The 136,596-nt window shown below is 50.4% G+C and overlaps 12 protein-coding genes and 1 non-coding gene across 19 annotated transcripts; 6 read left to right on the forward strand and 7 right to left on the reverse strand.

The window, feature by feature from the left end:
- The first annotated feature begins 14,069 nt into the window (after positions 1-14,069).
- Positions 14,070-16,460, forward strand: RPL29 (ribosomal protein L29). Its single transcript, XM_044253458.1, has 4 exons — positions 14,070-14,171; positions 14,579-14,623; positions 14,937-15,001; positions 15,958-16,460. The coding sequence occupies exons 2-4, from the start codon at positions 14,587-14,589 to the stop codon at positions 16,339-16,341; spliced, it is 486 nt and encodes a 161-aa protein (XP_044109393.1). The 5' UTR covers positions 14,070-14,171; positions 14,579-14,586; the 3' UTR covers positions 16,342-16,460.
- Positions 16,461-18,601: 2,141 nt separating this feature from the next.
- LOC122909371 (aminoacylase-1) lies at positions 18,602-23,820 on the reverse strand. Its single transcript, XM_044253459.1, has 15 exons — positions 23,644-23,820; positions 22,915-23,026; positions 22,197-22,261; positions 22,021-22,125; positions 21,585-21,679; positions 21,224-21,300; positions 21,041-21,130; positions 20,887-20,943; positions 20,485-20,558; positions 20,350-20,399; positions 20,095-20,239; positions 19,925-19,993; positions 19,181-19,260; positions 18,981-19,041; positions 18,602-18,898 (listed from the first exon to the last, which is right to left on the reverse strand). Exons 2-15 carry the CDS (start codon positions 23,006-23,008, stop codon positions 18,734-18,736), a joined length of 1,227 nt encoding a protein of 408 aa, XP_044109394.1. The 5' UTR covers positions 23,009-23,026; positions 23,644-23,820; the 3' UTR covers positions 18,602-18,733.
- A 1,610-nt stretch (positions 23,821-25,430) lies between these two features.
- On the reverse strand, positions 25,431-31,870 carry ABHD14A (abhydrolase domain containing 14A). 2 transcript variants are annotated; one of them, XM_044253461.1, is made up of 5 exons: positions 31,604-31,870; positions 27,629-27,840; positions 27,336-27,451; positions 25,996-26,231; positions 25,431-25,790 (listed from the first exon to the last, which is right to left on the reverse strand). In XM_044253461.1, the coding sequence occupies exons 2-5, from the start codon at positions 27,820-27,822 to the stop codon at positions 25,608-25,610; spliced, it is 729 nt and encodes a 242-aa protein (XP_044109396.1). In that variant the 5' UTR covers positions 27,823-27,840; positions 31,604-31,870; the 3' UTR covers positions 25,431-25,607. The 2 variants fall into 2 exon arrangements, with proteins under 2 accessions (XP_044109396.1, XP_044109395.1); XM_044253460.1 differs by lacking the exon at positions 31,604-31,870 and adding an exon at positions 30,328-30,446.
- On the forward strand, positions 31,369-35,526 carry ABHD14B (abhydrolase domain containing 14B). The gene is made up of 4 exons (XM_044253462.1): positions 31,369-31,454; positions 32,381-32,616; positions 33,839-34,080; positions 34,471-35,526. Exons 2-4 carry the CDS (start codon positions 32,406-32,408, stop codon positions 34,648-34,650), a joined length of 633 nt encoding a protein of 210 aa, XP_044109397.1. The 5' UTR covers positions 31,369-31,454; positions 32,381-32,405; the 3' UTR covers positions 34,651-35,526.
- A 1,043-nt stretch (positions 35,527-36,569) lies between these two features.
- PCBP4 (poly(rC) binding protein 4) lies at positions 36,570-46,502 on the forward strand. Of its 2 annotated transcripts, none has more exons than XM_044253463.1 (13): positions 36,570-36,740; positions 42,881-43,021; positions 43,165-43,188; positions 43,295-43,327; positions 43,557-43,673; positions 43,898-44,029; positions 44,175-44,303; positions 44,553-44,627; positions 44,795-44,839; positions 44,912-44,975; positions 45,082-45,134; positions 45,217-45,386; positions 45,808-46,502. In XM_044253463.1, exons 2-13 carry the CDS (start codon positions 42,941-42,943, stop codon positions 46,094-46,096), a joined length of 1,212 nt encoding a protein of 403 aa, XP_044109398.1. In that variant the 5' UTR covers positions 36,570-36,740; positions 42,881-42,940; the 3' UTR covers positions 46,097-46,502. The 2 variants fall into 2 exon arrangements, with proteins under 2 accessions (XP_044109398.1, XP_044109399.1); XM_044253464.1 differs by having other exon boundaries at positions 46,005-46,502.
- Positions 46,503-47,408: 906 nt separating this feature from the next.
- GPR62 (G protein-coupled receptor 62) lies at positions 47,409-48,500 on the reverse strand. The gene has a single exon (XM_044253465.1). The coding sequence runs from the start codon at positions 48,498-48,500 to the stop codon at positions 47,409-47,411; it is 1,092 nt and encodes a 363-aa protein (XP_044109400.1).
- A 5,726-nt stretch (positions 48,501-54,226) lies between these two features.
- PARP3 (poly(ADP-ribose) polymerase family member 3) lies at positions 54,227-60,160 on the reverse strand. 5 transcript variants are annotated; one of them, XM_044253468.1, is made up of 11 exons: positions 59,994-60,160; positions 59,157-59,343; positions 58,398-58,523; positions 57,979-58,167; positions 57,657-57,789; positions 57,271-57,497; positions 56,864-57,010; positions 56,589-56,675; positions 56,152-56,329; positions 55,220-55,375; positions 54,227-54,778 (listed from the first exon to the last, which is right to left on the reverse strand). In XM_044253468.1, the coding sequence occupies exons 2-11, from the start codon at positions 59,337-59,339 to the stop codon at positions 54,609-54,611; spliced, it is 1,596 nt and encodes a 531-aa protein (XP_044109403.1). In that variant the 5' UTR covers positions 59,340-59,343; positions 59,994-60,160; the 3' UTR covers positions 54,227-54,608. The 5 variants fall into 5 exon arrangements, with proteins under 5 accessions (XP_044109403.1, XP_044109401.1, XP_044109402.1 ...); XM_044253466.1 differs by having other exon boundaries at positions 59,157-59,346; XM_044253467.1 differs by lacking the exon at positions 59,994-60,160 and adding an exon at positions 59,603-59,952 and having other exon boundaries at positions 59,157-59,346.
- Positions 60,161-60,797: 637 nt separating this feature from the next.
- On the forward strand, positions 60,798-68,448 carry RRP9 (ribosomal RNA processing 9, U3 small nucleolar RNA binding protein). Its single transcript, XM_044253471.1, has 15 exons — positions 60,798-60,942; positions 61,235-61,317; positions 64,251-64,360; positions 64,737-64,804; positions 64,889-64,930; positions 65,191-65,317; positions 65,822-65,946; positions 66,029-66,121; positions 66,426-66,526; positions 66,618-66,752; positions 66,831-66,893; positions 67,044-67,189; positions 67,285-67,364; positions 68,097-68,170; positions 68,282-68,448. The coding sequence occupies exons 1-15, from the start codon at positions 60,862-60,864 to the stop codon at positions 68,373-68,375; spliced, it is 1,422 nt and encodes a 473-aa protein (XP_044109406.1). The 5' UTR covers positions 60,798-60,861; the 3' UTR covers positions 68,376-68,448.
- A 10,570-nt stretch (positions 68,449-79,018) lies between these two features.
- Positions 79,019-79,125, reverse strand: LOC122910968. The gene has a single exon (XR_006385318.1). It is a non-coding gene; the product is annotated as a U6 spliceosomal RNA (small nuclear RNA).
- Positions 79,126-82,772: 3,647 nt separating this feature from the next.
- Positions 82,773-85,936, forward strand: IQCF1 (IQ motif containing F1). The gene is made up of 4 exons (XM_044254857.1): positions 82,773-82,799; positions 84,437-84,547; positions 84,682-84,753; positions 85,490-85,936. Exons 1-4 carry the CDS (start codon positions 82,773-82,775, stop codon positions 85,934-85,936), a joined length of 657 nt encoding a protein of 218 aa, XP_044110792.1.
- An 11,344-nt stretch (positions 85,937-97,280) lies between these two features.
- Positions 97,281-98,419, forward strand: LOC122910198 (IQ domain-containing protein F5-like). The gene is made up of 2 exons (XM_044254860.1): positions 97,281-97,302; positions 97,980-98,419. The coding sequence occupies exons 1-2, from the start codon at positions 97,281-97,283 to the stop codon at positions 98,417-98,419; spliced, it is 462 nt and encodes a 153-aa protein (XP_044110795.1).
- Positions 98,420-105,668: 7,249 nt separating this feature from the next.
- IQCF2 (IQ motif containing F2) lies at positions 105,669-107,091 on the reverse strand. The gene is made up of 3 exons (XM_044255265.1): positions 107,074-107,091; positions 106,813-106,896; positions 105,669-106,052 (listed from the first exon to the last, which is right to left on the reverse strand). The coding sequence occupies exons 1-3, from the start codon at positions 107,089-107,091 to the stop codon at positions 105,669-105,671; spliced, it is 486 nt and encodes a 161-aa protein (XP_044111200.1).
- Positions 107,092-123,060: 15,969 nt separating this feature from the next.
- On the reverse strand, positions 123,061-124,404 carry IQCF3 (IQ motif containing F3). The gene is made up of 3 exons (XM_044255266.1): positions 124,387-124,404; positions 124,175-124,219; positions 123,061-123,456 (listed from the first exon to the last, which is right to left on the reverse strand). Exons 1-3 carry the CDS (start codon positions 124,402-124,404, stop codon positions 123,061-123,063), a joined length of 459 nt encoding a protein of 152 aa, XP_044111201.1.
- Between the last annotated feature and the right edge of the window lie 12,192 nt (positions 124,405-136,596).

Consider the following 136,596-nt stretch of genomic DNA (forward strand, 5'->3'; position numbering starts at 1 on the left):
CCCCGGGAGGTATCGGGGAAGACGGGTGGGCTGCTAGGGCAAGGCAAAGACTCAGAAAGTGGGGTCCAAGTGGTTGTGGGGGGGAATGACATGACTGACCCCCCCCTTCTGCCTGGCTCCTCTGGGGAGAATATACTGGATGGGGTGCCTGGGTGGCTCGGTCGTTAAGCACCTGCCTTCGGCTCAGGTCATGATCTCAGGGTCCCAGGATCGAGTTCCAGTGTCAGACTCATTGCTCAGCAGGAAGCCTGCTTCTCCCTCTCTCACGCCTCCTGCTTGTCTTCCCTCTCTCCCTCTCTCTCTCTCTGTCAAATAAATAAATAAAATCTAGAAAAAGAAAAAGAAAATATACCGGATGGCGTTTGGGAATAGGAACGGCCCAGAAGACAAGGTTGAGAGCTCTCCTGGGAGCCAGGTCAGGGCATGCTGGACCAAAACTGCCCCTGGGGAATCCCCCTCTTCAGAGCAGGAGAGGGACCTGGACAAAGCAGGAACAGAGTAAAGCCTGTGGTGTTGGGGGGAAGTGTGGAGAAAGGGGCCTGGCTCCGCTGGGGTAGTCCTAGAGAGCCTCCCAGAGGCAATGACCTTTAGGCTGAGCCAGGTGAGGGCTGCGCTATTCTCAGCAGAGGGAGCAAGCAAGGATTGTGGGGTCCTGAGGTGGATTTTTCCCCACTGAAAGCTCTGGCATGCGCCTGGCAGCGACACCTGCCTGGCCCCTGGGGCCTGAGCAGGGAAGCCGGTGGACACAGTGGGGCTGGCTGAGGCAAAGGCACTGTCCCTCCACCTGAGCATGCTGGGAGATGCCACCTTCACAGACAGGGCCTGGAGGAGGAAGCCTGGTCTGGGAGTACGGCCGCCTCTCTTAGTGCTCCACAGTAGCTCGGGGGCGGCTTTCAGAGAGGAACTGGCTTACCTCCCTGACTTATTTCCTTTCCTGGTTTCTGTGGTAGGATTGAAAGTCCCCTCCCTTGTTTCCCTGGGGGCCTTGGAGGCCCGAAAGCGCCTGCTGCACAGGGAACCAGTTTCAGCCCAGAGAGGTCAAGTTGCTAGGCTGAGATCTGGGTCCAGCCGGGACGGAACCACAGCAGCAGGGTAAGAGAGAGGCCCGGAGGAGGCAGGACCACACGGTGGGCGGGGGGGGGGGGGGAGGCTGAACCCTGCATTTGGGAGCTCATCTCCCTGGCTGCCAAAAGTTATGCCAAACCCATCTCCCAGCCTAGCTCCACCTCCAGACTTTTCTTTCTCCAAAAGAAATGGGGGGAGGGTAGTGAGACCAGAATCCTGAAGAGACCCTGACCCTGTGTGTTTCCAGGCAGTGGGACAGCCCAGGGACCTGCCTTCTGGGGCAGGTATGAGATAGGAAGTGGTCCGTAGGGATATGCTCAGAAAGGCCTGAAGGCAGACAGCCAGGAGAGGCTCAGAACATCCCAGCATTCTTCTGTAGGCAGAAATCATCCAGAAGCTCTCGTTGTTGCTACATTTGTGAAGTACAGACCCACTGAGTATTTTTAAGTGACTCCCTCACTTCGTAGCTATGTGAGCTTCTGAGACCTCTGAGACCCCAAGTTTCCTCATCTATGAAAGGGAGATGTGGAGACAGCCTCCCTTGAGAGTTACCGTGGGAATAAAATGAGACAAAACATATCATCGGAGGTAAGCCGTGCATACCTGCTCTCGGATCCTTCTGTCTCTCCATCTGTGAAACGGGTCCCACAGCCCAGAAAGTCAGAAGCAATCCTGATTCCCCACATTCTGACTTTCTGTCCTCGGGCGTCACTGAGATGTGCCAGAACTTCCAGATTCTGGGCTTGTGAATGGCACCTCGCAGGGGCACTAACATGCAGAATGAAGCGGGGAGGCTCCGGGAGACCAGGGGCCTCAAGGACCTGTGGTTCAGGAAGAGCCTGCTTGTGGTGGTAACGAGGGGAGCAGAGTGGACTGGAGTAGAGAGGAATGTGGCATGGTCCCGTGTGTGTGTGTGTGTGTGTGTGTGTGTGTAGAGAGAGAGAGAGAGAGAGACTGACTCAGAGTGGCAGGGAGGTCAGTGACAGCCAGGAAAGAAGGAAGCAGGGAGGGAGCCCTTGCAGAAAGCAAAAGGCAAAACAGGCTTTGGATGAGCAGAGGGACAGAAGAAGGACATTCCTGGAAGGAAGCTTTGTGCGCTGAGTCATGAAGGCAGGTGGTCGTGGGGGAAAAGGGGCTGGGAGAGTTGGGAAGAGGGAACAGGTGTCAGAGTGGAGGAGCAGAAGATTGCTTTTTCTTCTTCTTCCTTTTTTTTTTTTTTTTTTTAAGATTGTTATTTTTAAAGTACCTCTCTACACCCAACGTGGGGCTCCAACTCACAAAGCCGAGATCAAGAGTCACACATTGCGCCAACCAAGCACACCCGGCGTCCCAGGAGCAGAAGAGTTCATAGAATCACGACAGCAGCGCGGATGGTGTGGTAGGTCCTGGGGCCTTCCCACACATGCCGAGTCCTCCCTAGAGCTGCTGTGACCATCCCCCTTTACAGATGCAGCAACTGAGGCTCAGCCAGCCAGTCACCTTCCTGAGGCTTCTGGGCATTCCAGGAATACAGTGTTCATCCAGCGGGCGCTGTGCTGAGTACCAGGGCCCTGGGGGACAGAGAGCATTAGGATGGCCCTCAGGGAGCCACCCAGGACCAGGTGAGAAGGTGAAGGTCATAGGTGAAGCCCTGGTGCAGGGACTCCAGGTGTGGGCTGAACCTGGACTTGCCACCCTCACCCCTAGCTTTGAAGCCAGGTCTCCTGCCTCCGTGAGCTGTGCTCCTTCCCTGGTCCCATTCTTAGTCTTGTGGGAAACCATCTTTCAAGCCAGGAAAATAAGAATGCACTCACTCTGCAGAGGACACCGGAGCCAAATGTGGGTGGGGGCCTAGCGGTGCCCCTTCTAGGCATGTGCCCTAGACTGCCCCTCCCCGAGCCTCAGTTTCCCCATCTGTCCCACAAGGCTGAGCTGGGAGCCCTGGTGAAGTGGCCTGGAAGGCCTTGTGGGCTTCCTCTATCGCAAGACTCAGCGTGGCTGGAGGTCAGAAGCGGCAGCATAGTCTAGAAGCAAGGTGGCCGAAAGCCCCTTCGTCTCCATCCCTTTCCAAGGGCCTGGGCTTCCTGACAATCACCGGTGTGACTGCCCCTGTGCTCCACAACACTGATCGCCATGGCTACCCAGGCATTTCCTACTAACCACGTTAATCTGCTGCGTGGCCACGGCTGTAGGGATGTGGGGTCTCCAGGCTCCTGCCAAGAGCCAGAGTACCGTGACACCCACACTCACGTGCGTGCCCACGGATATGCACCCACCCCTGTCGACTCAGAGTGGTCTCGCTGTGCTTCCTGTCCTGTTCCTGCTACCATGAGTCTTCCCGTAATCCTTCCCAAGTGCCTCGTATGCCATCACGGTATGCTTAGGGCCCCAGATGGTCACCCTGTGCCTGTCTCCCTCGGTGGGAAGGGAGCTCCCGGGAGGTGACCACTGTTCTCTTTCACGGTCTGGCTGCTGCCACAAAGGAGACACCCTTTTAATGTGAATATTTCTTAAAGGAGTGCTTGGTTGGTTGGACGGATGGACAGATGGATAAATGGATGGACAGATGGTTGCCTGATGGATTGGATCACTGGATGATGTATCCATTTTCTCTGGTGCCTTTAACAAATTACCACAAACTTAGCGGCAGAAATCAACAGTAATCTATTATCTTACAGTTCTGGAGGTTAGAAATCTGAAATGACTCTCACGAGGCTAAAATCAAGCTGCTGACAGGGCTGTGTTCCTTCTGAAGGTTCACTCCCCTCTTTTGCTTTTCCGGCTTTTAGACTGTCCACGTTCCTTGTCTTATGATCTCACTCCTTTATCTTTAGAGCCAGCGATGTTGGGATAAGTCTTTCTCCTGCTGCCATCATGTTTTCTCTTCTGATTCCCTCTCCACTCTTAAGGACCCTTGTAATTTCATTGGGTCCACCCAGATAATCTAGGATAATCTCCCTATTTTAAGGTCATCTGATTAACCACCTTAATTCCACCCATACTCTTAATTCCCCTTTGCCATGTTAAGTAACGTATTCACAGGGTCTGAAGATTAGAAGGTAGGCATCTTTTGAGGGCCATTGTTCTGTCATAGATAGATAGTTGGTTTCATGGATTCATGAATTCATGGTATCACATGTACAGGTGAATGGATGGATGGACGTATGGATGAACAGACAGCCGACCGAGCCCTCCAAGTGGCGATAAAGTGCTTGAGACAGAGCAGACATGTTAACCTCCTATCTTCTGCATCCTCTGCTTCTATTAATGTAGCGCAAGAGCCTGGGCCAAGGGAGGGATCTTTCCCAGGCTCTGCACGCCTCTCTATCGCATTTTATCTTCCCCACTGGCTCTGGCTCTCCCAGAGGTCAAGTCTCCTGCCCCATCTACCAGTCTGGTACTCCAAGCCAAATTTGACCCTTGCCTGCCAAAGAGTCAGAGAATGACCTTGTCGCATGTTCTCCTGGGACTGGAGGTTGGAGGGGTGATAGGGGTGCAGGGTTGGGACTCCTACTGGATGGATGTGATGAAGTATCAGTGAGAGAAGGCAGAGAGAGGAGGCCAGCCCCCTGAGCCCATCCACTTTGGTTTTCTTGTTTTTTTTTTTGGTTTTGTTTTTTGTTTTGTTCTGTTTTGTTTTTTAGGGAGAGAGCAATTACATTTGTATTTATTCCTTACCTGTTTAAATATAATATTTAATATAAAAGAATATTTGGGAGACACAGGGTATAATAATATAATGGCCACATGCGATCTATCACACGACGCAAGCCTGGAATGAAGGTTGCCTTCTAGAGACCTAAGCTCCCTGAGCCCCTGGATTCCCGTCTATCTGGCTCCGGCTGCACCCCGTCCAGCATCAACAGTGCCCAGTACCCTGTGGGCTCTTGAGAGATGTTTATGGGTGGAATTTCCCCATTCTTGATACCCCATTCTTGATACAGGGTATCAAGAAACTTGGCTGCTGGACCCCGACGCAGCCCCCACCTCTCTGAGGACGGTCCCTCAGGGAGCCCAAGGCCGCCTCTCCAGACTGATGGAGAAGATGGGACAGGGAGAGGCCTCAGCAGGCCCGGGAGTCAAGGGCTTCATATTCGCACCCAGTCTTCAAGTGAGGCTCAGTGTCACATGGCAGGGAAGGGAGAAATAGGGGACAGGAGTCTAGATCCACGCTCCGGTCTAGGCAGGAATGAGTGGAAGGGACCCGTGTCCTGAAAGTGTGTGTTGGTGGGGGGAATCCTCCAACACAGACTGTGTGCTGGAAGTAGCCGCTGCCACCACCTCTCCGATGTGAGTCCAGGGGTCAGGGCCCGCCTCAGCCCCCAGCTCTGCTCCTTGAGCACTGTGCCCTGGGTGTGCCCTGGGAGCAGGCCTCGGGGAAGGAGGTGAGAAAGGGCCAGGTCCCCTGCAGTATCCTGCAGCCCTGCCCACCTACCAGCAAGGCTTTTCTCCATCTCCTCTAAGGGAACCCCCTCTCCCGGCTGCTGCCACATTCCCACCCCCGCAGCCCCCAGGCCCCTCCTCCCGCTAGGGTGGGAGCACAGCAATTCAAGTTATTTTTAGCCAAGCCTCATCCTCCAGGAGACGCAAGTGGAGGGGAAGCCGCCCCCGCACCTCCAGGAGCTGCTGGTGGAAAACGATTAAAACCAGAGCTGCCAGGCCCGTGCCAGGCGGGCGGCCGCACAGAGACAGGCCCGTTCAGGTCCACTGGGCTCTCACCCTCGGGCTCCTGGGGCTGTGGCCTGGATGCCAAGAGTGGCAGGGGTCTCCGTATGCCCCTCCCAGCCACCACGACCACCAACGCTCAGCCTGCCAGCTCCCGGCCCTGCCATCCCTGCCTACAGTAAGGGGGGCAACCCAGGGCAGCCCCGCTCTCCTCTTTCTCGCCCTCTGAGCAGGGCCCCTGGAGGGTGGGTAGCTGCTCTGTTTCCAGGGAGGATTGGTGGGGGGGGGGCGCAGGGAAGGACCCCAGTGCTGCCTGCCTGGCCTCTTGGCTGCTTCAGATCTGGTCCCAGGAGGGCTACTGAGTCAGACAGAGACCACAGGCCAGGCCCTGGTAGGTGCTTGGCTGGAATGGGTCCCCGGGGCCTCACCACAACCCAGCAGTAGGTAGTGTCCTCATCCCCGTCTTACAGGAGGGGACGCTGAGCCACAGGGGTTCAGGATTTGCTCCAGCTCCCCCAGCTGCTAAGTATCCCGCGGGATCTGGGTCGTACTCTCCAACCTTCACCAGTGGAAGGGCTGGGGCGGAATGTGATGACCAGCCAGTGAACAAGCATGGGGCGGACACAGAAGCAGGACTCCCCCATGTTGTCCTGCGGGCATAAGGTAGGCGCCGCCCCCAACTCTCCGCCGCTTGCCACGGGTTCCAGAGCCCACTCTACCGCAGGGTCACCCCTCAGATGACCGCCCTCCTTTCCCCAAGCCGCCACCAGAGTCTCAAGTGGGGTCCAAGCCCGGAAGAGCTTCCAGAAGTGGCTTTGACTGAGGAGAAGAAGCTGGTGACCCTGAGCAAGTCACTTCACCTGTCTCAGCCTCGGTTTCCTCATCCGCAGCATGGAGTAGCTAAAGAAGCCGCTCAGAGGGTATGGCGAGGACAAGCAGGGACTGAGGAAGAGTGAAGTAAAGCTCCTGGCTCCAGGCCCTGGCGGGGGTCCCTTTCCCTGCTGGAGCCCTGGACTTAGGGCGGTGTGCCAGGAAGGTAGGGATACCCACTGTGGGCCAGGACTCAGGGCTTTGGGGGTACAGCTCAGGGAGGCCCCGATCAGCTGGGATCTGGTGCCAGAGAACCCCCGTAGCCCCTCCCTACCTCTGCCTGGTTTCCCTGCCTTTGAGCCCAACAGCGTGCCTCCTCTGCCAGGAAGACGTCTGGGTTCCTCCTCCAACCTCCAGAGTCTCCTGGCCTGGATGGACCCCTCTGTTCTGCATCTTTTTTTTTTAAAGGTTTTATTTATTGGGGTGCCTGGGTGTCTCAGTGGATTAAGCCTCTGCTTTCCGCTCAGGTCATGATCTCAGGGTCCTGGGGTTGAGCCCTGCTTTAGGTTCTCTGCTCAGCGGGGAGCCTGCTTCCCTCTCTCTCTCTCTGCCTGCCTCTGCCTGCTTGTGATCTCTGTCAAATAAATAAATAAAAATCTTTAAAAGAAAAAGATTTTAATTTATTTATTTGACACAGAGAGAGACATCACAAGTAGGTAGAGAGGCAGGCAGGGGAAGGGGTAAGCAGGCTCCCTGCTGAGCAGAGAGTCCGATGCGCGCGCGGGGCTCAATCCCAGGACCTGGGATCATGACCTGAGCTGAAGGCAGAGGCTTAACCCACTGAGCCACCCAGATGCCCTTCTGTTCTGCATCTTGGTGTGCTGTGCCTACAGCTTCCTCTCCTCCCAACCCTCCAGGCTCTGTGCACAGTAGATGCTCGTGGTGATCGTGGGCGCAGCCCTGGCCTAGCAGACATAAGGGGTTTCAAGCTTGGAGTCCATCCACAGATCTCCTGGGTGGAGCCCGAGGTCATCTTTTCTCTTTGCTGCACGGCAAGCATCCCCCCCAGCCTGAGTGGCTGAACCTATTTTACATGGAGGAAGGGTAGAAGGGGAATGAGGGGCAGCCCCTGGGAAATTGAAGGGTTTACCCAGTGACACAGGTGGGAAAGGGCAGTGCTTAGACCAAAGCTTATTGCCTATGGCCACAAGTCCTTCTTGCCATTTAGGGTCCCCAGGCTTCCTGAGTGTGCCCCTCCTCAGATCCCCAGCTCTGCTCTTTCTGGTGTCCCTTGTGCCTCCCTAAACAGGGCTGGGTTTCCTTCTCCCTCATTCCATCCATGATGTGCTGGGGCCTCGGAGAGGGTTTTCCTGAAGCCCTAAATGGGGAGCAGACAAGAGTAAGCCCAGAGCCCTCCAGTGACCTCCCCCACCCCACCCCCATGGGGTACAACCCTCCTGAGACCCTCATGGCCTCTCTGTCCTTCAGCCTGACGGGAAGATGCTCCCCACCCCCGACCTCTCTTTAGCCTGGGCCTGGACGGTGGACATCCGGGCAGGACAGGGTAAGGGGAAGTGGAGGGGCTGTGGTTGCCATGGCAACGATGCTTCTGGCTCCCTGGAGGCTGCTGGGGAGGGAAAGGAAAGGGTGCCTCCCAGCTCCCCGGCTTCATTCTTCCTTTTCAGACCCTCTTTGTTCAAAAGGAGTTCCCTTGGCTGTTTTGTGTTTTCCACCTCAGAGGCAGGAGTGGGGCGGTGTGGATGTGGGGTGGGGAGGCACTCGGGGGTGCAGTCCTGGCCTGTCCAGCCCCCTCACATGCACCTACTCCACGCCCCCACCCCCTACCCCGCCAGTCAGTTCTCTGAGCCGCTGATCCTCCCCTCTATTCATATCCTGCCAGTCCCCGCCTGCTTGTGGTCGACTGACCCCTGCCTCCTCCCGGGGTCACCGCCACCACCACCACATGCCCTCCTTTCTAGGCCTGTTCTGGGTGAGTGGGTCTGAGAGGAGGCAGGAGCTAACCCAGAGGGACCCCCACTTGGGGCATCTGTTGACCGTAGAGGCCATGGGCTTCTCCCAGGTCATCCTGGGGGGGTGAGTGTTATGGGGTTCCCTCTATGGCCCCACCGGGCACACACCATCCCATCCTCCTCTGGGTCCTGGTGGACATCAGTACCACAGCAGCTCTCCATTGCCTCTAGCAAGTCATGCCCAAGGACTCTTGTCTCTCCCATCTGTGAATTACCGTAATGAGAACCTCGTCTCCCCACAAGACTGCTGTGAGGTCTCAGGAATGCACAGGCAGGCTCTGGGAGGCTTCCTGCCTGCTCAGCCCTGGCTGCGGCTCTCCCTCACTTACAGATGGGGAGACTGAGGCTCAGCGATGCGAAGGCATTCTGCTGGTGAGCGGCAGCAGATTTGAACCCAAACCCTCCTGATGCCCAAACCATGTCCTCCAGTCACTCTGAGGTGGACCGGCAGGGGCAGGACCCACAGGCTTCCCTTTCTCTGCCCTGAGCTCTCTTTGGGAAAGACACCCCACCCTCACCCCCATCACCACCAGGCGCTTGGAGTCACGGGGACCCAACCCACCCTGAAGCACCTGCCAAGAATGGACAGACAGAGCCTCAATCCATAGGTTGGGGGCGGGGTGGAGAAGCAGGTGTATTTGAGAGAGAGAGAGAGAGAGTTCGGGGAGGCTCAGAGGGTTCCCAGGAGAGGGGAGCTCCAGCCTGTCAGCCGCTGCATATTCCATCCTTGGGGCCGTGCTGCCTCCGTGTGGACAACGGGCTCACATTCCCGACTGCAGTTGCCGGAACACTCCTGGGCGGGGGGAGTGGGTGCTGAAAATCAGTGGCCTGGGGCTGTTGAAGGCATACCCAGTGACGTGAGGGATGGGCTGCACCTCCAAGCCTCCATATGAACTGTCCTCTCTTCCTGCCAGGTCCTGAGCTGCAGCCTGGAGTCAAACCCTGTACATCGCCTTTCCTTCTCCAGGAGCTTTGAATCTCAGACTCCGAGAGGTAAGTGAACTTAAGGGTTATATTCCCCATCCTTCTATCCCATACTTCCGCCTCCATCCCCAATAAGTAAAGCACTGCTGGCACACTTCTTATACCAGGGAACTCACTGCTCCGTGGTTTGGGGGAAATTCTGATTGCAGAATTGATCCTCTTCCTTGGATCTTGTATTTGCCTCTATCAGTCACATCTTGGCCTTCTGGAGCCACCCAGGGCCAAAGGGGCCTCGCACTTGGGCATTTCTAAGCAGATCCAAAGCCCAACCCAGTGGTTAGGGGGCTCCTCTTTTCTGTTCCCTAGTCTTCCACAGAGAAAATATCCTGGTTCTGATAATCCACTCGCAGTCCCTCTTATTGGGGCATAGTGGAGGTCCTTATCTCTCTGGAACTGCAGGACTGGGGGGGACCCAGGACGCCTGAGGACTGTCACTTCCCCCGTCCTTGGAGCCTGTCCTCAATTTTAGCACTCAGTTGCCACTGACACTCTTTCCCTAAGCCTTGTCCGCCCTCCAGAGGCCTTGTGGAGAAAAAGCATGGGTGGGACGGACAACGATTAAGCACCTAATGCATACTCAGCGCAGTGTCCAGTGCTTTGCTCAAAGTATCCAGTGTCACCCCGTGAGACAATTATTGTGTTTGTCCCCAGGTTATACTCAGACTGAGGCTGAGAGAGCCAAGACCCGACCTGGTAGAAGAACGGACTGTTATCCCTGTGAAATCCCTCCAGGCTGCCTGGCTTCCTGCCTCCTGATTCTGCCATCCGTGTGGATTTGTGAAATGTGTACATTTAATTCCTCAGATATTTACCAAGGCCCTCCCTGTACCCAGGACGATGCTAGGCGCAGCGAAAACAACTCCGGATGTCTCCGACCCTCTTACTTTGCTGAGTGGGCCCCACTGGATCCTCCTTACTGCAGTTGGGCTGTAGCTCTGGACAAGGCCTGGGTGAGACACTGCCACTGCCAGTCACATGGCGCAGGTGGGTCACATCCTGCCCAGTGGAAGGCTTGTCTGGTCTCCGGGCCTCACCTCTCCATCTTGTGCCCAAGGCACTGGCAAGGGGCCTGGTGGACAGATAGTTGGCCACGTCCAGTGAGTGGCTCTGCCCAAGGCTACAGAGGATGGCAGGTGGACCCAGGCCTCCACGTGGATGGAGTCAAGAGCTGCTCACTCGCAGAGGGTAGAAGTGTGTGGACCCTGGAGGAAGGGTTAAGTTTTTCAGCTTTTTTGTGTCAGAGACTCCTTTGACATCTTAGTGATGTTTACTGATCTCTCTTTCGGAAAATGTGTGTGGGGTGAGTTTGTTTGTTTGTTTAAAGTAATCTCTCCACCCAGAGAACTCTCCGCCCCAAGAGCAAGAGTCTCATGCTCTTCCGACTGAGCCAGCCAGGTGTCTCCCAGAATAATGTTTTTATTTTCATTTTTTAAAAGATTTACTTATTTCACACACACACACACACACACACACACACAGTAAGAGAAGGAACACAAGCAGGGGGAGTGGGAAAGGGAGAAGTAGGCTTCCCGCTGAGCAGAGAGCCCAATTCAGGGCTAGATCCCAGGACCCCGGGATCATGACCTGAGCCAAAGGCATACGCTTAACGACTGAGCCACCCAGGTGCTCCCATAATAATGTGTTTAAATGTGTAAAATAAAACAGGATTATAAGGGATTTTCATGAACAGGGAAGGATGTCCATGAATTATGATTGAATGAATAAAATCAGGTTACAAAAGAGCTTTTTTTTTTTTAAAAGATTTTATTTATTTATTTGAGAAAGCTTGAGGGTGAAAGAGCATAAACGGTTTTGGGGGAGGCAGAGGGAGAAGCAAACTGCCCTGCTGAGCGGGGGGTCCAATGAAGGGCTTGATCCCAGGATCCCAACATCATGACCTGAGCTGAAGGCAGATGCTTAACCAACTGAGCCACGTAGGTGTCCCAAATGAGCTTTTATGGAAGGAAGGAAGGAAGAAAGAAAGGAAGGAAAAAAGGAAGGAAGGAAGGAAGGAAAAAAGGAAGGAAGGGAAGAGAGAGAGAGGAAACTATCCTTATATATAGGGCAGGCCCTGCCGTCTTTCCTTACCTTGAAAAGCATAGCAGCCAATGGCTCCAAGGTCATGTTCCCCTTTGGCCCCTGAATGAGTCCCCTCAGATCACTGTCAAAGCTCCTGGCTCTCATCACTGCTCCCCCTTTGTCTAGCAGCTGGGATCCCACCCTGGGCCAAGCCCTCTAGCAGCTCCAGTGTTCACGTATGGCCATCACCTGTCCTGAATCTGCCTCCCCTGTCAGACTATGGCTCTCTGCTCACTGCCTGCTCTGCCACTGTCCTAACAGCCTGGCAAAACTGAGTTCCGAGCAGGTGTCACTATCCACTTTTTAGGAGCTCACTGTGGGAGCTAGGGCTCAGCCGGAAGGCCACACGATGGAGCAACCTAGTTCCGCTAAAGTCATTCCAGCGCCTTCCGCTGGCCCCTACCTGCCTGGTCCTCTCTCTCAAGGGTGCAGCAGTCAAACCTTCTTCTCTCTGTCTCACCCTTTGCGTCCACCTCTCCCACTCACTGGGCTGAGGTCCTGACTTGCCGGCATGGGGCCACCCCTACTTCCCACAGTCCCCACCTCTGCCCACTGGCTCTCCCATCCGTTCTCAGCAGCCCTTGGGAATGCTCCTCCAGACACCTTCCCTCTGGCCTCAACTGTTTCTTGGCACTGGGTCCCCTGCCAGCATCTGAGCCTGCTTTTCATTCTCCTGACTCACAGTTGCCAGATTTCTCTCCCCCTTCTCAGGAATGCTTTGGTAAGGAGTGACTGCCATGTCCTGCCTCCACATCCTCCTTCCCCCTTCCACATCCCGGCTCTCTGCAGTATGTTCCTGTCACTCCACGAATCCACCTTGCCGAAGAATGCCCATCCAGCCGGTGGTTAATAAATTCCTATTCTGCATCAATGCTATGCCAAGCAGGGGGAAAGGAAAAGTGACCCAACCAGTCCTGAACTCATGGCACTTGTGCCAATGGACACATACACTAGTAAATAAAGAACAGGATTAGAGTCTGGAAAATTCTGTGAAGGAAGCAAAGAGAATGAGAGCACAAAAAAACACCTGGGGAGATGGAGTGGAGTGTATCTATTTTATTTTATCATTATTTATTATTATTTTTTATAAGATACTTTTTTTAAGGTTTTATTTATTTATTTGGCAGAGAGAGAGAGAGAGAGATATCACAAGTAGGCAGAGAGGCAGGCAGAGAGAGAGGGGGAAGCAGGCTCCCCACTGAGCAGAGAGCCCAATGCGATTCGGGGCTCAATCCCAGGACCCTGAGACCAGGACCTGAGCTAAAGGAGGAGGCTTAACCCTCTGAGCCACCCAGGTGCCCCTGGGTGTATTTATTTTAGATGCCCTATCAAAAGGCTTCTCCAAGAAAGCAGGCCATCCAAAGAGCAGTGAGAAGGTAGTCCAGGGGGAGGGAATAGCAAGTGTAAAGGCCCTGAAGTCAGAACAAGGATACATGGGCACCTGGGTGGCTCAGTCAGTTAAATGTCTACCTCTGGCTCAGGTCATGATCTCAGAGTCATGGGATGAAGCTCCAGCATCACACTGCATTAGGCTCCCTGCACTACTCCTTCCCCGCTGCTCATGATCTCTCTCTCCCAAATAAATAAATAAAATCTTAAAAAAAAGAAAAAAAGGAACAAGCATTCATGTTTGGCAGGAAATAAAAAAAGCCCATGGGTTTGGATGGAGAGACGGGAATGATCAGGAGAGGGCTGCCAGGCTTTGGGGAGGTAAAGAGTTTATTTCCAAAGCAAGGAGAGGCCTTTGAAGACTTTCAATGACAAGATCTGCTTTGTGTCTTTAACAACGCCCTCAGCCCCCACTGCTGTGTGGAGACTGAACTGTGGGGGGAAGAGAGGAGAGTTGTCAGGAGGCAAAGCCTAACTCATTTTCGATGTCCAACAGGCATCTCAGATTTAATGCATCTAAACGGAAACATCTGGATCACTGGCCTCCTCGAAACAAAGCAATAAAAGCCCTGTCCCTCCCAACCTTCCCCTTTCTGTGAACAGTACCAGCATTCACCCAGATGTCCAAACCCCAAAACTTAAGGGCCACTCTGGCCTCCATCCTCTCCCTGATCGTCTGCATCCCAGGTCCCGGGTACGTATCCACTCTCCTCCACACCCGCTGCCCCGGCTGGGTTCCAGGTTCCCTCACTCTTCGTGGAGCGGAACACCAGCCTCGTCACAGCTCCCCTGCCTCACCTCTGCCCCCTACAGTCCATCCTCCGCTCAGCAGCCTGGGCTGGGAGAACACAAGTCTGTCACTCTTTGCCTAGCACGCATCCCTCAAGGACTCCCTTCGCCTCCGGGACCTTTCACGAGAACCGGGTCCCAGGAGCTTGGTCCAGGAGGAATGAATGTAGGTAAAACCTGAAGAGCGCACAGCCAGGGTCGTAGCACCGCCTTTGCATCGGCTTGTACCGTCCCGGGCTTCGGAACTTTTCTTCCAAGCGCCGGGGGAAGCTTTTCCAGAAGTACCTTCCGGCCTCGACGACCCTATTCCCGTGCTGCACCGCGGCCTTCTTCTCTCCCTTTCTCTTCCGGCCCAAGGCGCTTCAGCAGCCGCGGGCTTCGGTGAGTCTTGGCCCCGCGGTATCTGGAGCCATCCGCGGCTCCCAGCCGGCGGCCGGACGCAAAACCGGGAAGGACAGGGAGGCCGGCTGCATGACTGTGGGGAGCGGAGGGCGTGGGGCGCGGGTGGACCTTGTGGATTCTCGAGGAGTGGATGGAAGAGGGAGAACTCGGATTTGGGGTAGAACGCAGTGTGGTGAGGGAGGGTTGGTTTCAGGGCCGGCTTAGCCGAGCTCTGGAAGTCGGGATCGTGTCGGGTCGTGCTGAGTAAGTGGAGGCCGGTGGGAAGCGGCAGATTCAAGGCCTCCGTGCTGCACCGGCGTTCTGGCTTCTGGCCTCACGTCCTTCCAGGTCAGCGCCCAGCCAGCCCTGCGAAACCCCCAGCCCTGATCTCCGCTCTCCTCCCCCAGGTGCAGACATGGCCAAGTCCAAGAACCACACCACGCACAACCAGTGTAAGTTCCCCCGCCCGGCCTCGGTGTCCCTTCAGACCCTGGCAAAGATGAGTGGTGCTGGGGCAGGGCAAGGGGACGCTGTGGGCCTGGGGCTGGTTTTGTTTTCGCCAGGATAGCGTTTGGGTTACAGTTGAAGAAGCCAGGGGTCCTCTTGAGATGCCCCCAGGGCTTTGCAGCCGGGATAAGAGCTGGTGCAGACCTCGAGGAGAGGTGCTCTGGGAAGTGATGCTTTTCCCAGGCTGGCCGGCTGTGGTGGTGTGTGGTCTCACTGGAGCAAATCTTGTTTGGTCTAATTCCTTTGCTTCCCTCCCAGCACGAAAATGGCACAGAAACGGCATCAAGAAACCCCGGTCCCAAAGATACGAATCTCTTAAGGGGGTGAGTGAGAGGGGTGTCCGCTTGGCCCCGGTTGCACAGCCACAGTCTCTCCTGTATCTGTTTCCAACTGAGCAGCAACATTAGTAGCTGTCCCTCGTCTTCCCCGGACTACCAAAGCCCACAGGTTTTCTCTCCAGCCAGCTTTGGCCTGCACTTCATGTTCTGCCAAAACTAACAAATCTTTCCTTGACTTTTCCCAGCCCAGGTTGTAACTGCCCATTCGGGTGTAACCTGCCTCCTGAGGGTAGTTGGACTGTCCTCCTTGCTTATCCAGAGCACTTCAAGGGAAGTGCTGCGTAACTCTTAGAGCCTTGCATTCTACCAGCCTGCGGCCTTGATCAGACCCAGTCAGGGCTGGGCTTGGGGGCTGTGCCGAGGAGTTCTAAGGATTGGCTGGAGGGTCTAAACGGATCGGGGTCCTATCTCTCCCCTGTGCCCTTGGTCTCTGGTCTGTGGAATGAACCATTAAATCTCTGGACCTCGGTTTCCCCGTCTTGGTCTCTTTTTCAGTCTCATTTGCTATATATCTATTAGACCAGACTTGATGCTTAACTGACTCCTTCCTTTTAAAGAGGTGGGGGTGACCCTGAGGGGTGTCAGGAAAGCCTCCGCCCTGCAGGCCTGGCAGAGGCAGCAGCCTTCGTGTGTTTGTTCTTTCCCTGTGTGCTTGCATTTGAGCTTCATTGGGCTCTGGGCTTGTAGCCCTGAAAATAACGGTCTGTGTGTGGCATCAGCAGAGTGGAGTGTTGGCTTTGGGTGTTTAGTGCATGTTTCTCTACAGGTAGTTTGTAAGGGATATAGATCTCAGCATTTAAGTTTGACGTAATGCTGTCTATGCCCCCAGTAGGGCTTGGCTAGAGCCCAGTAGTCTCCTCGGTACAGGTGTGGAGAGGGCCACCAGCAGTGGCTTGAGGCCCCACATGCACTTAGAGCCTTTATCTTGCCTTGCCTTCTAGGTAGACCCCAAGTTCCTGAGGAACATGCGCTTTGCCAAGAAGCACAACAAGAAGGGTCTGAAGAAGATGCAGGCCAACAACGCCAAGGCCATGAGTGCACGTGCCGAGGCTATCAAGGCCCTCGTCAAGCCCAAGGAGGTCAAGCCCAAGATCCCAAAGGGCGGCAGCCGCAAGCTCAATCGACTTGCCTACATCGCTCACCCCAAGCTCGGGAAACGTGCTCGTGCCCGCATTGCCAAGGGTCTCAGGCTCTGCCGGCCAAAGTCCAAGGCCAAGGCTCAAACCAAGGCCCAGGCTTCGGCTGCGACTCCGGCTCCAGCTCCTGCTCCTGCTGCAGCTCAGACTCCCAAAGGTGCCCAGGCCCCCACAAAGGCTCCAGTGTAGAGGCTTCTGTCTGCCAGTGTGAGGACAGAAGGACTGGTATGACCCCTGGGCTTCTATCCGCATGGGGCTGGTGTCCTCCTGTGCTATTTGTACAAATAAACCTGCGGCAGGATCTGTCATTTGGCCTGTGTCTGTGGTCCAGGGACTGGAGTGTGGGTGAGAGTTGGGGGAAATGGGGCCCTGGAGTACAAGAAAAGGACCTAGTGAAAGACATGGTGGAGGGCTTTAAGGAGGCTGGGGCACATAGTCAGCTGGCTTGGACAGTCTGGTGGAGAAAGAGAAGTCCCAAATATCCTGGTAAGCCTTAAAGTTGACCCTGGGGATAAAGAGAAGGACCCTGATGAGTTTTGGACTCTGGCCTGAGGCGGTCCGGACTTAGGCTGTTCTAGTGTACTCAGCCAGCATCCACCACTCTGGGTTGTGCTGGGGCCTCTGGGACACAGGGCTGTGGAGGCACCGCCTTAACTAGCACAACTGGGCCAGACCTGACGGTACCCCCTGGATCAGCTGCTTCATCTGCAGAGTAGAGCAGCTAGCGAAGCAACTGGTATAGAGACTGGTCATGCAGTCCTCAGAAGCAGTCTTTGAGTATGGTTGTCCTATAATGTGTGGACCAGCCTTGGGCACATGGGGGGTTCCGAAAGGGTTGCACTTCCTGGGGCACCTGGGTGGCTCAGGTGGTTAAGCATCCAGACTCTTGATTTCAGGCTCAGATCATGATCTCAGGGTTCTGGGATCAAGCCCCAAGTTGGGTCTCCTGCTCAGGAAGGGGCCTGCGCTCTCCCCTGCCCCTCCCCACCCGCTGCACCTGCACACACTCCCAGATCTTAAAAATGGAGGCAACAGGTAACATCCCATGATAAATGGTCCCTCTTGCTCTAAAGTAGGTATTCTTCTCCATTTCATATGGAAGGGAACACTCAAGATCGTGGAGCTCTGGGACGGAAGTAGCACTGGGACCCAGGCAGCCCATATAGGACCCCAGAAAGTGCACAGTCAGGGCTGGGCTGCTAGCTCCTGACTGTCATCCTGGCATGCTCTGGATTGCCGACCGCCCAACACCAAGCAGTGTCAGTTAGGTGGGGTCTTGAACCAGGATCAGGTTTTCTGTCCTGAAGGTAGTTTGGCCCAGCCTGAGATCATCAGGTCAGGTGGCTTCCAGTAAGGCCTGTGTTCTAGTCCCCATGATGGCATGAAGACTCCTTTCCCCTGTCCTCCTGCTGCAGTCTGAAGAGGGAGGCCAGACCCCACCCAGGTCAGGGGCTTCAGCTAGGCTTGCTTAAGGTCACAATCAGCTTGCTATCAGCCTCTAGCTCCCACATGGCACCTCCCTTGTATAGAAAGCACAAGTCCCTAGTTTTTGCATCTCAAATCTTGATTCCCATTACCTACAAACTATGTGGCATTGGGCAAACTATTCTAGCAGAGCTTCTATAGGGGCTCAGTGAAGCCTGCCCCCAGGGGCTGCTGGGAGGGCTCAAAGCAGATGGAGCTGGCCAAAGTCCTGTCCTGGCACAAGCAGCGGCTGAAGGACACAGAACCCGGCTGTGGACTTCCTTTGGCCACAACTAGAACTTCAAACCCTTGCCCTCTGTCTCACCCCATGCCTGCGGAGGTCCAAACAGGACTGGATCAGATCAGCTAGAGGAGCCATAGTGACTCTTGGTCCTGCCCAGAGCCCCACTGAGCAGGGCTGACATACCAAAGCCTCACTCGGCCACTCAGCACACACTGATCCTGCCCGAGGTATAGGGACCCTCAGATGAACTGACTGGTCCACCAGCGCTCCTGCTCCTCTGTGACTCATGCTCCCAACACCAGAGCAGGGGCTACACCCCCTTGCTGTCATCCTGAGGGGCTGATGAATATTAGCAGTTGTGGCGTCTCAGCTTCCCTCTACTTGCCCCACATCTGGCAGGGCTCAGCTGGCCTTCAGCTCTAGTCCTGTCTCGGGATCCTGAGTTGCTCCCAGAAAGCCAGAAGTGTTTCCCTGAGATCTATGCTTTGGTTTCCTCCTTAGAATGGTATCCCCGACCTTTTAAGTCAGAAAAAGGTGTAGCGGCCACTGAGAACAGGAACTATGGTCCCTTGATGCTGGACACAGACATGGCTGGGTGGTAGTGGATGAGTGTGCGGTAGGGCACAGAGCAGCATGGGGTCGTAGGGAAGTACCCAGAGCCAGGCTTAGTTTTACCATCTGTGAAATGAAGATGGGAATCGCATGGCCCCAGAGAATAACAGAATCCCTGCTCCATGAATGTCCTTTTTCTCAGTACTGCAGAACTGGCCCTGTCCACACGCAGACTTTATTGTTGAGTGTGGGGCAGAGGGATCCTTGCCTTGACACTGGTCTGGTGGACGCTCCCGGGGTAGAGGTTGGGGAGCCTGGGACTCAGCCATCACTGGGCAGGGCAGGCACACTAGCCAGAGCAGGCAGCAGCCGTGTGTATATGTCAACCCCACGGAGGAACACGGCCTCGTGCAACCGTTCATCATGGTCGTGCAGCAGCACAGGTGTGCGGTTCATGGGTGAGAAACCCAGCGCCGGGACCCCCACCTGCAGGGCGGCAAGGAGAAGCCATGAGGAGAAGGGCCAGCATCCAGGTCCACCCCCTGCCCACCCACTGCAAACAGCTCACCGCACGGAGGTAGCGGCTATCAGTGGCAGCGGGGAAGATCTCTGGCTCCAGAGTGAGCTTCCTGTGGAGAGAGGAGCCTGGTGAATGAGGAGGCAGAGAGGGGAGAGGGCAAGGGAGAAACTGAAGGGGCAAAGGAAGGTGGAAGGGAGGTAGGAGGAGAAAAGAGGAAAGGGGAAGAGAAAGGCTGCCCATGTGCTCACATGTCCTTGCAGGCCCCGCTAAATGCTGCCCACCAGGGGTCTGAGTCATCAGTAGATGTCACTCGGGGCTCCGTCCACTTCTGGAATGGGGGCAGGATAGCAGGATCAAGACAGGGCCTGGACATCTTCCCCTATTCTTCACAGGCTACTCTGAGCCTGGCCTAGGCACACACCCACTCAGCCCCACCTTCTACCGCGGCTTCCAGCCACCTACCCAGATAGCCAGTCGGCCGGTCCAGCCACAGGCCCTCTTTCAGTCCCTTAAAGGCCACAGGTCTGGGACCTGCCCTCCATCTACTTACTTCCTGTCCAGCTTTCCTATCCTAGGTCTCTTCCTAGAGACCTAGGATAGGAGACCTAGGAGACCTAGGACCTGGCTCTCCCAGACCTCTCAGACTGGCCAACTGTTTGTTACAGGTTCTCAGAGTGCGGGGTCCCACCCCTTCCTAAACCGAGTGTGTTCAGACTCATATAAAAGTAGTAGTATATAAATGTTTAATTGAGGTCTTTTCGTCTCTTCATGCTGTAAGAACAATGAGGCCGTGAACTGTGTCTAATTTCACTTCTACGGTATCCCCAGCACTCAACAGTCACCTGCACCATGAATGCTTATTGAATAAAATGTGTCCCTCACAGCTACAGACACCCAGATGTAGCTGAGCACCCACTGCCACCAGGACACACACCCAGCAAGCCCAGGCTCCCCAGCTCCCACAGCATCCGACCGTGGGTCCCAGCTGATACCTGAGCAAACTCGAAGGTGACCCCCTCACCAGCTGCCCGGCACCAGCCCTGCAGCTGCTCCTCGAAAGCCTATGAGAAGGGAGATGAGCTGACCTCTCCGGCTTTCCCTGAGCCTCCAGCCCAGGACTGAAGACCCGGCTCCCCGCTCCAAACCCAGGCGGAGAGGGCACCTTCAGGTCCACGTCTGGTGCCACACGGAAGTCAAAGCTGGCGCTCATAGTTGCAGGTACCACATTATAGGCCACGCCGCCCTCTAGCTTGGTCAGGTTCACGGAGGTCACAGCCCCAGCCTTCAGGTGGGGGTCTGACTGCAGCCTGCGGTGGGAGGCGGGGCAGGGGCGGCAGGGGGAACAGCAGATGAAGAGCCTCCCTTCTCTGGCAGGGCCACCCCCCAGACCCCCATCCTCTTTCCCAGGCTGCCTCACCTCTGTCTCTCCTTCTCCCGGAAAGCCAGGACTGAGCTCACCACCTTGTGCTAGGAGAGTGTGAGGTCAGATGTGAGTGTGGCCCCAGGAGAGAGCCTCGGGGATTCCCAAACTCCCTCCCTGTGTGCCACGCACCAGCTTCTCTGCTGCCGTGTCCTCGATGAAGCGTGAGCTGTGGCCTGGCTTCCCAGTGCTCGAGATCCGTACCCCTGGGAGATGAGGGAGAAGTGGGTGTCTTCAGCATGGGAGGGGCTGGAAAAGTGACCAGCCTGGGGGTGGGCCCCAGCCTTCCCCTCATCCCAAGCTGATCTGGCAGGGTTGTTCTCCTTAGAACGCAAGGTGTAGAGCTGGTTTCTGTCCATGGGGGGCTTCCCTCAGAAGCTCAGGAAGAAGTCCAGGTGGAGAGGGGCTCTGGGTTCAAGGCCTACTCAGGCCCCGACATGCTGCATGACTCTTGGGAGGCCCCTCTGGCCCCTCTCCCCTTCTGGCCTGGCATCCCAGTGCATAATGATGCCCTCCCTCCAAGCCCATACTCACACCAGGGGCTCCGCTCACTGTAAAAGACAGTGAAGGCATCAGTGGGGTTGGCCAGGCCTGGGGAGGGAGAGGGGATTCAGAGCGTGGAGTGGCCCAGCCCCTAACAGCCTCTCTGTCCCCTCTCAGCCGCTCAGGGGCCTGCCAGCCTGTTCACCTTCATCCAGGGCAAAGCCAGCCTTCAGGGCCTGGAACTCGGGCCGCTGTACAAACAGCTCCATGCCTTGGTGACCCCCAACTTCCTCATCTGTCAAAGCAGCAGGGACACGAGATGAAGGATCTGTCCCTATCACCAAAGCCTCCTGCTTCTGAAAACTGGCTCTCCCCAAGCCACTCCTACCTGGCACAAAGGTCATGTGGATGGTCCTGGGGAAATGGTGGCCTTCAGCCTTCAGCCTCCTCACAGCCTCCAGGTACCTGAGGGGCAGTGACAGGGTATAAGCCAGGTGCTGGGGGAGCCACCAGATATTTGGGCGGGCAGGCTGGAGCCCTGGGCCCCTGCAGCCTGCTCTGCCACAGCCTGGCAGGGGACTCTGTCCTTCAGTCTCCCCATCCATGTCAAGGTGAGAATTCCTGTTCAAGATAAGGGGTCAGGGTGTTCCTTGGCATTGAGATTCTCCAATCACACCCAAACCAGGCCCTGGGTCAATTCAGTGAGCCAGAAGGGGCACTGTGGGGGACAGGAAATGGAGGACACTCACTGGATGCTGACACACTTCATGTCCTGGGTACCCCTGGCGTAGATGTAGCCCTCAGCATCCTTGAAGGCCTCAAAGGGGTCATGACTCCAGTGTTCCTGGGGCAGAGATGAGAAGAGGCCCCAAATTTAGTCATTAATCTACTCTGCTCAACTGTGCCTCTGATCTAGAAGCCTACCCTAGGGTTGAGGTGACAAGTGGGGTGGTGAAGGGGACAGAAGCGGGCCAAGAGTGCAGCAGACTGCAGTCCCTCATCTCTGCTCCCACTACTACCCCGGGCACAGAACGGACCCCTGGGCAAAGGCTGCCTGAACATAGTCATGTCCTATGAGATGGGGAGTCAGTTTAAGACAAGCCCCTGAGGCTCTCTGGGGTCCAATGGGGGGTCTGAGTCATATGTGTACCCCAAGGCCTGCACTGCTTCCCACGCCCCACACACCTTGAAAACAGGCACCACGTCCGTGTGAGAGTTGAGTAAGACAGAGGAGAGTCTGGGGTTGGTGCCCAGCCATGTCAGAATGGTCACCACACGGCCAGGTGCCACCTGGAGAGGACCAGGAGGTGAGCGGGTGCCCCGATGCCACCTCCCCTCCCCATAACGGGCCCTAGGCTCACCTCCACTTTCTGACAGCCTAGGCCCAGCTGGCACGCTCTCTCCTCAAGGAAGGCCACGGCAGCCCCTGGGGACACAGAGAGTCTTGGGGCTGCTTCTGCCTACCCCCACCTCCCACCAGCCCAGGGAAAGCTAGGGGTACATCCAGAGAGGGGAGCCCATCCTGAAACAGGCTGCTGCCTCCGCAATGCAGTTCCACACCCCTCGGGGACACCTGCATTTCTGTCTCTAAGGGAGAAGATATCTTTGGCCAGTCAGTGACCCTTTGTGGAATGTCAGGTGGGAAGTCCATAGTTAGAAACAGGAGTGACTGCTCTCTTCCTTAGGGATGGGAAAACTGGTGCACAGGCATGAGATTCACCCCATGTGCCCCAGCTGGTAAATACGGGGCAGGGGTTTGGATCCATGTCCACAATTCCCAGCCACCAAGCTTGATTTCCTAAGGGCTGTGGTCTTTGTCCTGCCCAGTAGGCTTCTTGGAGCTCCTTCCCTTGGAGCTGTCTGGTCTCCCCTCTACCCGTCCTCAAAGCCGGGGTAGTGAGGCGAAGTTGTTCCCGAACCAGCCACTAGTCCGCTGACCTGGGGAACCGCTAGGGGCGTGGAGGTGCCAGTTGAGGTTAACAGAGTGGGACTCAGCTGGGTGACAGTGGTTGGAGTCTGGTGTAAGGCAGTCCCCTCCCCGGGACCCCACCGCAGGCCCTGGAACCGCCGCGTTCTCACCGTAGTCCGGCTGGGGCTGGACCGTGCGGATGCGCAGGTACTGGCGGAAGAGCGTCACGGACGGGTGCTCGCCCTCGCGACCCTCGCTGGCCATGGCGCTGCGCAGGGTGAGCTAGGGGCAAAGCGAGTGGCTACCTACCCCTCCCAGCCGCTGCGGCCCCGTGGACTCCATCTACTCACGCCCCTGCCCCAGGGCGTTTCCCCGCACGTCCCACAGGGAGAAGACCCCCTGTTTTCGGAGCCCCCATTCTGTTTCAGGAGGTGTGCTAGTCGCTTTCAACACATTTCCGTATTGAATCCGCCAAAGAGCCCCGGGAAGTTTGTGCCTCTGCATACCTGCCTACTTTACAGACAGAGGAGAAGGCTGAGGCTGAGAGATTCAGAGACAGCTAGACAGTAGCTGAGCCCGTTCTGAACCCAGACATGGGCTCTTCCTACCCTCTTCAAAAAAAATTTTCCCGGGGCGCCTGGGTGGCTCAGTGGGTTAAAGCCTCTGCCTTCAGCTCGGGTCATGATCCCAGGGTCCTGGGATCGAGCCCCGCATCGGGCTCTCTGCTCAGTGGAGAGCCTGCTTCTGCCTCTCTCTCTCTCTCTCTACCTGCCTCTCAGCCTACTTGTGATCTCTGACAAATAAATAAATAAAATCTTTAAAAAAAAAAAAAAATTTCCCGACTGCCCGGATTTTATGCCACATAACCCCAGACCCTTTACCCCTCTCCGGGGTCCCACCTCGCTCTCTGCTGGTCTTGGGCAGGCGCCTGCTTCTCAGCGCCAGCCGGGGACTGTGGCCCAGGGCTCAGGGTCCTGCGAGGTCGAGGGCTCAGAACCGCCCCCTCCGCCCACCACGTGGCCGGACCGGATCCCGGGGCGGGGCCGAAGACTGCGAGCAAGGGCCACCTACGACCCCGTGGCCGCGACGACAAAGGCGTCTTCGCCCGCCCCAGGTTCCGACCTCCTCTCGGATTACGGGATCCTGCGATCCTCCCCGGGGTCAGCCACCGCCGCCGCCGCCGCCAGCTCCGCCCCGGCGGCCGTCTGCCGGCCCTACCAGGCCCCGCCCCCAAGCCCGCCCCCAGGCCCCGCCCCGCTGGACTAGTCTGCGAGCCGCGGGTAGTCCCGCCGGGAGAGGGCTCTACCTCCCGCAATCTCCAGATGGGGCGGGGGAGAGAGGAGAGCGGATTCCGACACAGGAGGGGGAGTCTGCCCGCTCAGGCGCCCCTCTTGGGGTACAGCGCTACAAAGTCCTGCCAGAGCTGGCCCTGCCTACTCCCCCGTCCCCTCCCGCGAATCTCTTGACTTCTTCCCTTTCCGTGTCTCAGCTCCTCAGGCAGGTCCCCGCTGATTGCCCCAGCCCCCTGTGTGGACAGGTTTTTGGTTAATAACTGTCCCCTGTAAGTTCCAGAAGGCTGGCTGCTCCATGTACCCACAGGATTCTGTCGCCGGGGGGTGGGGTGGGTGGGTACAGAGCAGGGTCAGAGAGGCCGCCAGACACGTGCCAGGAACGGAGGATAAAGGGGCAGAGGAGAGGCACATGTGTGACTTCGTGTGAGATCATGCGAGTGTGCCACTGTGGGAGGTAATCCAACAGTGTGTATCAGCGTGCATGTGTGTGACAACGCGAGTGTGAGATGTGGTTGGTGTGGCAGCGTCTGTGTGACAGAGGATGTCATGGTGAGAAGATGTAACCAGATGGCTGTATGATCATGTGAGAGGGGCTGAGCAGCACAAGAGCGTGCATGTGGCATACTCTTGGCTGACCCTGTGCCAGGCTCCCTGGCTCTCCTGCAGCCACCAGAGAGGGAGGATAAAGAGGCACAGGTGTCCCACTGGCCACCCCCAGGCTGCACACAGTTGTAGCTGCCCACTTGGGTGTCTGGGTGTCCTTTGTACTCTCAACCAGTTCTGCCCCCTGCTATAGGGGCTGAGTCAGTGTGGGGAGAGGCAGGGCTGAAGACTTCAACCTTTGTGCTCCGAGGAGGCAGGCTGGGAGGGAAGGGAAGGGGAGGGGGGTCCATCCCAATCCTCCTGGGGTTTAAGTTTGATCTGCTTGCTGACCCATACATACCCAGGGGCAAGCAGGCTTGGCAGTTCACCACCAGTGCTGTGTTAATTGTTAAACCACATTCCCCACTTCTATCCCTACACATCCTGCTCCCTTTGGCCATAGGTACGGCATTCCTGACTCACTGGCACAACGGCTAGACCCTGGACTTCCTACCAACCCCAGTGGTCACACGACAACAGTAACACCCGCTCCCCCAGACCCCCACAAGCCCCGTGAGACCAAGTGCTCTATATACCTAGACTGAGTCAATTTTAAAACCAAATTTTGAGCCAGGTATTACCATCATGCCCGGTTTACAGTCACAGAGTAGTGAGGGCAGCTAGCTAAGAAGTAGACCATCTCGGGCTGCTGAAGCCTCCCTCCAGCTCCCAGCCCCCAAGCAGTCCCGGACCTGCCTCTCACTCCCACCCCACCTGCTGCAACCCCAGCAAACAGGACCTGCCACTCCCCAGCCATGACAAAAAAATGTGTTTTTTTTTTATTGTGCCTGTGAGATGAAATGAGAGGTCCCAACTGGGCCCGGCCCACTGGTCTCCACCCTCCAATCCCAGGGGCTGCCTCCCTGGTAGGGCACTGGTCCGGACTCTCCCAGCTCAGGCCAGGCCTGGGGCCTGGTCAGTGGGTGAACTCAAGGCAGGCGGTCAAGGAAGGCCAGGAGGACAAGATGGAAGTCTTGCGGCTTGTGGAGGTAGCAGGCGTGGCCTGCATCACGCAGCTTCACCACAGAGTGGTTGGGCAGGTGGCGGAGCTGCCGCAGTGACTCTCGGGCCAGGATACGGTCCAGCTCCCCATACAGGATGAGAGTCGGGGTCTGCAGGGCAAGGCAAGGGGCTGTGATCCTGGGGCCTGACGGCGACTGACCCTCTTGCCACCTCCTTAGGAAGTCTTTCCCAAACGCCCCACCTCTTTCTATCCAGATGAGGCCATATGTCCTCCAACTGAGACCTGAGTCCTTCCCCCCCATGACTGGAGCCAGGGATAGGAAGCTGGACCTTTGGAAACCCTCCTTCCAGTACCTTCACGGCCCAGAATTGTTCCTGGGTGTAGTTCTGGGTGGAGGCGGGTGCAATGGGCACAAATCCACGCAGCTGGTGGTGGCCTCGGATCAGGAAGGGCAGGGCGTAGCGGCCACTCAGAGAGGGGCTCACCAAGACGGCATTGTGCACCTCCAGGTCTCGTAGCACTCGCTCCAGGAGCTCTGCCCGCCCTGCCTCTGTGCTTGCCTCCTTGGAAGGTGCTGAGTTCCCAAAACCTGGGAACAGCAGGAGGCACCAGCTGAGGGAGGCTGGAAAGGAACCCATGACTTCCTGCCTCCCCCTACAGTGGGGGAAGGAGCAGAGGCACAGGGCAGTACTACCCCCAAACTTCCTGGAAGCTATTTTAGGTAATAGGATAGGTCCACTAGAAAAGCATCTTTCACTCATTAGAGTGGCAAAACTAAAAAGACTGACAATATACAGTGTTGGGGAAGATGTGGGGAAATGGGCACTTTCATCCATGACTGATGGGAGTATAAATCCATGTCGCATTTTTGGAGGGTAAGGTAATATTTGTCAACATTTAAAAAAAAATGTGCATCCTCTGACCCATAATGATTCTCGGTAGCTACCCTATAGAAATTGTTGCCTCCACGCTCAAAGAAACATGTCCAAAGTTGCTTCAGCTTCATGCCTCAAGCATTTCCACTGACGCTGGAAACTCTAAATCAACTTATGTATCTACCAGTGGAGGAATGGGCAGATGTTCATAGTGACTGGCCTGCTGTATGAGATATGGTATAGGGGGAGAAAACCAAGCTGCAGAGAGATTTGCTAAGCCGACAGGACACGAGTCATGTTTCTACCCTCACCACACAATCCTGAGTATTGTCTGTCTTTCTATATAGGGAAATGCCCAGGGGGAACCCCCTGGGTACCCCCAGACTGCTGGGAGAGAAAGGTTGGCATGGTCTCTGAGGACGTCATTCTCTCTTGGTTTTTAAAGACAAGAATGATAGCATAAATCATGTGCACAGCTAAAAAACTGAAAAGCTACCTAGTTTATCATAAAAAGTCCAGTGAGATCTCTCCGTGCAAGCTCTTGGGAAGTGAGTCACATTTCTATTTCTATTTCCCATGCTCTGGGACATGCCACAGTCCACATTCTAGCTTTCAAGGTAGAAAATAAAGACACAGACCTTCTAGCATTGCCATCTTGTGTTGCAACCTGCCACTGCTTGTCCAGACGCTGGGGTTCAAATCCCCCCAACCCAGCCATACCGTAAGGCTTTTCTACCCCTCCAAGTCCTCCCTTGGGAAGCTGCCCTCTCGTGCCTGCCGAATGTTGCTTCCCTAGACCCCGGAGCGGGGGCTCTCACCTGGGAGGTCAAGGGCCACGGCCCGGTAGCCCCTCTGCGCCAGCAACTGTAGTGTGCCCAGCTGCTCCCACGTGTGCGAGTTAAAGGCCTTTCCGTGGAGTAGCATCACCTCCACCCTGTGGGCACACAGGGGAGTGTGTGTCCTTGGGGTCTGGAAGTGGGCCGCCCTTCTTTCTTTCTAGGCTTTTCCCACTGCCCTCCCAGGCCCTGAGCACCCTGAGCTAAGCTGGGGTCCCACACAGGGACTCCCCTTGGACCTAGTCCTTCCACTACACCCTGAGGTCAGCACCCACCTGCGTGACCGGTGGAGCGGCAGCACCTCGCGGTAAAAGATGGGGGAGTTGCCAGGGGTGATACCAGCCAGGATTGTGACATTGGGGCCTCCCCAGAGCCACGAGGTCTGCTCAGGGGGGCCTGGCAGCCCCACGTACAGTAGCAGCATGAGCAGCAGGCCCAGGCCCAGCAGGGCTACCTGGGACCGGCTCATGGAAGTCTGTACCACAGTCTGGAGGAGAGGAGAGGAAGAAGAGGCTGGGGCTGTGTCCCCACTAGGTCCCCTGGACCCCACCCTCAAGCCCCACCCAGAAGCCCTCAGTCAAAGGAAGAGCTCAGCCCTTGCCCTTTGTCCTGCTCTGAGCAGGGGTCTGAGGGTTCATATCCAACTATGCCACACATGCAGGGGCAAGGGCTCAGATCCCCTGAAGCCTGAGAAGGAGCATCTGAGATCTTTCTGGAGGCACACAGATGCTCAATAACCACCATCATCACTGTGCCAGCTAAAACCAGTGCTTATGACAGCCAGATCCTGTGCTTGGCCCTTCCCATACGAGGACTCACAAATCCACATAAGAACACTGGGAAGCAGATAGGATTATAGTTCTCTTCCACATGAGGAAACAGGCTCAGAGAGGTAAATTCTTTTGCCCAAAATGCAGAGTAGCAGGTAGAGGAACTGGGACTTGAACCCAGAACTGGGCTGCTAACCATCAGGCTACATTCAGCTTGCCAAGGAAGAAACCACAGGGCTGGGAGGTGAGGAATGAACTGGAGCTTTGCTGGTAGACAGAGTAGTCAGAGTCATCAAAGTGAAAGACTGGGGATGCCTGGGTGGCTCAGTCGGTTAAGTGTCTGCCTTCAGCTCAGGTCATGATCCCAGGGTCCTAGGATGGAGCCCTGTGTTGGGCTCCCTGTTCAGCAGGAAGCCTGCTTCTCCCAATGCCTGCGGCTCTCCCTGCTTGTGTTCTATCACACAAATAAATAAATAAAATCTTTTAAAGAAAATAAAAGGGGAAAGACTATGTGTAAAGCCCCATTTCACTGGCAGCATGTTTGGACAAGGTTCTTTCTTTCTTTCTTTCTTTTTTTAATCACACTTCATATAATAGTGCTTAAATCAGAATGTGTCTTCCAATTGATGGAAATACGCAGTGCTTTATCTCAGCTGATATTAAGTGGGAGGAGGGCTCATGGAGAACATCTGGGATGGAGAAAGGCCGAGGCATGAGCAGAATGAATGGGCCCAGGGAGGAACATGGTACACCTCGAAATGGAGGCTGGAGAGACGAAAGCTCCCTCACCCGACGGACTCTTGTAGTCTGGGTCCTTTGCCTGTTCAGAGGACAGACATCAGGACCCGGACCCAGACAGAAGGGTTAGCCCTACCTTTGAGACTCTGCCTTGCCACTTCCTGGCTATGCGTCTTCAGCTTGTCAGTAAAATGGGGAAAAGGATCACCTTGCATCATCCCTCTCAAATTTCCTGTGATATTTCAGGAATACAGTGGATTTGACCCAGGGCTGTCCTGTCATCATTTCTCGGGCCTAGGATGAGTACACCTGCCTTATTCACAGATTCCAGTGAACACATCTTTATTGGGTGCCAAGTGGGTGCTGGCCCAGCTGGAAACATATTGGGCACCACTCTCCTCTCCTGGGAGCTTTGGCAGTGTTTCCCAAGCCCCCAGCCCCAGATTCCCAGTCCCGGGGTGGGTGGGCAGTGGCAGCCCTTCTGGTGCCAGTGAAGAGCCAGGAGCTTAAGGAAGGAAGAGGCCGCTGTTCTCTTTTGACCAGGAACAGCAACCTCCAGAGCACCCTGAGCCTAGGCTCCCACCGGTGGGAGGATCCCCGCGGACCTCTCCTTGTGGCAAGCCTGCTGCGAGGGAGAGGCGGGACTTTGGCTGTTGCCTTGGCAACCTAGGCAGCTGGTGCACTGGACCATGGTGGGGGGAAGCTAGCCTGCAACTCAGGCAACTCAGCATGCACCAGACAAGCGTGGGGTCGGGTTGGCTGTACCCAACTAAGGTCCTTGGCATACGTGTGGACAATGACACACAGGAGTACACGCGTGCACACAAACAGTCTTGTCCCCACAGCTTTTCTTTTGCACAAGCTATTCCTGGCACGGCAGGTACAGGCAGACACACTTGGCCTGCGAGCAAGCGATCCCCTTAATTACGTATCCTCAAAACCAGCCACACAGCCAGCCATCAGGAAAGCAGACGGACACACACACACACACAGACACACACGCTTTCAAAATCATGCAGACCCTCAAATCACCAGCACACAGTCATATACACAATCCCCAAACTGCTCCTGCATACAAGAAACACGCACGTACAGGCAAACAGATACACGTAGCCTCAAAAATACACAGGCACACGTAGCTACACACCCTCAAATCACGTACACAGAAATGCGCACAGCAGACATACACAGACACAGGCGTACAGACAGACCGACATCCTCCTCAACGTAGGCACGTAGAAACAGACACACACCATATCGACACACGTGTATCCAGACCCCCGAGAACGCACGCAGACCAAAGCCCGGGCAACACACGCAAAACACACTAACACAGGGACACTCGCTGCCCCCCCCGCAGCGGCCACTCCCACAGGACTCTGCCCCAGGGCCCTGGGGGCAAGGGGCGGAGCCAGGACGGCCCGCCCCCGGGCACCCCGCAGCCTTCACTCCCCGGAGACACTTACCGGGCCGACCGGGATCACCGGGCCGGACACCCCAGCGCGGGCCCCGCCCACGCGGAACCAGCAGCCAAACAGCGCCGCGACCATGGCGCTGTCTCCGCCGCTCTGCGGGCGGCTGCGGGGACCAGGCGGCAGAGAGCGCGGCCGGGGAGGCGCGCTTGCGCAGTCCGCAGTCGCAGGCCCCCGCGCCTCCTAAACCCACGGAGGGGGGCATTCTAGGCGGTGCCCCAAAACACGTAGGCCCGGCCCACTGTCCCGATTTTCCGGATTGTTCTCAGTCCGAAGGCCAGGGGAGAGCCACCGGCTTCTTCCCACCAGGCGGTCTCTATCGTGGGTCAGCCAGTCTGTGTACAGAGGGGGTAAGGATAAGGACTGTCTTAAGGGCCGCAAAAGATGGGTCAAGCCGTAGCACAGTGTCTGGAGAGGAGGCCTCGCTGTTCAATGTCAGATGTTATAGCTACTTGGCGGCTCCTGGTCTCAGTCCAACCGCTTCCCGCACCCCTGCACATACACAGGCACACGCACTCGATCACAGCCCGGGGTGGCCTCTGGGCCTCTCTCACTGCTCTTTATGGCACCTAGCCTGCTGGCGGTATGTGGCCGAGCCAGGCGTGGCAGCCAGGCCGGTACAGGGAGGCAGCGCAGGGCCCGTAGCACTCCCTCTGTTACAGACACCCTGACAAAAAGGCAACATTACACCCATTCTGCAAGCCCAGAAACAGGTTCGGAGACGCTGTGAAAACGGCTGAGGTCACCTGGCTGGACTTTGGATAGAACCTCACCCTCACGGAGGTCCGGCTTCACCGCTTGCCCGCGCACAACTCTGGGCCTGGGCAGGGTGGGGACGCACGAACCCTTCTCCGCAAGCCTCATCGTGTGCATCTGGGGCAGGCTGCTGGGGCCGCACCCATCAGGTGGCGAGGGGTTTGGGGAAAGCGAGGCTGCTGGGACAGGAACGATCTAGCGGCAGCGACGGGCCCTGTGACGGCTTGTGGCCACAAGAGGGCGTCCCGTAGCACGGCCTGGTCTCCGCCCTCGGCTGGGCCACTTCCCCGCTTCCCAGGCCCGGGCCGCAGTCGCCGCCCGCACTCGCCTGACTCTTAACTGCGCGATCCTACGCAGCTCCCCAGGTACCGGCCCTGTGCCCCCCGCCCCCCAACCTCTCTTCTTCTGTCCAGTGAGATCCCACTCCCACCCGGCCCAAGTTCCTCCCCTTCCCATCTCGGCTCCCCAGGTCCCCTCCTCGGGTCTGCCCCCAACCTTCCCGAGTGCGCCTTACCGGGCCCAGCGAGCCAGAACCGAAGTCGGCCGAGGGGACCGAGCGAGCCGCCGCGGCGCCGATGACCGTGCGTCAGCGCGCTGGGCCCCAGCGGGTGGCGCGCCGGGTACTCCGCATTCCTTGCGGGCCGGAACTCCAAAGCCTTTCCCAGCTCTGCGTTCCAGCTTCCGCCTCTGAAAAATAGGTTTTTAACTCCAACCCCGACCCCCTCCGGCCTGCGGTGCCAACCTACAAACTGTAACAGTGCCTTGAAGAGAAAGAGGTCCATAAGCAAAATAGCTGCTTACTGTCGCTTGAGCACTTAACTGAACTCCCTCTGTGCTAGGAACCGTGTCCAGCGTTTCACATGCAGGAGCTCGTTTAATCCCATCCACCACTGGGAGCTGAGCACTATTGTATTGTATTGTATTGTGCCCCATTCGTAGAAAGGGAGAATAACAATGAGGACAATAATCATAACGGGAGCTCCATGTATTGAGTTCAAGGGCAAGCACCCTCACTTGTCAATTCTTTTTTTTTTTTTTTTTTTTAACTCATTCATTCTTGAGGTAGGTTTTATTGCCACTTATTTCAGAAGAGGAAACTGAGGCCCAGTGCCACACAGTTGAGTGGTGGAGGCATAAATAACACCTCGGTCTTCCTCATCCGAAAGCATGTGGAGAGTTCTGGCAGCCTCCTGGAGGCCCCCTTGCTACTCCCAGAGGGACCCCTGCCCTCTCTGTCCCATCGGGTAGGGGGGGTTCTGTGGCTCCTCATCAGTCTGGCCTTGGACCGCAGGTGCGCCACCAGTACAGCCGCGGTGATGGCCGGAGTGGAGCTTCATGAGGGCACCACCCAGGTGCAGGGCCAGAGCCTCTTCTTCCGGGAGGCTCGGCCAGGCGGTGGGCAGGCTGCCCGCTTCTCAATTCTGCTATTGCACGGCATCCGCTTCTCCTCCGAGACCTGGCAGAACCTGGGCACGCTGCACAGGCTGGCTCAGGCTGGCTACCGGGCTGTGGCCGTGGACCTGCCAGGTACCTCTGGGGCAAACTTCTGGACCGGGGTTGTGGGGGGCCTCACCGAGGCCTAGGCCCTGGGGCACTGGGAGGACCTTGACAGGGTGCAGTGCCCTCGGCAAGGCCCTTCCAGTTTCTCAGGTCTCGATCGGGGTGTGGTCTGGACACCGTCCCGCTGGTTCTAACCAGGTAGCCCGGGTGGTGTCTCAGAGGCTCTGAGCCTGCTTCCTCCTCTGTAATGAGAGCTACAGATTTGGGGGGTTGGCTCTAGTGAGAAGGGACTGAGATACGTGCATATGTCGTCGGTACCCAACACCTAAGAATCAGTACTTAGCCAAGTGGAATTAAAATCTTTCGACAGAGCCATAACCGTAGCCTCTGTTGGAAGCCCTAAGGAGTGAGACTGAGTCTCCTGACACATGTGGGGGCGGGGTGGGGCCTGGTGGGTGGCCAAGCCCCCAGTCACCATCCCAGGGACAAAGCCCAGAACTGGGTTCAGTGGTAGGGCAGGAGCAGCCCCAGAACGGCCGTCATAACCTGGACTGGTAGGCCCCAGCCCAAGGAGCCGAGTATGAAGGGGCAGCAGAGCTGACCTGTTCCCCTCACAGGCCATGGCTGGCAGGGTTTCAGGGCCCAAGTGTGGGCCTCCAGGCCCAGATGGGATTGGTTCAGACCATGGGTTGGGCTGATGATCTTCCAGATGAAGGTCTTGAGCTAATCTTTTGGGGGTAGGTGGGGCCTGACTCATTGGAGGGAAGGTACGTGTGCAGAGCCAGCTCCTCCACCCCTGTCCACCCTGCCAGCCCTGAGACAGGTGCCTCTTAAGCAGTTAATTCACTTAATTTTCACCGCAACCTGAAATGGCAGATACTTTTTTGTCTCTTTTAACAGATGGGGAAACTGAGCAGCTGAGAGAGGGGTGAGGAGACTTTCCTAAGGTTGCCTAGATAGTTAAGTGGAAAATTGAGGCTTGGCCCCAGCTGTATTGGACTTAAGAGACCAATCCTTTCCAGGACACTCTATGGCTGGGAGAGGTGGGCACAGACATAGAGGAAAATGCCTTGTGCTTGCCACAGATAGGATAGATCTAGGTTGCTGTAGGAATAAGCTTGGGCATACTGTGTGCTGCTGGAACCTGGCACTGAGAGATTGACCTAGGAGGGCTTCCTGGAGGAAGGGACTGTCTCTTCCATTTTCCCCATTCAATGCTCTTGTCTTTCCCACACCTGAATCCCTGCAGGCCTGGGGCGCTCCAAGGAAGCAGCAGCCCCTGCCCCTATCGGGGAATTGGTCCCCAGCAGCTTCCTGGCAGCTGTGGTGGATGCCTTGGACCTGGGCTCTCCAGTTGTGATCAGCCCATCGTTGAGCGGCATGTACTCCCTGCCCTTCCTCACGGCCCCTGGCTCCCAGCTCCGGGGCTATGTGCCAGTGGCCCCCATCTGCACTGACAAAATCAATGCTGCGGACTATGCCAGTGTGAAGGTATCCCCATGTGGGAGGCTGAGATGCCCCTGCCTTGAGCAAGAAAGGGTCCATCCTGGGGCCTTTCCTCCACTGGGGGCAGATTAACGGAGGGGTGTCTTCTTGGGGGGAGCTAAACTACCAAACTCTGCCCTTTTGGTTTACTTAGCAGCAGATTCCTGTGCCTTGGCCTGTGCTAAACTGTGTGCCAGAGTAGACAAAAATCCATGCCTTTGCCTCCAAGGAGCTGGGGCCTCTCCTACCACCCACTGGGCCAGCTTATCCCTCCCCTTCATTTGGGGTGGCCCCAGGTAGAGACTGAAGTGGTGGTGGAACTAGAGCTGACCCCCTCTAGGATGTTGGGGCTGGTGTGGTAGATCCCTGTTTACTGTTTCCCTTTCATTTCTCTAGACCTCAACTCTTATAGTATATGGAGACCAGGACCCCATGGGCCTGACCAGCTTTGAGCACCTGAAGCAGCTGCCCAACCACCGGGTGTTGGTCATGGAGGGGGCAGGGCACCCCTGCTACCTTGACAAACCTGAGGAGTGGCACACGGGGCTGCTGGATTTCCTGCAGGGGCTAGCATGAGACCCAGCCCTGCAGATGGGGGTGGCTGCTGGCCTGCCTTGGGCTCTCTCTGTCTCTTTCCTCCCTCCATGGGTTCCTGCTCATCACATACATGCAACAGGTGTGTCTGTCTATCTGGGTTCTTGTCTCTAGGATCTGTCTTCTCCTCTTCCTCTTTCTCTTGCAGTGACAGACTAAGGAGGTGAAATCAAGAGGAAAAGCCTCAGGAATCAAGAGACGTAATCTGGTGGAGGGTAATCCATTAGATGGGTTTCTCCTATAGGTTTTCCTGTTCCCTTGCTCTCCTTCCTCTCCCCTGTGCAGCCTTCCCATCCTGCCTCCAGCCTCTTCCTTGGGCTGCCCTGCAGGGCACTCACACCTCCTACTCCTGCCTCTTAGACCACAGATACATCCATGCCTACTTGCATGCTTACCCATATAGAGCCATCCATGTTCCCAGATACGACCCTTCACTTGGGAGCAACCCCATAGGTACAGGCAACTCTGGACTGACACGCACACTGTCACCTACAGCTTTGCATTGCATGCATTGCATGCAATGTTGTGCTCTCACACAAGCATTCACATGGGCACACACACCCTCCCAACCATGCAGCCCCCCACTGTCCAGGAAGGTGGGGACCCTCCTTGCAGGAGACGCTCTGCCAGGCTTAGGAGTAGCCAGCCCTGAACTCCATTCACCCACAGGTTGCAGCTGGCCCCAGACCTTGGAACCTCCGATCTCCCTGCTTTCCCTCCTCTTTCTGGGTGCTCCACACCTCCCCAGGTTATTAGGCCTGGATCTGCTCAACCAAGCTTGTTTCCTGCTCTGAGGTTTGGGGGTTGGGGAGACGGAGAGCGGAGTGGAGGTCGGTGAAATAAAGTGATGCAATTAGACCCCGCAGGCTCTTGCTGTCTCCGGAGCGCCGCCCCTCCCCCGTCCCTGGGGACCAACACGGTAGGCCCCTCCCCCACCCTGGCGGGACCAGATGGTCCCCCTGCCCTTTGTCCACCCGGCCAGATGGAGGGGAAGGGAGATTGGATTCCCCTCCCCACCCACCCACACACACATACACACACACACCCAGGTGCCAAGAGACTCAGCTGTGGGGGGAGGTGGAGGTCAGTGGGACCAGGCTGAGCCGATTACAGAGGAGAGGGGGAGGTAGATCTGTTCCCTAAAGGGTACTGTGGGGGAGGGAGAGGGCTTGGGGACCGTACAACTCCCCCCATTCTCTAGCCGAGTACACAGCTGCGCCGCGGCCCTTGCGACCCTAGCCCCAAAAAGGCATTCTGCGGGTAGCTTTGGGAGAATGGCGGGGCGGGGTGCAAGGGATCACACCGCTCTCAGGCCCCTCCTCCAGTCGGTCCGGTAACCTGTCCCGGGCGGACAAGGGCCGGGCTTCGCGGAAGCCGTGGGTGGCTGAGGGGCGCGGGTCTTGTTGGGGGAGAGCCCCGCGAGGGGATGGATGGCGCAGAAGCGAGCAGAGCCGGGAACCCGGCCGGGCGGAGGGCAGAAGTCGGGGTTCCGAGGGATCCGAGCCGGAGCCGGGCAGCGCGGGGCCTGGCGGCGGGCCCGAGGCCGAGATAGGGGCGCGGGGTGTCGGCGGAGGTCCCGGAGGGCGGCTCTGTCAGGCGGAGAGCGCAGGGGCTCGCGGCCCGGCGCGGCGCCGGGGGACCGCGGCTGGCCGGGCGCTGGCGGCGGGACCCCCCCCCTCCCGCCCCCAGCTCCCGGCGCCGGGATGAGCTGCCAGGGGAGGGTCGCCCCAGCCCTCCCGGAAGCGGCCGCCGCTCCGGGCGCACCGCGGCGCGCGGGGCGGGGCGGGCGGCTGCGGCACTGGGGCGGCTGGGGCGGGCCCGCCGCGCTGTAATCGGATCCGGGGAGGGGGCGGGGAGGGGCCGGCCGGGCGGGCCGGGGGGTGGTGGGGGGGGCGCGGAGCCGGGCTCCGGGCCGGCCGGGCTCCGCGCCTGTCAAACCCCTCATTGTTCGCAGCTGATGTCACTCGCAGTTGTGAGCGGCCGCCTCTCCCGGGGACAATGTGGGACTGAGCGGCCCAGCCGCCGCGCCGCCGCTGCCGCCGCCGCCGCCGCCGCAGGACAGCCTCAGCGAGGTAGGGCGCGGGCCGGGCGGGGCACCGCGGGCCGCGAAGTTTGGGGGTTCGGCCGGGGGGGGGCGGGGAGCCCGCGCCGGAGTCTACAGGCCGGGGTCCCGCTTTGGGATACTGGGAGACTGAGAGGAACACGCTTCCCTGTCCCACATGGGCCCAGGCCTGCACAGGTGGGGGGCGCTGCTCTGCCCGAGGAGCCCCCAGCACCAAGGAGGGCCTTCCTGGACCCGAGACCCCAGATTTGAGGCCCACATCCCACCTGCTCTTTCTGTTCTTTGGACCTGCTTTTCTCTCGACCTCTTGCCTTGGATTCTGGTTCTGCTCCATCTCTATCCCCATCAGCCATTCCCCTGCAGTTCCTGGCTCAGCACACACCCCTTCCCATTCTCTGCAGTCTTTGGCTGGGGCGTGGAGGGGGGGGCAGGCAGACAAACCTCCAGACTAGGGGTGTGTGGAGATGACAGTTTGGGACTAAGAGTGGTCCCTTAGGCTTTGTGACTCTTCAGCCCCTCAGCTCTGACCTAGCTTCTAGCTGAAGTCCTGGGGGACAGGGGGTGTCTCTGGATACTCACTTCAGCCTGGCCCTCATGCCTGCCTGGCCAGGAGAGGGAGGTGCCCACCTCCTCACTCCCCTATCCCAGGCCCGCCATCTTGAGACCTGTGGCACCCAGTGCTCCGCCCGGCTCCAACACCCTGGGGAGTGGTCTTCAAGGGGATGCACCCAGGGCCAGCTGCATTCCCTCCTCCCAGAATGTGGGCTCTTGGTCCCCTCCAAACCCACAGTGTTTACCTTCATGCTGGACCAACAGGGCATGTGTCCCTAAGGGCCCTCCTTCTCCTACAAAGAGCCCTTAGACCCCAGGGACTCTCCAGGAGCTTAAATCTTAGCTCTAGCCTTCACTCTTTCCTGGGGTTACCCTCATTCCTTCAGGGCCAGCACCTGGGACCCTGCTTTTCCCATCTGAAGGTCCCCTACTCCCTCTGGGCCCTGGAGCCCCATCAACCTCCAAAGCACCCCCATCCCAGCCCCCACCCCCCAGCCTTCATCAGCATGCAGGCTCAGGCTGCCCAAACACAAGGGGATTGTTCTTCTTGCATGCTCAGGGTGGGGGGCTGGGAGCAGGCGGCCCACACACCCTGGCAGGCCCAGGCCACAGGGAGGCTGGCTTTGCCCCGCCCTGTGTCCCCACACAGGCTCTGTCCACCCTCCCTGCTCCCATCCCTACCCCCTCCCCTCCAGCTTCCATCACCATTGCCCCATGGCATTGACCTCTTGAGAAAAGAGCTCTGAGCCGCACAGGTGGACCCCTGTTCTCCCAGCTCCGCCAGTTGCCTTTCATGTAGCCTTATAAACAAGTACTTCCCTCTCTGGGCCTCGGGTTCTGACTTTGTGAAACCCGTGCCACTCCCCAGCTCTTCCTCCAGCCTCGCTTCCACATGGGTAAACCCATTCTGGGCCCCTAAGAGTCTCAAAGCACTGCACAAATCCCCTACCCCAGTGACATGACTGCGGAGCCCCTAGACCCAAAGAAACAGCAGGAGCAGGGGCTGGGGGTACTGAGGAATGGGAACTGGGAATTCTGTCCCAGCAGATCCTGGATCTCTCATGTGGCTGGTCCCCCATGCCCTGGATCTTCTCTCACCATACTCTCTGCTTTCCTGGGACCCTCAGCCCCATTTCAGGTCCCTAAAGCCTCCAGGCCCTTCTCTCTACACACAGAGCGAGCATGGTTCTGGCTCCCGCCCTCCTGGAGGAGCTCCTACCCTCCTGGATAATAGAAAGATAGGCTTGAAAATGCCTGTTAGGGCTCCTTTGAACTGAGCTGGGGCACAGATGCCTGAGTGATTATATCTGACTTGGAAGGTTGGGAAGACTTCACAGAGGAGGTGGCATTTGAGAGGGATTTTGACAGAGGAGGATGGGCATTTCAAGCTGGAATGAGCCGGGGCAAATGTCCAGAGGCCTGGAGGTACTAGACGTGTTTTGCAGCCTGGTGTGTAGGGGGGAAGGGGTAGAAATGAGACAAGAGAAACTGACAGCAGCCAGATCATGAGGGACCTTGAGTGCCTGTCTGTGGTGATCAAGCTTTATTCCTTGGGTACTGGGGAGCCAAAGATGGCTGTTGAGTGGCAGAATGATCTGTCTCCAGCATGGAAAATCAAAGCTAGATAACTTTTTCAAGTTGGGTGAGGCAGTGAGGGGATGGGTACCAGTCAGTGGGTGGGACACAACCAAGAAGTTGTGTCCTTTCTCTTGGAGTACAGTTTGGCCTGGGCCTGACTCAGTTTCCTTTGGCTGTAAGGACTCTTGAGGGGTTGCTGAATGATGCTCTAAGGAGACTGTGGCATTTCTGACACCAGCCAACTTGTCAGCGCTTCCCTTTGCTGCTTCACACTGAGTCTGTAGGACAGCCTTGGGCCGGGAAACCAGAGGGTGGAACTCATGGACCCCACGCTGCTCCCTGAAGGCCTCTCCTCCCCGCCGACTGTCCCAAAAGGTGGCATGAATGCTGGGAGGCTATAAGGCTGAGAGGCTGGGTGCATGGGTCGGAGGATACTAGGGCATTTCTTGTGGATGGCTGGGTAATCAGGAAGGGGGCGCACACCCAGAGAAGGGAGCAGGCAGCGGAGTTCAGGATCCTTCAGTGCTGATCTCTCCATGCCCAGTGTCCACCTCCTGCCACACCCTGCTTCGTCTGATGTCCTGAGCCATTCCCCAGCATCACTGGGTGTGGCCTGCATGGCTGCTTTTGGACTAGGAGTAGGAGGCTGCTAGGTTGGAGCCTGATGGTGCTAAGGGGGATGTCGGGGGATGTGAGGTGGGAGATGAACTTGGAGACCACCCCCCACCACCTTCTCCCTACCCCAGGTGGGTCTATAAGGCCTGGTTGGTCCAGACGCTGGCTAGCAGAGCCAAGGGAATCCCCCAAGAGGCGGGCCAGTCCACTTGAGTTGCCTAGCCCCAGGAGCCCTCCCCTCCCCCGGATTGTTCTTGCTCCAGAACAAAGCCAGGGTGGACACTTGATCCCTGCATGTGGGGGGGAGCTGGCTAAGCCCCCGGCCCTTTGATTGGGCAGCTGTCATGAGAGAGAGACAGCTGGGGGGGAGGGGCAGGAAGGGGCAGCCGCCATCGCTTACACAGCTGTCACCCCCCTCCCCGCCCCCTCCAGCCTGAGTGGCAGGAAGCCAGGGACAGAAGGAGTGGGCACTGGGTCTGGGGAGGGGGCCTAGGGAGCAGGAGGGAACACCCGAGGTCAGAGGCAGAGGCCTAGTCTGAGCTTGGTGTGTTCTGCCAGGGAGCCCTGCTGACCAGAGGGGGCTGGGCACCCCCAGAGGTGAGCTGGAGGTCAGTGTGGCATGACGTGTGGCTGCCGTGTAAGTGGCCCAGCGGGGACCCAGGGCCCACCAGCAAATGATTCCCTGAAAACTCGGGTGAGGGGAGGAGGGGAGCCAGCATGCCAAATAGGGCTGCTTGTTCTTAGGGTCCCTAGGAGAGTAATTTGGGAGACCTGTGTCAGGAACTCCTGTTCTCTCCTAAAAACAGGAGAGATCTTGAGGGTCCTTCAGAACAGGAAGGACACAGAGGGACCATCACCAGCACACACACCCTCTCCCCTCCAGTCCCACACATATACATAAATAGCACAGGAGGGTAAACTGAGGTCCAGGTCAGAGGAAGGCCTGGCCAAGGTCACCATGAAATTCGGGGAAGTGGGCTCTGCTGCAGACCCAGGTATCTTATTCGGGGCAGGAACTCTAGTTCTGGCCACATTCTAGCCCCTTTGCCCTTTTCTCCTTGAGGCTTACGACCCGAAAGGCGATGGGGAAATGGTATGGGGACAGTGTCAGATCTTCCACTGCTTACTACTCCAGAGGAGCTTGTGAGCCTCAGAACATTCTGAAGATTAAGACCATGGCTTTGGGCAAGTTGTCAGTCCTTTCCAAGCATGACCCCCACGTACTAGTGAGGCAGGGGTCTTAGGAACTACTAAAGCCTGTTCCCCACCTTTGAAGAACCTCCCTCCAGGAAGAGCATTGACAGACCCAGATGGAAGAGCCAGAAAAGGAAGATAGATGAGGCCTGTGGTAGCCAGAGCCCCTAGCTAGCAGGTAGGACCATGCTGGTCCCACCATTGCCTACCTCTCTGTGACCTTGGACAGGTTAGAGACCCTCTGTTGGCATCAGGTTCCCTTCTGTTTGGTGAATTCATCTGTTCAGCTAACCATTATGTTCGGAACACCTTCTCCCGTCTGGCTCTTGGCCTGAGCTCTGGGGACACAAGGAGAAGGTGGCGGCTTTGGCTGCTGCTCTAAGGGGCTCCCGGACTTGGCTGTCCAGGGAGACAGAAACTAAGCACGTCATCACAAGTGCTTTGCTGGAGGAAGTGCGTGCAGCTGGGGGAATGTTTGCAAGGGCAGCCAGCATGAGGTTGGCCAGGATGCTCACAGAGCCCAGTCCCTGTATCCACTGTTGACCTCTGACCTCTCAAGAGCCTCTGGACAGTACTCAAGCAGAGGGAGGAGCAGGTGCTGGGGATACAAGTTACCTAGGGCTTGAGGGAACAGCGTTGTCACCCAATGGTACAGATGAAGGAACAGGCTTCATGTCATACAGTGGTTTCCTTGGGCTTCCTGAGAAAGCCAGGCTGGGAACACCCCCTTCCTACTCCATGCCCAAGCTCTGGCTAGCAAGGGGGTCCCAAACAGGGGACTGGACAGTGCTCCACACCCTTGACCTTCATTTCAGGAGAGGGTAGGGGACTGAAGAAGAAGGTGCCCAGAGGTCTCCAGAGTGCTCTAGGCAGGCACACGCATCCTTGGCTCCCACGCCCTCCTGGGCAGAAGGAATTTGCGGGATTAGGGCTTGGCCTTGGCTTAGTTTTGGCACCAGTTGGTCCCACTCCGTTTTCTTCCTTGGGTTCTGGTACCCTTGTTAGTTCCCATCAAAGCTGAGCCTTGGTGGGAGACAGCCACTGGAGAAGAGGGATTTCCAAGCAGGATTAAGGTTCAGGATTAAGTTGGGGCATGAAAAGGGGTCGGGTAGGGAGGGCTGGCGGCTGGGTTAATCCCAGAAGCTAATCTCTGTCTCCTCCTTCCTCTGTCAGTTAACGGCCTTGACATTTCCCAGCCCCCAAATCCCTTTCTTACCCATCACCCAGTCCCTAGGGGAAGCATTCTCTCCATTTCATGGGTGAGGAAATTGAGACCAGGAGCCAGTGGCCTTGTTTCTGGTACAGTGGAAAGTGTTCCAGACTGGGAATGTGGCCACTTCTTACCTCTGCAGCCAGCAGGAGAGCAGCCCTGTACAGACTGCTGGTCTCCTGACACCACGCCCCCTCGCCCCTACGTGCTGAATGAACCCTGCTCACAGCTGTCTGCAGGGATCTTCTGCTTTACTGACTGGTCCCACAGACCTGGGGCTCCCTGCCCTTGTGCCCCCTCCCCACAAGCCTTTGCCAGGCAAGGGGAAGGCTGGGGCAAGAGGACCCTCCTAGAACCTTGTTCTTTTCACTTCTACCCTCCTTTCAAGGCCTCCCCATGGCTCCCCATGGCTGCTCCAGTCTCCTGGCCAGCTATAACCCCATGTTCTCGTGGGGAGGGGTGCTGGTGGGGGGAAGGCTGTGGTCCCTGGATGCAAGTGCTTCTTATTTGAATTAACTTTTCAAACTTAATCATGCTTTCAAGGCCCAGTTCCAGGGGCCTCCTCTTCTAAGAGGTCGGAGAGGAGTCCCCACCCCAGACTCCCATAGTTAATTCTTTCTTCCAGTGTACATGGGGAAAGGGAAGGAGGGAAGGAGACCCATGGCGACTGGCTGCCTCTCACATATGTGTTCAGCTTGTTCTAATTCTCATGACTCTCGGGGTAGGACCTGGTAGTCTCTTCTTGTGGATGGGGTAGGGGGGAAGCGGAGCCTCAGGCAGATGAAATGAGCTGTCCAGGGTCACACAGCAAGTGAGTGGCACACAGGGGCATCAATCAGGGTGACACTTGAAACCGATCTATGCTGTCTCTCTTCTGTGGGAATTTGATCAGTCTGACACTGAGGTCCCCATGTAAAGGCAGGGGACCCAAAAGAGATGGGAGCTCCCCTCTAATCCCTCTTCCACTGCCCACCCCCTACCCCCACCCCCGCCCCCGCCAGAGCCGCCAGGCACCGTGGACGCACTCCTAGGCCGCTGTGGCCCCAGCCCCGCTTGACAGGATGAGCGGCTCCGATGCGGGGCTGGAGGAGGAGCCAGAGCTCAGCATCACCCTCACCCTGCGGATGCTGATGCATGGGAAGGTGAGTGGGGGCGGGGCACAGCAAGGCAGGGCGGACCAGGAACGTGAGCTCCTGTGTCCTGTCTCTGCTAGATTCCCATCCTGGTGGCCCGGGCTGGGCCTGGGGCACCACTCCCCCTGACTGTGTTCTTGTCTTGTTTGCAGGAGGTCGGCAGCATAATCGGGAAGGTAGGTGCCCAGTTCTATTCTGTGCAGACCTCCACCTGAGGCCCCAGGCCATCAGGAGGTGGTGACCGCTCCGGCTAAGAGCCATTCCGTATTTTTTCTCCCACAGAAAGGAGAGACTGTAAAGCGAATCCGGGAGCAGGTGAGGCTGGAGTTTGGGAGAGCTGCCCAGGGCATCTGGTTTGGAGGGGAGGGGAGATCCCTGCCCCACCTTTTTCCCTGCTCCCCACCATTTGGGATGAGTAATGAGTACCCTTGGAAGGTAGTTGTTTCCAGGGGTGGGCTGGGGCCTGGTAGGGCGGCAGGCAGACAGGTTCCTGGCAAGGAAGTGGAGAAGGAGCCCCACCGCCTGGCGTTGTGTGTCCCCGCAGAGCAGCGCCCGGATCACCATCTCTGAGGGCTCTTGCCCGGAGCGCATCACCACCATCACAGGGTCTACAGCGGCTGTCTTCCATGCGGTCTCCATGATCGCCTTCAAGCTGGATGAGGTCTGTGGCTGGCTGGGCTGGGAGGCTGGGAGTGGTTCCCTGGGCCGGGGCTCCACACAGGGGCTGCAGGTGGCAGGGAAGGCCAAACCCAGGGTGGGCCAGGTTCCTTCATTAGGGTAGGACCTGGGGAGGGCTTCTCCCCTTCACACCCCAGCAGGCAGGTTCTCCCACGGGAGGGGGAGCAGCAGGGGCATGGAGAGCCAAACCACAGTCTTCCTGCCCAGGACCTTTGTGCCGCTCCTGCAAATGGTGGGAATGTCTCCAGGCCTCCGGTGACCCTGCGCCTCGTCATTCCTGCAAGCCAGTGTGGCTCACTGATTGGCAAGGCTGGCACCAAGATCAAGGAGATCCGAGAAGTGAGGAGAAGGGGGATACCACCCTCAGGGAGTCCAACCCTTCCCCAGACTTACGGCATCCTGTCCCCTGGGGAGCTCAAAGCCTGGGCAGCCCTGGCCTGGATTCTGAGGGTAGCCAGAAGTGGTCCCTGTTCTCTGCTTGCAGACCACGGGGGCCCAGGTACAGGTAGCAGGAGACCTGCTCCCCAACTCTACAGAGCGTGCTGTCACCGTGTCCGGGGTGCCTGATGCCATCATCCTGTGTGTGCGCCAGATCTGCGCTGTTATCCTGGAGGTGCTTCCTTGATGCAGGGAGAGGGGACGGGGATGGGCCTGCCATCCGGCCTTGTCAGGCTCCCTAACCCTATACCTGTGGCACCAGCTGGAGGCCAGGCTGGGCTTCGGGGATGGACTGAGAGCTCCAGAATGTTGGGATGCATTTACCTGGGGGTCATAGTGAGGGTCTTGGGAACATAAGGCCCTTGGGGAGGTCAGAGGGGCTAGGGAGGGGCCTGATAGGGCCTCCCCCTTTTGTGCCTTCCAGTCCCCACCCAAAGGAGCTACTATCCCATATCATCCGAGCCTGTCCTTAGGTACCGTTCTTCTCTCTGCCAACCAGGTGAGGTGGGACAGTAGGATGGGTAGGAAGCATTCCTGGAGAAGGGGGTTGAGGTGGGGGGAGGGATGGAAGAAGGACTTGGGGGCTGGCACGGGGTGGGAGGAGTGATTGGCCAAATTGCTCTGACTTGTCACAGTCACCCTCTTTCCCCCACTTTGTCCTCACAGGGCTTTTCCGTCCAGGGTCAGTATGGGGCTGTGACCCCCGCTGAGGTGAGTAACCATAGCCCCAGGGACCCCTTCCGAAACCAGGCTTCCTCTGACTCCTGACCCTCTTTGGCACAGGTCACCAAGCTCCAGCAGCTTTCAGGCCACGCAGTCCCCTTTGCCTCCCCCAGCATGGTGCCAGGTGAGCGGCCCTGCAGAAGGAGGCAGGGGCAACCCCCCTGGGAGTGTGTGTGGGGAGGCAGGAAAGGCCCAGTGCCATGTCCAATCCCTCTTCTCCTCCCTCCCAGGACTGGATCCCGGCACACAGACCAGCTCACAGGAGTTCTTGGTTCCCAATGATGTGAGCAGAGGATGGGGTGGTTTGTGGGGGTGGTTCCTGGGATCTAGACCTGACCCAGGGTTGAATTCCACTCTCCCCGCAGCTGATTGGCTGCGTGATCGGGCGCCAGGGCAGCAAGATCAGTGAGATCCGACAAATGTCAGGGGCACATATCAAGATCGGGAACCAAGCGGAAGGTGCTGGCGAGAGGCACGTGACCATCACTGGTTCCCCTGTCTCCATCGCCCTGGCCCAGTACCTCATCACTGCCTGGTGAGTGTGGGGTAGGAGTGGTCCAGGTCACAGGGCTCAAGTGCCTGTAAAAGGCACGATTGGGGTGGGGAGAGCTGATCTCCCTTCTCTGTCTCTGTCTGGGTACGTCCTCTGTCTCCCCGAACCCTCGCCTTACCCACTCCATGTGGTCCCATCTCCTCCACACCTGTCCCTTGTGTCCTCTTTTCCCTTGTCCCTGTCTCTTTCCCCTGGGTTTCACCCTACCCCTATCTCCCCTCACTGAGTACCATACCTGCTTATCACTACTCTTCTGCCATTCCCATCCCCCCCCAGTATCCCCTCACCATTCATTATTCTTGATTCCTCTTTGCCTCTCATCTAATCTCCCCCATATTTACCCTTACTGCCCCTCTCTTACCTCCACTGTTCCCTTCATCTCCCCCCATATCCCTCTTTCCAGTCTAGAAACGGCCAAGTCTACCTCTGGGGGGACGCCCGGCTCAGCCCCCACAGACCTGCCTGCCCCCTTCTCGCCGCCCCTGACGGCCCTGCCCACAGCTCCCCCAGGCCTGCTGGGCACACCCTATGCCATCTCCCTCTCCAACTTCATCGGCCTCAAGCCTGTGCCCTTCTTGGCTCTGCCACCTGCCTCCCCAGGGCCGCCGCCGGGCTTGGCGGCCTACACTGCCAAGATGGCAGCAGCCAATGGGAGCAAGAAAGCTGAGCGGCAGAAATTCTCCCCCTACTGAGGCCGGCTGAGGCACAGGCGCAGGGGCAGGCAGGACCACCGGTAGGGGGCTGCCTCTGCACCCTCCCTGCCCAAGGAGACTCCACCCTGGGGTCCCAAATGCCACTAATGCCCAGACGCATGGATGCACCCCCCCACCCAGCCCGGGTCTGTGGGAGTTCCTCCTCTTGGAGTGGGAGCAGCTTCTGGCCCAGGGTCTGGGAGCCGCAGCCGCCCCAGGGTACGGGGCTCCACCCCCTGTAGCTCTATGCTTGGATGCAGGGAACATCCTTAGTGCCCCCACTTCAGAGGGTCACTCATGCACTCCCCATCCCTTAGGGCTTCCCAGCCTACTGGCCCCCCTGTGGGGATCAGGGAGGAGGGCCGGGGGTGGGGGTGGCTGGGGGCCATGCTTCTCTCCCCACCTCCCTGCAGATTCCTGCTGCTTCCACTGATACCCTTTTGACTGGAATGGACTGGCTGGGCTTGGCAGAGGGCAACCCAAAGAGGGGACCCTGCCGGCAGCTGGGGGAGTGGCATGGAGGCAGGGGCCGAATTCTCAGCAGCAGACACTCTGTACAGTTTTTTCAATCCCTGTTTTTGAATAAATATTCTCAGAGACCAGGAAGCTGTGAAACATTGTGGGTGTTGGCAAAACCTCCAGAGAATGGGTGTGGCCGAGTCCCCAGAGGACCCCATCTGTGAATCCACCATTGGGTCTTGGCCCCTTCCACATGCCAGTTCTGGGGCTTCAGGGCCCTTCTGCATCCTGTTGTCCAGCCTCCTGCCTCTGGCACCGCACTGATCCAGTTGCCTTCTGGGCATTTCAGAGGCTGGCAGAGGTGTTCCAGTATCTTTGTCCCACCTCTTCCTGGTGCAGATGTCGGGAAGTCCTTCTGAGTGTCTCTCCACTGGTTCCTCCTGCTGTGGCTGTTACCTAGATCTTGCCCTGCTTCGTCCATCCCTTTGGCTGTAAGCCCTTAGGGTCCTCTTCATGGTTCAGCCCACCTCCTCTCCTTCCTTGGGCTGGGGACTCTCCATGAGTGTCCAAACCACCTAAGCCGAAGGAGCCCTTAGAGACAGTCCAGGGTACAGATGGGAACACGGGTCTGGCTAAGAGTAGGTCTGTATACAAGACTCTGCAGAGTAGGGATCCAGAACCCAGGATTCCTATCTCCCAGAAGCCTCTTGGTAGGCTGCAGGCCCCCTTTCCCCGGTTCCGGAGCCAGGAATCCAGACAGGACACCTGCAGGGAACTGTGTAGGAGGTTGGAGGGCTCCTGATACTACCATCCCTTCTCCAGTCTCAGCTCAGCATGGGAGACTGATCTCCTTTCAGGTGGCCCCCGGCATGCTCAGGCTCTCCCCTCTTGGCAAATCTGGGGCTTGTTCTGGTGCTTCGGAAAGGCCCAGGGCAGGGCTCTCTGACCGTCCCCGGAGGTGCTGCAGAAGCGCCCGCAGGTGCCAGGTCCGCGGAGCGCAGGCCCTCGGGGACCTGGGCAGCGCCTGACGGGCGAGGCGACCTAGTGCCCTGCGCACGGGGCGCTGCAGCAGGCCATACAGGAATGGGTGAGCCGCGAAGGCCGAGTAGGCCACCCAGGTGACGGGCGCCTCGGCCACTGCAGCCTGCGCGGCGGGCGCCAGGCACGCACAGCCGTAAGGCAGCCAGCAGGCTGCAAACTGGCCCACGGCCAGCGCCGGGGCCAGGGCGGCTTTGCCCCCAGGCAGGCGAGGCCGGAGCGGCGGCAGGATGGAGAGGCGGCTATCCAGAGAGTCGGAGCGCGGCCGGGAGAAGCGCGCGGGCCGCGGGGGCCGCAGGGCCGCGCGGCGCGCCACGAGGAAGATGCCACTGTAGGCGCCGAGCAGTAGGAGCGCGGGCAGCGCGAAGGCCAGCAGCGCCCAGAGCGGCCGGAAGGGCGCGAGGCCGCCCGCTAGGACCGAGCAGCGCGCGGGAGCAGGGGGCGGCGCGGGCGGCGGCCCGAGCAGGGAAAGCGCGCCCAGCAGCCCCGCGGCGGCCCACACAGCGGTGAGCACCAGGCCCGGCGGAGGCCGCGCGCCGGGCCGCAGCGGGTGCACTATGAGGCGGTAGCGCGCCAGGCCGAGCGCCGCCACCCCGAGCGTGCAGGCGGGCAGCAGCGCCGCCGAGAGGAAGCGCGCCGCGCGGCACGGTGCGGGGCCCAGGCGCACGCGGCCCAGCCCGGGCGGCGGCGCGGCCAGCAGGCCCAGCGGCATGATGGAGGCGGCCGCCAGCAGGTCCACGACGCACAGGTGCACCAGGTAGAGCGCGTCGCGCAGTCCCGGCGTGCGCAGCACCACGACCAGCAGCGCGCCGTTGCCCAGTAGGGCTGCTGCCTCCACGACGGCCGCCAGGATCAACCCCACTGAGCCTGCGACTTCTGAGGTGTTCAGCCCTGTGGTGTTGGCCATTCGAGCACTCAGGCTTCACCCCGTGCTGGGCTGCAGAGAGGGAAACGGAGCATCTGCCCTCCCCCCTTCCCATCACCTGTCCCTTGCTCCTCTGGCCCTTCTCCTCAGAGGCAGCCGCCGCGCTGGCTCCGTTGCCCAGGCTGCCATCCTCTCACAGGGTCTTGGCCGGCCCCATGGAGAGGTGCAAGGTTGGGACTTCAGCTCTCTCCTCTGTCCCGGCAACTCAGCCTCTGCTGGAGATGGTACTGGCTGACACTCTGCTGTTGCCCTTTAGAGACACAGAGCTGGCAAGGGAGGAGCAGGGCCTGGCACCAGCCCCCTGGGTCCTAGCAGCTGCCAGCTGCTGGTGGGAGGCTGTGCTGTGGAAGTGCTTCGGGTGCCTCTGGAGGGGGGCCCAGAGCAGGCACAGGCTGGAGTCTAGTCTGAGGACATCAGAATGTGGGCTTTGGAGTCTGCCCCACCCTGCTCTGTTTTTCCCTGTAGTGGGAAGTAGCCCCCCACATGCTCTCCCCTCTCATCTCCATCAGCGGGAATAATCAGATCATTCAGCCTTTGTCCTGAGGGGAAACTGAGGTACCAGCGAGACAAGTGCTGAAGCAGGGAGGGCTCCGGGAGGGCTAGTTGTCTCAGAGAGGAAACTAGGTAAGGTGAGGGGGAAAAAATCATAGGCCTTGGCGCATAGTAGGCTCTCAACCCGGATTAGCTTGGCAAAGAATAGGTCCTTCATGATACCATGTAGAGTTAATGAAAGTAGGCTTTGGGGAAACAGCTGTTTTCTGTTTTGTTAAAGATTTTATTGATTTATTTGCGAGAGACCTGGAACACAAGCTGGGGGCAGGGGACAGTGAGGGGCAGAGGCAGAGGGAGAAGCAGATTCCCCACTGAGCAGGGAGCCTGTCATGGGGTTCCATCCCAGGACCCCGGGATCATGGCCAGGGTCCTGGGATAGACAGACGTTTAACTGACTGAACCCCCCAGGCAGCCCACAGTTTTTGTTTCAATTGATGTATAGTTGACATACAATATTACAGATAACTTTGGGTGTACAACATAGTGATTTGACAATTCTATACATTACAAAATGCCCACCATGCTATGTGTAGTTAACCATCTCAAACTGCTGGGTTTTTTTAATGTCTTGCTGAGTACTTTTTATCTATCTATCTACACATCTATCTATCTAAAGTGGGCTCTATAACCAACATGGGGCTTGAACCCATAATCCTGAGGACAAGAATCACATACTCTACCTACTGAACCAGTCAGGTGCCCCTTGACTGCTGTGTTTTGTTTGGTATTCTTTTTGCTGTTAGCAAACCAGTCCCCTTCTGCTAGGAGCACCCTGAGTTTTCTTTAGGAAACCACCCATCCCCAACGCTCAGAGCTTATGATTTGGGTGGGCAAGATCCCTACCCTCTGTTCTCCTGATAAGGCACAAAACCCAGTCCTGGGCAGTCCGTGTATGACATCCTCCACAGCCAACGTGGTTGGCTCAGGGAAAGCCATGTGACTCCAATGGGGCATATGAAGTCACCCAGTCTCTCGTCAACACCCCACCTATACCCTGATGGCTTGGCTTGTATCTGAAGCTCCTTTCTCTCCCCAGGCTCTCCATCGTCTCCCTTAGTACTTTGACTATCGGGCCCCATAAATGTCCCATATCCAAAACAGAACCATGACTCTTGAGTCCTCCCCAACATGCTCCTGGCAGTCTCCCCCAGCTCAGCAAACTCCAGAAGTTTTCACGGATGCCTCCCTTCCCCCAGACCCCACACCCAATCCATCAGTATCTGTGAATCCGGTCACGTTGCTCTACCACAACTCCCATGGTCCCAGCCACCACCACCTCACACTGACCCACTTCAGCATCCTCCCAACTGGTCTCCTGGCCTCTGCGACTGCACCTTATTCTGGTCATTTGCCTGTTTGTCCCCAGACCCCTCCCCAGTCTTCCCCAGTGCTCCGCCCTCCAGGGAACTGTACTTCCCAGGTTCCTTTGCCATTGGTTTTTGGGCATATTCAGCCAACAGAAGTTACCAGCGGAAGACTGGAAGGTGGAAGGAGGGAGGAAGCCAAGGTATTCTCCCTCTCATGCTCAGCCTGGGGCTCTGGGTGTACCTCTGCGGAGGACAGCCTCTCTTTCCTTCAGGCAGCCCCCTCTGTGGCTAGAGGTCTGCAGGGAGAGCTGGGCCTCTGCACAGTGGAATACCATTGCCTTCCAATTATCCTTCCTGCCCAAGGGTGGTAGCAGCTAATCTTTGCTAATCTTTGGCTCATCCCACCATCCCCTTTGATAGCTCAGTTTCTCTCCTCTATCACATTCCCCTTGTCTGGAATCCCGAGGGTGATTTCAGTTTTGCTGACCAGATTTTAAAAAAATATATATTTTATTTAAATTCAGTTAATGAACATATGGTGTGTTATTAACTTCAGAGGTAGAGTTCAATGATTCATCATTTGCATGTAACACCCAGTGCTTATTACATCACATGCCCTCCTCCATGCCCATCATCCAGCTACTCCATCCCCCACCCACCTCCCCACTGACTGGATCTTGACTGACACACCTTCCAGTCCACGCCACAGAGTAGCTAAAGTGGTTCCCTTTAAAAACAAATCCGATCATGTCACGACCCTGCTGTCATCCCTCTAAGAGCTTCCCATCATCATTTTAGACTCTCAGCTCCTCGGTGCTCAGGTAGCCTTCTCTCCACCCCTCTGACCTCACAGTCCTTGCTGACTGTACTTCCAAGCCATAGCAGTCATCTTGCTGGTCCTCCAGTAGATCAAACTGGTTTCCCCTTCAGGATCTTCCCATGTGTGCTGTTTCCTCTGTCAGAACACGCTTCCCTCAGATCTGTCCAGGACTTGTTGGTCCCTCACCTAATTCAGGGTGCTGCTTGAGAGAGGAGGCCATTGGGGACCATCTTTCCTAAAATGCCCCCGCCTTCCATCACTAATTCTTTACCTTGCTTTCTTTTTCTTCGGGGCACTTTCCCCATTCAGTGAATTTCTGCTCTCTGCACGTGCTTGTTTAGAGCCTGCTGTCCCTGCCTGTAGGTGCCCGAGAGCCAGGATTTTGTCTTTGGGCCCCTAGAACCCACCCTGGGCAGACGATCAGCATTGTACAGAGCTAGGTGGTAGCCACCAGGGCACGGGCCTCCAGATTTGACACCTCTCCTGCTGGAATTTGAAGGGCCTGGTCCAATTCTCCATTATTCAGATGAGAAAGGTAGTGTCCAGAGAGGTAAGGAATGTGTCCCAGATCACACAGCTGAGTTGTACCTGGAACCCAGGTCACTTGCTTCCTGGGCTCTGTCTACACAGGCACCATTTCTGTGCTTGGCCACAACTTAAACATGGGCTTTCGTCTCTAGGAGGTGAAGCTGGATTTTTGAGGTCTTGGCTCAGAATAAGGGGAAATCCAATGCCTTCCCATTTTCCTCTTCTCTCTACCCAGCTGGGCTTGCAGGCCTGGGACAGTGCCTGGGGCCTGGGGAGGGCTCAGCAGGACCAAGTGGGAATAGCAAATGAGAAGAGTGGACTGGGGCAAGGCGATAGGGAGGGATGGAGACTATGGTGGGGTGGAGAGTTTACGCTCCCTCTGAAGTATTCCAACTAAGTTAAAAATGGGGGGGATGATAGGACATTTTGTAGCTTTTGTTTTTTTGGCTTTTTGCTTTTGTTTTGTTTTGGTGTTTTGGTGTTGTCATCGTCGTTGTTGTTTTGTTCTAATTTGCACAAAGAAATGCGGGAAGGATTTAAAAAAAAAAAAAAAAAGACAGAAATGTGGGAAGGATAAACCGGAAACTACAGCAGGTGGGTGGGAATGGAGTGAAAGGCTAGTGGAGGACACTCTTGTGAGCACACGTTTCTGTCCAAAAGATCAGACTTTCTGGAACTATGTCAATGTTCTATGTATTGAAAAAAACCATCAAAGAAGACGAGGAAAACCCCCTAAGAGTTAATTATAAACAGAAACAAATGAACCTCCCTATATACTTCAAGTGTAGAACAACCATACCGAAGAGAAATAAATGGCCCATCCAAGTAACATTTGAACTTGTGCCCAAACTGTGCCTTTGACCATTGACCTTCAGCTGAAAAGATAAGTCTTAAGAAAGATTCAGTACATCATGAGCTCAGCTTATAAACTTCAGTTTTCACAATGGTATGGATGTAGTAATTCTGAAACTCCTTTGTGTGTGGGATTAAGCAGTAAGTAAATATATTAAGGTTGATGGAAACCAAGGTTGTTCCTGTGACAGAAAGGAGGCATTTTAAGTATACATTTGGGGGAGAATGGAAGAACTCTGTGTTGGACTGGAATTGGAGAAATAGACATGGATAGATGTGTTCCCTTATTTGCATATACTTATATGCTGGCTCTCTTTGCTACAAGGCCTTGGAAGCAATGACACCGCAGTACCAAGGAACGTACCTACTGCCCAAATCTTGGATGTTAAATACCATTTCCTGCTCTAGGGAGCCAGGGCTCCTTGGAGAAATGGCTGATTTCAGGTTTGCACGAGATGAGCTTGGAACATTTTGTGATGCCAGAAAGGAAGGAAGTGCTCAAAAAATGATGTAGATCTGAAAGTCAGCACGAAAAACCTTCTGCTGGCAAAATCTGGGACATTTTGAAGATCAGAATAATTACAGTAATGGATTATAACCCATTGCGTAAGAATCCACAAGTCCATATGGGTCATGAAGAAAGGGAATAGTGATTAAAAAGAGATGAGGGAGTTAGGTAACTACCGTTTGCAACCATCTTAGCAAAAATTTATTTAAGTCGTCTATTTCAGTTAAAAATCATCGATGGATATTAAAGCCAGTGGGTGAAAATCCAGGAAGGACGGGGCGCTTACATCTCAAAATATTTTCCCACGGTTTACGGATTCATTACAAACAGGAAAAACGGTTGACTTTCAGGTGGAGACAGCTGGTGGATGCCACGAGAGATCGAAATTAACACCACCGAGAATGGGACTTGTCCCCGTGGGTATAATGCCCCAAAGACACATCACGTAGGTCACATTGTGCCCAAAATGCAATGCGCGAAACTGACCATGACCAAACACCAGACAAACTCAGATCTCGAGATATTCTGTACAACTAGTCTGTCCCCTCTCGTATCAAGAATGTCAAAGTTATGAAGGGAAAAGAAGGGCCGAGAATGGTTTTAGACATGAGGCATAACAACTAAATGCAGTGTGTGATCCCAGATCGGACCCGGACCTGCTCTCCAGTACCCGTACTCCCATTTGGGGATAGGGTTACCTGGGAGGGGGTGGCTGGCATGCCTGTCATGATTGTAGAGCGGTACCCCTTGGCTATATGCCAAACTTGTTAATAACGGTCGCATATAAGATACATGTGGGTGTTCGGTGCCGAGACCTGAAGAATGTTTGATTTGCCAAGCTGTCTGGGCTAAAAGGCAGAATCACCAGGTGGGTCCCCAAATATCCAATAGTTCTGAACTGGTCAGCGTCCCCTTTGAAGGTTCAATCATCAGGAGGCCAGGTGTTGCAGACATGGACATAGATGGACGTTTTGTGTGTGTGTGTGTGTGTGTGTGTGTGTGTGTCCATGTCCCACATCACCCTTGTGATTGTTCGCTCCCTAGAGTGGGGCTGGAGTGCTCTGTGTTATGGTGGGTCCCCAGTGAGAGAAGGAGGCCCATGTCTAGTGCAGCTGTGGCACAGACAAGCGGAGGTCAGGGAGTGAGTGGATATAATATTTAATAAACTTGCTATGTATGCTTGAAGTTCAGCCTCCCCTGGTGCTCGCACCTCTCAGACAGATGATCTGGGTCAAGGTGGACAGTCCAGGTGGATGTGGGATTCCACCCACTCTCAGTCTGTGCTCCTCTACCTTGAACTGGCGGCTGTACCTGTGCCCCAGTAATAACAGCAGTCCATCACACCCATGACCTTAGGAGGTGAGAATCTGGGGCCATGGCAATGCCAGGGCCAGCAAGGACTGGGGAAGGGATCATTGTTTGGGACACAAGAGGGAGATCTGGAGGCACCAGGGGTGGGCAGGAAGGTTAAGGCTGATGGTTTAGCTTCCAGCAGACCCCGCGGACAGGACTAGGCAGCGAGCTCAGAGGCGAACCTCCAGCAGGTAGCGCAGGTGACACTGGCTGTCCTGGTAGATAAGATACTCGCTCTGGGAGAATTGGGAGCTTCTGAACTCTGCACAGAGCACAGGCCGGCCCTGGGGCACCACTACTCGCTGGCCATCCAGCTCCAGCTCCGTGTCCTGGGTTGGATCTGCAAGGCACAACAAGGGCCATGGGTGACTCAAGGGTCCCCAATCCTTGGCCTTACCAGTAAGTTCTGCCCCTTATGCTGTCCACTTCTGCCACGGGGAACACCTGCTCATTCCCACCTTGCAATCTCCAGACCACCACATAGGCTGGGCCTTCTGCCTGGAATATCTGTCCCATTTCTCTGCCTGGGAAATGTCTACTTACCTTTTAATGCTCAGTGATTGACACCTTTTCTTTGAAGCCCTCCTGGATGCCCAGGAGTGATATGTTGAAGCATCAAATGTTCGTCCAGCCATAAAGTAAATGACTAGTAAGGAAGCCTACTTCTTTCTCCCCCTCTCCACAGCGTCGTGCCTGCCCACCTCCTTCCTGAAGGCGTCCTGGTCCCCTAGCTCAGCCCCAGGCCTTTATCCTCAGGCCCGTCCAGGTTTTTGGAACTCACCAGGCTCTGTGTGGCCTCGGGCAATAACACTGTCGAAGCCAGGGGGTGGCTGCTTCAAGCTGGGATCATCGACGGTGATGTGGTGCTCTCTGCCCAGTGCCACCTCCCCCAGGAACATGTAGCCAAGTTGGTGGGCTCCGCAGGACATGCCAGTAACTGGGAGACCCAGGGAAGCTCAGCATGGGGAGCTTGGCCCTCCTACCTGCCTCCCTGGCCCCCACTTTGCTGAGTTATTTCCTCTGGCTTTGTTGACCCAGCCCAGAAAAGTGTCCACTCTTCCTGCAGCCTTAAAAACACCCCCTTGTTCTGGCTGCAGCCCCTGCCCCCCAACTCCAAAGTCAGCAGTGGCTCCCAGTGACCAAATCCAAGGGAGACGCCTTTTCTCTCTGCCATGTTCTGCTGATTTTTCCAGTGGCATCTTCCACCCCCTACCCTGGGACCCCTCTTGTACTGGCTCTCCCAAGACCACCCTCTACTCCTTCTTAGGCTCCTCTTCCCTCCTGGTGGACCCTTTGGTCTTAGGCAAGCTTGGATACCCTAGAACATCAGTCCTGCCCACCCTTGCTCCCGCACACCCCAGGCAATATCTCAGATCTTTATCGTGAGGCTGTGTGCAGAGGTCCTGACCTGCTGCAGCCCCCCAGGCTTTGTGTTACCTCCTAGCTCCTTGATCTCCAAGCCTCCTCTTTCACCACCCCTCCTCACCCCCCATCTGTGCCTGGCATGCTGTCCTGGCATCTGACCTGTCTCTGTGCAGCTGCACTTCCTCTGAGTCCCCCCACCCTGCCCCGCCCCCGGTCCCCAGGATGCCCCACTGAGCACTCTGGTCAAGCCAAAGATTCCTCTCCTGGATCCACTGTGAGTTGCGTAAGTGCTAGTCCCCCCACGTGTCCCATGCTGGCTGGGGTCTTGGCCCCGTGGGATAAGCTCACCGTAGCTGGCGGACTTGCTGTTCTCTGAGGCAAAATAGATGCCCTTGCCAACGCGGCCACCGGAATGAGGCATAATACGGAGCCCACTGGTGAGGATGGCAGCTACCACGGCCACGTTGGTGCCATGCCATAGTAGCTTCCGGTTGCCCAGCTTGGAGTGGGCCTGGAACCTGTCTCCCTGGGGGGTGAGGGGTGGGGAACAGGGAGGGTCACGCTATCCAAGCTCAGGTGCTTCTCCCTGCCATTCAGAGGGTGTGATTGAGGCCCAGGGCCCCTCCTGCCAATCACACACACTCACACACGCGTGCACAAGAAGACCTGGGCCTGGCAGAAGCTGATGAGTTGCCAGCCCAACATGCTGATGGGCATATAAGCCAAAGTCATCTCCGTAAGGGACAGGTAGTGAGGAAAATGGGTTGGCGGGGACTCTCCCTCACCTCCCCTTCTCGGTTCACTTTCCAAACATGTTGAAGAGCCGGGCACCTGTAGCTGCTGCCAGTCTGCTCTAGGTAGGTACAGATCACCTGCAGGAAAAGCAGAAGCTTGCTGCCAAGGGTGGGAGATGTGTGGACAGACCCCTACTGTCACCTCTGGTCCCAGAGCTCTCCTCAGGCCCTGCAGGCATAGGGAGAGAAGGCCAAGGGCAGGCAGTTCCCCTGCATACCAGGAGGGTGGATGGGCAGAGGGACAGTGACTCTGGGGACGGGCCCACCTTGTACTCGGGTGCCTTTGGGTCCAGCAGCTCGAGCTGGCACTTTAGGAGGTGATAGTCTCTGTCCAGTGGGTGTGGGACCTCCTCCACCTTCTCCTCCTCGGGGGTCGCCTGTAGGGTCTGGGCCAGCTCGATGTCCGCCAGCACCTAGAGTGATGGGCCCAGGTGGCTTGTGGGTCCACGTGACTGCCAGCATCCTCCCTCCCACATGACTGGGATGGTGGCCACCTCACCTGTCTGTCTGCCTGTGCACCCCACCCCATCAATCAGTCTGACCTTCCCCTCCTTTGTCCTTCCGGCTGCCCATTCCGTCCACCTCCCTGGGCCTTCTTGACCATCTGTCCCCTCCATCTCCTTTGCCCCATCTGTCCGTCTGCCCCACTGCCTGCCCGACCCCCAAGCCTCACCAGCAGCATGTCCTTCTTGGCCTGCAGGAGCTCAGGGGAGTTGATGGGCGGGGGCCGGTTGCGGCCGAAGTTGTGGGGGATGACGGTGTAGAAGTGGGAGGACAGCTCCTCCAGGCTGAGGCCACCATCCGCCGGGGCTCGCAGTGCAGCCTCCAGGGCCTCCAACGCCTCGAAGCCCCGTGCGATCTGCTGCTTGCTCAGCTTCCCTAGGGGCATCTTCTTCACATCTGAGGGCGGGGTGGGCAGAGAGCCAGGGGACACTCAGCCTTAGAGCCCTGCTCCCCCACCGCCGCCCTGCCTGGCCCCAACGGCCTGAGTTTAATCATGTCCCTTCAGATCAGGTCCCCCAGGGCCCCCGCCACCCTGCCTGGCCCCTCTCCCCTCACCCAGGTTCATGAGGGTCATGGCATTCTTGAACATGTCCTTGCTGAAGATGTTGGTGATGAGCTTCTGCGTGGCTGCGTCCAGGGAGCAGGGCCGCACACGTTGCACCACGCTCCTCACTGGGCCGCCGTCCACCTAAGGGGAGAGGCCACGGATGGTGGGAGCAGCGGGGCATAGCCAGAGCGGAGCCTGGCGTTAGAGAAAGATCGGTCAGATTGAGGCCAGAGAGGGGAGGTCTGTGCCTAAGGTCACACAACTGGATAGTGGTAGGAGCTACAGTCCCCTCCCTTGTCCCAGGCCCTGCCACCCTCCTGGCCATGTCACCTTCACCACGGCTTCCTGGGCCTCATCGTCTCCCTGCACTTCGATGAGCGTGTACTTGCCCGGGTGGGCCACAAAGTGGTCCCGCTCCGCCCAGCTGTTCTTGGTCTTGTCGCGAAATTTCTTCTCAAAGTCCTTCTTTGCATCCTCCAGTAACTTGAAGTAGCTGAGCTTTGACTGGCCCACCTCTCCCTGCAACCAACAGCCTTCAGGGATGTGCCTGCCACCGGCTGGCTATGAGCACTGGCGGGCCTCTGCTCGGCGGGGCCCCGTGCCAAGAGCCTCCGGGGCAGTCACAGGTGGAAAGGGGATACAGTCAGCAGCCAAGTAAGCTGTGGAGACACTGGGGAGCAGGGCGCATGTGTCGAGCAGGGAGAGGTGGGGAGAAGGAGATTTTCGGGGAGGAAGGTGGTGGCACTTACCACACGGCCCCAGCGGTTCCAGCAGGCGAAGCGGTCACCCTCTTCCAGCAGCTGGATGATGTAGAACTTGTTGTTGTTGCTTCCAATGTTGGTCTGGTTGAGGGTGCAGGCATAGTCTTCATGCACCTAGGGCCGGAGGGGCATGGGGAGGGCAGGCCCACTTGGGCTGCCTTTGGGTGGGACAGGGTACCTGCCTGCACATGGACAGGGGTCTGATGCTGACAGGAGTCAGGGCATCAGAGAAGGCTCTGTCAGGGAAGGCTTGAGGGTGTCATGGTTCTGCCCTGGGGGACCCTATCTGAGGGGACATGATTAAACTCAGACAGTTGGGGGAAGTTCTAGAAGGATGTGGGTGTGCCCTATGTCAGGGAATCAGAAGGAGACATTGGTTCTTCCCTGGGGGTCTCACAGGAATACAACACTGCCATGCAAGGGATCTCAGGGGGACATGGCCCTGTGGGGCTGCTTTAGGAGATATAGGTGAGTCCTGGGAAGACTGAGGGGGTCAAAGTCCTGCCTTAAGTGTGGCAGGGGAGGCTGGAGAAGCTCAGGGGCTTGCCCTGGAGTTTGAAGAGCAGAAATGACCTGCCTGGATATGATAGGACATAACTCTGCCTGACCTTTGGGGTCTTGTGGGGGACACAGCTTACTTGGGACCCTGAGCTACCTGGCCAGATCCAAGCCCCAGTGAGGAGGGGAGCAGGTCTGAGTGTATTTGAAAGGAGTAGGCGCCAACTCTGGATGGAGACTACAGCTTACCTGGGTTCCGGGGCTGTGGCTGAGTGGGCATGCTGGGTCCACTCGAACTGTGTGCTTCTCTGTGGGCGCAGCTCTGAGAGCCTCGGCAGTGGAGTGGAAGTGGTCCTCCTCCTCTGCCCCCTGCCGCCCCTGCTTTTTGTCAGGGCCCTCATGTGGCACCTGGGACTTGCGCTTTGGAGCCATGGCTCTTCTGGGGCACAGAGGGGACCCTCAGGCTTCATGGCCTCTGCGTCCCACCTGACTGGCATAATACCAACTTGCCCCTGTCTGGGTTTGCCCTTTGGTGACAGCCCACTCCCACTGCCTCCCATTTCCCCATTCCCTGACCCAGACCAGAAACAAAACCAGCTCTCTGCATCAGTTCCCTTTCCCTTTCCCCATTCACAAGACCCAGGCCAGGACCCCCGTCCAGTCTGCACTTGGGGCAAGGAAGAATGGTTCCCTACCCTCTAGCAATCCAGTGCTCTGAAGAGGGAGGGAAAGTGAAAATAGAACCTCTTCCTGCTTCTGGGCTCCTCCTCCCTCTGGTTACTGCCTGCTCCTCCCTTTCTCAGCTGATTCAGATGGACCTGGCATGGTTACTGGGCTGAGTCATCCCAACTATGGAGGAGAGTGGACAGCCGCTCCCAAGAGCCACACTCTTGGGGCAGATCTGTCCCTGTAGAACTTGGTACCCAGTGGCCCAGAAACCCTTCCCAAGGGGTCCAAAAGTTCTGGGGTGCCAGTCAGGGTCTGAGACCAGTGGCCTTGAACTGCCCTAGGGCAAGCACCAGTCACACCTGGTCCTGCCCTGCCCTGCCCTGCAGAGGGCTGTAGGTAGGATCACAGAGCACTCACCTAAGAGAAGCAGGGACCTGGGAGAGATGGCAGCCACAGGGCTAGTATCAGGACCCCCACAGCAGTTGCAGTTCTAGGGCCTTCTCTAGCAACCCTCTGTAAACTTAGGCATGACTTGGGGAGTGATTTCCCTACAAATGCCAGAGATAGAAGCAGGGGAAGCGCGGGGTGGGGGTGTGGTTTTCCAGCTATCTGGCCACCAGTCAAGTGAGTCAGAGGCTGGGCAGGCGGAGGCCAGCAGCCTGTCCCATGGACCGGTGGACACTTGATCAGGATACAGCCAGAGCAGCCCAGGGGACTGACGCGTCCTTAGCGCCGCTTGTCTGGCCTGAGGCACGCGATACGTGTCCGCCGGTTGCCCAATGACCTTGGGCCCAGCTGCAGACACTGCCTCCCCTTCTCCTGGCAGCCTAGATTCCTCCCGGCTATCTTGTGCCAGGATGGTTCATCCTGGCTCCAGCCCCCGATAGGGAGGAGTCACCGTCGGAGACAAGGAACCCTGCATCTCTGACGCCTCCCAGCGTCTAAAGACCGCAAACACAGAGAAGGCCCTTCTGGTCCCACCCGCCCTTGGACGTCAGCCCGCAGCAAGGCGCATGCGCTTTAGCCCTGGGCCGGAAGCTCTTGAAGAGGCTTGCTTCCTACTGGAGCCTGGCGCCGGAGCCTGTAGGAACTCTTGGGGGCGTGGCCACGAGTATTTATCCTATGGGCGCTTGCGGGGCGTGACAGAGAAGGACCCAATGGAGCTATGGGAGGCGGGACCCGCGGGGCAGTGGGAGCCTATCCGGGCGCGGAGTCTTGCCAGACCTCTGGGGTTTAGCAGCCACGTGAGTTCTCCGTGGTGGCCGCTACATTCAGATTCGGCAGCATGTCTGCAGCAGCCGCGGCTCGAAAGCGGGGAAGGTCGGCCCCGGGGGCGGGTGCAGGGACCGGCAAGCGGCGGCGAAAGGTGAGCCTGGAGCTTCTGAGGGCCATAGTCGGCCCCGCTTACTGGGGCTGACCACCGTCACTCCTTACGGGACACCCGGGCCCCGGGCTCCTCCGCAGCCCTCTTTTCGGCATCCCAGCTGGAGTCAGCTTCGTCCCTCTCTCCGTGGGCTAAATCCTGAAAGAACTTGCACTTGAGCCGGGGTACCACCGCCTTTCCTAGGCCCACGGCCCTCGAGAGATCGGAAGGGGCGCTTCCTGCGTGCCGGGATGGTTGGGACCTCTGACCAATGAAAGGATTATTTAATTTTCAGACCGACTCTGCCGGGGACCGGGGCAAGTCCAAGGGAGGCGGCAGGATGAATGAGGAGATCTCCAGTGACTCTGAGAGTGAGAGGTGAGCTCCCTTCCTCCCAGACGAAGCGAACACTGAGGCCCAGGGAGTCAGGGCAGAGCTGGGTGTAGAACCCATGTCTCCTGCCTTTTTGCCTCTTATTCTTCCACTTCTGACCCTGATGAGTAGGACTTGTTTTAAGGAGATGGAGAAGTCTCATCGACTTCCCTGCAGGGTCTCTGTGTGGGGGAGAATCCCCAGTCCTAAGGGGAGACCAGTGAGACCTCCCTGGCTCATGGCCGGGACCTGAGCACAGGCTGGGCCAGCTGGTAAGGGGAGAGGGATGCAAGAAATGCTTGCTAGTTCTTCATCTGTTTTCCCACAGTTTTACAGTTGCTTTCAACATACGCCAGGCACTGGCTTTACTCTTGAGAATACAGAGATGAGCAGGCAGGTGAAGACAAAATGTGTTGTGATGGGATGTGTAATCTACAGCTCTGTATTCTGGAGACTGGGGAGGGAACATTTAAATAGGGCTTGGAGAGATGAGGAGGAATCCCTCAGGGAGAGGCAAGGAGGAGAAAAGTCTAGGACTTTATGTGTGTGGGAGTGGGAGGTGAAGAGGATGGAAAGGCTAGGTGTTGGCCCTGTCCAGGTGGGGGAGGGCTTTGAATATCTTCCTCATTCTGCAGGTGCTAGGGGTGGGGCATGTTTCAGGGTTTCAAAGGAGGCTAAGAAAGTGTCAGGCCTGAGCCTGTGGAACAGAAGCTGTCATACCAGGGTATCCTGGTGCCTTCCCTAAGAGTTGGCTTTGGAAATTCAGCTTCTAACAGTGAGCACATGCTGGCCTTGACCTGCTCACAGAAAGACTAAATATACTTACTTTTTTTTTTTTTAAAGATTTTATTTATTTATTGAACAGAGATCACAAGTAGGCAGAGAGGAGGCAGAGAGAGAGAGAGGAGGAAGCAGGCTCCCTGCCGAGCAGAGAGCTGGATTTGGGGCTTGATCCCAGGACCCCGAGATCATGACCTGAACCAAAGGGAGAGGCTTTAACCCACTGAGCCACCCAGGTGCCCCCATATATACTTACTTTTTAAGGTCACTGTGGGTGGGTGTGCCTGGCCCTGTGCAGAATACTTAAAAAAAAAAAAAAAAGATTTTATTTATTTATTTGACAGAGAGAGGGGTCACAAGTAGGCAGAGAGGCAGGCAGAGGGAGGGGGGAAGCAGGCTCCCCACTGAGCAGAGAGCCTGATGCGGGCCTCGATCCCAGGACCCTGAGATCATGACCTGAGCCGAAGGCAGCGGCTTAACCCACTGAACACCCAGGCGCCCACAGAATACTTTTTAAATTTTTAAAAAAATGTGTTGTGAACTGTGAGATACAGAAGGACTCAATGAAATGTGTTTGGACAAAGGGAGCAAGGGTGAAGTGATGAAGCTTTGTGTGCCCACCACCTGGGTTAGGAGCTAGATAGACCATTTGCAGAAACTTAGAAGCCCCATCTCTGCATTCTGACTTGAGTTAATCATTTCTGTAGTTTCCTTCCTTCCTTTTCTTCTCCACCTCTTCTTCCTCCTCCTTTTCATTTTCTCATTCAGGCATAACTTACATACAGTAATGCTCGCTTTTCTTAGCGTACGGTTTGTGAGTTTTGACAAACACAGTTGTGTAACTGCCATCACTATGAAGGTGTAGAAGGGTTTCATCACGCTCCAGAAATCCCCCCCTACTCCTTTGTAGTCAGTTTCTCCCCACCTCCAGCCCCTGCTAACTACTGACCCTAGAGTTTTGCCTTTTCCAGAACATCATATGAGTGGACTCATACAGCGTTTGCTTCCTTTGCTTTTCTTTAAAGTTCCGTCTCCTGTGTGTGAACCCCTCAATAATGGATTGATTAGGTAAACGGGGGAGAAGTTCTTACCTTAGCTGGATAAAGGAAAGGTAGCACCAACCCTGTTGGCTGAAGGCTTTCTGGGCACCAGGTACTGAGGGGTCTCTGGGGCCTGGTTTAGCCTTGGTTTCCAAGGTCCCTTCTGGGAATGGGCGAAGTCATAAATGGGTCTTGGGAAATGGTTGGGGCATTTGACAGGGAGTAGGTATCTTCAGGCACATGATCAGGGGACAGTTCCTGTGACCCACCTCTAGCTCCCAAAAGCAAGTCCTGGTAGGCTGTGTCTTGAGTGAAGTGAATGCTCCCAGCCAGTTCAGGGATGGGGCATGGAAGGGAAAGCAGCACCTTCACCAGCACGAGGTCAAGCCAAGACCAGTTAAGTTGTACCTGGAATCCCGTCCTCAAGATAGAGGCTGGTACCATAGCATTGGGGGTGAGACTGATGTCCCAGAGTGTCTGCATCTTGGGTCCTTTTATCAGATCTGGACTGGTTGCTGTTCTGCGGTCTAGGGGGTTCGTGATTCTGGAATCTGCCTTTTCAGCTTTCCATGTGGGCTCTCCTATTCCCTGTCTCCCATGCCTTTCTCATTCTTAGCTTACCCTCTTGTGTAGTGAGCACGGCCTTCATCTTTCAGTGAGGTTTAAAAAAGACAAGTCCTGTGGCACCTTGTGCATCTGACAGTGTCTTCGCTGGTTGTCGGTGGTTTAACTGGTGTGGGCTTCCAGGGGTTCACAGTGTCCTTGAGGATTTTGTGTGTGTGGCTCCTCTGTCGGCCTGCTTTCAGTGTTGCTGTTGATTCCAGCTACACTGTGTATGAGACCTTTTCTCAGCAGCCCGTGGAACCTGCTTTCTCCCTCTAGAGTTGAGAGATTTTGCAGTGATCCTTTTGGGTTTTGGGTGCCTTTTCACCCTCTTATCGGGCACTGGGTAGGTCTTTTCAGTTTGGTAAGTCAATGGCTTTCAGTTTTCTGCATGGGTAATCATTGGCCCTGAGGGTTAGCAGGGTTGGGGTCAGTGAATGGCAGGAGAAGCAGCGGGGAGGCACGGTCTCAGTGGCAGGCTGGGCCGTCACAGAGGCAGCCCCTTCCCGCCCACAGCCTGCCTCCCAGGAGGACTGAGGAGGAGGACGACGAGGAGCTGGAGGAGACAGCCCAGGAGAAGAAGCTGCGCTTAGCCAAGCTCTACCTCGAGGAGCTCAGGCAGCAAGGTGAGTGCATGCGCTGGGCAGGTGAGCCCACAACTGCCTGCTGCGGCCCCCGCCACTGGATGGGTGACTGACGCAGGTACCTGGTGGGCTGCCCGAGCTGCGTGTGCTGGCTGCCCTGGGGGAGGGTGGCTAGGAGACTAACGGGCCTCCTGCGGTGGGGGAGTGGGGCAGACCTTCAGGGGGCTTTAGCCTGATCTCTCAGTAAAGACTGGTTAGGCGGGAGGGGCCGTCTCCTTTGCCCAAGGCAGCCCGAACTTCCTGTGGGGTGCAGCCCGAGTGAGGCCCAGGACTGAGGTGGTGGTAGGGTGGGATTGGGAAGGAGGAGGTGGAGGCTTGGCCCGGGGTGACCTGACAGACTTGGTCTGTCCTTGCACAGAGGAGGAAAAGGCTGAGGCCCGGGAGTTTGAGGAGGACCAGGTGGCTGGGCGATTGAAGGAGGACGTGGTGAGTTGTGGAGGGAAGGTGGTGGGAGAGAAGGGGAGGGGGCAGTCCTGCTCCTGGGAGCTCACCCCTCTCTTCTCTGTGCAGCTGGAGCAGCGGGGCAGGCTGCAGAAGTCGGTGGCAAAGGAGGTAAGCAGGCAGGGCGCTTTGGTGTAAGATTGGAGTGAATCATAGGGCACCCGTGGATTGGTGAGCAGATGGCCTAACTGGGGACTCAGGCTGTGGGGTTTTTGCTCTGGAACATGGTGGGCATTTGGGCAGATGGGGTCAGGGAAGGGTCCGATGCTTGCAGGGTGGTGGGAAAGGATGGTGTGTGCATGTGTGTGCGCGCGTGTGTGTTTAGGGGCCTTCTTGCCCCCTGTGGCAGTGACCCAGCCCTTCCTGCCCAGATTCAGGCCCCAGCCCCAGCCGACATCCGAGTCTTACGGGGGCACCAGCTCTCCATCACGTGCGTGGTCATCACCCCTGATGACGCAGCCATCTTCTCTGCTGCCAAAGACTGCACCATTATCAAGTGTGAGTGAGCACCTGGATGGGGGTGCAGCCCCAGTGGTCTTTCGGGAGGGCTGGTCTGTGAGGAGGGAGTCATCAGGGCAGACTGAGGCCCGATGGGGGAGGCTTCTGGTGGTAAGTTGGCTCCTAAGGAGGTGTTTTCTGGGTGCCAGTGGAAGCTTCTGGCTAGGAGTGGGGCTGTGGGCTCCCTGAGGCTCCGTGCAGCCCCGGGATTGCATTCTGCTCTTCCTGGGTCCTCCCTTCGACAGCTGAGCGCTGTCTTCACCCACCCTTAGGAGAAACTGGAAGAACTTGTAGCCTTGGTCGTAAAGCACCTGCTTTCCTTCTCCCTGGGGCTTCGCGGCTGCCCTTTGGGGTTATTGTCACCGTGTAACAGACAAGGAGCCTGAGGGGGCTGTGCAGGGGCTCCCAGTGGCTCCGCCTGATCTCTGGCCTGTGCTGCCCTTGGAGGGGTTGCCAGCCAGTCCCAGCCTCCATCCCAGTAGCCTCTCTCTCTCCCGGTGTCAGGGAGTGTGGAGAGTGGACGGAAGCTCCACGTGATCCCACGAGCCAAGAAGGGTGCTGAGGGGCAGCCCCCCGGCCATGACAGCCACATCCTCTGCATGGCCATCTCCTCTGACGGCAAATACCTTGTAAGGCAGGGTTGGCCTCGGGGGCGGGTAAGAGGCCGGGGCGCGCGCTGTGTGCCTGTGACCATTGCCCTCCTCCCCACAGGCCTCGGGTGACCGCAGCAAGCTCATTCTCATCTGGGAGGCCCAGAGCTGCCGGCACCTGTACACGTTCACAGGACACCGGGACGCTGTGTCGGTAGGAGCTGTGGACATTTGTTGAGCGACTAAGTGGGCCGGGCTGGGGTGATGGGGTGAATGAGACAGAGGGTCGCCATCCTTAGCAACCTGCACTTCGGTGCAGTGCATAAAGGACATAAAGGGGGAGAACTGGGAGAGACCGAGCTTGCTCTGGGTGGGAGGTGGGGGTGGCGCTCAGCAGTTTATGGCTCCTTGACAGCAGCTGAGTGCTGGGACCTGATTTCAGGAAGTCCTCCCTGGACCTGACTTCCGCCTTGCCTGCTGTAGTCCAGGTCCCCTTTTGCCCCCTTTCCGTGTATTAGGGTCTGGCATTCCGCAGAGGCACCCACCAGTTGTACAGCACGTCCCACGACCGCTCCGTGAAGGTGTGGAATGTGGCGGAGAACTCCTACGTGGAGACGCTGTGAGTGTGCGCGGGGAGAGGGTGTGTGGATGTGCACGCCAGTGCACGTGTGACCCCCATCCTATCCCTCCGCCCCCTTCATCCCCTCCAGCTTCGGGCACCAGGATGCCGTGGCTGCGCTGGACGCCCTGAGCCGGGAGTGCTGTGTGACGGCCGGGGGCCGGGACGGGACGGTGCGTGTGTGGAAGATCCCTGAGGAGTCCCAGCTTGTCTTCTATGGCCACCAGTAAGGCTGTCCACTGGGCCCAGTGGGGGGAGCGGGGCTGGGGGAGGGGCCATGCCCCTCACTGCTGCTCTTCGCCAGGGGCTCCATCGACAGCATCCAGCTTATCAACGAGGAGCACATGGTGTCAGGCGCAGACGATGGGTAAGAGCTGCCTTTCTGATGCCTCACACCGCTGTCGCTGCTCCTGGCCTCGCCTCCTGGAACCTGTCCGAGCGGTGGTGTGATTTCTTTCCGCCCAGTGGCCTGTCTGCCCTACCCCAGCCCCTCACCCATGATCTTCTCTGTCCACAGCTCCGTGGCCTTGTGGGGCCTCTCCAAGAAGCGGCCACTCGCCCTGCAGCGTGAGGCCCATGGGCTGCGGGGGGAGCAGGGCCTGGAGCAGCCCTTCTGGGTGTCATCGGTGGCAGCCCTGCTCAACACGGACCTGGTGGCCACAGGTGGGTACCCTTTGAGGCCAGGAGGATGGGGTGACGGTGGGGGGTGGTAGTGGGGCACTGGGGCGGGGGTGCTCACTGTCTGTCTTTACCCCCAGGCTCCCACAGCTCCTGCGTGAAGCTCTGGCAGTGCGGGGAGGGCTTCCGGCGGCTTGACCCGCTCTGCGACATTCCCCTGGTAAGTGGGACTTGAATGCCCAGCTTGTCTTTGCCTCACTGCTGAGGTCCTGGAGCTTGTGGCCCCTGGACTTAGGCCCTTACTGTTTTTACCTGCCAGAAGGGAGGCTCCTCAGGGCAGGGCCAGCTAGGACTTCTCTGTTTCATAGTCCCAGCTCTTAGTGCAGGGCCTGACAGGAACCCTTCCTCCTTCTTCCTCTCCTCCACTCCCCACCCTGTCCTGGGTGCAGGGGAACGAGGTTGGGACAAGGCAGGGACAGCGTGTGCAGAGGCATGGAGGTGACGGGCAGCCTGGTGCTATCTCACAGCCAGAGCCTGTGGGCATGGGACACCCTAAGGGAGAGTGGCAGGACGGTCCATGACATCTGGTGACTGTGCAGGGCTCGGTGATCGTCATGGGGTCTCCAGGACCCCGCAGCCGGGAGCTAGGCCCTGGGCCACCCTGATAGGTGATGTACTTGGTGTACACGGTCTCCTTAAATCCTCACAAGTTCACTGGGAGGCCAGCACTCTTTTTTCCGTCCATCTCATAGGTGTGGAGGCTGAAGACCTGAGGGGTCAGGGGCTGACCCAGGTAGCAGGAGGCAGAGCAGGGATTTAAGCTGGGCCTGCCGAGGCCAAGCCCTTGGCTGTGAGGCTGGGGCTGTGGGGTGGGTCCGCAGTGGAGGGAGGTTGGGGGATGGATCTGTTCTCACATCTGCTCACGTCTTCCCCTGCCTCGCCCTCTTCTCAGGTGGGCTTTATCAACAGCCTCAAGTTCTCCAGCTCGGGGCATTTCCTGGTGGCTGGGGTGGGGCAGGAGCACAGGTATGAGGCACCCTAGGGAGGCGGGTTGGAAGGTGGTGCTGGCCAGCCCACCGGGTGGGGTGGTGGGGCTGGGCCTGGGCTCAGCCCCTCCTTTCGTTCTGTCCCCTGTAGGCTTGGCCGCTGGTGGCGCATCAAAGAGGCCCGGAACTCTGTCTGCATCATCCCGCTCCACAGGACCCCCAGGCCCCCCGCTGCTGGCTCCTGACTCTTCTCCCCTTTATTTAAGTCTTTCCCAGACCAGGCCCTGCCCTCTTTGTATTAAAAGCTTTCTCCTTTGGGCCTTGTCTCTTGCAGCTTCTTGGGTGGGGAAGGAGGGTGATGGCGGGACTATGGGCTGGAAGAGGCCAGGGAGGGACAGGGCTCCCAGAGACTCGATTGCTGAGGGCTTTTTTTTTTTTTTTTTTTTTTTTAAAGATTGTATTTATATATTTGTCAGAGAGAGTGTAAGAGAGAGAGAGAGAGTGCACAAGCAGGGTAAGCGGCAGGCAGAGGGAAGCAGGCTACCTACTGAGCAGGGACCCAGATGTGGGACTCCATGTCAGGACCCTAGGATCATGACCTGAGCTGAAGGCAGACCCTTAACCATCTGAGCCGCCCGGGTGTCCTGGCTGAGGGCTTTTTATCCTTTTCCATGGAACTTGGGGATGGAAACCTCAGCCAGCTCCCGGGCCTTGAGTATCCTCTGTGACCTTATTAGTCCAGCTCCCCGCCCCCGGCTCCGGGCTGCTAGGTGTCAGAAGCTGCTGACCCTCAGTTGGGAAGCCATGGCTGTCCAGTTACGTGTCAGGGCTGGCTGTGGAGAACTGAAATGACAGCTAGGCCTGCAAGTCAGGCCGACCCCAGCCAGGTCAGGAAGCTGGGGCGGGTGGGGTGGGACACTGTACTGCCTACTGCCTGGGGACAGGTGTCAGAGTTGGGAATAGCTCTGCCCTTGGTCTGAATGACAGCCAGGCTGTCAGAAGAATGTTCTTCCTGCTGATTTTACCCACTGGATGATTCACTCCTGCCACTGGCAAAGCCAGAGGAGGCTGACTAGTAGTGTCCAAGTGCAGTAAAGTCTCCTTTTAATGGGAAATGAGAATGTTAAGGATTCTGCTCTAAGCTTTTCTTAACCCATTGGGCTCAACCACTGAGTCTGTGGTTCCCAAGGGGGCAGCATGGTCCCCTCAGGGGAGGAAGTCACAGGACTTCTCTTCTGCTCCCCTGCTCAGGAGGTCCACCAACAGAGAGACCTGCTCCTGCCTGCCTGCATCCCTCTGGGGCCAGATGGCGTCAGGTTCAGATTGAACCCCCCCAAATCCTGTTCTAGATCAGAAGATGATAATGGAATTCACTTCCTGTGTTCTGCCTCAAATTGAGCTCAATGATAGTATAAACACACTTCCTGAGAGACATGGCAAAGAAACACGGAAACGCACCCCCATACACGAACCCCTTTGCTATGGACACGTTCCTACTGAGAGAAATCCACAGTGTTGAATCATTGCTTCTCTGTAAGTAACACATCATTTTTCTTCTGGCTGCTTTTATGATGTTTTTATCTTTGATTTTCAGCAGTTTGATTGTGATCTGTCTGGGCAAGTTTTTCTTGAATACATCTTTTTATAATTTTTTTTCTGATTAAAAGACATAACATAATTTACCATTGTCACCATTTTTTAATGCTGATGTCATAATTTTCTTATCAATTAGCAGAGGCTTTTTTTTTCCTAAGCTTGCTTGCGAGCCAGGAGGAGGGGTGTGTTTAAAATTTTTTTTTTTTAATTTATTTGACAGACAAAGATCACAAGTAGGCAGAGAGGCAGGCAGAGAGAGAGGAAGGAAAGCAGGCTCCTCTGTGGAGCAGGGAGCCCGATGCGGGGCTCGATCCCAGGACCCTGGGATCATTACCTGAGCCGAAAGCAGAGGCTTTAACCCACTGAGCCACCCAGGCGCCCCGGAGGGGTGTGTTTAAAGTGGTTAAAGAGGGAGAGAATCTTAAGCAGGCTCCATGCTGGGCATGGACACAGAACTTGATCCCATGACCCTGAAATCATGACCCGAGCCACCCAGGTGCCCCACTGATGTCACCATATTGAAGCGTACCATTCCGGCATTGGGTACATTCACGTTGTGGTGCAGCGGTCATCACCATCCATAAATCTGGAACTCTGTACCTGTGAAACTGTAGCTCCCCTGGCCCCCTTCCCCCAACCCCTGGCAACCACCATTTTACTTTCCATGACTTTGACTACTCCAAGTATCTCATAGAAGTGGAATCATACAATATTGCCTTTTGGTGACTGATTTATTTCACTTAGTGTAACGTTAGGGTGTGTTCATGTTCTAGCAGGTGTCAGGATCTCCTTTCTCTTTTTTAAGGCTGAATAATATTCCATGGTGTGCATACACCACATTTTGTCACCCATCCCTAAACTTGGACACTTGGGCTGCTTCTGTGTTTAGCTACCATGAATAATGCTGCTAGGAATGTGGCCACATGAATATCTCTTCAAGACTCTGCTTTCGTTTCTTTGGGGTGTATGCCTAGAAGTGGAATTGCTGGGACATATAGTAATCCCATTGCTAATTTTTTGAGGAACCTTCATATGGTTTTCCAGAATGGCTGCACCATTTTACGTTCCCACCAGCAGTGCACAAGGGTTTCAATTTCTCCACATGCTCACCAGCACTTGTTTTCTGTTTTGTTTTTGATACGACCATTCTACTGAGTTTGAGATGGTATCACATTGTAGTTTTGATTTGCATTTTCCTAACTGTGATGTAGAGTATCTTCATGCACTTATTAGCCATTCAGATATCTTCTTTGGATAAATGTCTGTTCAAGTCCTTTGCCCATTTTTGAATCAGTTCGTTCGCTTTTATTTATTTATTTTTCTTTTTGTCATTGATTGAGTATGTCCTTTTTGGTGTTTGCTGAGATTCTTGAATTTGTAAATGTATGCCTTTCACAAATTGGGAAAGTTCTTAGCCTTTCCTCAAGTTCTTTCTACATCAATTTCTTTCTTCTGGGACTCAATAACGTCAGGGTTAGACTTTCTACTATTGTCCCACAGGTTTCTGAGGCTCTTTTCATTTTTTTTCTCAATATTTTTTTTCTCTCTGGTTGGATTCTCTCATTTTTATTATTTTGTATTCAAGCTCACTGACTGATTTCTCTGTCATCTGCATTCTGCCGATGAGGCTATCAATGAGTTCTTTATTTCAGATATTGTATTTTACAGTTAAGTTTCCACGTGACTCCTCTTTCTTAAGTTTATTTTTAAGTAATCTCTATACCCAACATGGGGCTTGAATTCACAACCCCAAGATCAAGAGTCGTACAGTCTACCAACTGAGCCAGCCAGGTAGCCCACTTCTGTTTAGTTTAGTTTTTTTTTTTTTAAAGATTTTATTTATTTGTCAGAGAGAGAGCACAAGGAAGGAGATTGGCAGGCAGAGGGAGAGGCAGTCTCCCTGCTGAGCAAGGAGCCTGATGCGGGATTCAATCCCAGGACCCTGGGATCATGACCTGAGCTGGAGGCAGACAATTAACTGACTGAGTCCACAGTTTCGTTTTAGTTTTGATGTCTCTTCTGAGAACTATGTTTCCATTCATTTAGAAAGGATTCACCTTTACCATCATGGAAGATGGTTATAATAACTGTTTCAACATTGTTGTCTGACACTTCTAACATTAAATGATGGTTTTCCTTAAGAATTAGTCAGAGGGGCCTCTCTCTCAGGTTATTTGCCAACCACACTAATGCACTTCTGCATCTTGGGCTGCCTTCAGTTATGACATGGAAACCAGAACTGATTGTTCTTCAAGACTTTCTTCCCCAATCCATCTGCTACTGTCCACTTTCCAGAGTCCAGTTGCTTTCTGTATTCTATCCAGAATTTTTAGTTGTCATCATTGGGAAAGATTAGCTGTAGTACCCTTGTTCCATCTTGCTGGCACTGGACTTGATGGCATTTTATTTTATTTTTTATTTTTTAAAAAGATTTTATTTATTTATTTGACACACAGAGGGAGATCACAAGTAGGCAGAGAGGCAGGCAGAGAGATTACTCCAGGCACCCCTGGACTCAATGGTATTTTAAAGAAATTTCAAAAGATGGTCTTTTCTAGACATTCAGATGGCCAACAGACACATGAAAACATGTTCAACGGGGTGCCTGGGTGGCTCAGTGGGTTAAAGCCTCTGCCTTCGGTTCAGGTCATGATCTCAGCGTCCTGGGATTGAGCCCCGCATCAGGCTCTCTGCTCAGCAGGGAGCCTGCTTCCCTTCCTCTCTGCCTGCCTGTCTGCCTACTTGTGATCTCTGTCTGTCAAATAAATAAATTCTTAAAAAAAAAAAAAAAGATGTTCAACATCACTCATCATCAGGGAAACATAAATCAAAACTGCAATGAGATTATCACCTCACACCTGTCAGAATGGCTAAAATAAATGCAAGAAACAACAAGTGTCAGGAAGGATGTGGAGAAAAAGGAACCCTTGTGCACTGTTGGTGGGAATGCAGACTGGTGCAGTCATTTTGGAAAACAGTATGGAGTTTCTCAAAAATTTAGAAAGAGAACTATTTTATGATCCAGTAATTGCACTACTGGATATGTACCCAAAGAGTACAAAAATACTAAAAGTGAAGGATCTGTACTCTCAAAACTATAGAACACTTATGAAAGAAATTGAGGAAGACACAAAGAAATGGAAAAACATTCCATGCTCATGGACTGAAAGAAAACATACTGTTGGGCGCCTGGGTGGCTCAGTGGGTTAAGCCGCTGCCTTCGGCTCAGGTCATGATCTCAGGGTCCTGGGATCGAGGCCCGCATCGGGCTCTCTGCTCTGCAGGGAGCCTGCTTCCTCCTCTCTCTCTGCCTGCCTCTCTGCCTACTTGTGATCTCTGTCTGTCAAATAAATAAAAAATCTTTAAAAAAAAAAAAAAAGAAAACATACTGTTAAAATGTCGATTCTACCCAAAGCAATCTACATATTCAAAGCAATCCCTGTCAAAATATCATCAACATTTTTCACAGAGCTGGAACAAACAATCCTAAAATTTGTATGGAACCAGAAAAGACTCCAATTAGCCAAAGTAATGCTGAAAAAGAAAACCAAAGCTGGAGGCATCACAATTTTGGATTTCAAGCTGTATTACAAAGCTGTAATCATCAAGACAGTATGGCCCTGGCACAAAAACAGACGCATAGATCAAAGAAACAAAATAGAGAACACAGAAATGGATCCTTAACAAAGCAGGAAAGAAATCTGATGGAAAAAAGACAGTCTTTTCAACAAATGGTGTTGGGAAAATTGGACAGCTCCATGCAGAAGAATGAAACTGGACCATTTCCTCACACCACACACAAAAATAAACTCAAAATGGATGGAAGACTTCAATGTGAGACAGGGATCTATCAAAATCCTAGAGGAGAACACAGGCAGCAACCTCTTCGACCTTGGCTGCAGTAACTTCTTGCTAGATGTGTTCCAGAGGCAAGGGAAACAAAAGCAAAAATGAACTATTGGAACTTCATCAGGCTAAAAAGCTATTTGCACAGCGAAGGAAACAATCAACAAAACTAAAAGGCAGGGGCACCTGGGTGGCTCAGTCAGCTAAGTCAGTTAAGTGTCTGCCTTCAGCTCAGGTGGTGATCGTGGGGTCCTGGGATTGAGCCCATATTGGACTCCCTACTCAGTGAGGAATCTGCTTCTCCCTCTCCCTCTGCCCTTCCCCACTGATGCTTGTGCTCTCTCTCCCTCAAATAAATAAATAAAATCTAAAAAAAAAACCCTAAAAGACAACCTATGGAATGGGAGAAGATATTTGCAAATGACATATCAGATAAAGGGCTCGTATCCAAAATCTATAAAGAACTTAACAGACTCAACAATCAAAAGCAAAAAATCCAGTCAAGAAATGGGCAGAAGACATGAACAGACTTTGCTCCAATGAAGACATACAAATGGCTACCAGACACATGAAAAAAGTGCTCAACATCCCTCAGCATCAGGAAAGTACAAATCAAAAGCACAATGAGATATCACCTCACACCAGTCAGAATGGCTAAAATTAAATTCAGGGAGCAACAGATGTTGGTTGAGGATGCAGAGAGAGGGGAACCCTCTTACACTGTTGGTAGGAATGCAAACTGGTACAGGCGCTCTAGAAAACAGTATGGAGTTTCTTCAAAAAGTTGAAAATAGAAGACCCTATGACCCAGCAATTGCACTAGTAGGTATTTACCTGAAGGATACAAACCTAGTGATTTGAAGAGACCCATGGACCCCAATGTTTACAGCAACATTGTCCACAATAGCCAAAGTATGGAAAGATCCCAGATATCCTTTGACAGACGAATGGATAAAGAAGATGTGGTATAGGGGCACCCGGATGGCTCAGTCGGTTAAGCATCTGCCTTTGACTTGGTCATGATCCTGGGATTCTGGGATTGAACCTGGCATTGAGCTCCCTGCTCATCAGGGAGTCTGCTTTTTCCTCTGCCCATGCCTACATAGTGCTCTTGCTTTGTCTCTCTCAAACAAATAAATACAATCTTTTTAAAAAAGAGAGATATAAGGTGTTCCTGGGTGGTTCAGTTGGTTAGGTGGCTGTCTTCAGTTCAGGTCATGGTCCCAGGGTCCTGGGATGAAGTCCCACATCAGGCTCTCTGTTCAGTGGGGAATCTGCTTATCCCTCTCCCTCTGCCCCTCCCCCTGCTTGTGTTTTCTGTCAAATAAATGGGTGAAATCTTTAAAAAAATTAAATTTAAAAAGATGTCTCACACGCACACACACACAATATTACTTAGCCATCAAAAAGAACTAAATCTTGCATTTGCAACAACATGGATGAAACTAGAGGGTATTATGCTAAGCTAAATAGGTCAGTCAGAGAAAAACAAATACCATTAATTTCACTCATATGTGGAATTTAAGAAACAAAAGAGCTGAACATAGGGGAAGGGAAAGAAAAATAAAATAAGATGAAGTTCGAGAAGGAGACAAACCATAAGAGGTGCTGAACTCTAGGAAACCAACTGAAGGTTGTTGGAGGGGCGGTGGATGGGGAGATAAGGTAATTGGGTGGTGGGCAATAAGAAAGGCATTTGATATAATGAGCACTGGGTGTTACATGCAACTAACGAATCACTAAATCCAACCCCTAAAACTGATAATATAGTATATGTTGACTAAATTGAATTTAAATAAATAATTTTTAATACAAAATTTTTAAATTTTTAAATACAAAAACACTTATTTTGAAGGATATATGTACGCCTATGCTTATTGCAACATTATTTGCAATAGCCAAATTATGGAAGCAGCCTAAGTGTCCACCAATAGAGGAATAAATAAGGAAGATGTGGGGTGCTGGGTGGCACAGTTGGTTAAGCATCTGACTCTTGGTTTCAGCATAAGTTGTGATTTCAGTGTCCTGAGATCAAGCCCTGCATCGGGCTCCATGCTCAGCATGCAGTCTGCTTGAGATTTTCTCTCCCTCTCTCTCTGATCCTCCCACTCATGCTCTCTCTCATATAAATAAATAAATCTTTAAAAAAAAAGATGTCACACACACATACAGGAATATTATTCAGCCTTAAAATCATGAAATCTTGCCATTTACAACAACATGGATGGATCTAGAGAGTATAATGCTAAGTGAAATGTCAGAGAAAGACAATACCACATGATTTCACTCACATGTGGAATATAAGAAACAAAACGAACAAAGGGGGGAAAAAGAGAGAGGAGACAAATCAAGAAATAAACTCTTAACTATGGAGAACAAACTGGTGGTTACTGGAGGGGAGGTGGGTGGAATGATGGGAACATGAAGGGGATTAAGGAATGTACTTCTTATGATGAGCGCTGACCAATGTATAAAATTGTTGAATGACTATATTGTATACCTGAAACTAATATAACACTGTAGGTTAAGTATACTGGAATTAAAATAAAAAGTGTTTTTTAAAAAAGGTGGTCTTTTCTGTTTATCCAACATTACTACTTCTTTTTTTTTTTTAAGATTTTATTTATTTATTTGACAGAGAGATCACAAGTAGGCAGAGAGACAGGCAGAGAGAGGGGGGGGAAGCAGGCTCCCTGCTGAGCAAGACCCCTATTCAGGACTTGATCCCAGGACCCTGAGATCATGACCTGAGAGAGCCGAAGGCAGAGACAACCCACGGAACCACCCAGGCACCCCAACATTACTACTTCTGGACTGTTGTTTCTACCTGCTGATGCAGGCTTCCATTTGGCATCTTCCTTTAGCATTTCTTATAGTGTGAATCTGCTAGCAATTTTGTTCTCTGAACTCTTGTTTTTCTGAAAATGGTTTTATTTTAACTTCATCTAAAAAAATCAAGGTATAGTTTATGTATAATGAAATGAAGAAATTTTAAATGTTCAGTTAAAAGAGTCTTGAGGGGCACCTGGGTGGCTCAGTGGGTTAAGCCTCTGCCTTCGGCTCACTCAGGTCATGATCTCAGGGTCCTGGGATCAAGTCCTGAATAGGGGTCTTGCTCAGCAGGGAGCCTGCTTCCCCCCCCCCCCGCCTGTCTCTCTGCCTACTTGTGATCTCTCTGTCAAATAAATAAATAAAATCTTAAAAAAATTAAAAAATAAATGAACCTTGACAAATCCATATATCCCATAAATCCATACCTCAACAAGATAGAAGACACTTCTATTACCCCAGAAAATTCCTTTGTGCTTCTTTCTAATCCATCCCAATTCCCAGGGGCAACCACAGTTCAATTTCTATCACTATGTATTATTAGTTTTGCATGTTAAAAAACTTCATATATGGAATTAAACAATGTATACAAAGGGAGGCCTTCCCCCCAACATGATGTCTGTAAGATTTGTCAGTGTCATTGTTTGTATCTATCATTAGTCTTTTGCTTTTTACGGATTAATAGTATTTTATGAGTAAACTCATAATATTTATTTATCCACGCTTCTGTGTATAGATATTTGAGTTGTCTCCAGTATTTAATTGTTACTAATTTAATGCTATGAGCATTCCTGTACAAGTCTTTTTATGAACATACATCTTCATTTCTCTTAAGTAAATATCTAGGAATGGAATTGCTGAGTCACAGAGTAGGTGTAGGTGTATGCTTAATTTTATCAGGAGCAGCCAAACTAATTTCCAAATTGGTTGTTCCACTTTACCAATGTTTGGTTCTCAATTTCTAAAAAAAAAATTTTTATTAACATATAATGTATTATTTGCCCCAGGGGTACAGGTCTGTGAATCATCAGGCTTACATACTTCACAGCACTCACCATAGCACATACCCTCCCCAATGTCCATAACCCAACCACCCTCTCCCTACCCCCCACCTACCAGCAACCCTCAGTTTTTTTCATGAGATTAAGGGTCTTTTATGGTTTGTCTCCCCCCGATCCCATCTTGTTTCATTTTTTCCCTCTCTACCCTCTCTACCCCCCATAACCGCACGCCTTGTCTCTAAAATTCCTCATATCAGGGAGATACACCACCCAGGTGCCTCATGTAGCTCTATTTTAAACTCTTTGAGGAACCTCCATATTGTTTTCCAGAGTGGCTGCACCAGCTTGCATTCCCACCAACAGTCTAAAAAATTTTTTTAATTCAACCATTTTAATAAGTAGTGGTATCCCATTGTGATTTAAGTTTTGCTTTTCCTTAATCAATAATGATGTTGAGAAACTGTTCATGTGTGTGTGGGTGGGTGGGGGTGGGGCAGAGAGAGAGGAGAGAGAATCTTAAGTAGGCTCCATGCCCAGTGTGGAGCCTGATGTGGGGGTTGATCTCACAACCCTGAGATTATAACTTACTGAGCTGAAATCAAGAGTCGGATGTTCAACTGACTGAGCCACCCAGGTGCCCTGAAAGATTTTTATTTTTTAATCTACACCCAATGTGAAGATCAAACTCACAACTCCAAGATCAAGAGTTACATGCTCAGGGCACCAGAGCCTCCAGCTCCGGTCATGATTCCAGCGTGATGGGATCAAGCCCAGCATCAGTCTCTGCTCAGCAGTGAGCCTGCTTCCCCCTCTCTCTCTGCCTGCCTCTCTGCCTACTTGTAATCTCTGTCAAATAAATAAATAAAATGTTTTTTTTAAAAAAAGAGTCACATGCTTTACTGATTGAATCAGCCAGAAGTATATCTTCTTCTATGAAGTATTGATTTAAGTCTTTTGCCAATTGGGTTGCTTATCTCTATTCTCAAGTTGCAGAAGATCTTCTATCCTGGATATGAGATCTTTGTCAAATATATATATATATATATATATATATATATATATATATACACATGTTGTATATACACATTTGTTTATATATATATGCACATGCATTTATATATGAACACAATATATACATTCTCTCTCTCTCCGTGTGTGTGTGTGTGTGTTCTTTTCCTCAATTTGTGACCTTTTTTTTTAGTCTGTGACTTTTTTAAAAATTGAGGTATAATTGACATACAAGATTATATTAGTTACAGGTGTACAACATAATGATTCGATATTTGTATATACTCCAAAATGTTTATCACAATATCTATCATTGCATAGTTATAGCTTTTTTTATTATTAACATAATTTTTTCAAGATTTTATTTATTCTTCTGAGGGAGAACAAATGGGGGAGGGCAGAAGGAGAGGGACAAGCAGACTCCCCACTGAATATGGAGCCTGACACCGGGCTCGATTCCAGGGCCCAGAGATCATGACCTGAGCCAGTCAGATGCTTAACCGACTGGGCCACCCAGGGGCCTCTTGTTAAGAGAACTTTTAAGATTTACTCTCTTAGCAACTTTCAAACACGCTGTACAGTATTGTTGACTATGATCACCATGTTGGAAAAATATGGAACATTTCACATACTTGTGTGTCATGCTTGTAAAGGGGCCATGCTAATCTTTTCTGTAATGTTCCAATTTTAGTGTATGTGCTGCTAAAGTGAGCACCCCAGCTGACTTTCAAAAATGTTGTCTTTTCATGAACAGTTTTAATTTGGATGAAGTCCATCCTATCAAACTTTTGTGTTTTACTTAGTGTTTTTCTCTGCCCTAAGAAATTTTTGTCAACTCCAAGGTCACAAAATAATTCCTATGGGTTTTCTTCTATAAGCTTTACCGTTTTAGCTTTAGTTTTTGTTTAGGTCTGTGATCCATCCTGTGTGGGTGTGTGTTGTCTGTAATTTTAGATAAGTGTCAAGATTCCTACCACCCCCAAACTGAAGATCCATTTCCTTTCTGCACTGAATTATCTTGACATTAAAAAAATCCATACCTGTGTAAATTTTTATCTATTTCTGGCTTCTTTATTCTGTTTCATTGATCTATTGTCTCTTCTTACACTAAAACCACATTGTCTTGATTACTGTAACATTATAGTCTTTCAAGAGAGAAAGTCTTTTTTTTCTTCTTTTTAAAGATTTTACCTATTTATTTGACAGAGAGAGAGATCACAAGCAGGCAGAGAGGCAGTCAGAGAGAGAGGTGGGGGAGCAGGTGCCCCACTGAGCAGAAAGTCTGATGTGGGGCTCGATCCAAGGACCCCGAGATCATGACCTGAGTCAAAGATAGAGGCTTTAACCCACTGAGCCACCCAGGTGCCCCAAGACAGGAAGTCTTGAAATCAGATAACGTAAGTCTATTTTGTCTAAGTGTGTACCCTGCTGTCTTTTGGTTTCATTTGCATGGAATATCTTTTTCCACTCCATCACTTTTAGCTTATGTGTATCCTTAAAGTTGAAGTGAGTCTCTATTAAAGCATATACTTGGGTCATTCTTTTTGTTCATTTAGTCACTCTATGTATTTTGATTGGAGAATTTAATCCATTTACATTTAAAGTACTTACTCATAGGTAAGAATTTACTAATGCCATCTTATTAATTGTGTTCTGGCTCTTTTGTAGTTCTTTTATTCCTTTCTTCTCTTGCTGTCTTTCTTTGATATTTTGGATTTTTTTCCATAGTTGGTATGCTTTTTTTTTTTTAAGATTTTTTTTTTTTGGGGATGCCTGTGTGGCTCAGTCAGTTAAGCATCTGCCTTTGGCTTGGGTCATGATCCCAGGGATCAAGTCCTGTGTTGGGCTCCTTGCTCAGTGGGAACCTGCTTCTCCCTCTGCCTGCTCTGTCTGCCACTCTCCCGGCTTGTACTCTCTTTCTCTGATGAATAAATAAATAAAATCTTTTAAAAATATATATATTTTAAAGTAATCTCTATACTCGATGTGGGACTCAAACTTACAACCCAAAGAGTCCCACATTCTCCCGACTTAGCCAGACAAGCGCCCCTACAGTTGTATGCTTTGATTTCTTTTTTTTAAAGATTTTTATTTAATTTTTAAAATTTATTTGACAGACAGAGATCACAAATAGGCGGAGAGGCAGGCAGAGAGAGAGGAGGAAGCAGGCTCCCTGCCGAGCAGAGAGCCCAATGCAGTGCTTGATCCCAGGACCCTGAGATCATGACCTGAGCTGAAGGCAGAGGCTTTAATCCACTGAGCCACCCAGGTGCCCCTGATTACTTTTTTTTATCCCTTTGTGTATTTACTATAGGTTTCTGCCTTGTGGCTACCATGAGGCTTACATAAAACATCTTATAGTCTATTTTAAGTTGATAACTTCAATTGCATACACAAACTACCCTTTTACTCTTCCTCCCCAATTTTTTTGATGTCATAATTTACATCTCTTTATATTGTGTATCCACTGACAAGTTATTGTAGATATAGTAATTAAAAAAAAATTATCGGGGCACCTGGGTGGCTCAGTGGGTTAAGCTGCTGCCTTCGGCTTGGGTCATGATCTCAGGGTCCTGGGATCGAGTCCCACATCGGGCTCCCTGCTCAGCAGGGAGACTGCTTCCCTCTCTCTCTCTCTCTGCCTGCCTCTCTGTCTACTGTGATCTCTCTCTGTCAAATAAATAAATAAAATCTTTTAAAAAATTATCTACTATTTTAAAGAGGAAAAGGATGTGCACAAGTGGGGAGAGGGGCAGAGGGAATCTCCAAGCAGACTCCCTGCTGAGCACAGAGCCCAGTGTGGGGCTCTATCTCACCACAAAAGAGAGCATGACCTAAGCTGAAACCAAGAGTCTGATGCTCAACAGAGTGAGCAACCCAGGTGCCTCACTATAGTGATTTTTATTTTTTTTTATTTTATTTTATTTTTATTTTTATTTTTTTTAAAGATTTTATTTATTCATTTGAGAGAGAGACGAGAGAGAGCATGAGCGAGGAGAAGGTCAGAGAGCGAAGCAGACTCCCCATGGAGCTGGGAGCCCGATGTGGGACCCGATCCCGGGACTCCGGGATCATGACCTGCGCTGAAGGCAGTCGTCCAACCAACTGAGCCACCCAGGCGTCCCTTTTTTTTTTTTTTTATAGTGATTTTTAATACTTTTGTTCTTTAATCTTTGTATTAGAGTTAAGTGATTAACACACCACCAAATTACAATATTAGAATATTCTGAATTTGATTATATACTTAACTTTACCAGTATGCTTTATATTCTCATATATTTCTATTATTAATTAGCCTCCTTTAACTTCAGCTTGAAGAACTTCTTTTGGAATTTCTTATAAGGCATTTCTAGTGGTGAGAGAGACGAACTCTCAGCTTTTTATCTGGGAAAGTCTTTTTCTCATCTTCATTTCTAAAGGACTTCTTTAATCTTGGTTGGCTGTTTTTTCTTTCAGCACTCTGAATATATCATCCCTTTGAATACATCATTTTCTCACAGCCTGTTCTGCTGAGAAATCCACTGATAACCTTATGGGGATTCCCTTGTTTGTAACAAAATTTTGCTCTTGTTTCTTCCAAAAGTCTTTTTTTTTTAAAGATTTTATTTATTTATTTGAGAGACAGACAGAAATAGTGTCAGAGAGCATGAGTGGGGAGAAGGAGAAACAAGCTCCCCAAGGAGCAGGGAGCCAGTGTGGGGCTTGATCCCAGGGATCATGACCCGAGCTGAAGGTAGATGCCAACCGACTGAGCCACCCAGGCACCCCTGAAAGTCTTTATCTTTGATTTTAGACAGTTTTACTACAACATGTCTTTGACAAAATTTCTTTGGATTGAATTTGGATTGAATGAACTGGATGGCCATGAACTGGATGGCCAAATGTCTTCCCATGTTCGTATAATCTCAGCTATTCTTTCTTCCTTTTTTAAATTATTGAAGTATAGTTGGCATACAATTTACATTAGTTTCAGGTGTTCAGCTACTATTTCTTTAAATAAGCTTTCTACCATTTTCTCTGTCAGCCCTGCTAGGATTTTGAAGCTTTCTTGGAGTTTTTCTATATATACACCTGCTCCACACTTCTTGTTCCTTCTGGAGGGGATCCTTAAGATCGTATGTCTTCTCTCAATCTTGCAAAGCCAGGCTGGATTCTGATAGCCTCCTGTTTGCTTCCCCCGGGGCAATGCTGAATGCTCAATTTGTGTTCTTTCTCAGTTCCACAGAGTCATCTGGCTTTCTATGGGTATTTACTAGCCATCTGCAAAGGTTCCTACTTGCTACCTTCAGGGGCCTACACAGGGAGCTAGCCATAGATAAAGGAGTATATGGGTGATTGACATGGAGTACTAGGGATGTCCATATGCTAGTTGGGGAATCTGCCCATGAGGTATCCTCAGTGGCTTGTGGGCTGGCTTCCTGATGGAGTCTGGTTAGATGACCCATGTTCCTTTGATACATTTTGAACCCTACCTGCTATTCTCTTAGCCCCTTCCCACTCCTCAGTCATGAGACTTATCTCAGTGTTCTGGAAGGTGTGGCAAATGCACTCTCAGTGACACCTGGGGCTGTGACTCTCAAAGTCGCTACTCACATTACCCAGGTGGGTTTTCAGAAAACAGGAGCATCCTGGGGTAGGGAGGGTCCCACCTAGTGTCTAGGGTAGTGTCAAGTGTCTTTTCCATTCAGAAATAAGAACAAAGCTAAGAACTTCTGTAGTGGCTGTTCCTCACCCATAAGATATGGCCTTCAGTCCTTCAGGGGCAGAAGATAGGAGAACACTTGAGCCCACTGTAGTCTGAAATGGGGGCCCCAGCTGGTCCTGGGAGCCTCATAGAGTTCCCTGAGCATTGTATGGATGGATCAGCAATTCAGCTCTTCCAAGATAATCATTGGTAGCAATTTGGTATATATAACCTTCTTCCCCTTTATATGCACTTACAATATAGATGTATAATTATGTATCTTGATGGTTTTATTTACATAAATGGGATCATAATGATCTTCAACTTTTTTACTTATAAATATATCTTAGGTACACTTCATCATCAGTACCTATAGATCAAATACATTATTCTCTTTTAAATTTTGATTTTTAAATTTACTGGTAAGTAAGTTCTATGCCCAAAATGGGGCTTAAACTCATGATCCTGAGATCAAGAGTTACATGCTCTACTGACAGAGCCAGCCAGGTGCCCCTAAATTAATTATTTTTTTTACAGTTATAATTTGTTAGTATTCTCTGCATATTATTAACCATTAAATCAATCCTCAATTTTAACAATTAGGGATATTATTATCTTTAAATATTTTTTATTTTATTTATTTGACAGACAGAGATCACAAGTAGACAGAGAGGCAGGCAGAGAGAGAGAGAGGAGGAAGCAGGCTCCCTGCTGAGCAGAGAGCCTGACTCGGGGCTCAATCCCAGGACCCCAGGATCATGACCCAAGCTGAAGGCAGAGGCTTTAACCCACTGAGCCATACAGGTGCCCCAACAATCAGGGATATTATATAAATTGATTCTCAATTTTAACAGTTGGGGATATTACCAATGACTGGTTATGTTTATACACCTTTACATCGATGGGCCTATATTTCTGGTTCTTGCTTTCATATTAGGGGCTTTGGCCATTTCCAGCAGAAAAGAATGGATAGCACTTTTGTCTTTTCCTTGGAGGGAGCTCAACTATTGGGAGCCATTCTTGTGCCTGAGTCATAACTGCCCTTATGACATCATAGGTCTCTCTCTCCACTATATCTACCTATCCATGGCTAGAGGAACAAGGACCTGAGGGGATTTGAACCATCTAAACCCAATCCAAGTAGAACCAATGGTGAGTAAGTGAGAGACACAGGAACCAGTCTTTTTAGAGATGTTCCCATAGATCTCTTAATTAAGATGAGGGGATCCCCTGGCATATGAACACTCCAGAAAGCCCCAGAAGCTGGGGATGTGTGGGATACGGAACAGACAGGGAGGGAAGGCAACTTCACTCTTGCCTTTTCCCTAACTGCTGATTTCAGGAGGAGGAGAAGCCTGAACAAATTAATGAACAAACTCAAGATGAGCCTCAGAAGAAAGAGGAACCGACCAGTTTATCCCCAGAATCACTGACCTCAGAGAAGAAGGTGGAGGTAGGAGGAAACCTGATTGGATGCCTCTGGTCCTTGTGTCCTAGTGCTTGAGGCTAGTGTTTTTTGCATGATACAGAGCTAAGAACAGAAATAAACTCATCTTGTTTGTTCTCTTTCCTCATTTTTTTTTTCAGGCTGAAGATGTAGATACAAATAAAGACACCAAGACAGGGGAAGAGGGTGGTGCTAATAATGGAGATAAACAAGTAAGAGCCCCTCCCCCAAGGCCACACAGGGCTGGGGCTAGGAATATAAGGGTTGTGTTTGTGGAACAGAATGGTCAACATGCGGGAAGCTGGGCTTAATCAACAGTGCATGGGTGTATGTGTGTGTTTATTTGAGCTTATTCACATATGTTTGCTTGTTAATGAAGACTTAAAACGTGAAAGTCAAGAGAAATAAGGATGGGAAAGAGATACGAGGTAGAACTTTATGGGGGTGGACTTAATACTATAACATGATAGAGGAAGAGAGCCAGATGTGATTTGGAGCTGGAATCAAGGATGAAAAGACAGGATTAGCAAAGGATACTACTTCTCTAGTAAGTGGGTGGGGTTGGAAGGGAGGGATCATGGGTCCTGATTAGTTGGTCACATTCAAGTGGAATATGTAACTCTTTGACCCATAGATCTTGTCCTAGTCTGACCTTAGGCTGGCCAACTTGATCCATATAAAACCGGGTAGACAGGGCAGACATACCCCCATTTTATAGAGCAGGACTTTGAGATTCAGAGATCAACATGTGTCCATGTCCATTAACCTGAGAGTGGTAGAGATAGGACACCTACCTGGTCTTCTGGTTCCAACCAGTGCCTGTCCAGTGCTACTGAGCTCCAGAAGAAGGACTTATTGTTGATAGGGAATCAGGGTCCCCTTCTGACATGCCCAAGACTCAAGTGGGTGGGGGACATTCTTTGAATGTCCCTTCTTTTTTCTCGCAAGCTCCCAGAACAACAAGATAAGCCCTCTACCAGTAATCTAGAAGTCATAAAGATCCAGGCCTGGTGGCGGGGCACCCTGGTACGCCGGACACTGCTGCATGCAGTACTGAGAGCATTGGTCATTCAGCGCTGGTGGAAGCAAATCCTGACAAGTATGATGGAGAAGAGGCGGCGAGCAGCGCTAGAGAACTTTACACGGAAGGAGTGGGCAGCGGTCAAGCTGCAGTCCTGGGTTCGCATGTGGCGTATCCGTAGGCGCTATTGCCGGTTGCTCAATGCTGCCCGCATCATCCAGGCCTACTGGAGATGCCACTCCTGTGCTTCCCGGGGTTTCATCAAGGGCCATTACAGAGTCACGGCCAACCATCTGCATCTCGAGCTAGAGATCTTGCTGGGCTCAGGGCCTTGCATTGTGTCAGAGTGTATTCCCCTCCCAATAAAACAGTGAAGTGGTCTTCCCCAGACTTTCTCTTTGACAAGTTCCAGGAGGTCAGGGAAAATGATAGCAGATACTTAGCATCTCATATGCTAGCGTGGAGGAATGGGCAGGGGTTGTCCGAGGATTCTAGGGAAGAATTCTGAAACTCTTTCCAGACTGAGTAGACTGTGATTAATTTGCAAGGTCTGCCATAAGTAGAAGAGTTGGCGGAACAGGTCTGCCATGTTGGCCAACTCGAACATCCTTCATGTAAATGGTGCCCCTCCCCAAAGTTGCATATAAGGGAGGTCTGGAGGGTGGTGGTTAGTGATGGCAATGGCAGCACATTTGTCAAGAATTCACCCACCTAGGTCTAGTTGTTCGGGGCTTGCTCTCTTACCCCCATGACTGAAAGGAGCCCACCCATCCCAGACTTTGTGATCCTGGCTCCCATTGGTTCATAAACTCGCCCCCATACACAGAGGGCAAGGAGAGACAGACGGAGGAAGCAGGCCATTCTAGATTGGCAGGTAGCAAATTTAATAAGCAAGTGAACTTGCATATGAAGCTTCGCTTGGGTGGCTGCAAGGTGAGTAGGTCTCACTTGCTAAAATATTTTTTTTAAAAAGATGTATTCATTTATTTTAGAGAGAGGGAGTGGGGGAGGGGCAGAGGGAGAAACTCTTTAAGCAGACTCCCTACTGAGCACGGAGCCTAACTTGGGTCTCGATCCCACAACCCACGAAATCATGATCTGAGCTAAAACCAAGAGTCAGATTCTCAACCAATGGAGTCACCCAGGAGCCCACGGCCTGTCAGGATCTTCAAAATTTACATAGAGGCCTTAACAGGTTTCAGTCACATATATTGTCCAGATGTTCTCAAAACCACATGGTTCTCTCAAGATTGTGTCCTTGAAAATGGCTCTCACTGTGGGATGGTGGGTGGCATGCACATTCCAAGGACAAGGAAGGAGGCAGGAACCATCAGTCGCCTGGGTCCAGCTTGCAAGTCAATGGGCAGCCATGTCCCCTCAATGGCCTCCTTCAATAGCTTCCTGTCTGCCTTAAACAGCTCCCTACCCAACTGGTGACTGTATCCTCATACATAGCCTCCAAGTCAGAATCTGAGACCCAAACTGGACTGTGCATAACCCCAGTCCCTGTTCCCACTTTAACCTCTGTGCTTTACCCTGAATGGAGGCTAGGATGTATTCCCCTTCAGATCTGGTAGTGTGGGAGGTTCCACGGGGGTGGAGATAGGAAAGAAGGCACTCCACTGCTAGCTCAACCCTCTAGTGAGTGTCAGGTCACAGATCAAGAGTTGAGAAGGACTGGCCATGTCTCCCTCACCCTCTCTCCGGGTCAGTCTAAGCAGAGGCTGCTGGAGCTGGGGCCTCCGACAGTCACTTCCTACAAAACGTTGCCACCTGGGGTGGAATTGGGGCCTAGGTGATGATAAAGGGCCCACTAAAAGAACAAGCTTAGGCTGTCACTCTGGTGACTCTGTCATATCTGATATGTCATTTACAAATATCTTCTCCCATTCCATAGGTTGTCTTTTAAGTTTTTTTTTTAAGATTTTATTTATTTATTTGAGGGAGAGAGAGCACAAGCATCAGTGGGGAAGGGCAGAGGGAGAGGGAGAAGCAGACTGCTCACTGAGTAGGGAGTCCAATATGGGCTCGATCCCAGGACCCCAAGATCACCACCTGAGCTGAAGGCAGACACTTAACTGACTTAGCTGACTGAGCCACCCAGGTGCCCCTGCCTTTTAGTTTTGTTGATTGTTTCCTTCGCTGTGCAATAGCTTTTTAGCCTGATGAAGTTCCAATAGTTCATTTTTGCTTTTGTTTCCCTTGCCTCTGGAACACATCTAGCAAGAAGTTACTGCAGCCAAGGTCGAAGAGGTTGCTGCCTGTGTTCTCCTCTAGGATTTTGATAGAACCCTGTCTCACATTGAAGTCTTCCATCCATTTTGAGTTTATTTTTGTGTGTGGTGTGAGGAAATGGTCCAGTTTCATTCTTCTGCATGGAGCTGTCCAATTTTCCCAACACCATTTGTTAAAGAGGCTATCTTTTTTCCATCGGATATTCTTTCCTGCTTTGTTGAGGATCCATTTCTGGGTTCTCTATTCTGTTTATTTGATCTATGTGTCTGTTTTTATGCCAGCACCATACTTAAGTAATTTTTTTCAAAGATTCCATCTATTTATTTGACAGAGGGAGAGCACAAGCAGGGGAAGTGGCAGGCAGAGGGAGGGGGAGAGGCTGGCTTCCCACTGAGCAAGGAGCCTGATGCAGGCTTGAGCCCAGAACCCTGGGATCATGACCTGTGTCCAAGGCAGACACTCAACTGACTGAGCCACCCAGTTGCTCCCTTAATAAATTTTATTATCTGATCTCCCCTGTATGTAACCAATCATCTATGACTGCTGCTGGCTCTGCAGACATTGTCCTCACCCTGCTTGAGCTCTGACACCCTGAGAGGCCATTACCCTCTTCATGTATCCCACATTAGTTGCTGTCCTGTGTGAATGCCCTTCTCACACAACATGGGCTGACATAAAATGTCAGGACACCCTCTGCACAGATATCCTCATTGTTGTGCTCAAGTTTTGTCCTCCTACACCACTAAGAATGCTCATCCTGCCCATGGTATAATACTCACTACTGCCATGACCTTGAACCTGCATGTTCAGACTCTTCTCCACCTTGCCCGAGTTCCAAACTGGGAAGCCCTCTGATTCCAACACCTTCTTCTCCTTCTTGGGATCCATGCCCTGTCCTTTGTCACAGTATCTCTTGCCCTGTTATACCTATGTTGCACTGACCAGTCTAATAACTTTCAGACTAAATTGTTCAGGAAGGGATGAGAAGAAAATGAGGGAAAGGCCGAGAGGAAACTAAAATTTCCATTTAAAAATAGAGATAAACTATCTGTAGAAGAAAACTGTCAGTCAATTACTAAAATCTGCTTGAACATTTTTACCTCAAACCTTACGGAAACAAGACCATAAAGAAAACTGAAAAAAAAAATGTCCATGAGAAAATGGATCAAAATGTTTGAACACAGGCTCAGAACTTCTTGGTATAAATTCAAAGGAATAATACAAAAATATATTTATTTTAAATATTTTTAAAAAAAAAGATTTTAGGGACGCCTGGGTGGCTCAGTTGGTTAAGCAGCTGCCTTTGGCTCAGGTCATGATCCCAGCATACTGGGATCGAGTCCCACATCGGGCTCCTTGCTCTGCAGGGAGCCTGCCTCTCCCTCTGACTCTGCCTGCCACTCTGCCTGTGCTCGCTCTCTCTCTCTCTCTCTCTGATAAATAAGTAAAATCTTAAAAAAAAAGATTTAATTTATTTTTTTGACAGAGAAAGACACAGTGAGAGAAGAAACATAAGCAGGGAGAGCAGCAGAGGGAGAATCAGGCTTCCCGCTGAGCAGGGAGCCTAATGCAAGGCTCAATCCTGGGACCTGGGATCGTGACCTGAGCTGAAGGCAGATGCTTAATGATTGAGCCACCCAGGTGCCCCCAAAATATTTCTAATAGTACCTAAGAATTTAGGAAGGGAACTTCAATGGATAGAAACTATGTGGACTACTTACAGGACACAAGGTAGATGTGAAAACACTGAAAGAAAATATATCAAAGCTCTAAAAAAAGATCTTCTACAAAAGAAGAGAGTGGTCATGCAGTCCCTCCAAGCTTGGAAGCAGCTGGTTCAGGAGGCAGCAGGGGCTGTTGGCTACCATGGAGGCCAGTAGAGATATGACCATAGGAGGAATAGCCAACTCTAGCTGAACCTGTTTGGCAAGAGAGGGCTTATCTCCACGGAGGAGCTGTGTTGGTCTGAGGAGGTGTGGCGGGGCCTGATGCCATGTGACACCCTTGCACAGCAATACTCCTGCCCAGGAGATCATTCACTATGAGATCCTACCCCATATCTCCTTGTAATCCATGGACATGTCAATCAACAGGCAACGAGGAAATTGCAAAACAAAGGTGAACTTCTGACCAAGAATCACCAAACTTTGAAGTAAACCAACTGCATAAAAAAGCATCCGTACACCCAACAATGAGAAACACAATGGTCAAGGGAAAAGACTAAGAAGGCAACTTAAATAAGTGAAATTAATATACTCAGTGGATGGAAGGAGACATATCAGCCATAAAAGAACAAACCATTATTAAAAGGAGCTATTTATGGATCTTAGAAAGGAACAGTGTTAAAATTCTAACTTGATAGATGGGATGAATAGCAGAATGGACAAAACCAAAGTTAATGAGTAGAAACTTTGACAAAAGAGCTCCTCTTGAAGAGTAGCAGAAAAGGGAAAGATGCAGAGAAATGAAAAGGTTAAGAAAAGGTAAATTTAAAAATGGAACACCCATCCAGAAGTTCTAGTCATCATTGAGTTAGTGTTTCTGAAAAAAGGAAGCACAGGGACAGGGATGAAGAGTAGAAATCTTTGGGGTGCCTGGGTGGCCCAGTTGGTTAAGTGTCTGCCTTCGGCTCAGGGTCCTGGGCTCGAGTCCTGCATTGGGTTCCCTGCTCAACAGGGAGCCTGCTTCTCCCTCTGCCTGTGACTTCCTCTGCTTGTGCTTGCTCTCTTTCTCTCATTCACCATTTTCTCTCTCTCTCTCTGATAAATAAATAAATAATAAATAAAATCTTAAAAAAAAAAAAGAGTAGGAACCTTCAAGGTATTTGTCAGTTTCCCAGAACTCATTCAAGAGATTCAATTGCCCTAAAAAACATGAAGGAAAAGAGATGGAGCTCAAAACAGACCATAGCACAATCTTGTAACTGATAAAGATAATATATGTAAACACTTGAAGAGGAAAACAAAATCCACAAACTACCCACTAAGGAATAAACTTCATAATGACATCAACCCAGGGGCACCTGGGTGGCTCAGTGGGTTAAAGCCTCTGCCTTCAGCTCAGGTTATGATCCCAGGGTCCTGGGATCGAGCCCCGCAACGGGCTCTCTGCTCAGCGGGGAGCCTGCTTCCCTCTCTCTCTCTCTTGCCTGCCTCTCTGCTACTTGTGATATCTGTCAAATAAATAAATAAAATCTTAAAAAAAAAAGAATGACAGCAGCCTTCTCAGCAGCAAGCCTGGGTATGAAAAGAAAGTGGAGTGACATCCTCAAAGTTCTGAAAGAAAAGAAATGTAATAAGCATTGAATGATATACCACCTATAACAGCATTCAAGTGTAAGGGCAAAATGGAAGACATTTTTATTAATTCAAAGTTTACATCGGGGGCTCCTGGGTGGCTAAGTTGGTTAAGCGTCTGACTCTTGATCTCAGGGTCATGAGTTCAAGCCCTGTTTTGGGTTCCATGCTGGACATGGAGCCTACTTAAAAAAAAAAGTCTACATTGAAAATCTCTGAAAGTACTTCTGGGAAATGAGCTCCATGATAAAGAAAAATGAATCTAGGAGAATGACGTAAGAGGTAGTGATGAGCACAGATATCAGTAAAATTTATTTTTTTTCATCTTTTCTTTTTAATTTTTTTTATTTTAAAGATTTTATTTATTATTTTATTATTTATTTGACAGAGAGAGAGATCACAAGCAGGCAGAGAGAGAGGAAGGGAAGCAGGCTCCCCACCGAGCAAAGAGCCTGATGCGGAGCTTGATCCCAGGACCATGGGATCATGACCTGAGCCGAAGGCAGAGGCTTTAACCCACTGAGCCACCCAGGCGCCCCTATTTTTTTTCTAAGATTTTATTTAGTTATTTGTCAGAGAGAGCACAAGTAGGGGAAGTGGCAGAGAGAGGGAGAAGAAGCAGGCTCCCTGCTGAATAGGGAGCCCAATGCTGGGCTCAATCCCAGGACCCTGGTATCATGACCTGAGCTGAAGGCAGATATGCTTAACTGACTGAGCCACCCAGGCAACCTTGTTTTTTTTGTTTTTGTTTTTTTTTTCCTTAAGGATTTTATTTATTTATTTAAGAAAGACAGAGCACAAGAGCTGGCAGAGAGGAGCAGAGGAAGAAGGAGAAACAGACCCCCACGGAGTAGGGAGCCCGATGCAGGGCTCAGTTCCAGGACCCTGAGATCATGACCTGAGATGAAGGCAACCACTTAACTGACTGAGCCACCCAGATGTCTCAGTAAAATTTATTGTTACAAACAAGATTTTTCTGTGAGAAATACCCAGATATCAGTGGGAACTGCAGCACAGATTGCCCCGGGCACAGTGTGTTAGTTTAAATGGTAACCCTTTCAAACATGAATGGGATCATATATAGGAGGCACACACTAGCTGGTGTGACACAGCAGGCATTTGGAAAGTACGGAGGAGCTGGGGCTGCTGGCTGACTCAGGTGATGGAGGGTGTGACTCTTGATCTTGTTGTTGTGAGTCTGAGCTCCACAATGAGTGTACAGATTACTTAAAAAAATAAAATCTTTTAAAATGCATTAACAAAGAAAAAAAGTATGGAGGAATTAACTATACAGGATTGGTTGGCTATTTCTAGGCTCCATAAAGCTCTAGAAAAAGATAACAAAAGGCTGAAAACAAGTAACAGGCAATTAAAAGGTAAGTGTACAAACCAGGGGGCCTTCTTGATGGCATATAAAGAACCTCTCATCTGTTATGAAAGGACTGAAAAAGCTGAAGGCCAGGCCCAGGATTTAAATATTAGAGTGGTCAACCTCTTAGGAAGATTAAATTCTCCATCAAGGTAGGGTGCTCTGCCAAGATCAGGGCAGGAGAAGGAATAGAACCCCTACACAAGGGATGAGATCATTTGGGTTGATGGTCCCCCAAATCTTGAATTCTCAAATTCCCCTGAACCCTGGAGTCTGAAGACATGGGACAATTCTCCCTAACCTCATAGATAGCAATGATGACAGAAAATGGGAAACTGAAGGAGCAAACTACATGGACAGCTAGCCCAACCAACCCCTCTCAGCTCATACTCATGTGGGGTTATAAGGAACCCCTTGGGACCAGATGAAATAAGGAAAACACCTGAGCCTGATTTATAGCTTGTTAAACTTAGTATGTATATGTCATCCCAAAACAACAGCTGAGCTACAACCTTATTCAAGGGCAGCCTTGAAAGACAGTAGGTGGTGAGGGAAAGTCCTCTCAGTGGGCAGAGTTTCAGGTTGTACATCCACTTTGTGTGGCAAGAGAAGTGGCCTGAGTTAGAATATATATGGACTTTTCAGCACTGGTCAATTTCCTGACAATACAAAGACTGGAACATTGGAGACAAGGAAGTCTGGGCAGGAAGCAGAGAGCTGGACATATGGAAATGTGCACATAGTGAAAATTTTTGTACCAGGGAACATCTGTCATAGAAAAGGCACTAAACAGTGAAGGAGACAAAATGACTGGGCTGGTTGATGTCACCCAGCTCCTGTCACTCACTTTAGTACTGGAATGATGGGTTCTGGTCATGGAGGCAGAGACATGGCAATATATGGACCCAACAGACCAGGCTCCAAGTTAGCAAGTGTTATGTAGCTGCTGCTACTGCTGTGTTAATCCATGGGTCTGCTGTGTGCTTGGTAAATCAGATTACTCCACTCTCATTTCTGAAGAAAATTTACAGAACTGATGATCGTTAAGTCAAGGGCAAGTGAAGCTTAATCATTGACATCACTGCTTCAGCAACACATTAGACTAAAATATTTTCCATAAAGTACCTATTGGTGAATAAAATAATGAGTAACAAAATGCTGTTAAGCCCTTTATATTTTCATAAACTTTGTAAATTTGTCCAACTAAACCTTTTTTTGCTTTCTTCACTCATATTTTCACCACGTTGTAATTTTATCACATCCTAGCAGATTCCACTTCACGTGGTATTGAATTAGTGTTTTTTTCAACTCCTTCAACAAATATTCTCAACTGTTGTTTCATGCAAATACATCATTCATAAAGATGAATTCTTCAGGCCCTTTCCAACGTGGCAGTCACCCCTTCAATGAACAACAGCTGGGCTGTGTTGGTACCATCTGCCAACTCATTAAGGAGCCATGAGCCACTTGATATCATTTGCCTTGTCTTAAATTGACTATTGGTTTTGTTCTTAGTGTCTTAAGCTCTAGGAGCAGCTAGTCTCATCGAAAGGTTAATAGTGTTAAGTTTATTTTTGTCACATTTTTTTCCAGCTGCTGCAATTAAGTATGATCTAATTAGCTCACCACTAATAAACACCTTTTCTTGTTTGGCTAACAAACAAGCAATCTGCAAACTAACGTTGTTTGCAGCCTTGTTTTCGTCTTTTATTTTTGTAAAGAAATTCTGCTGTGATTAGATACTCCATTTAAAATTTCTTAATTTTATGATCATTGTTTTCTTGTGAGTTAGGAGTATTGTGGATTGCTCAGTCTTCCTTTAGCCTGGCTGTAATGCTTTGCTATTGCCTTAAAGATGTGACATTTACAGTCTACTTTCCCCCTCCTTTCCTGTTTGACATGATGGATATGTATGTATGGTGATTTAAAAAAAAGTAAATCAAAGCACAGGGATACGGGGGGCACTAAACTCTGGTTATAACAGCACTACTGCAATTTGTTGTGTGTTGAGGTGCAGCGGGAAGTGATGGGAAGGCCACATACTGTCCCTGTCACAACTACTCAAATCTGTCATTGCAGTGTAAATGTAAAAAGGTATAGACAACATTTAAACAAATAAGCATGGCTATGTTCCAATATAATTTTATTTATGGACACTGAAAGTTGAATTCATGTAGTTTCCATGTGTCAGGAGCTTTTTTATTCCTTAATTTTTTCAACCACTGAAAAATGTAAAAACCATTCTTTGCAGGATGTATAAAAACAGGCAGTGGGAGGGGGGCACCTGGGTGGCTCAGTCGGTTAAGCATCTGCCTTCGGCTCAGGTCACAATCCTGGAATCTCGGGATCAAGTCCCACACTGGGCTCCCTGGTCAGCGGAGTCTGCTTCTGCCTCTGCCCCTCAGCCCACTCATGCTCTCGCTCTCTCTCTCTCTCTCTCTCTCAAATACATAAACAAACAAACACAGGCAGTGGGCTGGATTTAGCCTACACGCATGGTTTGCTAACTAAAGCCCTTGATCAATGCACATTACATAGTGCTGGGTCCCTAATGGGTAGCATGTATATATCTCAGAATCAATGTCTCAGAATCGATGTGGCAGTGGTAGTACATCTGTGAGCACCCCTTCCAGTCATACTTGTGGGAATCTGGGCTTTGTGTCTTTGCAGGCTCCATTCGATTGGAGGTTCTAGTTTCTAGGGAGGAAAGCAGTCATAGAGGGTCAGAGTAAGAGTCCCATTAAACTTAAAGCTATGGCTGAGACTCAGTCCCTTCAGAATCCTTAGCCAAGAGACAATCAGGCAATGAAAGGAGTCACCATACTGGCAGGGATAATTAACGCTACTCATCAGGAGAAGGCGAGGGGGCTGCTGCCACACTGTGTAGGTAGGGAAGACTATGGATACTGCTTGGGTGATTCACTGGAAGATCTGTTGGTGCTTTGCTGCCCAGGTGTGATGGTAGATGAACACAATCATGGCCTGAGAACTATCGCAAATAGAGAATCAGACACCTCAGGGATGAGGGGCTGGATAATTTCTCCCTCTAGTCAAATTGCCTAGACCAGGAAAAATGCTGTCAAAGGTGAGAGAAATCTAGAAAGGGTGGTAGAGGATGGGGGAAAAGAGTGTGTGTCTTCTCTACATCCCTCTGGATCCCACACTGTCTCCCCATATGTACTCTACACATTGCAAATGTACTTTTCAGTGATCTCTGGGGCTCTGACCCTGAGAAGGAACCAGGTCCTCACAATGACTACATGGGTCTTCAGAGTCCAGGCGCAGGCAGAAGTGGGGCACTTCTTGTAGAGTGGTTGTCCCTCATGCATCTCCTGGCTGTGACCTTGGGGCTCTCAGGGGAAGAGGAAGACAGAAGAGTATGTGATGCTCCTTGACACTGAGATGAAGACGCTGGCTGGTTCTGGGGACTTCATGAATTTTCTGGTCTGTATGGGTCCTGCTCTCCCAGAGACCTGATAACTAGATGACTGAGATTTAGGCCAGACATAAGAGGTTTAGCTGCAATGAGGGAGTCTATTCTGTTCTCCCGATTCTGGGTTCTCCATAAGAGATGATTATTGCTAATTTTTATCTATATCTTCCTATCGTCACCTCCTTTAAAAAATAATGCTTTTATGACACATGTGTATAAATATGTGTTTATATTGAGTTTATCTTGATTTGATGATTGCTAATCTTTCTATATCTATATAACCTTTCTATATCAGTACATAGCACACTCATTCTGTTATTTGGACTATCATTGTTTAAATGATCTGAAATCCATGTAATAAATGCCAGCCAGGCTTTAATGAGTATCACTATACACTTTTGTGTCAGTGAGTTAATATTTGGGGTGTTGTTCTTTGTATCCAGAACTCTGGATACAAAGTTTCTGGTAAGAAAGAAAGGGCAGGTCTTCAGGTTATTCTTAGAAAGGGGTTCAACTGCTGGAAACCACCCTGGTGCCTGAGTCATAGTGGCCCTTATGACATCATATCTCTCTCTCTTCCTCCACTTCTGCTGCCAGTGTGTGGCTGGAGGAGACCAGACCTGAGAGTGATGGGACCATCTTGCCCCTAACCATGGGTAAATTAGTAAAATGAAGACCTGAGTGGGATTTGACCATCCAGCACAAGTCATAGGGATTTAATGTTTTATAAGAGATAGTCAGATGCACCCAAGCTCTCTGGGAGGGCAGTAAATCTCCCATAGATACGTCTGGATGGGACTCCCCCACCTCCTTTTCATGCCTTTTCAGGTCCTCGGAAAGGCCAGGAAGCTGTGTGGTTGACTTGGCACCTAGTGATGGGGAGAGCACCCTTACTTTCTCCAATGTTTTTCTCTCTAAACTCTGACTACAGGACAGCAATTTTTCCAAGTTATTGTCAAAGATGATGAAGTCACATTGGTAGAACAGAGCTTGAAGGAGCAGAAGGAAGATGGGGGAAGTAACTCTGCCCCTGACAATCCTGCCCACACCACTGCTACTACCCTCCCTACTCCTCCATGGGTAGATGGTTCCAGGTTCTACTATGTTGGGAAGAGCCTTGACTTGTGACATCTCTGACCCTTGGGGTCTGGTGGAATACCCCAAAACTCTGTGGCCATGTAAATTATCTAAAGAGAGATGCTTCCCGTGAGTGAGAGGGGCACTTATCAACATTACTCCAGGACAAGCAGACATAAACCCAGTGTGCCAGGCAAACTGAGATGAATAGTCACCATACACAGAGTTAGAATGAACGTGGATTGGCTCCTCCTCGGCTATCCTTTTCCCCCATTACCTCCTTAGGTTGAGATGTGGGTCTGGCCAAGATGTATGGATTGTGCCAAGGAGGTGGGCAAAGAGTATGAACTCAGATTACATAAGGTTGGGAGCTACAAGGTGGGGACTTGTTTTGGTGTTTGGGGAATGCAAAGGTAGAGCTACAGGAAGATTGGGTCTACAAGTGTGTGTGTGCATGTGTATCTTTGTACTGATGAATGTGTTAACTGGTGTTTAAGCTCTTAACAAACTATGTAAGTCAGAAGACCCGTTTAACACTTTGGTGAGGCATACGGGAGACAGTAGGTTGTGGGTGTAACCTGAAGTCAGAAGTGAGAGGGCAGGGGGAGGAAAAGATGCTGCTTCTCCAGCAGATGGGAGGGGTCTGAGGCAAGAGACATGGATCTTTGGTAAATGGTCAGGTCCAGGTAAAACTTGAATCTCTTTCACCTCCAGATCATGGTGTTCTTGCTCTAGACTGGCCAACCAGGTCCATGCAAAACTGGGTGACATTGCAAGTGCAGAAGGAGACCCTTAGATTCAGAGGGTGAAGATGGTGTGTCCATGTCCATCAAGACAGTGGCAGATGCAGGACACCTACTTGGTCTCCTGGGTCCAGCTGTTTCCCAAAATGGCTCTGCTGGATATCAGAGAAAGGGATGGCTGTCCTTAGAGACCAGGGATTCTTCCTGGCACACCTTAGGGCTCAAAAGCATGAGTTTCTGAAGTGTCCCGTTTTATCTTTCAAGGCCCCCAAAAAAAGATCACCAGGGAAGAGGAAGCGGCCATGTTCATCCAGGCGTGGTGGCGGGGCACCCTGGTACGCCGTACGCTGCTGCACGCGGCACTCAGAGCATGTATCATTCAGCGCTGGTGGAAGCAGATGCTGGTGAAGCTTCTGGAGAAGAAGAGGAAACTGGCCCTAGATTTCTATGTACGCCAAGAATGGGCAGTGGTCAAGCTGCAATCCTGGGTCCGCATGTGGCGCGTACGCCTTCGTTACTGCCGTTTGCTCCACGCTGTCCGCATCATCCAACTCTATTGGCGCTGGCATAATTGCCGTTCCCGTGGCTTTATTCAGGGCCATTACATCTTCAAAGAAAGCCAACTGAATCTTCAACTTGAAATCTCTTTAGGCGCACAGGCTTGTAGAGTGCAACAGTGCATACCCCTTCCAATAAAGGAATGATCAGGTCTGCTATACCTGTGTCCCCAGCTTGCTTTGTCAGATTTCAGAGAGGTCATTGATTTCATGATGGCATCTCATAGATCAGTTCTCAGGAAGTGGCAAGTTTTGTCTGGTGCCTAGTGTGTAGAAAGATTCTGAGAGCCTAGTGCTGGATGAAGAGGACCTTTGAACAGATTGATTAGCAATGTCTGCCATGGGTAGGAGAGTTAGGGCTTCCGTCTGCCAGGTTGACCAACTCCAGGGAGACTCCTTTATGGTGTGGTCCATATAAATGGCGCCCTCTGTAGTTGTGCAACATGGAGGACTGCGTCATCTTTTAAAAATTGTGGTTAAATATACATAGCATAAAGTTAATCATTTTAACAATGTTTAAGTAAAGAGCTCAGTGGCATTAAGTATATTCATAAGTATATTCAGTGGCCATAAGTATATATGCAACTATTACCACCATCCATCTCCAGAACTTTCTTTGAAAATTAAAACTCTGTACCCATTAAACAATTATTCTCCATTCCCCCCCTTCCCCCAGTCCCAGGCAACCACCATTCTACTTTCTGTCTCCATGAATTTGATCATTGTAAAAACCTAATCTGAGTGGAACAATACAGTATTATGATTATGACTATTATTATTATTAGTGATGGGCTTTTTTCATTTAGCATGTCTACAAGGTTCACCTATGTTGTAGCATGTGTTAGAATTTTCTTCTTTTCTAAGGCTGAATAACATTCCACTGTATGTATAGACCACATTTTATTTATCTATTCATTCATGGGTGGATACTTTTGTTGCTTCTGCCTTTTGGCTATGGTGAATGATACTGCTGTGAAAAAATGGGTGTACAAAGATCTCTTTGAGGTTCTGCTTTTGATTCTTTTTGATATATACTCAAAAGTGAAATGGCTGGATCATGCAGTAATTTGATTTTAAATTTTTGAGTAATTGCTATGCTATTTTCCTTAGCATCTGTACGATTTTACATTCCCATCAGCAGTGCACAAGGGTTCTAATTTCCCCACATCCTTGCCAACACTTGTAAATCTCTCTCTCTCCCCGCCGACAATGTTTTTTTTTTTTATAGTAGCCATCCTATCGATGTGGGGTGGTAGCTGATTATAGTTTTAATTTGCATTTCCTCAATTAATAACGTTGAATATCTTTTCATATGTTTATTGGTCATTTGTAGATCTTTTTTGAAGAAATATTTATTAAATCCTTTGTCCATTTTTTAATCAGTTTTTTTTTTGCTTGTGGTTGTTGTTTATAGGTGTTCTTTATATATTCTGGATTTTAATACCTGTTCAGATATATAATTTACAAAGATTTGATCCTATTTTTATTTATTTTTTTAAAAAAGATTTTATTTATTTATTTATTTATTTGACAGAGAGAGAGAGAAAGACCACAAGTAGGAAGAGGCAGGCAGGGAGAAAGGGGGATGCAGGCTCCCTGCTGAGCAGAGAGCCTGATGCAGGGCTTGATCCCAGGACCCTGAGATCACGACCTGAGCCAAAGGCAGAGGCTTAACCCACTGAGCCACCCAGGCGTCCCTGATCCTATTTTTTAAAAGGATTTTACTTATTTGAGAGAGAGAGCACAAGTGGGAGGAGGGGCAGAGGGAGAAGCACACTCCCCACTGAGCAGGGAAGCCTGATGTGGGGCTCCATCCCAGGACCCTGGGATCATGACCTGAGCCAAACGCAGCCATTTAATGGACTGAGCCACTGAGACACCCCAGACTAATAATTTTTTTTAAATGCATTAGTCTCTTAAATTGTGTAGAAAGCAAAAAACTAGAGTTACAAACCAAAGTTACAGTAAGTTTTAAATATTAAAATATTATTTATTTTTAGAATTACAGTGGAATTAACATACAGTGTTATACTAGTTTCAAGCATACAATATAGTGATTCAACAAATCTATACATTACTCAACGCTTATATGGTAAATACACTCTTAATTCTCTTCATCTATTTTACCCATCCCTCTTCCCCTTGACTCCCTCTCTGGTGACCGTCAGTTTATTCTCTATATTTAATAGTCTATTTTTTAAAAAGATTTTATTTATTTGATGGACAGAGATCACAAGTAGGCAGAGAGGCAGGCAGAGCTAGAGGAGGAAGCAGGCTCCTTGCTGAGCAGAGAGCCTGATGCGGCGCTCAATCCCAGGACCCTGAGATCATGACCTGAGCCAAAGGCAGAAGCTTAACCCACTGAGCCACCCAAGCACCCTATTTTTTGGTTTGTCTCTTTTTTTTCTTTGTTCATTTGTTTTGTTCCTTAAATTCCACCTGAGTGAAATCTTACGGTATTTGATTTGTCATTTTCTGACTCATTTCACTCTGTATTACATTCTCTAGACCCATCCATGTTGTTGCAAATGCTTACTTGCCATCTATATACTCTCCAGGGAAAAGCGAAAATAAACTTCTGGGACTTCATCAAAATCAAAAGCTTCTGCACAGCAAAGGAAACAGTCAAAAAAACAAAGAGGCAACCCACGGAATGGGAGAAGATATTTGCAAATGACTGTCAATTGTTTTTTGCTCATTTTCTAGCTGGGTTGTTTCTTTTTTTACTGTTTTGTTTTGGGAGTTAAAAAAAATATGTATTCTAGCACAGTGACATCATCAAGATGGTGGAAAAGGAGTTTCCCTGTTCATCTTGCCCTTCAGCAGCAATAATTTGGCAGCCACTCATAGATAAAAATACTTTGTGGGAGCTCTGGAATCCAGGTAAGACACTGTGAAACCTCAGTGGAGTCAAGACGAAGGAGGTCCATTTTGAGAATGTTGGCCCATGCCCAGTGGCTGACTCACCAAACATGGTCCTGTCTACACACCCAGAAACAGGTCTGCACCCCCGTTTGGCCTTGATTCTACAATCACACCATACATTAAGGAACCTGGGAGGAGTCATTTGTGCTTATGTCTCAGGCAACAGGCCCACAGACCTTGGCCCTAGTTGTGACCCTGAAGTGGCCTGTGACCCAGCTCTGGCCCTTCTCAGCCACAGCCTGGGAGCCCCTGGAGCAAAGCCTGTTAAACTTGGTCTGATACAGATCCTGAAATGGCCCTTAGGTCAAGCTCCTCCCCACAGCAGTCTGTAAGCAATCCCGGAGCCCAGGGGTCCAGTGGGAAACATGCCCCTCTGAACCCCAGGACATCCTGAAATGGCCCTGTAGTTTGGTTCTAGTTCCTCCCAGCTTCAGTCCCTAGGATATCTTGCCAGCCTAGGGGCCCACTAGGAGAAACGTCTGTAAGTGCCCCTGGAAACAGGGTAGTCAACTTTGGTATGACAGCAGATTCATGAAATGGCTCTGTGACTTGGTTATAGCCCATCCCAGTCACAATTCATGAGCAGTCCTGCCCACCCAGAGACCAACTAGAAGACACAGCCATCTGCCTTCAGAGCCAGGCTTGTAGACCTCAATCTTGGCTATGAACAACTGAAGCAGCCTTGAGAATCAGTTCCAGACCCTCTCAGCCATGGTCTGGGCCTAGTTCTGCCTGTCCAGGGCATACCCAGTATTTTGGCACAAGCCTTCTTAGAGGGACCTGGAGGGAGCCACACTCATCCATATACCTGGTTATCAGGCCTGTGGTCTGCAGACCCAGCTGTGGACCTGAAGTGGACACTTGTCTCAGCAGCACCCCTACTGAACTAGGTCCCAATGGCAAGCATGTCCATGCAGGGATCAGATAGGATCTATGCCTGTCCAGGTCTCTGACAACAGATCCAACAGTGAACCCTGCTGTGGACCTGGCAAAGGCCACATGACTCAGCTCCAACCCAGCTTGACTATGATTCTGAAGGTAATCCCACCAGCCTGAGGAACCAATGGTCAAAGTCTTTACCTGCCAAAAACAGTCTGTAAAGAGTAGAAGAGGTGTTTGGTCCTTTAAATGCACAGACACCAACACAAGGCTATACACATCCAAGAAGAATCAGGCAAACATGACACCAACAAAGGAAACTAATAATGTTCCAGTAAGTGAGCCCAAAGAAATGGAGGTCGGCAACTGCCTGACAATTCAAAGAAATTACCTTAAAGACACTGAATGAGGGGCACCTGGGTGACTCAGTCATTAAGCATCTGCCTTCTCCTCAGGTCATGATTCCGGGGTCCTGGAATCTAGCCCTGCATCGGGCTCCCTGCTGGGTGGGAAGCCTGCTTCTCCCTCTCCCACTCCCCGGCATGTTTTCCCTCTCTTGCTGTCTCTCTCTCTGTCAAATAAATAAATAAAATCTTAAAAAAAAAAAAAGGGGAAGTTGAATGAAACACAAGAGAACACAAACAACTAACCAAAACCAGGAAAACAATGAACAAAATCAGAAGTTTAGGAAATAGAAACCATAAAAAAGAAACAAACAGAAATCTTAGAGCTATGGAATACAATGGAAGACTGGAAATCTATAGAAAACTTCAATGGTAGACTTGATCACATGAAGAAAGAATCGGGGAACTCAAAGACAGTGGAGTTAGCCATTTAGAGAAACAAAGAGAAAAAAGGAATGAAAAAGACTGAAGAACGCCTACATGAAAAATGGAATTCCATTAACTAAACAAATATACACATCATAAAATTCCCAGAAAAAGAGAAGGGGAAGGGGCAGGAAGCTTATTTAAAGAAATAATAGCTGAAAACTCCCTTTATTTTGGGAGAGATATGGACATCAAGGTATCTGAAGCTCAAAAAACCCCAAGCAAGATCAATGCAAAAAATACTACTCTGAGATACATTATAATCAAATTGTTAAAAGTCAAAGACAGTGGCATCTGGGTGGCTCAGTTTGGTTAAGTATCTGTCTTTGGCTCAAGTCTTTATTTATTTATTTGACAGACAAGTAGGCGGAGAGGCAGGCAGAGAGAGAGATTGGAGGAAGCAGGCTCCCTGCTGAGCAGAAAGCCCAATGCAGGGCTTGATCCCAGGACCCTGGGATCATGACCTGAGCCGAAGGCAGAGGCTTTAACCCACTGAGCCACCCAGGCACCCCTGTAATGGCATATTTTAACTCATTTCTCTATTTTTTGTGTATCCATTAGAGGGTTTTTGTGTGTCTGTGTGGTTACCATGAGGCTTACGTAAAACATCTTATACTTACAGCAATCTATTTTAGGATATTGACAACTTACCTTCAATTGCATACAAAAACTCTACACTTCTACTTGTTGTGGAGTAGTGGTTGATTACAATGGGGCATAGGGGAATTATGCTTTATGTATTTTGAAGCTAAGTTATAGGGTGCATATACATAGTCTACAGTATTAAGGTATTAGTGTGAATGTTGAAAGAAGTAATAGTGAGGTTATTTTTTTTTACAAAGTTTTTTTTTTTAAAGATTTTATTTATTTGACAGAGAGAAATCACAAGTAGGCAGAGAGGCAGGCAGAGAGAGAGAGGGGAGAAATCAGGTTCCCTGCGGAGCAGAGAGCCCGACACGGGGCTCGATCCCAGAACCCTGGGATCATGACCTGAGCCGAAGGCAGAGGCTTTAACCCACTGAGCCACCCAAGCGCCCCTACAAAGTTTTTTTTTTTACAAAGTTCTCATTTATTAAATATATATTAAAGTATTTATGGAGTAAATGGTAAGATTTTTGTTGTTTTCCTTTTTACAAAAGCATGTATTCTAATAAGGAAGTAGTAGTTAACTTTGTAGCCTGATGTAGAGAGGATGCATAAGGTAAAAACAGAGAAAAAAATCATTGGATTTGGCCAGCTGGAATATTGATAATGTTGATCAGTGCAGTCCCTGTGGAGTCCCTGTGGTTGAGGATGGGAGCAAAAATAGAGGCAAGGAGATTGATAGGACCATCAGGCCAATGGTAAAATCACCAAAAATGGAGATGAGAGCAGGGATGGGGTAATATCAGAGGGAGCTCTGTTTGTATCTCAGCCCTCAGGGAAAAGGATTCGGGTAAGGATATTGTGGAGATAGAGTTGTAGTACCATGAACTCCTGCTTTCCATTAACCCCTAGGGTCATACTGTTAGGGTCTGTGATCAAAGGAACGAGACTGATACAAAGCGAAGGTCAAGCAAAGCTTTATTTCGCACCAAGCATCAAGAATCAAACTGACCGGTCAGGGCTGTCCCTTACGAAAAGGTGATGACGACGACCCCAGCAAGGCCACTCCCAACGTGGCCACTCTGGACAAGGCCGTTCCCTGACGGGGCTGCTCCAGACGAGGCCTCTCCCCAGACGATGCTGGTCCTGACTAGGCGGCTCACCGAGGAGGCCTCACGTTAAGGAAGCTGCTCCTGAAATGAAGCTGCTCCCTGGAATGACACTGCTCCAGCAAGGCTGCTTGGCGAGGCTGCGGCTTGGGTTGGTGGGGCCGCTGGCTGCTCTCACGGCTCTGACAGAGCTGTCAGCTCTGAGGGCTCTGACAGCTCTTACAGCTCTGGCGGCTCTGACGGCTCTCCTGACTCTCCCAACTCTCCTACTCCTCCTCAACCCTGCAAAGGAACCTTTATAGGGGTGGTTGAGCCCCGCCCACACACAGGTGGCCAATGGGATTTAAACTCACCTCAGTAAATATATGCGCACCCCACTGATTGGATGTCTTCACCTGGCCTGACCTGTTCTTGTATCTAGGCTTTGCAAGTAAGTTCCTCTGGGAGGGGCAGGGTCAATCTAAGTTCACTGCAACAAAATGGCTCCCTCTGGCCAACCAGGCCCTTACATTTTCAGCTCATCAGCCTGCCCAGCCATACCTATCACTAAGACCAGCCTCTTGTCCTTCACCTGGAGCTGCACTGCAGTGTTCCAAAAGAGTCAGGCAAATGTTGGCATTTTCTCTAGGGGCTTGTCAAAAATACCTTGTCTGAGGTATCCCCACCAACCTCAACCCCAGGCAGACAGAGAACACTCTCAGGTCTCTTCCACATGCAGAGGTACTCAGAATCTTCAGGAAGAAGCAGCCCAGCTATTTTCAGATTCCCAGGTGAGAAGAAAGGAATGGGGCTGGGAACTGAGACTCCTGGCTCTGTCATATATCAGGACAGTCTAGGACCCAGTTTCTGTTTTGACAATTGAGTAAATAGCATCTGGTCATCGTGAGTCCAGAATGGGGTCCATGGGCACACGGGGAAAACCTCACTGAAGTTCTTTCCCAGGAAGAAGAGGTGGTAGCATGGCCCAAGACCCAACATTTCCATTAGCTGGGAGAGAACACGAGACATACCAGACCCAATTAGATCTTTACTGGGGACAGGAGACCCAGTACCCCTTCTTGCCAGCCCTTAGGGGTTGATGATCTCAATGTGGAACTGTAGGTGAGTGGCTGTGACTACACAGTGACCCCGGAGGAGAGCACAGGTATAACAGTTTTGGCATTCCCAGTGGCATTGGATGACACGGATGGCATTGAGCACCTGACAGTATCGCCAGTGGATACGCCACATACGGACCAAAGACTGGATCTTGACCACCGCTCTCACTGTATTTGCGTAGGTAACCAGGGCTTCCCTTCGTTTCTTCTGCAGCAGGTTCACCAAGGTCTGCCTCCACCAGCGCTGAATGATCCAGGCCCTGAGGGCTGCATGCAGCAATGTCCGGCGTACCAGGGTGCCACGCCACCAGGCCTGAATCTCTGTGGCTGCTTTTGTTTTTTTTTTTAAACTTTTCTAGGTGGAGATAAGAGAGACCACTCAGGGAACTTCCTGCCATCAACTTCCAAGATCTTCCTGGAAGGGGCCCAGATTCTCTTAACCATCATCTCTTCTTTGAAGTGTTTAGGGGAGTTAGGACACTGCCTGGGAGCCAGAAGACCTGGGTGGTGAGCCCTCCTCTGTCACTATGGGCAGATCACTCTGCTCTCAGAGTCACACCTTCCTCCTGATGGTCTCACAGGTGTATGGATAAAGGGAAAACCATTAGTAGCTAGAAGGGTGCATTATGGATATGAGGGACCTTGTTAGTCATGCTCTACCTCTTCAGTGCTTATTGGCTTTGGGAGGTTTGACCTCATAATTCCTTTGCCTGGTAGTCTTCGCTAATTCTAGTCCCAACCATCATTGATTGATTTCTCACTGCCACAACAATGTACTTCAATACGGTGGTGGGTTTTCAGCACCCTCATCCCATTTTCTACTCCAGCCCATATTTTGAACATTATACTCTCTAATTCAGAGTCCTCACATTCTCATTTCCCAGATCCATTTGTTCCTTGATGGCTTTCATTCCCTCCATTCACTTTTCATGCCATAGTCTAACCGAGATCCAGAGAGTCCATGCAGAGAAGGGAGTGGAGGAAAAAATGAGCCAATATTGAGTTGACACCTGATTGTTTTAGACTCTGGATCCATAAAAAGCACATTTCCACACCCTCATGACACAGACATAAATGTGCTGGATATCTCCTAACTAAATGGCGATTTTACCCACCTCGAGGTTCTGCCTCTTCTTCCTCTTCAATTCAATTACTTCATCAGCATCTTCAACTACAATTAGAACTAAATTGCCATGAGTCTGTCATCAGAATTAAATGGGAAATGAATGGATGAGTTAAGACTGTTGTTTACTCTTTATGGCTCTGTATTCAGATACCCCGTGCTTCAACATCCCTTCTTTTCCCAAGACCTGTGAAGTCCCTGGTGATTTCCACCCCCTTCTAGCTTGCCTAGTAAATCTGGCAACGTCTCTTACACAAAATTGGATCCCCATGGCTTGTCTTTAGATGGTTCATTAGCCTTGATTTCTCTACTTCCCAAAGTCTGGCATGAGTAAAATGAGGGGGACAGCTGAGTTCACAACTGCATTATGACATAAGGATTAGGATATCTACCACAGAGTTGAGTCTTCTTCAGAACAAGCTCCATGGGAATTTTTACTCCTGTCTACTTTCCTCTTGTCAGAGATGTACCAGGGCTCAGAGTGGAAAGATATGGCACTTGAGAAACCAGGGCTCTCCTCCAGTGAGGCCCATCCACATCCCTCCTCATTATCAGCCACACAGGAGAGTAGGAGGGACCACTCTCCTGTATCTCCATATAGCTCTCTAGTGTCTTCTCAGACTTAGCCTTTCCTGTCTTCCCCTGACTAAAATTTCAGTGCCTCAATATACCATAGAAAACTAGAAAGAAAGAGAACAGATGAATCTAGAAAGTGGTAAAGTAAAAACAAAAATGTAAATTAAATAGAAAACAAAAATGGGTGGTGGAAAGTAAATTTAAAAGGTGGTATTTTTGAAAAGACCAGTATTAAAGATAAATGCTCCATGAACTTAGGTAATGGAGAAAGAGAACAAAAATGAAACAAGAAAGGCAAGACAATCACAAGGAGATTTAAATAAATATAAGAATATTATGGTAACAATGGGGCATCTGGGCATCTCAGTGGGTTAAAGCCTCTGCCTTCAGCTCAGGTCATGATCTCATGATCTCAGGTCCTGGGATTGAGCCCCACATCAGGCTTTCTGCTCAGCAGAGAGTCTGCTTCCCGACCCCCCTCTCCACCTGCCTCTCTATCTACTTGTGATCTCTCTCTCTGTCAAATAAATAAATCAATAAATAAAATAATAAATTTGACAACTAAGAGGAAATATTTTCCTAACAAAATGTAAATTAAATTAATTGAAGAAATATGTAAAACTTGATAAATTGAGAAGGATATTAAAGATCCACCATAAACAAGTCCCCAAGACCAGGTAGATTCATATCCAAACTCTAAAAAAAAAACTTTACATATTCAGGTATTTCCAATGTGACAAATATTCAAGCCTATTGGACTGATATTTCCAACAAGCATTTCATAGTGTCAGTGTTAGTCCCCTGAAAAGTCCCGCTAGGATTTTTGATTTGGGTTAGAAAGGCTACCGTGTGATATTGAGTTCCTTCTAAGACCACGGATTATTCCTCTCTTTGCTTAAGAATTCTTTTATATCTTAAAAAAAAAGAATTATTTTGGGGCGCCTGGGTGGCTCAGTGGGTTAAAGCCTCTGCCTTCGGCTCAGGTCATGATCCCAGGGTCCTGGGATCGAGCCCTGCATCGGGCTCTCTGCTCAGCGGGGAGCCTGCTTCCCGCCCTCTCTCTGCCTGCCTCTCTGCCTACTTGTGATCTCTGTCTGTCAAATAAAATAAATAAAAATCTTTAAAAAAAGAATTATTTTATGTCTTTCTAGAAGGTTTCACAATTTTTCTCTATAAAAGTCTTTTTTTTAGAAGATTTTATTTTTGAGTAATCTCTACAACCAACGTGGGGCTCGAACTCACAACCTTGAAATTAAGAGTCACATGCTCCACTGACTGAGCCAGCCAAGCACCCCTGTAAAGTCTTTTTTTTTTTATTTTTTATTTTATTTTTTTTAAAGATTTTATTTGTTTATTTGACAGACAGAGATTACAAGTAGACAGAGAGGCAGGCAGAGAGAGAGAGAGGGAAGCAGGCTCCCTGCTGAGCAGAGAGCCTGATGTGGGACTCCATCCCAGGACCCTGGGATCATGACCTGAGCCGAAGGCAGCGGCTTAACCCACTGAGCCACCCAGGCGCCCCAGTCTTTTTTTTTTAGATATAATTTATATTCTATAAAGCTCACTATTTAAAACTATACAATCCAGTAGTTTTTCTTTTGTTTTTCTTTTTTTTTTTTTAAAGATTTTTATTCATCTATGAAATCTATTCATCTATGCAGGGCTTGGTCCAGGACTCCAGGATCATGACCTGAGCCAAAGGCAGTTGCTTAACCAACTGAGCCACTCAGGCGCCCTCACTGTGTATTTTTTAAGTGATTTTATTTAATTATTCCAGAAAGAGAGTGAGCAAGCAAGCTGAGAGGAGCAGAGGGAGAAGGACAAGCAGACTCTGCATTGTGGAGGACCCTGAGATCAGGACTTGAGCCAAAACCAGAGTCTAACGTTTAACCAACTGAGCCACCTAGGCCCCACTCTTCTTGTGGTTTTGACTTACAGTTCCCTGATGACTAATAATATTGAACATCTTTTCACGTACCTGTTGGCCATCTACATATGTTTTTTGGAAAAATGTCTGTTAGGTCTTCCACCCATTTTTAAGGATTGTTACTTTTGTTTTTGTTTTGCTATTGAGCTGTATGTGTTCTTTATATATTTTGGATATTAACCCCTTATCAGATACATGATTTGCAATTATTTTTTCCCATTCGGTAGGTTGCCTTTTCATTTTATTGATGGTTTCCTTTGCTGTGCAGGCTCTAATTTTTAAGTAATCTCACTTATATATTTTTACTTTTGTTGCTTTTACTTTTGGTGTCATATTTAAAAAATCATCACTAAGGCCTATGTCAAGGAGGTTATCACCTATGTTTTCTTCTAGGAGCTTTATGGTTTCTGGTTTTACATTCAAGTCTTTACATTTAACTCTTTGAGTTAATTTTTGTGCATGATATATAGATGGTGGGCCAGTATCATTCTTTCATATGTGGCTATCTAATTTTCCCAACATCATTTATTGAAGAGATAGTCCTTTCCACATCGTATAACCTTGACTCCTTTGTTGTAAATTGATTGACCATATGTATTTGAGTTTATTTCTGAGATTTTTATTCTGGTACTTTGACCTTTGTGTCTCTTTTTATGACAACACCATACTGTTTTAATTACTATAGATTTGTAATATCATTTGAAATCGGCAAGTGTGATGCCTCTAGTTTTGTTCTTCTTTCTCATGACTACTTTGGCTTTTCAGAGTCTTCTGTGATTCTACACAAATTTTATGATGATTATTTTATACTTCTGTGAAAAATACCATTGGAGTTTTGATAAGGATTGTATTGAAATCTTATATTGTTTTGGGTAGTATGGATGTTTTAACAATATTAATTCTTCTAATCCATGGACATGAAATATATTTCTATTTATTTGTCTTCTTAAATTTCTTTCATTAATGTTGTGTAGTTTTCAATTTATAGGTCTTTCACCTCCTTGGTTAAATTTATTCCTAGGTATTTTATTTTTTTTGATACAATTGTAAATGGGACTATTTTCTTAATTTCCCTGATAGTTCATTATAAGTGTAAAGAAACACAACAGATTTTTGTATATTTATTTCGTATTCTGTAACTTTACTGAATTTGTTTATTCTAACAGTTTTTGATGGAATCCTTAGGGTTTCCTAATATAATACCATGTTATCTGTAAATAGTGATAGTTTTATTTCTTCCTTTCCAATTTTTGCCCTTTTTTTCTTTTTCTTACCTAATTTCTCTGGCTAGGACTTTGGTATTCATTTTTATGGTGAATAAAAGTGGCAAGATTGGACATTCTTCTCTTGTTCCTGACCTTAGGGGAAATCTTTTAGGTTTTCACTATTAAGTACGATGCTACCTGTATGCTTGGCATATATGGTGTTTATTATGGTTGAGGTACAGTCCCTCTATAACCCATTTGTTGAGAGTTTTTATAATAAATGAACATTTAATTTTGTCAATTTTTTTTCTGCATCTGTTGAGATGATGTGATTTTTATCCTTCATTTTGTTAATGTGGTGTATCACATTAGCTGATTTTTGGATATTCAATCATCCTTGTATCCCTGGAATAAATCCCACTTGATCATGGTATATTATCCTTTTAATGTATTGTTGAATTCAGTTTGCTAATATTTTGTTGATGACTTCTGCGGTTACGTTAATCAGGAATACTGACTTGTAATTTTCTTTTCTTACGGCATCCTTGTCTAGCTTTGGCATCAAGGTAATGTTGGCTTTATAAAATAAGTTTGAAAGAGTTCCTTCCTCTTCTATTTTTTGAAGTTTGAGAGGGATTTGTATTAATCCTTCTTTGAATGTTTGGTAGAATTCACCAGTGAAGATGTCTGGTCCTAAACTTTTGTTTGTTGAGAGGTGTGTTTTGTTTTTTTTTTTAAGATTTATTTATTTATTTGAGAAATAGAGAGTGGGAAAGCAGGGAGAGAGGCAGAGGGAGAGTGAGAGGGGAAGCAGACTCCCTGCTGAGCATGGAGCTGGACACAGAACTTGATCTCCTGTTCAGATCATGACCTGAGCCAAAACCAAGAGTCAGTTGTTCAACTGATAGAGCCACCCAGACACCCAAATAGGTTTTTGACTACTAATTCAATCTCTGCTAACAATCAGTCTGTTCAGATTTTCTATTTCATCATGATCAGTCTCAGTAGGTTATATGTTTCCAGGAATTTATCAATTTCTTTCATTTTTAAGATTATTTATTTATTTATTTGACAGAGAGGGAGATACAGCGAGAGAGGGAACACAAACAGAGGGAGTGGGAGAGGGAGAAGAAAGCTTCCCACAGAGCAGGGAGCCTGATGTGGCACTCGATCCCAGGACCCTGGGATCATGACTTAAGCCAAAGGCAGACGCTTAACGACTGAGTCACCCAAGCACCCTGAATTTACCAATTTCTTCAAGGTTGTATAACTGTTCAAAGTAGTTTCTTATAATCCTTTTTATTTCTGTGGTATCAGTTGTAACATCCCTTTTATTTCAGATTTTGAGTCCTTCTTACTTTTTTCTTCAGTGAATCTGTTTACGCTTATGAATTCTGTTTATTTTTTTTCAAAGAACCATCTCTCATTGATATTTTTGTGTCTTTTTAGTCTCTATTTCATTATTTCTGCTCTGGTCTTTGTTATTTTTTTTTTCTTCTACTAACTCTGGCCTCCTTTGTCCTTCTTTTTCTAGTTCACTGAGGTGCAAAGTTAAGTTCTTTATTTCATACTTTTCTTGTTTCCTGAAGTAGGCATTTATCACTATGAACTTTTTTCTTAGACCTATTGATACTGCATCTCATAAATTCTGGTATGTTGTATTGTATTTTTTTTCAAGGCATTTTTAAATTTCTCTTTTGATTTCTTTGGCACATTTGTGAATTTTCCAGTTTTCTTCATGTAATTAATTTCTATTAGAGTCAGAAAAGGTGCTTGATATGATTTCAATCCTCTTAAATTTATTAAGACTGGTTTTGTAGCCTAACATATGATCTATCTTGGAAAGTAGTCCATGTGCATTTGAAAAGAACATGTATTCTGTTGCTTTTGGATGGCATGTTCTGTATATTTGTTAATTCCATCTGGTCTAACATGTCATTTAAGGCCAGTGTTTTCTCATTGATTTTCTGGTTGAATTACCTATCCATTGATGTAAGTGGGAGTGTTAAAGTCCCCTAATAGTATTATAAGGCTGTCTATTTTTCCTTTATGTCAGTTAATATTTGCTTTATTTATTTAGGTGCTCCTGTGTTGGGTGCATAAATATTTATAAATGTTATATTTTCTTGTTGGATTGAATTTTTATCATTGTGTAACACCTTTCTTTGTCTCTTTCTTTTTTAAAAAATATTTTATTTTTTTACTTGAGAGAGTGAGAGAGAGAGCATGAGAGGAGAGAGGGTCAGAGGGAGAAGCAGACTCACCACTGAGCAGGGCTTCTGATGAGGGATTCGATCCCGGGACTGCAGGATCATGACCTGAGCCAAAGGCAGTAGCTCAACCAACTGAGTCACCCAGGTGCCCCTTTCTTTGTCTCTTATTACAGTTTTTATTTTAAAGTCTATTTTGTCTGATGTAAGTATTGCTACTCAGGCTTTCTTTTGGTTTCCATTTGCACAGATTTCCTTCCCTTCACTTCTAGTCTTTGTGTTTCTTTACATCTAAGCATATAGTTGGGTCTCCTTTTTTATTTTTAACCATTTACCCATTCTGTGTCCTTTAATTGGAGAATTTAGTCCAATTACATTTAAAGTAATTATTCAAAGTTACATGCTCATTGCTATTCTGTTTATTGTTTTCTGGCTATTTTTGTAGCTCCTCTCTGTTTTTCTTTTCTTGCTCTCTTCCTTTGTGGTTTGAGGACTTTCTTTAGTGGTATGCTTGTATTATTTTTTATCTTTTGGATATTTACTGGTTTTTGCTTTGTGGTTACCATGAAGCATACATGTCACAACTTATATCCATAAATCTACTTAAAGTTGATTAAAAAAAAACCTTAAGTTTGATCCCATTCTAAAGCTTAGATGCCTGGTACCTGGCTTGGGATGATTAAGGCAGAGGAATATTGCCTCCTGTGGGTGTACAGGACAAAGAAAGAGGAGGTGTGGCCCTGAATTCATTCCTTTGCAGATGAAAATCTATCTCTAAGGACTAGCTGGCCCTGGGAAGGCCAGTCTCTCCCAACCCCAAAAGGGATTTTTTTAAGGATGACAAAAATGGCTTAATATGTAGAATAGCTAATATATATGTATATATATATATATATATATATACATATATGATATAATAATATATATGTGTATATATATAATATATGTATATATATATGAAATATATATGGGAGGGAGAGGGATAAGAAGAGAGAACTACTGACCTAGGTTCTGGGAACAGCTTTGAACCCAGAGTCTTGCTCTCCTGGAGCTCACCCTCTACTGGGGGCAATAGAAAACAGAAAATGATGTGAGATAAGCTTGGGTAGCAACGGGGACTTTGAAAACAGGAAAGCAGGGTCAGGTACTAGAACATACAGTACAGGGTGGGGAAGTCATTTCAATAAGATGGTTGAAGAAGGTCTCCCTGAGGAGGGAGCATGGGGCAGAAACACACACAAGTAGAGGGATTCTCCACCTGGAAAGTCCACCAAAGGAGAGGAGGCAGCAAGTGCAAAGTGCTGAGATGGGAATGTGGAGGCATGGGGGGTGATCTGAAGAGCAGGTGGCCAGGAGGGACATGGAGAGGGTGACATGGCCAGGCCGGGACCATGCAGGCTTATGGAGACCCCAGGAGGGCTTCTGGACTTGTTCTAAATGTAATGGGAAGACAGTGAAGAATGAAGAACCCTCCGTGGGGCACAGCCACAGGGGCACCATATGCATGGACCACACTGTGAAGGAGTCTCCCTGGAGTTGGCTGAGTGGGTGGCCCTGTGACCCCAACTCTCCTCCCCATGGCAAATGGGGAGGCTCATGGGTTCCAGGCCCCACCCTCTAGCACCAGAGGCTCAGAATCCTTCTCCACCAGGGACCCCAAAGGAACTCGGCCACATCCTTGGAGCAGACTGTGCCAGGCCTAGTCTCTGCTGCCATTTTCAGGGGCTGGCCTGAAAGAGACCCATTGACGCAGAGTTGGAGCAGACCTGATCAGTTCTTTATGGGAAAAGGATGTAGTCGGTAATCTGACACATCTGTGACCCCAGAGAGATCTCGAGTTCAAGTCCCAGATGGGATGCTGTGAGGTCGTAGGTGCACTGGGAAAAGCCACGGGAATGGCAGTTATGCCAGCATGAGTAGACCTGGTTGATGCAGACAGTGTGGAGCAAATTGCAGTAACGAAGTATGCACCACATGTGGACGAAGGACTGCAGCTTGACCACTGCCCTTTCTTGCTGTGTTTAAGACTCTAGGGCTGTTTGTCATTTGTCCTCCAGCAGCTTTGCCAGCATCAGCTTTCACCAGTGCTGAATGAATGACACATGCTCTGAGGGCCGCGTGCAGCAAGGTCCTGCATGCCAGGGTGCCCTGCCACCATGCCTGGATCTTTATGGCTTTCTGCTCTCGGTCAGGGTGCTTCCTTTTCTTTGGGGAGAAAGGTGGCAAAGATAAACAAGGGATCCTCAGGGAACATTCCCCACCCACCTTAGCTCCAGGGCATGCCAAGCAGGGCTCACTCAGAAGTTCAGGAGCACTGGGCAGGGAGCCAGTAGACCAGATAGGTGTCTGGTCTCTGCGCCTCTCTCTTAATGGACCTCAGATTGCCCCCCAAGGCTCAGGCTCCTGGACTGTAGAATGGAACATTCTGGCACTAGCTATCCTGGCTGGCCTGTCTGGAAGAAGCACGCTATGCACCACGTTCCACCTGGGCCTGGGCCTGGCCACCTACCTGGGCTGTGTATTCCTTCCCCTCCACCCCACCAAGGTGGCTGGATAAGTGGAAGCCTTTGTTTGCATTCATGCCTGACTTCATCCAGCTCAACCCACAGCCTGCTGTGTCTCTCCTTCAAGTCACAGTATTACAAGTTTCCCTGCTCTATGCAGTATGGAGTCCTTCTCATTTATCTCTCACTTACACTTTGTGGGATTCTCACATCTTAAACGTCAGTTAGCACGCATACGTGCACATGTGTACACACGCACACTCCCACACAGTTCTATACTCGGCTTTCCCTGCACGTGGCAATGCCTTCTCCAAACACAGCTTCACTGCCCCACTCCCCAGCTTGGGCAGGGTCTGAGTCCCACTTGTCAGGGGTTCCCGTCCTTACTACCAAGTCCCTGCACCTCAGTCACCCACCTTTCTCCGACCGAGAAGGAACTCGGAGGAGAGGATAACCAAGGATAAAGCAGAATGTCCCAAGCCAATCAGGATGAATGGTTGCCCTACTCATTCCAGCTCTGGGTAGGGCAACCGTTCATCCCGATTGGCCTGGGACATTCTGGCTTATGCTTATTGTTCTCAAAGCCCAACCTTGTGCTCACAAATGGAACCTGGTCCAGGTGACGGATTCCAGGATCATACCATGCTATGGGGCATAGAGAAGACAACCCAACACTGCTTGCAAATAAGAGTCACCCTCAACTTTGAGGGCCTCCATTGATCTGTCTTTGGTGGAGGGGATGGAGTTGGAAGTAGAGACTCTTCTTTCTCTTTCTTTTTCTCTTTCCCTTTCCCTTTTTATTTTTCTTTCTCTTTCCCTTTCTCTTTTTCTTTTTCTTTCATCGCTGTGGTTTCATCTGGGTCCTTCTTAATGATTTCATTCTTCTGTAATTAGAGTTTACAAGGGGAAAATATCAGTAAGTCTTCTCCATACAATTGTGTGGCAAGTCCACCACACACTACTGACTTGCCCAGAGATCCTAGATATAGGACTTGCATCCTCAGTTAACTGTGGAAGTCCACCTTCCCTTGCCTGCAACTTTGGGTGACTCTCTCTTATATGACATCCAATTCCCATGCCTTGGATATAGATGATTCAAATACCCTCAGGTCAGCAATCCCCTAAATTACCCATAGTTAGGAGCTCAATTGTCCCATCACTTTTAGGTCTGCACTCTACTTTGAGACCCATACAATTTGTTGCATGTATCAGTAGTCGGTTCCTTTTTACAGCTGAATAGTAGACGTACCATGGTTTGATTAACAATTCACCCATTTGGGTTAGGTCCACTTTTTTTGGCTATTACTCTACTATGAAATTTTTGTAGTTGTTTTTATTTATGTTTTCAGTTTTCTTGGATATATACTTCAGAGTGGTTTTGCTGGGTCTTATGGTAACTCTATATTTAGCTCTTGAGAAACCAACAAACTCTTTCCACATCAGCCATTCCACTTTACATTCCCAAGATCAGTGTGTGTAAGGTCCAGTTTCTCCTATCCTACTATCTGCTATATTTCAGATATTACCATATTACTGAGACACAGCCAACTGCATTTGCTGATGTGAATGGGAATGAATAGAGATAAGTAAAAGGGAGGGTTCAGAAAGGAATTTAAAACAAATAGATTTGATGGATGGTCAAGACACAAGGAGAACCAATTTTTGTATAGAATCAAGAAGGTGGGGAATGAAAATCCTGTTTCTGCCACATTATCTTTGAAAGCACTGTATGGGGGCGCCTGGGTGGCTCAGTGGGTTAAGCCGCTGCCTTCGGCTCGGGTCATGATCTCAGGGTCCTGGGATCGAGTCCCGCATTGGGCTCTCTGCTCAGCAGGGAGCCTGCTTCCCTCTCTCTCTCTCTGCCTGCCTCTCCATCTACTTGTGATTTCTGTCTGTCAAATAAATAAATAAAATCTTTAAAAAAAAAGAAAGCACTGTATGTTATTTATACACAACTAATGAGTCATTGAACACTACATCAAAAACTGATGATGTGTTTTATATTGACTAAATGAATTTAAATAAAAAAAAACAAAAAGAAAGAAAAAACCCATTAGACATAAAAACAACAGGTCAAGTAGGAAGCCATACCTTTGGTATAGAATTCAAAGGCAGTATCAGGGATAGCAATATAGATTTGAGTGTCATCAGGATATAACAGATATTTAAGGCCATGTGACTGGATGATATTATCCAGGAGTACACATTAAGCAGAACTAAAAGAAGTTTTAAGACTGAACCTCTCATAGTTTAGAGGTTCATCAGCAAAGAAGCCATTGATAAAATTCAGAAAAAGCAGCCAGTGAAGAGCACCAGAAGAGTAAAGTGGAGGGGTGACTTGGGAATGGGGCAAGGACAACTCATTTCTTTCTTTCTTTTTCTATTTCTTTAAGATTTTATTTATTTATTTTATTTTAGAGAGCAAGCCTAAGCGAGAGGGGGAAGGGCAGAGAGGGAGGGAGAGAATCTCAAATGGAGTCCATGCTGAGTGTGGAGCCCGACACAGGGCTCAATCTCAAGACCCTGAAATCATGACCTGAGCTGAGACCAAGAGCCAGACACTTAACCAACTAACCTAGTTGATTAACTAGGTAGGTTAACCAACCAACCTAGGAGCCCCCATTATTCAGCTTTTAAAAGGAGGAAATTCTGACACACACTACAACGTGGATGAACCTTGGCAATATTATGCTCTGTGAAAGAAGCCAGTTACAAAATACTGTATTATGTCTACTTTTATGAGAAACCTAGAGTATCTACTTTCGGAGAGACAGAAAGGAGAAATGTGATTGCCGAGGGTGGTGCGGGGAGGTTTGGGAAGGTATGGAGAGACTGTTTAATGGGTGCAGTGTGTCAGTTTGGGGAGACAAGAAAGTGCTTGAGACAGATAGTGATGATGGTTGTACAACAATTTGAATAGACTTAGTTACGCCACAGAACCATACACTTAAACTTTAAAACTTAAAAACAAATCATTACAATGTAAGTTTCATGTTATGTGTATCTTACTGCAATTTTTCTTGTCCTTTACTTGTTTGTTTGTTTGTTTTTTAAAGATTTTATTTATTTGTCAGAGAGAGAGTAAGCACAAGCAGGGGGAGAGGCAGGCAGAGGAGGCAGAGGGAGAAGCAGGCTCCCTGCCGAGCAAGGGGCCCCATGCAGGACTTGATCCCAGGACCCTGGGATCATGACCTGAGCTGAAGACAGTGGCTTAACCGATTGAACCACCCAGGTGTCCCATCCTTTTATTATTATTATTATTATTATTAACATATAATGTATTATTTGTTTGAGGAATACAGGTCTGTGATTCATTAATCTTAGACAATTCACAGCACTCACCACAACACATACACTCCCCAGGGTCCATCACCCAGCCACCCCATCCCTCCCATGCCCTCAGTTTGTTTCCCGAGATTAAGAGACTCTTATGGTTTATCTCCCTCTCTGGTTTCTTCTTGTTTCATTTTTTCCTCTTTTCCCCTATGATCCTCTGTCTTGTTTCTCAAATTCCACATATCAGTGAGATCATATGATAATTGTCCTTCTCTGATTGACTTACTTTACTTAGCATAATACCCTCTAGTTCCATCTACATTATTGCAAATGGCAAGATTTCATTTTTTGATGGCTGCATAATATTCCATTGTGTCTATACATCACATCTTTTTTAAAAAAAGATTTTATTTATTTATTTGAGAGAGAGAGATAGAGAGAGAACATGAGAGGGGAGAAGGTCAGAGGTAGAAGCAGACTCCCCATGGAGCTGGGAATCTGATGCGGGACTCGATCCTGAGACTCTGGGCTCATGACCTGAGCTGAAAGCAGTGGCTTAACCAACTGAGACACCCAGGTGCCCCACACATCACATCTTTTTATCCATTCATCAAAGACAACTCATTTTAATTCAAGGAGAGTGCAATGTTCTGAAGCCAAAGAGAGAGTGTTTCAAGTAAGACAGAGTGGTCAACCTGTAGTCTGGTGCAGAGAGAGGGAAGAGGAAAGAAAACTCACCATTGTCATGCAAGCAAGTTAGCTGGTGATTTTAGAGGGTGTAGTTTTTGTTGTTTAACCAACCACCCAAAACATAAAGGCTTAAAACAATAACCATTTACACAGCTCATAGTTCTGTGGAGTAACAATGGGTTAGGCTCATCTGGGTGATTCTTTTTTTTTTTTTAAGATTTTATTTATTTATTTGACACACAGAGAGAGATCACAAGTAGGCAGAGAGGTAGGCAATAGAGAGGGAGGGAAGCAGCTCCCAGCTGAGCAGAGAGCCCAATGCGGGACCCTATCCCAGGACCCTGAGATCATGACCTGAGCTGAAGGCAGAGGCTTAACCCTCTGAGCCACCCAGGCACCCCTCATCTGGGTGTTTCTTTTCTCAGCTGGGCCCGCTGAAAAATATGTGGTCAGTTGACAGGTGTGATAGAAGCTAGTGGTGTAAGATTGGCCTCATCAGAGATGGCTCGTCTCTGTCCTGTGTGGTGTCTCATGCTACAGCCGTAGTCTCCTTGTTTACATGGTGGATGGTTTTTCAAGACCTCTTGAAGTCTAGGCTTGCAACTGGCACAATATTGCTTTCACTGCATACTAGTGACCAAAGAAAGTCACAGGGAAGCCTAGATACAAAAGGAGGTTTCTTAATTGACAAACTCTGTTTCTTAATTGATAAAGCTACAAAATCATGTGGCAAAGGGGTATGGATACAAGGAGGGCAGTAACCCTGGTCATTTTTGCAGTCTCTCTCGGTCAACAATTTTGACTGGTGTAGATTCTGTGGGGGTGGGGGGAAGGGAAGTACAACTGAAGTGAGTTCAAGAGAGAATGGAGGAGTGAAAGGAGAGACAGTGGAAACATGTTTTGCTATGAGGAGATGCAAAGAACCAGAATAGGAGGTAGTCAAGAATGGGGTTTTGTTTTGTTTTGTTTTTTAAAGATTTTACTTATTTATAGAGAGAGAGATTACAAGTGGGCAGAGAGGCAGGCAGGAAGAGGGGAAAGCAGGTTCCTTGCTGAGCAGAGAGCCCAATGTGGGGCTTGATCCCAGGACCCTGAGATCATGACCTGAGCCGAAAGCAGAGGCTCAACCCACTGAGCCACCCAGGCGCTCCAAGAATGGTGTTTTTAATGGTGGGGGACACTGTATGCTGATGGAAATGATTTGGTGAAAAGGTAGAAACTGATTTAGAGTAACAAATGAAATTACAGAAAGACGTCGTTGCCAAGGCAAGCGTTGATAGTGGGCAAAAGGAAAAGAAGAGAACCAGAAGAACAATGTGTTGGGGTGGCTCTGGGTGGTGCAAAGACAACCCATTTCAACTCAAGGAAGGTAACAAGTGTGATAGGAATGGCACTGAGATGGGGGGTGAGATGGTAAGGAGATGGGGGGCCAGTCCACTGCCATTTTCTCAGTTAAGTGTGTAATAACATCATCATTTGAGGTCAGAAGGAAAAGAGGAAGTACTGCCCATTTGGGGAGAAAAGAAAGAGCGTGAACTCTTCAGGTCAAAAAGCAAATTTACAGAGAATTCTGTCCATCTGTGGTCGTGACTATGAACCCAAACCATGCAATATGGTGATTTTTTTCTTCACCAATGAAATTCAGCTCTTCTGGTGCAGGATGAAGTAGGTGAAGAAGGGTCGGGTTCATACAGAGCTAGAGAGAGGGCCAACGGTGGCAAAAATTGTAAGAGAATCCTCAACAAAGAATGGCATCCAAGCTGGGCACAAGGGCAGCGAAACGCTGGTAAGGTCAATCTTTGCAAAGTCCTGATTAGAACTGAAGAAACATTTGCAACGATGCAAAAGCATCAATGATTGTAGCACAGAGGTTGACAAATACTCTCTGTAAAGGGCCAGATAGTATTTTAGGATTGATGTCAATACAGTCCCTGTCACGACCACTCAACTTTAGGCCATAGTTTTCTGACTTCTGCCCTAAAGCATCGAAAGCAAAAGTTAGGGACCAAGATGATAAAAATCAGCACTCTTGTCACTGTGGTCAGTTATGACAAGAACCATGGCAATGCCACCGGAACTACGGTGAGCCCTTAAAGATTTTATTTATTTATTTATTTATTTGACAGGACAGAGAGATCAGAAATAGTGAGAGAGGCAGGCAGAGAGAGAGGAGGAAGCAGGCTCCCCACTGAGCAGAGAGCCCGATGTGGGGCTCAATCCCAGGACCCTGGGATCATGTCCTGAGCCGAAGGCAGAGGCCTTAACCCACTGAGCCACCCAGGCACCCCAATGGTGAGCATTTATTACCACCAAGATTAGGTACAAACATTGAGATGAAGCACTTAGAAATCTGTATATCAAGTTGAAATAGCAGTTTGATGTAGGTTCAATCTAACCATTAAACACAAGCTGCATACTCATATGTATACCTTTTCCACTTCTTTTTCTCAGAATTCACTTTCTGTGTTTTACAGAAGAATTGGTCTACGATGGATTGAACATTTTAATAATAATGCTACTTCCTTACAGGCAGTTGGAGAAGCAGGAATCCCTGGTGCAGTTAGGAGAGAGTGACTCATGTAGGATGGAAGTGAAAATCACTGGAGGTGAGAGGCAGAGGGCTTGGCATGTCATAGACAACGTTCACGTCACTGAGAATGGTAGCCCACAGGTGGTGGCACAGAAGGAAAGCCCTGGGAGCCCTATTTGTGTTTCAGCACCCTGCAGAGGCTGGTCCTGAGGATGGAGGCTGGGCTGAGTTTCCTCATCAGCACGATATATGCTATTTCCCAATGAAAACAGCATCCAGATTAGCACAAAACTTGCAAAACCTTGCGCCCAGCCATCACTAAGGCCAACCAGCTTCCTGTGCATTCTCCAGGCTGTCTGGCTCCCAAGAGAGCCAACCAAAGGTCTGACTTCAGTCTGGGGGCTTGCCAAATAGAGAGCCAATGTCTGGGGCGTCCGGGTGGCTCAGTCGGTTAAGAGGCTGCCTTCAGCTCAGGTCATGATGCTGGGGTCCTCGGATTGAGTCCCACATCAGATCACGTTCCTTGATGGGTGGAGAGCCTGCTTCTCCCTCTCCCTCTGCCTGCCTGCAGCTCTCCCTGCTTGTGTGTGCATGCACTCTCTCTCTGTGTGTCAAATAAAACATTTTTTAAAAAATAGAGGGAGGGGGCACCTGGGTGTCTCAGTGGGTTAAGCCTCTACCTTCCGCTCAGGTCATGATCTCAGGGTCCTGGGATCGAGCCCCAAATTGCGCTCTCTGCTCAGCAGGGAGTCTGCTTTCCTCTCTCTCTGCTTGCCTCTCTATTTGTGATCTCTCTCTCTCTCTCTGTCAAATAAATAAATAAATAAATAAATAAATAAATAAATAAATAAAATCTTTTTAAGAAAGGGAGGGAGAGAGAGAGAGAGCCAATGGCTGTGAGCCCCAGCTGGCCCACAATGCCAGGCTGAGAGAGCACGGATCCAGAGGCCACTCTCATAAGAGGAGGTGTCCGGAGTCTTTGGGATTATAAAGCTGCCCCCCCACAAAGCCAGCTGCAAGTTCAGGAGACAAGGATGGTTCCAGGGTGATGGAACTGAAGACTTGGCTCTGGATGTGTGACAACAGCCTCAGGTGCCAACTTCAGATGTGGACAGAGTCAGTGGCATTCGGGCACAGTCAGCCCAAAGCAGGGGCCATAGGCACTAAGGGGTGGGAGTCGGGGGACAGACAGCTGTCTCCCTCTGCAGAGGAGGGACAGCAGGACCCTTGGGGGCTTCGTGGTGTGCGAGTCACTGAGACACACAAAATCTGGTCAGACATTTATTGGGGTGGTGGAGCCGGTTCTCCACCATGCAGTACTTTTAGACCGATAGGATTTCGATATGGAACTCAGGCTGCCCAGGAGGGACGTCGTACTGGTCCTGTAGATGGTCATCGGTCTGTAAGGCGAAGCAGCTTTTTGGGACCTGGAGGATGCAGAGGGCGTGCCATATGTGGCAGTAACGTCGGTGGCACTGCCACATGCGAACCCAGGACTGGAGCCTGACGGCTGCCTCCTCCTGGATGACGTAGATCTTCAGCAGGTCCTGCCGCCGCTGCAGAACCCGCCTGCACAGGACCGCCCTCCACCAGTTCTGGATCACCCAGGCCCAGAGGGCGGCCGCCAGCAGGGTGCGGCGCACCAGGGTGCCACGCCACCAGGCCTGGATTTTCCTGGCCGCCTTGATCTGGGCTCTGCGGCGTTTCTTGCGTAGCCGCTGACCAAGCAAAGCAGAGGACTCTGCGTGAATGCGCTGTGAAAGCCCACTAGGCTGGCGTCTGCCACGGAGGAGCTCTCATCTTCTCTCTTAACAACCAGGCTTCCCCCAGGTGGTTCTGGGGACCCAGGAGTCCGGGGTGGGGTTTTGTCTCTACTGTCTTGTCTGTGGCCACAGACACGTGGGCTCATCCTCTGAGTCTCGGGGTCCTCATCTACACAATGGGGAAACGCTTCCTCTCTGGTCCTCCCAGGTTCATGGAATCAGTGGAAACACTTTCTGATCCAGAGACCCTGGCATGGGTGTGAGGGACCGAAAGTTCCTCTGACGATGACCCGTTCTGTGTTTATGGCCTGCAGCTCAGCCCCAATACCCTCCTGGGATATTGCCTCCTGAGGCTTCCACGCCATGCCATGACCCTTTGAGATCTCGCTCTTACCTCACTTCTCTTAATTTCCATTACTACCTCTCGGTCACCCCCATATCCTTCCAGCTTTCCAGTGCCCTCTGCTGTGCCCCAGCTTCCCCACCTTGCTGCTGTCTCTTCAAGCTCCACACAGCTCACGTACAACAGGGAGGGAATTTATGGGGACAAGAGAGACACACTGAAGTGACTCCTTAGCTGTGGGACCAGAGATGGATCCTCCCCTTTTCTGGGGACTCTGTGGCCAGATGATCAATGATCTGTGGTTCTCTCGTACTCCTGGGCGCCACCTACCTTCAGTCTTTCTTTCTCTAGTGCATCCTCATCTGGAGCAGACTTCTGCAATCAGAATATAGGAAGAAAGCATGAGTGGGGACCAGCTTCTGGGCGGAGTCCTCAAAGCCCTACCTCCCCATTTTTTCTGAGTCCTTTGAAGTCATCTGGTGCGTCCTTCTGCCATGGGCCGGTTCCCCATCCCCAGGGAGGGGGGTGCCTGACTGTCTTACGCAGCATTTATTGCCCATGGGTTGGGGCAGTCTTTCCGTGTTCACACCCCCTCTGGTTGCCGCTCCATTGGTCCTGTCAGAGGCAGAAAGGGTGGAAGTGGAGGAGATGACCATGATGTCACAAGGGCAACTATGACCCAGGGACCAGGTGGCCTTCTTCAGGCTCAAAGTTGTTGGATTAAGAGGAAACATCTGCCCATTTCCCTCCTGCCAGGGATGGGCTAATGTTCTTTGTGAAACCACAACCCCCATGAGTCTGTTCTTTCCCAAGGGTGACTTCTAGTCAGCGTACCCACAGGACCTTCCTGTCATCAACCACTGAGGACAGCAGCTCACCCAACGCTGAGAAAGGCATATGGGCTCAGGCTGCTTTCTGCGTCCTGCCTTCTCTGCCACTGTGCCCTTCCTCAATGTGTGGGAATGAGGATCACTGTGAATATGGAGGTTGAACTGAAGGGGCCAAGGAAGGGTTAGGATGGAGGTACCTCAGCCAATTTCTACACCCTCCTAACTGCTGTAACCCTCTGTTCTCTCGCTGTTTGGTGCCTAACAAGCCAATATATGATTCTTTTTCTTTTTCTTTTCTTAAATATTTTATTTATTTATTTGATAGTGTGAGACACAGGGAGAGATGGAACACCAGCAGGGAGAATGGGAGAGGGAGAAGCAGGCTTCCCACCTAGTAAGGAGCCCAATGCAGGGCTTGATCCCAGAACCCTGGAATCATGACTGAGCCAAAGGCAGATGCCCAGGCAACCCATGTTAGAAGAATCTTTAAACAGTGATGCCACTAATGTGTTCTACTCTGAGAATCCTGGTATATAATTAATCTCTGAGCTAACCATCCCATATCCCTCGTACCCAATAGGTATGTTGTTCTCAGCCTCTCTGAGATCATTGTATGGGGCATGTTAGTTTATAAAATTTGTATGACCCAACTCTGGGAAGCCTTACTGTATTGGTGTCTAAAAATAATTTCTACCAGGATGCTTAGTTGGCTCAGTCAGTTAAGTGTCTGCCTCCAGTTCAGATCATGATCCCAAGGTTCTGGGTTGGAGCTCCACATGGGCTCCCTGCTCAATGGGGAGCCTGCTTCTCCCTCTCCCTCTGCTGCTTCCCCTGCTTATGCTATCTTGCTCTTTTTCTCTGTCAAATGAATCAATAAAAATCTTTAAAAAATAATAAAAGAAATAATTTCTACCTTTTAATTTTCTCAATTTAATACTTATAGAAATCCTACTAGTTCACCATTGATCGATTCTCTTATTTTCCAATATATTCTACACAATTTTTATTTTTTATTTTTTTTTTTATTTTTGAGAGAGAACATGAGCAGGGGAGGAGCAGAGGGAGAGGAACAAGCAGACTCCATGCTTAGCAGGGATCCTGATGTAGGGCTTGACCCCATGACCCTGAGATCATGACCTGAGCTGAAATCAAGAGTAGCACATTTAACCAACTGAGCCTCCCAGGCACCCCTATGCTATTTTCTAACTCTGTTTTTTTGTTCTACTTTTTGGAAGATTTTCTCCATTTTTAAAAGAGTCTTAACTTTCAAGAGCTCGTTCTTGTCCTCAGACTATTCTCCTTTTGTAGGACACTATTCTTGTTTCATTGATTTGTTATCTTCTACTAGGAATATTAGTTTTAATTGTTTGTTTGGTTTTTTAAAACTTTTTCTTCTGTTTCCCATATTGTCTCTATTTAATTTAATTCCCCTTTTTTCTGTTTTTGTTTTTATCTCTGCCTCTCATGTTTATAATCCTTGGTTGTCTCTTCATGTGTATAAGCATGGCACTAGAATGCCAGAGGGAAGCTCAGTGTGCATCAGTAGGGCTTACTAATTGGCACCACTCAGTGTAGGTTAATAAGGCAGAGTTGGGTTTTGTTTCAGTGGGATGGTGGGCCAAATACCACTATTCACTTGTTTTATTCTTTGGAACTTGTGATAGATTGCTTTAATCATCCTAGGTGCATATATTTTCCTATGGGACTTTGTACTTTCTTCCCATAAGGGGAAAGAGCTATCGTCCTGTGCCTTGGGTTTAACAGTGCAACATGCTTTGGCCCCCAGAGTAAGGTGGAATGATGAAAGGCAAGTTTGACTTTGGCTTCAGAAGTCTTTGCCAATTTATGTTTGCCCTCTTGCACTTCTACCATTGCCAACAAGGAAGTGACGGGTAGCCTACTGGTACGAAGAGGAGGATGAGAGACATGTGGAGCAGAGCTTCCCCCACTGAAACACTGCCCAGGGCAACCTGCTTACTGTGGTATGCCACTGAGGCTGTGGCAGTTTGCTATGCAGCATTTGTGTGGCAATAACTAACTGATGCCCCAGAGGGGAATCCTGGAACACTGAGTCAGAGAGTAGAATGAAGCCTGAGTGCAAGCCTACAGGCAGGTGATCCAGCAGAGAGGGCTGGAGGCCTTGCTGTTTGGCCTGTGAAGTTTCAGTTAATCCCTCCATTTTGGTACGGAGCTTCACCTCTGCCTTCAGCCAAGACTGAAATCCCAGAGTCTAGATGCTCTCTGGTTCAGCTTATGCAGAAAATAAAACTTCTCTTCTGCTAGGGTGGAAGAGGGTTATTGTCCAGCTATACACATGAAGGAGGAGAATGGGGTGAAGGGGAAATACAACAAATTCTTTTTATTTGTTTTTTTTTTAAATTAATTCTAGCGAAATAAGACAAGCAGAGAAAGACAACTATCATATGATCTCCCTGATATGAGGAAGTGGAGATACAACATGGGGGGTTAAGGGGGTAGGAGAAGAATAAATGAAACAAGATGGGACTGGGAGGGAGACAAACCATAAGTGACTCTTAATCTCACAAAACAAACTGAGGGTTGCTGGGGGGAGGGGGGTTGGGAGAGGGGGGTGGGGTTATGGACATTGGGGAGGGTATGTGCTATGGTGAGTGCTATGAAGTGTGTAAACCTGGCGATTCACATACCTGTACCCCGGGGGTTAAAATATATTATATGTTTATAAAAAATAAAAAATTTTTAAAAATCTAATTCTATATTTTTCAGTGTTCCAAGATTCATTGTTTATGCACCACAGCCAGAGCTCCATTCAATACGTGCCCTCTTTAATCCCCACCACCAGGCTCTCCCAACTTTGAAAAACAAATTCTTATTTAAATGTTTATTCCTCGGGGTGCCGGGTGGCTCAGTGGGTTAAGCCTCTGCCTTGGCTCAGGTCATGGTCTCAGGGTCCTGGGATCGAGCCCCCCACATTGGGCTCTCTGCTCAACAGGGAGCCTGCTCTCCCCACCCCCCAACCCCTGCCTGCCTCTCTGCCTACTTGTGATCTCTCTCTCTGTCAAATAAATAAATAAAATCTTAAAAAAAATGTTTATTCCTCATCTCAGATTCTTAGTGGTTGGTGCCTCAATTACATACTGTTGTTATTATTATATTCTTGTGGTGCATTTTAATGTGACTTATGGTATTCCTACCTCCTAGTCTCTTTTTTTTTAAATTGTCTTGACTAATTATGGACACTTATTCAATGTGATTTTTTTTTTTTTTGTATAGGTTTGTCAAGTTCCCAAAAACTCTTCATGAGATATTTATAGGAATTGAATTTAACTTATAAATTTGGAGATAACTGACAACTTTACAATGGTAACTCATTCTATCAATAACTATATGGTATATTTCTCCTTTTATTTAGTCTTCTTTTGTAGTCTTTGAGTTATGGACAGAAGTGGCATGTGTAAGGGTGATGGGTATTAAGGAGGGCACCTGTTGCAATGGGCACTGGGTGTTATATGCAAAGAATGAAACATGGAAGACTGTATCAAAAGGTAATGAAGTACTGTATGGTGACTAACATAATAAAAAAAAGTATTTGTAAAAAAAAAAAAAGAGAGAGAGAGAAGAAGTGGTATGTGTAACTTCAAGGATATGCCCTAAAAGAGAAGGAGTATGACTTTCTCTTCCTCTTTCCTCCTTGCTGGCTAGACTGGATGGGAATATTAAAATTGAAGTAGCTGGGGTGTCTGGGTGGCTCAGTCAGTTAAGCTCTGACTCTTGATCTCAGCGCAGGTCTTGATCTCAAGGTCGTGAGTTTGGGCCCCAGGTTGGGTTCCAACAGTGTGGAGCCTCCTTAAAAAACAAAACAATAACAAAAAGAGGGGTGCCTGGGTGGCTCAGTGGAGTAAAGCCTCTGCCTTCAGCTCAGGTCATGATCTCATGGTCTCATGATCTCAGGGCCCCCTCCCTGCCTGCCTCTCTGCCTACCTGTGATCTCTGCCTGTCAAATAAATAAATAAAATATTTTTAAAAAAAGGGAGGGGGGCGCCTGGGTGGCTCAGTGGGTTGAAGCCTCTGCCTTCGGCTCAGGTCATGATCCCAGGGTTCTGGGATCGAGCCCCACATCGAGCTCTCTGCTCAGCAGAGAGCCTGCTTCCCCCTCTCTGCCTGCCTCTCTGCCTACTTGTGATCTCTCTCTGTCAAATAAATAAATAAAATATTAAAAAAAAAACAGTAACTAAAAGAAACCTCAGGAGCCATTCAGGATCATGAAGTGACCTTGGGTATATATAGCCATGTAGCAAGTTAGAAGGGGCCAGGATTCCTCCCCCTGTGAAGTTCCAACTGGGCCTGGGCACCTATTTCTGAACTTCTTTGGGAAAGAGAAATAAACTTCCAATTTATTTGAAGTTTGTTACTTTGGTTGTGTTGGCATTCACAGTGACCATGTAGTTACGCTCCACCCCAGTGGTGCTCAAAGTGGTCTCTAGAACAGAAGTCATAGCATCACCTGGAAACTTATTAGGGATACCCGTTCTTGGGACGCTCTACTGAATCAGAAGTGCTGGGTGGGTCCCAGGGATCTGTTTTAATGAGCCCTCTACGTGGTTGTACATATGCTACTGTTTGAAAAGCATTGGTCTATTTCTCTCCTAGGTCCAACACATATAATAGGATGTCCATGGGATGACTGCCTACTCTTTTTAGGAGGTAGAGCTCAGAGGTTATCCTGGAAGTGAAGGCTGCCACACATATACTTTGTGTAAGCTGAGTAGAGGGCAAGGGAAGGATGGGAATATTTTATTTATTCCTAATACAGTTGTTTCATAAATAGCTGATGGTTGCCCATGGCTCCCTCCTGCTGACTTGTTGAACTAGGCTAATTAAAGACTCCACATTTGGCTCATAGGTGACCAATCCATGCTTAGATTAATATTCTGGCCATTCTGACTCTAGATAATTGGAAGAATTACCCATTAATCCACAACACTTTTCCATTTCACCACACCACACAGCATTACAAGAATGCTTTGGTCCTTTGGGCACATTAAATGAGAGATAATTCCACACTTACTGTCAAGAATTCCCTAGGCACACCTTCTGCCAAGTTTCTAATTAAAAAACTAATTTTTGAAAACCACTTTCTGAAAACCAGCTCACATAAAATTCAATCCGAGTGTTTATTAATCTATTGAGATCTCCTATTCTTTTGCTATCTGTCTCAGCAAACTGACTTAAGTGAAAATGAAGGTTGATTGTCTCACAAAATGAATTCCCATAGTATAGGTAGTGGTAGCTTCAGGCATGGCTGGATCCAGAGGCCCAAAGCAATCCTCAGAGCTTCCTTTCTCTCCTGGCACCTGTTGGATCTACTTTCCTCTGTGTCAACTCCATTCTCAGCTATTTCCATGTGGTGTCTGTAGCAGCTCTGGTTTCATAATCTTTATAGTTGGCAATCCTAAGAGTTCCAAAACCATACCAGAATGGAGACTCACTGGCCTGACTTATGCCATGCGCTCATCCCTGAACCATAGGCATAAAATATTCTGACATTCCTCTAAGTACTTGCACATATCCTAGGCTGATCTATGATGGATGATGGATGATGCCTCCATCATCCAGGAGCAACCATGCTGGTGCCCTCCATGAGACCTGTCCCTCTCATCTTTGTGGAGTTCTTAGGGATAAGGAGTAAGCAGGGTCTAGAAGAGCAGAACTGTGTCTGAGGATTGGCAGGTTAACTATTAACGATCTCTACCAGAAACATACAGATCCAGAAAATCCAGCGAATTGAAAAGACAGAGACAAGGAGACATGACATTATGAAATGTGTAGAGAGGAAGGCCTGGACCGAAGGAGAAAGATACTGAGGAACATAAACAGATAATTATATAGTGAAAGATGAAATTATGAGGGATAGACAGAGACACATAGGCAGATGAAAAGCAACGGGGAAGGATCTGTAGCTGAAATGAAGAGACAACAGTAGATCCTCCCTCCACCACCTGGTACACACACACACACACACACACACGGGAACGTTATCAGGGAGGGATAATAACTCATGTAGCCCTAGAATAATGTGTCTATTGGGCATGACAGTTCGAAGATGGTTGTCGAAGCGATTCATTCAGGGATGGTAGGACATGTGTTTCTAGAAAGTAGGGGGTGAACCATAGTGAAACCACAAATCCATGGTCTGGTAGGATCATGTACTCATTCATTACATAAGTATTTACTGAAACCACAAAAGAAAGCCACAACCTAATGAAAAGTTTCTTTTCAAAACTTGAACAGATGTTCCTCCAAAGGTGTGCAAATGGCCCAAAAGCATGCAAAGATACCTAACATCATTCATCACAAGGGAAGTGCAAATAATACTGCAGTGAGGTACCACTTCCCACTAAGTCGGCAAGAATTTGAAAAAAAGACAATAACAAGTATCAGCAAGAGTGTAGGGAAATTGGAGCCTGTACATCGTTGGTGGGAATGTAAAATGGTGTAAATGCTAAGCATTCGTAGTGGCATCATTCACAGAAGCCAAAAGGTGCACCCAATCCAAATGTCTATCAAAAGATGAATGGATAAACAAAAGCTGATATAGCCAGACAAAACATATCAATCACCCATAAAGAGTAACAAAGAGGGGCACGTAGGTGACTCAGTGGGCTAAGCCTCTGCCTTCGGCTCAGGTCATGATCCCAGGGTCCTGGGATCAAGCCATGTTGGACTCCTTGCTCAGCAGGAGCCTGCTTCTCCTTCTCCTTCTGCCTGCCACTTCCTTGTGCTCTTGCTCTTTCAAATAAATAAAATCTTCCAAATAAAAAAGCAACCAAGAACGAGGCACCTGGGTTGCTCAGTAAGGTTAAGCATCTGACTCTTGATTTTGGCTCAGATCATGATCTTATGGTCATGAGATCCAGACCCACACTGGGCTCCATGCTCAGCGGGGCATCTGCTTGAGATTCTCTCTCTCCATCCCTCTCTCTAAAATAATAAATCTGGGGTGCCTGGGTGGCTCAGTAGGTTAAGCTGCTGCCTTCAGCTCAGGTCATGATCTCAGGGTCCTGGGATCGAGTCCCACATCGGGCTCTCTGCTCGGCAGGGAGCCTGCTTCCCTCTCTCTCTGCCTGCCTCTCTGCCTACTTGTGATCTCTCTCTGTCAAATAAATAAATAAAATCTTTAAAATAAAATAAAATAATAAATCTTTTAAAAAAAGTAATGAAGTACTGATGCATGCTACAGGGTGATGAGCCTCCGAAACATGTTAAGTAAAACCAGACACAAAATATTTTATGATTTCATTTATACCGAAAGTGTCCTGTAGGGAAATCTCTGGAGACAGGCTGCAGACTGGTGGTTGCCATTGGCTGGAGGAATTCCAGTGATTGTTTCAGGGGCACAAGGTTTTCATTTAGGATGGTGAAAATGTTTTAGAACTTGGTACAGATGATAGTCGTTGCTTAACACCATGAACGTACTAAATGCCACTGAACTGTTAGTCTTACGTTAATGGTTAAGGTTATGTGGTGAATCTAGAAATGGTTACGTGGATTGTACTTAAATTAGATTCATGTTCTGTGTCCTTTTATGTGATGGTCTGTCAGGTGCAACCATAACAGAATAGAAGCACAAGAACACAAAATCTGTTATACTCCAGCATCTGAAAGAGGAGGTCACCCCATGTCATGCAGGGTCACGGGGGAGGCATCAGATGTGGTCGGGCGGCAGAAGACAGGACTGAGAAAATAGCTTTTCCCATGGCTTTTGTTGGAGTGGGAAAGGCAAGGCAGGATAGGGTGAACAGTGTAGGATTGGCTGGTTTGAGTATTTTCTGTGGCCACGAAGTTATATAGATGCTTGGTACACCTGGTTTAGGACGATTAAAGCAGAGGACTATGGCCCCCTGGGGTGTACAGGACAAAGAAAGAGGAGGTATGGCCCTGCACTGGTTCCTTTGCGGATGAAAAGCATGCTCTGGGATGAGTCCTTTGCTATCTCTAAGGACTGGCTGGCCCTGGGAAGGACAGTCTCTCCCAAACCCAAAAGGGATTTTTTTTTAAGGGTGAAAAAATGGCTTATTATGTAGAATATGTAGAATAGCATATATATATGTGTGTGTGTGTGTGTGTGTGTGTGTATACATATATATATGTTATTTGTCCCATATATATATGTGTATGTGTATATGTGTGTGTGTGTGTGTGTGTGTGTGTGTGTATGGAAGAGAGAGGGAGAAGAAGAGAGAACTACTGACCTAGGTTCTGGGAACAGCACTGAACCCAGAGTCTTGCTCTCCTGGAGCTCACTCTCTACTGGGGGCAATAGAAAACAGAAAATGATGTAAGATAATCTTGGGTAGCAACGAGGACTTTGAAAGCAGGAAAGCAGGGTCAGGTACTAGAACGTACAGTACAGGGTGGGGAAGTCATTTCAATAAGATGGTCGAAGAAGGTCTCCCTGAGGAGGGAACATGGGGCGGAGACACACGTGAGTGGAGGGGATGCCCCACCTGGAAAGGCTATCTAAGGAGAGGAGGCAGCAAGTGCAAAGTGCTGAGATGGAAATGTGGAGGTGCGGGGGCGATCTGAAAGGAGGGGGCCAGGAAGACATGGCCAGGCCGGGACCATGCAGGCTTATGGAGACCCCAGGAGGGTTTCTGGGCTTGTTCTAAATGTGGTGGGAAGACAGCGAACAATGAAGAACCCTCCATGGGGCACAGCCACAGGGGGCGCCATGTGCATGGACCACACTGTGAAGGAGTCTCCCTGGAGTTGGCTGAGTGGGTGGCCCTGCGACCCCAGGTCTCCTCCCCCAGGCTCATGGGTTTCAGGCCCCACCCTCCAGCACCAGATGCTCAGACTCCTGGGCCCCTCCTTGAGCAGACTGTGCCAGGTCTAGTCTCTGCAGCCATTTTCCCTGACCTCCTGCTGACACATGGACCTCCGGGGGCCGGCCTGACAGAGACCCGTTGACGCAGAGTTGGAGCAGACCCGATCAGTTCTTTATTGGGAAGGGGATGCAGTCTGTAATCCGACAAATCTGTGAGCCCAAAAAAATCTCAAGTTCAAGACCCAGATGGGATGCCGTGAGGTCGTAGGTGCCCTGGAAAAAGCCACGGGAATGGCAGTTATGCCAGCGCCAGTAGACCTGGATGATGCGGACAGCGTGGAGCAAACGGCAGTATCGCTGGCGGACGCGCCACATGCGGACCAAGGATTGCAGCTGGACCACTGCCCATTCTCGTCGCGAGAAGGACTCGAGGGCTGCTCTCTTTCTCCTCTCCAGCAGCTTTGTCAGCATCAGCTTCCACCAGTGCTGAATGATACATGCTCTGAGGGCCGCGTGCAGCAAGGTCCTGCGCACCAGGGTGCCCCGCCACCACGCCTGGATCTTTATGGCTTTCTGCTCTTGGTCAGGATGCTTCTTTTTTGGGGGGGAGAGAGGTGGCAAAGATAAACAAAGGATCCTCAGGGAACGTTCCCCACCCACCTCAGCTCCAGGGCAGGCCAAGCAGGACTTTCTCAGAAGTTCAGGAGCATTGGGCAGGGAGCCAGTAGACCAGATAGGTGTCTGGTCTCTGCGCCTCTCTCTCAATGGACCTCAGATGGACCCCCGAGGCTCAGGCTCCTGGACTGTAGAATGGAACATTCTGGCACTAGCTATCCTGGCTGGCCTGTCTGGAAGAAGCACGCTATGCACCACGTTCCACCTGGGCCTGGGCCTGGCCACCTACCTGGGCTGCGTATTCCTTCCCCTCCACCCCACTGAAGTGGCTGGAGAAGTGGAAGCCTTTGTTTGCATTCATGCCTGACTTCATCCAGCTCAACCCACAACCTGCTGTGTCTCTCCCTCAAGTCACAGTATTACAAGTTTCCCTGCTCCATGCAGTGTGGAGTCCTTCTCATTTATCTCTCACTTACACTTCATGGGGTTCTCACATCTTAAACGTCAGTTAGCACGCATACGTGCACACGTGTACACGCACACTCCCACACAGTTCTATACTCGGCTTTCCCTGCACGTGGCAATGCCTTCTCCGAACACAGCTTCACTGCCCCACTCCCCAGCTTGGGCAGGGTCTGAGTCCCACTTGTCAGGGGTTCCCGTCCTTACTACCAAGTCTCTGCGCCTCAGTCACCCACCTTTCTCCGACCGAGAAGGAACTCGGAGGAGAGGATAACCAAGGATAAAGCAGAATGTCCCAAGCCAATCAGGATGAATGGTTGCCCTACTCATTCCAGCTCTGGGTAGGGCAACCGTTCATCCCGATTGGCCTGGGACATTCTGGCTTATGCTTATTGTTCTTGAGGAATCAATCACAGCCCAACCTTGTGCTCACAAATGGAACCTGGTCCCGGTGACAGATTCCAGAATCATGCCATGCTATGGGGCACAGAGAAGACAACCCAACACTCCTTGCAAATAAGAGTCACGCTCAACTTTGAGGGCCTCCATTGACCTACCTTTGGTGGTGGGGGTGGGGGAGGTGGAGGTGGAGGTGGAGGGGGTGGGGGTGGGGGTGGAGTCTCTTTCTTTTTCTTTTTCTTCTTTTTCTCTTTTTTTTCTTCCTCTTTCTCTTCCACTTTTTCTTCCACTTTCTCTTCCTCTTCCTCTTTCTCTTTCCTCAAAGTGGTTTCCTCAATATCTTCTATCACGATTTCACAAGCATTGCCATTCTTCTGTAATCAGAGTTCAGAGGAGAAAGCTATCATTAGAACGGTGTACAACTTCATGTTAAGTCCACCACATACTCTACCTCCTGCCTGGCCCAGAGTCCCTCAATGTAGAACTCGCATCCTGAGTTGGTTTTTTTTTTTTTTAAAGATTTTATTTATTTGACAGACAGAGATCACAAGCAGGCAGAGAGGCAGGCATAGAGAGGGACGCAGGCTCCCTGCTGAGCAGAGAGCCTGATGTGGGGTTCGATCCCAGGACCCCAGGACCACGACCCGAGCCGAAAGCAGAGGCTTTAACCCACTGAGCCACCCAGGTGCCCCTCGCATCCTGAGTTAACTGTGGAAATCCACCTTCCCCTGTCTGCAACTTTGGGTGGCTCTCTCTTACACAAAACCGAATGCCCATGACTTGGATATGGATGGTTCAAAGTCCCTCAGGTCTATAATCCCCTAAATTCCCCATGATAGGAGCATGATGGTTCCATTGCTCCCAGGTCTGTACTCTCCCCGCCGCAGCCTGGCAGGAAGAGAGGAGGAAGAGACAGAGATGTGATGTCATAAGGGCACCTGTGACTCGGGCTCCAGGATGGTTCCAGACAGTTGAGTTCCTTTTGGTGAAAATATGGAAGTCCTTGCCCGCTCTTTCTTACCATTAAGTGCCCAAAAGTTGGCAAAAAAGGCAGCATGGGGCGCCTGGGTGGCTCAGTGGGTTAAGCCACTGCCTTCGGCTCAGGTCATGATCTCAGGGTCCTGGGATCGAGTCCCGCATCGGGCTCTCTGCTCAGCAGGGAGCCTGCTTCCCTTCCTCTCTCTCTGCCTGCCTCTCTGCCTACTTGTGATCTCTCTCTGTCAAGTAAATAAATAAAAATATTTAATTAAAAAAAAAAAGGCAGCACGCAGAAAATACCGCCCATGGACACAAAAGTTTATAGACACAGTCATTTCAGGCTGGTGGAGAAAAACACAAATTTGAGACAATTTAAATATTAAGAGAATTCAACTAGATGCGTTTCATTTCAATCAGACAATGGAACCAAATAATGATTAGAAAGAATGAGTTGGCAACAAAATCTTAAATAAGCAGTTCCTTAAAGATTTATGAATGGCTAGGAAGCATATGAAAAGTTCCCCAACATCATCAGTCATGAGGAAAAGGAAAATCAGAACCACAATAAGATCCCCACCCCCCCGGAACATGTTAGAGAAAGGCTAACACAAAAAATACCGACAACGCCAAATATTGGCAGACATACAACAGCTGAATCCTCA

This window comes from Neovison vison, chromosome 6, assembly GCF_020171115.1.
Source record: "Neovison vison isolate M4711 chromosome 6, ASM_NN_V1, whole genome shotgun sequence".
Lineage (NCBI taxonomy): Eukaryota > Metazoa > Chordata > Mammalia > Carnivora > Mustelidae > Neogale > Neogale vison.

Coding starts and splice junctions, on each gene's coding strand:
- IQCF1 (XM_044254857.1), top strand. CDS start 82,773: ATGCTAGTTGGGGAATCTGCCCATGAG. Junction 82,800..84,436: donor TTGGGGAATCTGCCCATGAG/GTATCCTCAGTG, acceptor TGCTGATTTCAG/GAGGAGGAGAAGCCTGAACA. Junction 84,754..85,489: donor CTAATAATGGAGATAAACAA/GTAAGAGCCCCT, acceptor TTTTCTCGCAAG/CTCCCAGAACAACAAGATAA.
- RRP9 (XM_044253471.1), top strand. CDS start 60,862: ATGTCTGCAGCAGCCGCGGCTCGAAAGCGGGGAAGGTCGGCCCCGGGG. Junction 64,805..64,888: donor GGCGATTGAAGGAGGACGTG/GTGAGTTGTGGA, acceptor TTCTCTGTGCAG/CTGGAGCAGCGGGGCAGGCT. Junction 65,318..65,821: donor AGACTGCACCATTATCAAGT/GTGAGTGAGCAC, acceptor TCCCGGTGTCAG/GGAGTGTGGAGAGTGGACGG.
- PARP3 (XM_044253468.1), bottom strand. CDS start 59,339: ATGGCTCCAAAGCGCAAGTCCCAGGTGCCACATGAGGGCCCTGACAAA. Junction 58,168..58,397: donor GGAACCGCTGGGGCCGTGTG/GTAAGTGCCACC, acceptor TGTTGGTTGCAG/GGAGAGGTGGGCCAGTCAAA. Junction 57,790..57,978: donor CCCAGGAAGCCGTGGTGAAG/GTGACATGGCCA, acceptor CTCTCCCCTTAG/GTGGACGGCGGCCCAGTGAG.
- RPL29 (XM_044253458.1), top strand. CDS start 14,587: ATGGCCAAGTCCAAGAACCACACCACGCACAACCAGT. Junction 14,624..14,936: donor CCACACCACGCACAACCAGT/GTAAGTTCCCCC, acceptor CTTCCCTCCCAG/CACGAAAATGGCACAGAAAC. Junction 15,002..15,957: donor GATACGAATCTCTTAAGGGG/GTGAGTGAGAGG, acceptor CTTGCCTTCTAG/GTAGACCCCAAGTTCCTGAG.
- PCBP4 (XM_044253463.1), top strand. CDS start 42,941: ATGAGCGGCTCCGATGCGGGGCTGGAGGAGGAGCCAGAGCTCAGCATC. Junction 43,022..43,164: donor GGATGCTGATGCATGGGAAG/GTGAGTGGGGGC, acceptor TCTTGTTTGCAG/GAGGTCGGCAGCATAATCGG. Junction 44,030..44,174: donor AGATCAAGGAGATCCGAGAA/GTGAGGAGAAGG, acceptor CTCTGCTTGCAG/ACCACGGGGGCCCAGGTACA.
- IQCF3 (XM_044255266.1), bottom strand. Junction 123,457..124,174: donor TAGAGAAAGAAAGACTGAAG/GTAGGTGGCGCC, acceptor TTGCTTGGTCAG/CGGCTACGCAAGAAACGCCG.
- ABHD14B (XM_044253462.1), top strand. CDS start 32,406: ATGGCCGGAGTGGAGCTTCATGAGGGCACCACCCAGGTGCAGGGCCAG. Junction 32,617..33,838: donor TGTGGCCGTGGACCTGCCAG/GTACCTCTGGGG, acceptor GAATCCCTGCAG/GCCTGGGGCGCTCCAAGGAA. Junction 34,081..34,470: donor CGGACTATGCCAGTGTGAAG/GTATCCCCATGT, acceptor TCATTTCTCTAG/ACCTCAACTCTTATAGTATA.
- LOC122909371 (XM_044253459.1), bottom strand. CDS start 23,008: ATGGCCAGCGAGGGTCGCGAGGGCGAGCACCCGTCCGTGACGCTCTTC. Junction 21,131..21,223: donor CCACATGACCTTTGTGCCAG/GTAGGAGTGGCT, acceptor CTGCTTTGACAG/ATGAGGAAGTTGGGGGTCAC. Junction 20,944..21,040: donor TGGCTTTGCCCTGGATGAAG/GTGAACAGGCTG, acceptor CTCCCTCCCCAG/GCCTGGCCAACCCCACTGAT.
- IQCF2 (XM_044255265.1), bottom strand. Junction 106,053..106,812: donor AGAAGAGGCAGAACCTCGAG/GTGGGTAAAATC, acceptor ATCTCCACCTAG/AAAAGTTTAAAAAAAAAAAC.
- LOC122910198 (XM_044254860.1), top strand. CDS start 97,281: ATGTATGGATTGTGCCAAGGAG. Junction 97,303..97,979: donor GTATGGATTGTGCCAAGGAG/GTGGGCAAAGAG, acceptor TTATCTTTCAAG/GCCCCCAAAAAAAGATCACC.
- ABHD14A (XM_044253460.1), bottom strand. CDS start 30,411: ATGGTCGCGGCGCTGTTTGGCTGCTGGTTCCGCGTGGGCGGGGCCCGC. Junction 27,452..27,628: donor CCGCTCCACCGGTCACGCAG/GTGGGTGCTGAC, acceptor GTGTGCCCACAG/GGTGGAGGTGATGCTACTCC. Junction 26,232..27,335: donor CGTGGCCCTTGACCTCCCAG/GTGAGAGCCCCC, acceptor TGCTGTTCCCAG/GTTTTGGGAACTCAGCACCT.
- GPR62 (XM_044253465.1), bottom strand. CDS start 48,500: ATGGCCAACACCACAGGGCTGAACACCTCAGAAGTCGCAGGCTCAGTG.